General features: G+C 45.3%; 1 protein-coding gene across 1 annotated transcript; it reads right to left on the bottom strand.

Annotated features, from left to right (window-relative positions):
- Positions 1–31,476: 31,476 nt before the first annotated feature.
- Positions 31,477–119,619, bottom strand: VASH2 (vasohibin 2). Its single transcript, XM_040430414.1, has 8 exons — positions 119,498–119,619; positions 101,944–102,418; positions 90,821–90,909; positions 85,822–85,878; positions 80,772–80,846; positions 52,317–52,698; positions 42,508–42,620; positions 31,477–31,927 (listed from the first exon to the last, which is right to left on the bottom strand). The coding sequence occupies exons 2-8, from the start codon at positions 102,280–102,282 to the stop codon at positions 31,855–31,857; spliced, it is 1,128 nt and encodes a 375-aa protein (XP_040286348.1). The 5' UTR covers positions 102,283–102,418; positions 119,498–119,619; the 3' UTR covers positions 31,477–31,854.
- Between the last annotated feature and the right edge of the window lie 11,506 nt (positions 119,620–131,125).

Below are 131,125 nucleotides of genomic sequence, written 5' to 3'. Positions count from 1 at the left end.
GTTTGTTTTTAATTGGGGTAGGTAGCCCCCAAAATATTGGGACAAATAAAAAATAAAAAAAGAATCATTGCACTTGACTTGAGTACAAGAATGTATGTTTGATGGTGGTATAAATGTCTATTCTGCACAAGGTACGGACAAGTCCTGAGGGATCCATGCCTGATTCATTTTAATGAACGTGAGATTGTCCACATTGGCTGTGGACAGGCGGCTGCGCTTGTCTGTGATGACGCCCCCTGCCGTGCTAAACACACGTTCAGATAATACACTGGCTGCAGGGCAGGCCAGCACCTCCAAGGCGTAAAGGGAAAGCTCAGGCCATGTGCCCAATTTGGAGACCCAGAAGTTAAAGGGGGCAGACCTGTCATTCAGTACGTGTAGGCGGGTGCACACATACTGCTCCACCATGTTGGTGAAATGCTGCCCCCTGCTAAGACGTTCCATATCAGCTGGTGGTGCTGGTTGTTGTGGCGTGCTGACAAAGCTTTTCCACATTTCAGCCATGCTAACCCTGCCTTCTGAGGTTCTGGCGGTGCCCCAGCTGTGTTGGCGACCCCTTCCTCGTCCTCTGCCTTCACCTTGGGCTTCCACTTTGCCCCTGCTGTCAGGTGGCAATGCCACCAGCAGCGCGTCCACCAGCGTGCGCTTGTACTCGCGCATCTTACGATCACGCTCCAGTGACGGAATTAAGGACGGTACGTTGTCCTTATAATGGGGATCTACCAGCGTGGCCACCCAGTAATCAGCACAAGTTAGAATGTGGGCAACTCAGCGGTCGTTGCGGAGACACTGCAGCATGTAATCACTCATGTGTGGCAGGCTGCCCAGAGGCAACGAAAAGCTGTCCTCTGTGGGAGGTGTATCGTGTGTGTCCTCTGTATCCCTCCCATCCACGCACCAGTGATGGCCATGAGCTGGTCTGGGTGCCACCCTGCTGTGAACATGGTTCCTCCTGCATCTCATCCTCCAGAACTGTGCCCTGGCTGGACAATTGTGTACCTTGGGTTTGTGGGTGCAGGAACCCACCCTCGGAGCCACTTGGGAATGACTGGCCGGAAACCCTAGGAAATGATCCCTCTTCCTCCTCCTGTGCCACATCCTCTTCCATCATCGCCAGCAGCGTTTTTTCAGAGAGGCATAGAAGTGGGATAGTAACGCTGAGAACGGCGTTATCGGCACTGGCCATGTTGGTGGAGTACTCGAAACAGCGCAACAAGGAACACAGGTCTCGCATGGAGGCCCAGTCATTGGTGGTGAAGTGGTGCTGTTCTGCAGAGTGACTCACCCCTGCGTGCTGCAGCTGAAACTCCACTATAGCCTGCTGCTGCTCGCACAGTCTGGACAGCATGTGCAAGGTGGAGTTCCACCTTGCGGGCACATCGCATATGAGGCGGTGAGCAGGAAGGAAGTTACACTGCAGCGCTGACAGGCGGGCAGCAGCAGGGTGAGAACACCGAAAGCGCGCACAGACGGCCCGCACTTTATGCAGCAGCTCTGACATGTCGGGGTAATTTTTAAGGAATCTCTGCACCACCAAATTCAGCACATGCGCCAGGCAAGGGATGTGCGTCAAACTGGCTAGTCCCAAAGCTGCTACGAGATTTCACCCATTATCGCACAGCACCAGGCCAGGCTTGAGGCTGACTGACACAAACCACTCATCGGTCTGTTGTTCAAGGCCCGTCCACAGCTCCTGCGCGGTGTGGGGTTTGTCCCCCAAACAGATACGTTTTAAAACTGCCTGCTGTCGTTTACCCCTGGCTGTGCTGAAGTTGGTGGTGAAGGTGTTACGCTGACCGGATGAGGAAGCGGAGTAGGAGGACGAAGCAACAGGAGGCAAACTAAAGCGCCCTGCAATCCTCGGTGGTGGAAGGACATGCGCCAAACTGCTATCCGCCTCTGGCCTAGCCGCCACTGCATTTACCCAGTGTGCTGTTATGGAGATATAACGTCCCTGACCGTGCTTACTGGTCCACGTATCCGTAGTCAGGTGCACCTTGCCACAGATGGTGTTGCGCAGTGCACATCTGATTTTGTCCCCTACTTGGTTGTGCAGGGAAGGGATGGCTCGCCTTGAAAAGTAGTGGCGGCTGGGCACGACATACTGTTGGACAGCCACCGCCATAAGGCCTTTAAAACTATCCGTCTCCACCAGACGGAATGACAGCATTTCAAAGGCAAGTAATTTAGAAATGCTGGCATTCAGGGCTAGGGATCGCGGGTGGGTAGGGGGGGTACTTCCTCTTCCTCTCCAGCGTTTGGGATATGGAGAGCTGAACGCTTCCGTGTGACATTGTGGAGATGCTTGGTGACCCAGGTGTTGCTGGCAGATCCTCTGTTTGTGGGGTGCCAGTTGACACTGTCACTCCAGAGGTGGATGAAGAGGCCACGACTGCAGCAGAAGAGGAAGCAGGAGGAGCCAGAGACCTTTCTTGGTTTTTGAGGTGTCTACTCCACTGCAGCTCGTGCTTTGCACTTAAATGCCTGGTCATGCAGGTTGTGCTCAGGTTAAGAACGTTTATGCCTCGCTTCAGGCTCTGATTGCACAGCGTGCAAACCACTCGTGTCTTGTCGTCAGCACATTGTCTGAAGAACTGCCACGCCAGGGAACTCCTTTGAGCTGGCTTTGGTGTGCTCGGTCCCTTGCTGCGGTGGGCAGTAGGAGGCGTACTGTCTAGAGGATGGCTGCTCCGCTTTTGCACCCTGCTCCCTCTTCTGCTGTGCTGGTGGCTCTGTGCGACCACCGCCTCTTCCTCCGAACTACATAGGTCACTCGCATGACCTTGATTCCATGTGGGGTCGAGGACCTCATCGTCCTCCACATCATCTTCCACCCAGTCTTCACCCCTGACTTCCTTGTCGGTCTGCCCACTTTCGAAAGCCCCAGCAGTTGGCACCTGTGTTTCGTCATCATCCGAGACGTGCTGCGATGGTCCTCCCATGTACTCATCTTGAAAAATAAGTGGTTGGGCATCGGTGCACTCAATCTCTTCCACTTCTGGGGCAGGGCTAGGTGGATGCCCCTGGGAAACCCTGCTAACAGAGTCATCAAAAAGCAGAAGAGACTGCTGCATAACTTGGGGCTCAGACTGCTTAGCTGATTTGCAAGGGAGTGAGGTGAAAGACTGATGGACATCGGCTGCAGGAGCCAACTGTGGTCTTTCAGCAGGAGACTGGGTGGGAGACAATGTGAAGGAACTGGATCCACTGTCAGCCACCCAATCTACTATCGCCTGTACTAGTTAGAGCCTCCCCATTCGTAGAGCAGCATTAGGCCCGACCAAATACCGCTGTAGGTTTTGTCGCCTACTCTCACCTGAGGAAGGGGTTTCACTTGTGTGTGTAGCTGGCACAGATCGACAACGTCCTCTCCCTGCAACAGGAGCTCCAACAGCAGCACCACGACTGGGGCCACGTCCCTTATTTGACGCTCTCCTCATATTTTTTTAATTTAGGATCTTGCCCTAAATGGGTGTTTAATTAATAGTAGAATAGAACGACAGTATGTAAAGGGTGTATCTCACACGGCCTGAACCAGACTAGGTCTCAATAAAATATTTCTTTGCCCAAAATGGCTGTATTTCAAATGCCAAATTCAAACCCCTGTATGTAGGGAGGTATCTCAGAGGGCATGAACCTCTGTAGGCCTGCAGTAAATATATCTTTGCACAAAATGGCTGTATTTCAAATGGCTGAATCAAACCCCTGTATGTATAGGGGGATCACACACGCCCTGAATCAGTGTAGGCCTGAAGTAAATATATCTTTGCACAAAATGGCTGTATTTCAAATGCCTAATTCAAACCCCTGTATGTAGAGGGTGTATCTCACAGGGCCTGAACCTCTGTAGGCCTGAATTCAATATTGGTGCTCCAAATGGCGGTATTTAAAATCTCTGAATGTAACCCAAATGTATTAAGGGTGTATCTCACAATGACATCTGCATCAAAGGCTGCTAAATTTTTTGTGCCCAAACGACTGTTTGTTTAACAACTGAATTTGACAGCAGTATATAAGCCTGTAATTTCACACGTGCTGATGCTGCAAGGCCTGAAAATAGTGTTTTTTGTCAAAAAAGTGTGTTTTTCAAACCCCAGAAAATGATGGGTGTATTTCTTAAATTGCACACTGACTAATACAGATGTTGTAGATTGCCCAAAAAGTCTTTTTTTGCTAACAGAATATGAATGCTGCATATATTAACCACCTCCGGACCGCCTAACGCAGGATCGCGTTCCGGAGGTGGCAGCCCTGCGCAGAGTCACGCATATATGCGTCATCTCGCGATGGCCGAGATTTCCTGTGAACGCGCGCACACAGGCGCGCGCGCTTACAGGAACGGAAGGTAAGAGAGTTGATCTCCAGCCTGCCAGCGGCGATCGTTCGCTGGCAGGCTGGAGATGTGTTTTTTTTAACCCCTAACAGGTATATTAGACGCTGTTTTGATAACAGCGTCTAATATACCTGCTACCTGGTCCTCTGGTGGTCCCCTTTGTTTGGATCGACCACCAGAGGACACAGGTAGCTCAGTAAAGTAGCACCACTACACTACACTACACCCCCCCCCCGTCACTTATTAACCCCTTATTAGCCCCTGATCACCCCATATAGACTCCCTGATCACCCCCCTGTCATTGATTACCCCCCTGTCATTGATCAACCCCCTGTAAAGCTCCATTCAGACGTCCGCATGATTTTTATGGATCCACTGATAGATGGATCGGATCCGCAAAACGCATCCGGACGTCTGAATGAAGCCTTACAGGGGCGTGATCAATGACTGTGGTGATCACCCCATATAGACTCCCTGATCACCCCCCTGTCATTGATTACCCCCCTGTCATTGATTACCCCCCTGTAAAGCTTCATTCAGATGTCCGCATGATTTTTACGGATGCACTGATAGATGGATCGGATCCGCAAAACACATCCGGACGTCTGAATGAAGCCTTACAGGGGCATGATCAATGACTGTGGTGATCACCCCATATAGACTCCCTGATCACCCCCCTGTAAAGCTCCATTCAGATGTCCGCATGATTTTTACGGATGCACTGATAGATGGATCCGATCCGCAAAACGCATCCGGACGTCTGAATGAAGCCTTACAGGGGCGTGATCAATGACTGTGGTGATCACCCCATATAGACTCCCTGATCACCCCCCTGTAAAGCTCCATTCAGATGTCCGCATGATTTTTACGGATGCACTGATAGATGGATCCGATCCGCAAAACGCATCCGGACGTCTGAATGAAGCCTTACAGGGGCATGATCAATGACTGTGGTGATCACCCCATATAGACTCCCTGATCACCCCCCCTGTCATTGATCACCCCCCCCTGTCATTGATCACCCCCCTGTCATTGATCACCCCTCTGTAAGGCTCCATTCAGACATTTTTTTGGCCCAAGTTAGCGGAATTTTTTTTTTTTTTTCTTACAAAGTCTCATATTCCACTAACTTGTGTCAAAAAATAAAATCTCACATGAACTCACCATACCCCTCACGGAATCCAAATGCGTAAAATTTTTTAGACATTTATATTCCAGACTTCTTCTCACGCTTTAGGGCCCCTAGAATGCCAGGGCAGTATAAATACCCCACATGTGACCCCATTTCGGAAAGAAGACACCCCCAGGTATTCCGTGAGGGGCATATTGAGTCCATGAAAGATTGAAATTTTTGTCCCAAGTTAGCGGAAAGGGAGACTTTGTGAGAAAAAAATTAAAAATATCAATTTCCGCTAACTTGTGCCAAAAAAAAAAAATTTCTATGAACTCGCCATGCCCCTCATTGAATACCTTGGGGTGTCTTATTTCCAAAATGGGGTCACATGTGGGGTATTTATACTGCCCTGGCATTCTAGGGGCCCCAAAGCGTGAGAAGAAGTCTGGTATCCAAATGTCTAAAAATGCCCTCCTAAAAGGAATTTGGGCACCTTTGCGCATCTAGGCTGCAAAAAAGTGTCACACATCTGGTATCGCCGTACTCAGGAGAAGTTGGGGAATGTGTTTTGGGGTGTCATTTTACATATACCCATGCTGGGTGAGAGAAATATCTTGGTCAAATGCCAACTTTGTATAAAAAAATGGGAAAAGTTGTCTTTTGCCAAGATATTTCTCTCACCCAGCAAGGGTATATGTAAAATGACACCCCAAAACACATTCCCCAACTTCTCCTGAATACGGCGATACCACATGTGTGACACTTTTTTGCAGCCTAGGTGGGCAAAGGGGCCCATATTCCAAAGAGCAACTTTAGGATTTCACAGGTCATTTACCTACTTACCACACATTTGGGCCCCTGGAAAATGCCAGGGCAGTATAACTACCCCACAAGTGACCCCATTTTGGAAAGAAGAGACCCCAAGGTATTTCGTGATGGGCATAGTGAGTTCATAGAAGTTTTTATTTTTTGTCACAAGTTAGTGGAATATGAGACTTTGTAAGAAAAAAAAAATCAAAAGAAAAAAAACATAATTTTCCGCTAACTTGTGACAAAAAATAAAAAGTTCTATGAACTCACTATGCCCATCAGCGAATACCTTAGGGTGTGTACTTTCCGAAATGGGGTCATTTGTGGGGTGTTTGTACTGTCTGGCCATTGTAGAACCTCAGGAAACATGACAGGTGCTCAGAAAGTCAGAGCTGCTTCAAAAAGCGGAAATTCACATTTTTGTACCATAGTTTGTAAACGCTATAACTTTTACCCAAACCATTTTTTTTTTACCCAAACATTTTTTTTTTATCAAAGACATGTAGAACTATAAATTTTGAGCAAAATTTCTATATGGATCTCGTTTTTTTTTGCAAAATTTTACAACTGAAAGTGAAAAATGTCTTTTTTTTGCAAAAAAATCGTTAAATTTCGATTAATAACAAAAAAAATAAAAATGTCAGCAGCAATGAAATACCACCAAATGAAAGCTCTATTAGTGAGAAGAAAAGGAGGTAAAATTCATTTGGGTGGTAAGTTGCATGACCGAGCAATAAATGGTGAAAGTAGTGTAGGTCAGAAGTGTAAAAAGTGGCCTGGTCATTAAGGTTGTTTAAGCACTGGGGGCTGAAGTGGTTAAACTTGAATTTAACACTTGCAGATCTGGAAAATACTGTTTTTTTGAGGGGGAAAAGGTGTGTTTTTCAAACCCCAGAAAATGATGGGTGTATTTCTAGCTTAAATTGCACACTGACTAATACAGATGTTGTAGATTGCCCCAAAAAAATGGTGATTTGCAATCTCCCAAAAGCTCAGATGCAGTGCTGGTGCACTGAGCATGCATAAAATGGCCCCCGCCGCCGCCGCCACCCACCTAACTAACAGAATTATAAAAGTTATTAGTTTTTTGGTCAATGGCCTCAGGGCAGGGTAAAACGATTGTGTCCTGCACCCACACAACTATTTCTAGGTAGATTGCTGAGTTAGATTCTCTCCTATTCTCTCCCTGAAATCACAAGTCCAGCAGCATCCTCTCCCTACACTTGTAACAGCAGAGTGACGGGCGGCGCTACGTGACTCAAGCTTATATAGAGCCTGGGTCACATGCTGCTCTGGCCAATCACAGCCATGCCATTAGTAGGCATGGCTGTAATAGCCTCTTGGGGCAAGTAGTAAGACGCTTGTTGATTGGCTGCTGTGCAGCCTTTCAAAAAGCGCCAAGAAAGCACCGAACCCGAACTTTTACGGAAAGGTTCGGGTCCGGGGTCCAAAAATCCTAAAGTTCGGTACGAACCCGAACTTTACAGTTCGGGTTCGCTCAACCCTAGTTATCACCACTTAAAGTGACACTGGTCAGATTTGCAAAAAAGACGGTGAAATAAGGCTGTGTCCTTAAGGAGTTAATAACTATTTCCCCCCTTAGGGGCTAGAACCTGGGATTTTCTTCATCCCTTGTTCTATTCACCCTGATAGAGGCTGTAGCGCTGTCCAATCGCAGCGCAGGGAGAAGGAACGCCCACTAGAGAAGCTGATGTCTCCTCCCCATTGCTCCGATAGTAATTAGCATATGGAGCAGGAGAGGAGACAGTAATGGGGCACTGCGGGCGAACGGAGCGGCGCCCAGGAATAATAGTAAGTGCTGGGACATCGCTGGGCGCCGCTCTGTGTAGGAAAAGTCGTATCATTGGTGGCGCAGTGCGCCCGCCCCTCCTCCGCCCCTCTCTCCTCATTGTTGGCAGCAGCAGCACAGGGGGGGAGGGAGAGACTGCTTCCTTCTCCCCTGTGCTGCTGAGGGAACACGAGCGCTCATGTTCAGAGATACTAGACTGCGCAGCCCAGTATCGAAAAAATGGAAATCCCGGTATCGTATCGATACCGGGACAAAAGTATCGATTGGGTATCGAAATTTTGATACCCGCAACAACCCTACTCCTATGTACAAGAATATAACTACTATAATAGTGCCCTCAATTAATAAGAATATAGTAATAATATATATAATAAATAATAATAGTGTCACATCTTGATTTGCCATGAATAGATTTCAGTGTTTTCTGTCTGTTTCAGAAATACATTAAGTATCAGGGATCATCAAGCTTAAAGATTATATAAATCTGAGTGTGAATATACTGTACACTTCTCAACATTGAAATTGCAACACCAAGAAGGACAAGCTGTAAGGTTCTGTAAATCGAGAAAGCGGGTGTCGCCAAGATCTGGAGATGATCAAATTTTCAAGCACCTAGCTCCAATCTGACACGTGGGAGGGGCATAAAACCAGATTAAAAGCAAAGTTGTTGTTTTTTTAACTACAAGAAACCTAAAAAATCTGATAAAGTCGTGTGCGATGATTTAGCGATACCTCCTGTTCATCAACATGTCACCTATCTCCATCTCTCCCCAACTGAGAGGCCTTGGTTTATCACTCTGGCAGTTCGCTATTCCCAAAGGCCGTGATGTCAGCACTGTTCAACGTTGCAGGTTCTTGTGGTTGGGAGAACGATGATGAACTGGAATGATAACAAAAGGGTTCATAGAGTTGAACCTCTGCACGGATGGATCATCTGATTAGAAGACTGGTGTGTGTTGATTCTGTACTGCAAGTGAAATTGGATGTCACATCCCAAGCCTAGGGCGGCAAACAGTGTCTACATAGACGCTCAGAAGGCGTCTGCATGACATTGGGCTACAAGCCAGACATCCAGCTGCAGACTGACCTCACGTCAGTGCTCTCAAAGGCAATGCAGATTCACTGAAGGTCTGTCCTCTTCATTGATGATTCTCGCTTTTGTCTCGAGTGCAATGATAGCCCGAGATTAGTCCGGAGACCATGTGGGCAATGCATTGAAGAGGTCTTGGCAAAGGAACGTCACACCAGTCCTACTCCCAGGATTATTGTGTGGAGTTGGCATAAGGTGTGGTAGTCAGACCCCCTATAGTCCTCATTTTAAGTACACTAACAGCTCGGCGTTACATTAATTTGGTCGTACAACCAGTGCTATGGCTCTCTATTCAAAGTGTCCCTGGAGCAGTTTTTCAGCATGACAACGCCAGGCGTGTTACTGTTGGCAGCCGGCGTGGCCTAACTGTGCTTCTGTAGCCTGCAGCATCTCCAGGCGATGGGATGTCATTGGTAGGCTATTGCAAATGGAGCTGCCAGTAGCGGATCTTGATGATTTGCGTGACCAAGTGCATTAATCGTGGGACAGAACATTCCTCAGACAACCATTAATAACCAAGCATACCAAGATGTGTATGAGGTTGTTTTCTGCGTGTGGCGCTCATACTCCATACTGAATAAATTGAAAATGGGGCGACGCTTAGTGTATAATAATTGACAGTCATCCGAATGTAAATGGTCTTGTGTAGATCAGAGCTTCCTGGATTATTACGGGCTGGTTTAATCCAGCTATTTACGCTCGAGGTATCCGTCCAGCTGCTCCTACAGATAACGGTGATCCAGTGCAGCATGCTAATCCTATGCTGATGGCGGTAATCTTATTATACAGACTCTTCTCTGGAGCTGTCACGTAGAGCAAGAAACGAAGCCTGGAAAATCAGTAGGAATCTGTGGTGGGTAATAAGCATCAATATGGAGCCTCACCGCCCTGCAGTTCATAGGCACCCTGTGTGCTGCCCTATAGGATCTGTGCCCATGAGTGGACTAAATATCCTATTTCTAGGTCAAAAGGTGAAGCCAGAAGTCTGTCCGCTTTGTCTCTTTGCCCTACTCCAAGGGGCCGCAAAAAAAAAATGTTGATCAGCGCTCGTTTGTATCAACCTAGGCCGATGCAAAATGAATGGAGAGGAACGATCCCTACCACGGTCATTCCTCCCTCATTCCAGTTCTATTCGATTTATTGGTAGCACGGATTACACAGGGAGATGTGCTGATGATTATCGTACATCTTTCATCCTAATAAAATATGCAAATCAGCCGACAAACGAGTGATTGCTCATTTATCGGCTGATCAGTGGTCCGATTATCAGGAATGAGCGATCCAGTGCCTCCATCTTCTGGTGTCCTTGCTGTTTACATACAGTCATGGCCGTATATGTTGGCACCCCTGAAATTTTTCAAGAAAATTGAAGTATTTCTCACAGAAAAGTATTGCAGTAACACCTGTTTTGCTATAAACATAAACATGTTTATTCCCTTTGTGTGTTTTGGAACAAAACCAAAAAAGGGAGGGGAAAAATCAAATTGGACATAATGTCACACCAAACTCCAAAAATGGGCTGGACAAAATTATTGGCACCCTTTCAAAATTGTGGATAAATAAGATTGTTTCACGCATGTGATGTTCCTTTATACTCACCTGGGGCAAGTAACAGGTGTGGGCAATATAAAAATCACACAAAAAAGGAGAGAAGTTCACTTATTGCATTGTGTGTCTGTGTGCGCCACACTAAGCACGGACAACAGAAAGAGGAGAAGAGAACTGTCTGAGGACCTCAGAACCAAAATTGTGGAAGAATATCAACAATCTCAAGGTTACAAGTCCATCTCCAGAGATCTAGATTTGCCTTTGTCCACAGTGCACAACATTATCAAGAAGCTTGCAACCCATGGCACTGTAGCTAATCTCCCTGGACAGAAGAGAAAAATTGATGTAAGGTGTCAACGCAGGATAGTCCTGATGGTGGATAAGAAGCCCAAAAAAAGTTCCAAAGATATTCAAGCTGTCCTGCAGGCTCAGGGAGCATCAGTGTCAGCGCGAACTATCCGCCGACATTTAAATGAAATGAAACGCTATGGCAGGAGACCCAGGAGGACCCCACCGCTGACACAGAGACATAAAAAAGCAAGACTATATTTTGCAAAAATAAACTTGAGTAAGCCAAAATCCTTCTGGGAAAACGTCTTGTGGACAGATGAGGCCAAGATAGAGCTTTTTAGTAAATCACATCATTCTACTATTTACCGAAAACGGAATGAGGCCTACAAAGAAAAGAACACAGTACCTCCAGTGAAATATGGTGGAGGTTCTTTGATGTTTTGGGGTTGTTTTGCTGCCTCTGGCACTGGGTGTCTTGAATGTGTGCAAGGCATCATGAAATTGAGGATTACCAACAGATTTTGGGTCGCACTGTAGAGCCCAGTGTCAGAAAGCTGGGTTTGGGTCCGAGATCTTGGGTCTTCCAGCAGGACATCGACCCCAAACATACGTCAAAAAGCACCCAGAAATGGATGGCAACAAAGCGCTGGAGAGTTCTGAAGCGGCCAGCAATGAGTCCAGATCTAAATCCCGTTGAACACCTGTGGAGAGATCCTAAAATTGCTGTTGGGAAAAGGCGCCCTCCCAATAAGAGAGACCTGGAGCAGTTTGCCAAGGAAGAGTGCTCCAAAATTCCGGGTGAGAGGTGTCAGAAGTAGAGTTCAGCGAACACCTGGATGTTCGGGTTCGACGAGTTCGGCCGAACTTTCGAAAAATGTTCGGGTTCGGGATCCGAACTCGACCCGAACTTCATCCCGAACCCGAACCCCATAGAAGTCAATGGGGACCCGAACTTTTGGGCACTAAAAAGGCTGTAAAACACACCCGGAAAGGGCTAGAGGGCTGCAAAAGGCAGCAAAATGTAGTTAAATCCCCTGCAAACAAATGTAGATAGGGAAATGATGAGTTAACATAAAATAAATAAAAATTAAACAATATTAATTGGAGTGAGGTCCCATAGCACAGAATCAGGCTTCAAGTCACCCACCAATGGAGAAGGTCACTTACTATTATTTTGACCACAGCACCCAGACAAAGGAGAGAGGTCCCACAGCAGAGAACCAGGCATCATATCACCCACCACAGGAGTAGGCCACCATTTAGTTACTTTGACCCCTACACCCAGACGGAGGAGAGAGGTTACACAGCAGAGAATCAGGCATTTAGATCACCCACCACAGGAGTAGGCCACCATTGAATCAGACCCCGGCAACCATGTCAGATGGCACAAGCATAAGCTTTATATCAATCAGCACAGGAGAAGGCGACTTTGACAGACTTTGACCCCTACACCCGGACGGAGGAGAGAGGTTTCAAAGCAGAGAATCAGGCATTTAGATCACCCACCACAGGAGTAGGCCCCAATTTAATGGGACCCCGGCAACCATGTCAGATGGCACAACCATCAGCTTCATATCAATCAGCACAGGAGAAGGCGACTTTGAAAGACTTTGACCCCTACACCCAGACGGAGGAGAGAGGTTTCACAGCAGAGAATCAGGCATTTAGATCACCCACCACAGGAGTAGGCCCCCATTGAATCAGACCCTGGCAACCATGTCAGATGGCACAACCATCAGCTTTATATCAATCAGCACAGGAGAAGGCGACTTTGAAAGACTTTGACCCCTACACCCAGATGGAGGAGAGAGGTTTCACAGCAGAGAATCAGGCATCATATCAACCACCACAGGAGAAGCCACCATTTAGTTACTTTGACCCCTGCACCCAGGAAGAGGAGAGAGGCACCACAGCACATATTCTGGCATCATATCAGCCACCACAGGAGAAGCCACCATTGAGTTACTTTGACCCCCGCACCCAGGAAGAGGAGAGAGGCACCACAGCACATATTCTGGCATCATATCAGCCACCACAGGAGAAGCCACCATTGAGTTACTTTGACCCCCGCACCCAGGAAGAGGAGACAGGCACCACAGCACATATTCTGGCATCATATCAGCCACCACAGGAGAAGCCACCATTGAGTTACTTTGACCCCTGCACCCAGGAAGAGGAGAGAGGCCCCACAGCACATATTCTGGCATCATATCAGCCACCACAGGAGAAGCCACCATTTAGTTACTTTGACCCCTTCACCCAAACAGAGGAGAGAGGTTCCACATCAGAGAATCAGGCATCATATCAACCACCACAGGAGTAGGCCACAATTTAATGGGACCCCGGCAACCATGTCAGATGGCACAACCATCAGCTTCATATCAATCAGCACAGGAGAAGGCGACTTTGAAAGACTTTGACCCCTACACCCAGATGGAGGAGAGAGGTTTCACAGCAGAGAATCAGGCATCATATCAACCACCACAGGAGAAGCCACCATTTAGTTACTTTGACCCCTGCACCCAGGAAGAGGAGAGAGGCACCACAGCACATATTCTGGCATCATATCAGCCACCACAGGAGAAGCCACCATTGAGTTACTTTGACCCCCGCACCCAGGAAGAGGAGAGAGGCACCACAGCACATATTCTGGCATCATATCAGCCACCACAGGAGAAGCCACCATTGAGTTACTTTGACCCCTGCACCCAGGAAGAGGAGAGAGGCCCCACAGCACATATTCTGGCATCATATCAGCCACCACAGGAGAAGCCACCATTTAGTTACTTTGACCCCTTCACCCAAACAGAGGAGAGAGGTTCCACATCAGAGAATCAGGCATCATATCAACCACCACAGGAGTAGGCCACAATTTAATGGGACCCCGGCAACCATGTCAGATGGCACAACCATCAGCTTCATATCAATCAGCACAGGAGAAGGCGACTTTGAAAGACTTTGACCCCTACACCCAGACGGAGGAGAGAGGTTTCACAGCAGAGAATCAGGCATTTAGATCACCCACCACAGGAGTAGGCCCCCATTGAATCAGACCCTGGCAACCATGTCAGATGGCACAACCATCAGCTTTATATCAATCAGCACAGGAGAAGGCGACTTTGAAAGACTTTGACCCCTACACCCAGATGGAGGAGAGAGGTTTCACAGCAGAGAATCAGGCATCATATCAACCACCACAGGAGAAGCCACCATTTAGTTACTTTGACCCCTGCACCCAGGAAGAGGAGTGAGGCACCACAGCACATATTCTGGCATCATATCAGCCACCACAGGAGAAGCCACCATTGAGTTACTTTGACCCCCGCACCCAGGAAGAGGAGAGAGGCACCACAGCACATATTCAGGCATCATATCACACACCACAGGAGAAGGCCTCTTTCAGTGATTTAGGCCTTTGGACCCAGACAGAGGAGAGAGGCACCACAGCACATATTCTGGCATCATATCAGCCACCACAGGAGAAGCCACCATTTAGTTACTTTGACCCCTGCACCCAGGAAGAGGAGAGAGGCACCACAGCACATATTCTGGCATCATATCAGCCACCACAGGAGTAGGCCACAATTTAGTTTATTTGACCCCTGCACCCAGGAAGAGGAGAGAGGCCCCACAGCACATATTCTGGCATCATATCACACACCACAGGAGAAGGCCTCTTTCAGTGATTTAGGCCTTTGGACCCAGACAGAGGAGAGAGGTCAGAGATTAGCTTCATATCCCCCAGCACAGCAGAAGACCGCTTTATTTGACTTCGGCCTCAGCACCCAGACAGAAGACAGAGGTAGCATGGCAGAGGTTATGGCTTCATGTCACCCGTTAGTTTAACCGGCCACTTTCATCTGGTTAGGCCCCGGCGCCCAGACAGAGAAGAGTTTCATTCAACTGTGGGTTTCATAAAATTTGTATCAAATAAAGAAGTGGCCCGTAGCACAACAAGACATGTTTTAGGCAGTTAATAAGGACTACTCTGCACAAGGGAGGGACAGGTCCTGTGGGATCCATGCCTGGTTCATCTTTATGAAGGTCAGCTTGTCCACGTTGGCTGTGGACAGGCGGCTGCGCTTGTCAGTAATGACGCCCCCTGCCGTGCTGAATACGCGTTCAGATAAAACGCTGGCCGCCGGGCAGGAAAGCACCTCCAAGGCATAACATGCTAACTCTGGCCACGTGGACAATTTCGAAACCCAGTAGTTGAATGGGGCCGAACCATCCGTCAGGATGTGGAGGGGTGTGCAGACATACTGTTCAACCATGTTAGTGAAATGCTGCCTCCTGCTAACACGTTCCGTATCAGGTGTCGGTGCAGATAGCTGTGGCGTGGAGACAAAACTTTTCCACATTTCTGCCATGCTAACCCTGCCCTCAGATGAGCTGGCCGTGACACAGCTGCGTTGGCGACCTCTTGCCACTCCTCTGCCTTCACCTTCCACCTGTTCCCCTGTGACATGTGGGAATGCTCTCAAGAGCGCCTCTATCAGCGTGCGCTTGTACTCGCGCATCTTACGGTCGCGCTCCAGTTCAGGAATTAAAGTGGGCACATTGTCTTTATACCGGGGATCCAGCAGGGTGGCCACCCAGTAGTCTGCACACGTTAAAACGTTGGCAACTCTGCTGTCGTTGCGCAGGCATTGGAGCATATATTCGCTCATGTGGGCCAGGCTACCCATGGGTAAGGACAAGCTGTCCTCTGTGGGAGGCGTATCGTCATCGTCCACCGTATCCCCCCAGCCACGCACCAGTGATGGGCCTGGGCTGCCACCCCGCTGTGAACTTGCGTCATCCTCGTCCCCCTCCACCTCCTCCTCCTCATCCTCCTCGTCCTCCAGTACAGTGCCTTGGCTGGCGACTTGTGAACCTGTCCTCTGCTGCTTAAACAAACCTCCCTCTGAGCCACTTCGAACAGACTGGCCCGAAAGTGTTAGAAACGAGCCCTCATCCTCCTCCTCCTCCTCCACCTGGGCCACCTCCTCTAACATCATTGCCCTAAGTGTTTTCTCAAGGAGACATAGAAGTGGTATTGTAACGCTGATAACAGTGTCATCGCCACTGGCCATGTTGGTGGAGTACTCGAAACAGCGCAGCAGGGCACACAGGTCTCGCATGGAGGCCCAATCATTGGTGGTGAAGTGGTGCTGTTCGGCAGTACGACTGACGCGAGCGTGCTGCAGCTGAAACTCCACTATGGCCTGCTGCTGCTCGCACAGTCTCTCCAGCATGTGCAAGGTGGAGTTCCACCGGGTGGGCACGTCGCATATGAGGCGGTGAGCGGGAAGGCCGAAGTTCCGCTGTAGCGCAGACAGGCGAGCAGCGGCAGGATGTGAACGGCGGAAGCGCGCACAGACGGCCCGCACTTTATGCAGCAGCTCTGACATGTTGGGGTAGTGGTGAATGAACCTCTGCACCACCAAGTTCAGCACATGCGCCAGGCAAGGGATGTGCGTCAAACCGGCTAGTCCCAGAGCTGCCACGAGATTTCGCCCATTATCGCATACCACCAGGCCTGGCTTGAGGCCCACCGGCAGAAACCACTCGTCGGTCTGTTGTTCAATACCCCGCCACAACTCCTGTGCGGTGTGGGGCCTGTCCCCCAAACATATGAGTTTCAGAATGGCATGCTGACGTTTACCCCGGGCTGTGCTGAAGTTGGTGGTGAAGGTGTGTGGCTGACCGGATGAGCTGGTGGAAGCAGTGGAGGAGGAAGCCGAGTAGGAGGAGGAGGCTACAGGAGGCAGAGAATGATGCCCTGCGATCCTAGGGGGCGGAAGGACGTGCGCCAAGGAACTGTCCGCCGGGGGCCCAGCCGCCACTACATTCATCCAGTGTGCAGTTAGTGAGATATAGCGTCCCTGGCCGTGCTTACTGGTCCACGTATCTGTGGTTAGGTGGACCTTGCCACAAATGGCGTTGCGCAGTGCACACTTGATTTTATCGGACACTTGCATGTGCAGGGAAGGCACGGCTGTCTTGGAGAAGTAGTGGCGGCTGGGAACCACATACTGCGGGACAGCCATGGCCATCAGCTTTTTGAAGCTGTCTGTGTCCACCAGCCGGAATGACAGCATTTCAAAGGCCAGCAGTTTAGAAATGCTGGCGTTCAGGCCAAGGGCTCGAGGGTGACTCGGGGGGAATTTGCGCTTCCTCTCTAAGGTTTGAGATATTGAGAGCTGAACGCTGCTGTGTGATATAGTGGAGACGCTAGTTGACGGTGGCGGTGGTGTCGGTGGCACATCCTCTGTTTGCTGCTCGGCAGGTGGCAACATTCCTCTCGAGGCGGAAGCCGAGGCAGCAGCGGTAGAGGGAGCAGGGGGAGCCTCAGCGAGTGCCTGGTTTTTAAGGTGTGTACCCCACTGCAGTTCATGCTTTGCATGTAGATGCCTGGTCATGCAGGTTGTGCTGAGGTTCAGAACGTTAATGCCTCGCCTCAGGCTCTGATGGCAGAGCGTGCAAGTCACTCGGGTCTTGTCGGTAGGACATTGTTTAAAGAAGTGCCATGCCAGGGAACTCTTTGAAGCTGCCTTTGTGGGGCTGGGTCCCTGTTGGCGATGTCCAGTAGCAGGCGAACTCTGGGGGCGGCGGCTCGTCTGCTTTGGCCCCCTGCTCCCTCTTTGGCTTCGCTGTTGTCTCGGTCTCACCACTACCTCTTCCTCTGAACTGTGAAAGTCATCGCCACGACCTTCAGTCCATGTGGGGTCTAAGACCTCATCGTCCTCTGCATCGTCTTCCACCCAGTCTCCCTCCCTGACCTCCTCCTGTTCAGTCTGCACACTGCAAAAAGACGCGGCAGTGGGCACCTGTGTTTCGTCATCATCAGAGAGTCGGTGACTCTGCTGTGGTGGTATTCCCATGTCCTCTTCATCTGGAGACATAAGTGGTTGTGCGTCAGTGCATGGTATGTCTTCCTCCACTGGGGAAGGGCTAGGTGGACGCCCCTGGGAAACCCTGGAAGCAGAGTCTTCAAACAGAAGAAGAGACTGCTGCATAACTTGTGGCTCAGACCGTTTCCCTGATATGCTTGGGGGTGATGTGACAGACTGATGGGCTTGGTTTTCAGGTGCCACCTGTGCGCTTTCCGCAGAAGACTGGGTGGAAGACCATGTGGTGAATGTGCTGGAAGCACTGTCGGCCACCCAATCGATTAATGCCTGTACCTGCTCAGGCCTTACCATCCTAAGAGCGGCATTGTGCCCCACGAGATATTGCGGTACATTCTGCCGGCTAGTTGAGGGAGTTCGTTCCCTACTGTGTGCGCCTGGGGCCGAACGGCCACGTCCTCTACCAGCAACAGAGGCTCCACGGACACCACCACGACCGCGTCCTCGTCCCTTAATAGTATTTTTCTTCATTGTTGCGATTCAACTCGCACCACAATGAAATATATTATTTTTTATAAGCAAAATCCCCTCACTGGAATACTTTCAGTCTTTTGACTGTATGGATTACAGATGGAATGACTGTTATATGTGAGTACCGCTTTCTTTGACAGATTCTAGTATGGGTACATATATGTTTTCCCAACCCCAGCACATTAGTTTGCTAATTCCAGATGTATGAAACGCAGGCCTAACTGTATCTAGTATATTGAACGCCAGATAAACTAACTTGGCCTTTTTTAAATAAAAAAAATCCCCTCACTGGAATACTTTCAGTCTTTTGACTGTATGGATTACAGATGGAATGACTGTTATATGTGAGTACCGCTTTCTTTGACAGATTCTAGTATGGGTACATATATGTTTTCCCAACCCCAGCAAATTAGTTTGCTAATTCCAGATGTATGAAACGCAGGCCTAACTGTATCTAGTATATTGAACGCCAGATAAACTAACTTGGCCTTTTTTAAATAAAAAAAATTCCCTCACTGGAATACTTTCAGTCTTTTGACTGTATGGATTACAGATGGAATGACTGTTATATGTGAGTACCGCTTTCTTTGACAGATTCTAGTATGGGTACATATATGTTTTCCCAACCCCAGCACATTAGTTTGCTAATTCCAGATGTATGAAACGCAGGCCTAACTGTATCTAGTATATTGAACGCCAGATAAACTAACTTGGCCTTTTTTAAATAAAAAAAATTCCCTCACTGGAATACTTTCAGTCTTTTGACTGTATGGATTACAGATGGAATGACTGTTATATGTGAGTACCGCTTTCTTTGACAGATTCTAGTATGGGTACATATATGTTTTCCCAACCCCAGCAAATTAGTTTGCTAATTCCAGATGTATGAAACGCAGGCCTAACTGTATCTAGTATATTCAAAGCCAGATAAACTAACTTGGCCTTTTTTAAATAAAAAAAATTCCCTCACTGGAATACTTTCAGTCTTTTGACTGTATGGATTACAGATGGAATGACTGTTATATGTGAGTACCGCTTTCTTTGACAGATTCTAGTATGGGTACATATATGTTTTCCCAACCCCAGCACATTAGTTTGCTAATTCCAGATGTATGAAACGCAGGCCTAACTGTATCTAGTATATTGAACGCCAGATAAACTAACTTGGCCTTTTTTAAATAAAAAAAAAATCCCCTCACTGGAATACTTTCAGTCTTTTGACTGTATGGATTACAGATGGAATGACTGTTATATGTGAGTACCGCTTTCTTTGACAGATTCTAGTATGGGTACATATATGTTTTCCCAACCCCAGCACATTAGTTTGCTAATTCCAGATGTATGAAACGCAGGCCTAACTGTATCTAGTATATTGAACGCCAGATAAACTAACTTGGCCTTTTTTAAATAAAAAAAATCCCCTCACTGGAATACTTTCAGTCTTTTGACTGTATGGATTACAGATGGAATGACTGTTATATGTGAGTACCGCTTTCTTTGACAGATTCTAGTATGGGTACATATATGTTTTCCCAACCCCAGCAAATTAGTTTGCTAATTCCAGATGTATGAAACGCAGGCCTAACTGTATCTAGTATATTGAACGCCAGATAAACTAACTTGGCCTTTTTTAAATAAAAAAAATTCCCTCACTGGAATACTTTCAGTCTTTTGACTGTATGGATTACAGATGGAATGACTGTTATATGTGAGTACCGCTTTCTTTGACAGATTCTAGTATGGGTACATATATGTTTTCCCAACCCCAGCACATTAGTTTGCTAATTCCAGATGTATGAAACGCAGGCCTAACTGTATCTAGTATATTGAACGCCAGATAAACTAACTTGGCCTTTTTTAAATAAAAAAAATTCCCTCACTGGAATACTTTCAGTCTTTTGACTGTATGGATTACAGATGGAATGACTGTTATATGTGAGTACCGCTTTCTTTGACAGATTCTAGTATGGGTACATATATGTTTTCCCAACCCCAGCAAATTAGTTTGCTAATTCCAGATGTATGAAACGCAGGCCTAACTGTATCTAGTATATTGAAAGCCAGATAAACTAACTTGGCCTTTTTTAAATAAAAAAAATTCCCTCACTGGAATACTTTCAGTCTTTTGACTGTATGGATTACAGATGGAATGACTGTTATATGTGAGTACCGCTTTCTTTGACAGATTCTAGTATGGGTACATATATGTTTTCCCAACCCCAGCACATTAGTTTGCTAATTCCAGATGTATGAAACGCAGGCCTAACTGTATCTAGTATATTGAACGCCAGATAAACTAACTTGGCCTTTTTTAAATAAAAAAAAAATCCCCTCACTGGAATACTTTCAGTCTTTTGACTGTATGGATTACAGATGGAATGACTGTTATATGTGAGTACCGCTTTCTTTGACAGATTCTAGTATGGGTACATATATGTTTTCCCAACCCCAGCAAATTAGTTTGCTAATTCCAGATGTATGAAACGCAGGCCTAACTGTATCTAGTATATTGAACGCCAGATAAACTAACTTGGCCTTTTTTAAATAAAAAAAATTCCCTCACTGGAATACTTTATGGCTTTTCACTGTATGGATTACAGGTGGACTGGTATTAGTAGGGGTGACACAAGCACACCCAAGTCCCTGATGTAGGATTTCTATGGCACAGACCACTATTACAAGTGATTAATGGACGTTGGGAGAGATTGTGCTGCAGCACTAGTCCCAAGATGGCCGCCGCCTATCAGCCCAGTAACATGTGCCACAAAATGGTCTGCACAACCTTTAAAAAAAAATAGCCTTGGACTGTGCTGCTAAATCGCTATTGGTCTGAATCCCAGGTGTAGATGTCTGACTTGTTTGGAGCTTTGGAATGCACACTGTGGCAGCTTCTGCTGCAGCACTACAAGTCGCAAAATGGCGGCCGGCGGTCAGCCCAGGTACATGTGGATGGAAAAATCACTCTGGCCACTCTAAAAATAGCCAATCCCTATCAAAAAAGCAGCTCAGCTGCAGTTATTCAGATGAATCACAGGTGGAGGAGAGAAATTTGCTTCCAGTTATTCAATTATCCCTGCCTATTCTCGCCCTAGCATCAGCTGCGTCTATCCCTGTTCTATTCACATCGGGAGTGAGCACGTCCCGACGTGCGCACAAGCTTATAAAGAGGCTGAGTCACATGCTGCACTTGGCCAATCACAGCCTTGCCAATAGTAGGCATGGCTGCGATGGCATCTTAGGGCAAGTAGTATGATGCATGTTGATTGGCTGCTTTGCAGCCTTTCAAAATGTGCCAAAATACATGCCGAACGACGAACCCGAACCCGAACTTTTACGAAAAAGTTCGGGTTCGGGTCCGTGTCACGAACACCCCAAAATTCGGTACGGACCCGAACTATGCTCGAACTGTTCGCTCAACACTAGTCAGAAGCTTGTTGATGGTTATAGGAAGCGACTGATTTCAGTTATTTTTTCCAAAGGGTGTGCAACCAAATATTAAGTTAAGGGTGCCAATAATTTTGTACAGACCATTTTTGGAGTTTGGTGTGACATTATGTCCAATTAGCTTTTTTTCCAATACACACAAAGGGAATAAACGTGTATAGCATGTGTTACTGCAATACTTTTCTGTGAGAAATACTTCATTTTCAGGGGTCTCAACATTCACGGCCATGACTGTAGTCATATGCACTGCTACAGCCAATGGCTTGCTTCAGCAGCATGTCATGTGACCATGTCCACAGCCAGCCGGACATAATCCAGCATTGGAAAATGGAGACGGGGGCAGCATGGAGCAGGTCAGTAAGAATCTTCTGTTCCAGTGGTCAGTGGCCATGCTGTAGAAACTTGTTAAAAACTCCTTTTAGCCAGAAAACCCCTTTAAGTAGCGACATTTCCTTCCATTCTGCCTCATGAGCTTCCGCAGAGGGCGGCGCTCACTGGTTATTACCGCCTCCTGCCCTGCAGTAACCAGTAAGCCTTTTCGCTTAGGCCTGTTTCACACTTGCGCGCCATGTAATACATCCGGATGCATCCATTTCGGCCGGATCTGGTTGTATTAAATCTAAACTGAGCAAACTGGATCTGGTATGAAAATCATTGTAAATCAATGGGCACCGGGTCTGTTTTTTTTCGCAAAAAACAAAAACAAAAAACGGATTCAGCACCATTGACTTGCATTGATTTTCACGCCGGATACAGCTTGTTCCATTTGGCAGACCGGACACAAAAAACCTCAGCTTGCATAATTTTTTATTTTTTTTTGTCCGGTCAAAAAATGCAGCGAAACGGAACAGAACGCATCCTGATAAGTTTTGTCCCCACCGACAATGAACAAGGACAAAACTGATCCATTTTGGCCCAGTTTTGAGATACTCTGCTGGATCTCTAAACCGGAAAGCCACAACGCAAGTGTGAAACAGGCCTTACTTGCAGGGAAATCGGTTACTGGTTAACCCTTTAATGACCAGGCCTGAAAAGGCCTTAATGACGAGACTTTTTTTTGTGATTTAGCACACATGCAAGGTTCAGATGGTTGTCATTTTTTATTTTATTTTTTTCATGACACATAGGGCTATTAAATATAATTTTTAGTTTTATTTGGGGGAAACTGTGCAAAACATTTTTAAAAACCTTATTTTTTTCCTTATTCCTTAAATATGCAAATTGACCCCAAAATAAATTATGAAAATTACTTCCCTACTTTGTGGTGGTCGTTTTGTTATATAATATTTCATGTGAATGGGCTGAGAATAGGTCATCAATATTAAAATCCCGGAAAAAACCTTTAAGGGTCCATTCACACGTCCGCAATTGTGGTCCGCATCCGTTCCGCAATTTTGCGGAACGGGTGCGGACCCATTCATTCTCTATGGGGACGGAATGGATGCGGACAGCACACAGTGTGCTGTCCGCATCCGCATTTCCGGAGCGCGCCGCCGATGTTCCGGTCCGCGGCTCAGGAATAAAATAGAACATGTCGTATTCTTGTCCGCAATTGCGGACAAGAATAGGCATTTCTATGGGGGTGCCGGCCGGATGTATTGCACTACGGACGTGTGAATGGAGCCTAAAGGGCATCTGTCAGCAGATTTGTACCTATGACACTGGCTGACCTGTTACATGTGCACTTGGCAGCTGAAGGCATCTGTGTTGGTCCCATGTTCATATGTTCCCGCATTGCACATTTAATGTAGAGAAGCAAAGCTGCAGTGAAAAGCAAGGAATGAGATAGCAGGTGGATATCGGGCTGCCTGAGACTCCCTTTAGACAAGCTGCAATCACTGATCATGACTCTAGACAGAGAATCAGCTTTTCCAGCAGTCAGACTGGGAAGGGGGGGTATAGTACATTATACCAGACATTAGTTTGGGGTACATATAGGGGTTGTCTCCAGTGGCCACATGGAAAAGGAAACAAGCATTCAAGATGGCAGACTTAGTGGTTGGGGAGGAACTCTTATATGGTGCAGAAGTTTTAGACAGAAAGGACCGGTAGTATAATTTGATGTGACCCACCACATACTAGGCGCCCATGTCCTCCTTACTCCACCTCACGTATGCAGGTATTTTGTGCCAGAATCTGGATCTACAATAATTTTGGTCCTTTTTTTTGCCACTCAACCTTTCTGCAACTGACATGCTATAAAGGTGTACACATGGAAAATCCTTTTAAATTAAAAGGTGGATTTTTACCCAAATCATAAAATCAGCTGTTTCACAGTACTTCAGAAGTTAAAGCGATAGTCAAAGTTTGATAAAGATGTTTTATTTACTTCCAGAGATAGCAGCATTTTTCTCTTTTCTTCTGGCGGACATTTTTTATAGTGTCAACAGGAAGTGCAGCAATAATGGGTGTCCATAACGGGTGTTTAGTTATCCTTCCAGGAATTGCTGGTAAACACATGATTAAACATGCTGACAAAATTAGTTTTTACTAAAGAGCTATTTCAAAGGTGACAACCAATATGGCTGCACTTCCTGTTGTCATGTTATAAAAAATGGCCACCACAACGGAATAGAAAGATGGCGGTATCTCTATATGTAAGCAAAACATGATTACCAAACTTTTTCTTACTGTTCTGACTTTTGATTTACCGACATATGGGCAATTTTATGTTTTAGATGGAGATCCCCTTTAAATAGGATTTTCTGCTGAGAAAAAACAAAGACCACAATTAAAAGCATTCATTTTTTATTGAAAACATACATGCCAGGGTAAAAACACACAAATGACAAATACACAGACAGACATATAAAAAAAAAAAACATGGTTCCTTATTGCTGATGTGATTAAAAGAAAGATAAATGTGCCTAGGACCGTGCCGGAACATGAACATTACAAATGTACCACACAGCACTGCTCATACCAAAAAAAGATTGTGGATAAAAACCAACCCCCGTAGGGCCGGGATGGCCAACCTGTGGCTCTCCAGCTGTTGCAAAACTACAACTCCCAGCATGCCCAGACTACCTACAGATATCAGCCTACAGCAGGGCGTGGTGGGAATTGTAGTTTTACATCTGGAGAGCCGCAGGTTGGCCATCCCTGCCGTAGGGGAAAATATTTGCAATTAAAGGGGTTGTACAGGATTAGAAGAAAATGTCTGCTATCTTCCAGAAACAGCGCCACCCCATGTCTATGGGTTGTGTCTGGTATTGCAGCTCAGCTCCACTAAAGTAAATGAGACTGAGCTGCAATACCACACACACCCTGTGGACTGGTGTGGCGCTGTTTTTCTATTCTTGTGCAATTCTTTTAACAGTCAAGCCTCGTTCAAACGACTGTAATGTGGACGCATTTTGGTGTCTGCAAGCCCCAAACACCACGAGGTTCAATTCCAGATGGTCTTGTGGCTGGAATACAAATGCTAAAATTGGTACAGAAAGCTTTAAATTACATGTATTAATTAGCTTTTATTACATAAATTAAAAATCTTGTTTAAAGGGGCTGAATCACCCCAAAACACTGGTGGCCTATTGTTACGATATGCTACCAACATCCGACCATTGAGAGAGGGGGGGGGTCTGACCACCATGATCCCCAAGCAGCCCTGTTGCTATCGCCATCTTATATCACCAGCAAATTGCGGGCAGGCACTGCGGCCACTGATTATTATATATAAAATTTGATTTATTTTTTATTCATAAATTTTTTCCTTTTGTCCACATGACAGCCCGCAATCCAGACAACACATTACAACTACCACTGCACACAACTTGTCGGGTTTATAGCGATTCATAATCAAAATACATTTATATATCGAAGGTGTAAATCGTGGCCGGAGACTGAATCACATAAATAAGGCATAATATAATCATACACATGACGTGACAAATTCAGTGGAAGTCTCTGGTCAAAAATATAATAAAAATAAATTTCTGTGAAAAAAAAAATATTTAAAAAAGGACAATAAAATGTGAAGAAACCGCCAATGTTATCATTCAAATCGTTAAGACTTATCAAAAATGCAAAGAGGACGACATTTGCCTTATGATCAAGTAGTAAAAAACAAACAAAAAAATAAATAAATACAGGGCACATGGGTAGGGTATGCAGCCATAAGGCCTCTTTCACACAGGCGTTGCGGAAAAAGGTGCGGGTGCGTTGCGGGAACACCCGCGATTTTTCCGCGCGAGTGCAAAACATTGTAATGCGTTTTGCACTCGCGTGACAAAAATCGCGCGTGTTTGGTACCCAAACCCGAACTTCTTCACAGAAGTTCGGGCTTGGGATCGGTGTTCTGTAAATAGTATTATTTTCCCTTATAACATGGTTATAAGGGAAAATAATAGCATTCTGAATACAGAATGCATAGTAAAACAGCGCTGGAGGGGTTAAAAAAAATAAAAAATCATTTAACTCGCCTTAATCCACTTGCTCGCGATGCCCGGCATCTTCGTCTGTCTCTTTTACTGTATAGGACCTGTGGTGAGCATTAACTATAGTTTAAGGACCTGGGATGACGTCACTCTGGTCATCACATGGTACGTCACATGATCTTTTACCATGGTGAATCACCATGGTAAAAAATCATGTGATGACCGGAGTGACATCATCCCAGGTCCTTGAACTATAGTTAATGCTCACCACAGGTCCAATACAGTAAAAGAGACAGACTGAGATGCCGGGCATCGCGAGCAAGTGGATTAAGGTGAGTTAAATGATTTTTTATTTTTTTTAACCCCTCCAGCGCTGTTTTACTATGCATTCTGTATTCAGAATGCTATTATTTTCCCTTATAACCATGTTATAAGGGAAAATAATAAGGTTCAGGTCTCCATCCCGATCGTCTCCTAGCAACCGTGCGTGAAAATCGCACCGCATCCGCACTTGCTTGCGGATGCTTGCGATTTTCACGCAACCCCATTCATTTCTATGGGGCCTGCGTTATGTGAAAAACGCACAAAGAGGAGCATGCTGCGATTTTCACGCAACGCAAAAGTGATGCTTGAAAATCACCGCTCGTGTGCACAGCCCCATAGAAATGAATGGGTCGGTATTCAGTGCGGGTGCAATGCGTTCACCTCCCGCATCGCATCCGCGCAGAATACTCGCTCGTGTGAAAGGGGCCTAACTGTGGATGTTGTAAAAATAAAAATAAATGGGGCGAGTTTGTCAATATTTGACCAAAAGTGCTGCTTCTTTTGACACCTGAATTTGGCGGGAAAAGTGGGTGGGATTTAAGAGTTACGCCAAGTCACATGGTCCAGTCTGGATTATTTTTTTACAGCAGCCTCATCAGCAAGGCCCCTGTTGTAATGGGGCGGGGGCTTGTTGCCCCCTTAAGCAACAAGAGCAGGCAAAGCTGCTACCTCGAACCCCGCATATCTAACCCCCCCAGGGGTCTAATGCCCCTAGACTGATTGCACATGAGCATTTACAGAAGCCAAATACGACACTGGTCAACAAGTCTGAAAGGCGCCCGACGGACCCCGCTGACTTATCATGGGGTTTCCTCTCTGGAAATGTCTTCCAGGCAATTTAATAGAACGCCTATCTCTAGATGCGTTCGGACTTGTGTAAACCCGCCAACTATTCATGAATATACAGATGATATAAAAGTCATTATAATGAAGTATCAAGGGTCTTGCGCTAAATGATGGGAACAGTCTTGAGCAGGAATGTCCACTCTCTAACCAACAGAAGATTATAACTCCCATCAGATGCCAACCACAGCGGATGGGAGTTGCTGTGGTTACAGATGGAAACCCTTTGTCCTGCATATCTACCGTCAGAATTCAGAGGTAATAATTTATATTTTATGGGATGTACAGACGTTTCGCATCCAATCTCATTTATATACAAGTACAAGCCCCAAAAATCTTTTTCACAAGTGCAGCTATAATGGGAATATGAGCATTGCACGCGCGTGACAAGTAGTATTTGCATAGATTTTTCTGCTTTTCTATCTGCTATACTCTTCTGCAACCTGTTTTACTGCTCTAGTGCAATAAAAATGAAGCAACTTTGCAAATCTCGATCAAGAATGTACTACCGTATTGTGTATACAGCTTCTGTGCAGACCTATGTGTCTCCACGGTGACAGACTACAAACAAACCCTTGTGTAGTCTGATCCTGCAGTCGTCTTACTCCACTGCCTCCTCATTTGGCTATTCCGCAGGCGACACATGATACTGGGTTTGTTTGTCATCGGTAACCATGGAGACACATAGATCTGCACAGGAGCAGTCTATATATAAAAATAAAAAAACTTGCAAAGTTGGTTCATAATTTTATTTTTGGTGCACTGGAGAAATAGAAAATGGTTGCAAAAGTGGACATATCCTTTCAGGATACGTGTGGGTGGCGGTACGGTAAAAAGCCACTCCACTACCACATCAGAAAATATGCACAAAAGCGACAGCAAAGATTCGTTCAGCTTTTTCTTAAAGAGACAGTTCTAAATATTGTACTTCTTGAACTGTTACTGGGTAAAACTGCAGTTGTGGTTTTTACACGTGATTTTTGTCTGTAGTTTTTGCCCAGTGAGGTTTTATTTTTTATTTTTTTATTTTTTGTTCTCTTGGTATAATAATCATATTTTTTAACACAAGTTTCACAGTTTAAGGGCTCATGCACGTGGCCGTTGCCCGGCCATGTGGACCCGCAAACAGCGGGTCCACAATATGCGGGCACCACCCGTGTGCTCACCGCATCCTGTGTCTGCAATCCGGAAGGTCTGGTGCGCAACGGAGGCATGGAACCCCACGGAAGCACTACGGAGTGCTTCCATGGGGCTTCTTCCTGTCCTCCACACCGCAAAAAAATGCGGTGCAGACGGATCTCGGACCCATTAAAGTTGAATGGGTCTGCACCCTGCACCCACCTGTGGCAGCCGCATGGATGATGCCCATGCATTGGGGACTGCAATTTACACGGTCGTGTGCATGAGCCTTAAATGGGGTTTTCCAGGAGTAAGGCTGGGTTCAGACCTGAGCGTCTTTGATATGCGCGTTTAACGCGCGTTTTTGACGAGCGTTTTTGCCGAGCGTTTTTTGCAATAGTAAACGCGCGTTTGACGCGCGTTTGTGTGATTGACTGCAATGTCCTATGGCCACAAACGCGCGTCAAAACGCCCCAAAGAAGCTCAAGTACTTGTTTGAGCGTAGGGCGTTTTACAGCGCGTTTTTCAGCGCTGTAAAACGCTCAAGTGAGAACCAGGGCCATAGGGAAGCATTGGTTTTCATGTGTTGAGCGTTTTACAGCGCGTTTGAACGCGCTGTAAAACGCTCAAGTGTGAACCCAGCCTGAAAAACTGATCAATATATGAAAGGTGGGGAACCCAGCACTTCCACCATTCAGCTGTCTGAAGAGGCCGTGGCACTCTAGTGTGGCTGGTGACTTCACGTTCATCGGTCACATGGCCTATGTGCAGCTCAGTCCAATTTAAGTGAATGGACATGGGTTGTAGTACCAAGCACAGCCACTCTAAAATGGACAGCGCTGTGCTTGTGAGGAGGATGCAGTGCTCACTGATGCACCTCAACCTCTTCAAGCAGCTTATTGGTTGGCATTCCTGGGTGTCTGAACCTCACCTGTCAGATACTGATGATCTATCCTAAAGAATAGGTCCTCAATATTGTCCTCCTATAAAACCCCTTTAAAGAGGTTTTCTGGTACTCAGATACTGACCGCCTATCATCAAAATAGGTCATCAGTATCAGATTGGTGGGAGTCCAACACGTTGCACCTCCACCAATCAGCTGTTTCAGGTAGCCACCAGAGCGGGACACTATACAGTGGACGGACCCAAAAGGTGAACGTTCCGGCCACTGTTGTAGTAGCCACGCCGCGTTCTGCAGGCCAGCTCCCGTTCAAGTAGACGGGAACGAAGCTGCAGTACACCAGCGCCAGAAAATACACAGTGGACTGAGCCTTCCGTCCACTGTATAGTTTCTGGCGGCTGCCCAAAACAGTTAGTCGGACATGTTGGACCCCCACCTAGCTGATATGGATGACCTATGCTGAGGATAGCACATCCATATCTAAGTACCAGAAATCCACTTTAAATAGGATGTCCCATTACAAACAGTTATCCCCTATCCATAGGGGACTGGTGGAGGTCTGACCGTTGGGGCTCCCACCGACCAGAAGACCAGGGACCATGTTCCTCCCCTCTTTGAATGGAGCATCGTTCACGCTTGCGTGCTTCTGCTCCATTGAACTCTATGGGATTGCGGACAATAGCTGAGCGCCTGTACTCCCCTATCTCCAGCACTTTCATAGAGTTGGTAAACTGGTACAATCATTCCAAGTAAACTGAGGCCTAATAGGAAACCCCATTATGGGGAGTAACAAAAATAGGCCTCACAAGGATGGAATTTTTTTTCCTAGCAAAACACAGCAAAATTCCATATAAAATCCATAATTTCTGATAGTCAATCACAAAAATGCAAAAAAAATAATAATAAAAACATATAAAATGAGTCCTATAAGCTGTCTCTGTTATGTGCTTTGGCGTGTTGGCTAGACACAATGACCACCCGAAGGACTGTTTGACTGTGAGGTGGCAGATTACAAGTGGACGTATGAGTAAAATCGCTATCATTGCTGTGTTATAATATCATACTTGTATATAAGAACCCCTCTAATCAACTGTTCTTAAAGGCTGTGAACACCTTCGAGGGCAATTTTGTTTTTATGATTGCATTTTACTAATGTTGGGCTAAAAGTAATTTTTTCAATTGGTCTTTATTTAAAATGTTAGCAGTTTTTGTCATACATGGTTAACTCTTTGCCTAGGTGTGAGCATCTTACTATACAAGTACTGTATATCCGTCATCTTTGAATATTACAAATACTTATTTAACCATATCCTTCATATCAGTAACATAAGAACTGAGCTATAATGAGTGTTTATGGGGGTAGGAGATCAGAGATAAGGAGCCGTCAGCTGAGCTGCCTAACAGGAAACAGTATAAACACAGAGCCTACTGCTCGAGAATCTCAAGGCTGTACAGAGAAAGGGGCTGAACATTTATAAAAATTAGAGTAGAATGCAATAATACAAAAAAAATGCCCCCAAAGGTGTCCATAGTCTTTAATAAGATCCCCTACAGGCCAAATGTGTCACAAACATTACCTCAGGAGTTCTAATTTTCCCTCATGGCAACCAGAGGTCAGCTTCCATTTTGTAACCTGCACTGGGAGAAATGAAACCTTGATTGGTTGCTATGGGTAACGCCCATTTTCTCCTCTGAATTCATAGCCAGACCTATGTATATTTAACAACATTCCGGTTGGTAAATTCAGGTCATGTAAGCTCCACCCCCTGGAACGCCCCCAAACTGCCTACTTATAGGCAGGCTTCCACAACCCAAATTTGCCGGAACTGTCTCTTAAAATTAGGGACAGTCCCTGAAAATCCGGGAATGTTGGCAACTATGGCCTACATTCCTTTACAGCCCAGTTTGGTGACAGTACTGCCATGGTAGAGTAGTTAGTTGCACCATGTGCTGCAGGTTGCTAGGAAACGGGGAAAAAAATAAAATAAAACCCACAGGCCGGATAAATGGCAGCCATTTTGTATCACACAGGAAAAGCATTGGCAGAAAATGCTCAAAATGACCTCCATGGATAGTAGAAATTGTGTCAAATATTGGTCCAAGTTATAACTTTTTTTTTTATATTTCACAAAGATGTTCCCCTGGCATGGGTACTGCCATGCCAACACTTTACTTGGCAGCGCCAATTCTGATGGTTAACAAAATGAAGGAAACATAGGTCCACAATGAGAGACGTTGGCTGTAAACTTGCAAATCGTGTCAGATAAAAACCGCACATCGCCTCCGAGAAGTCCAAGTGTTGGGTCATTTTGCAAAAAGCTGGCAAACTCGATATAAAAAAAAATAAAAATAAAGTGTAAAAATGCAATATTTCTGGATTAAAAGCTTAAACCAAAAACCTGGTAATAAATAGTCACAAATCCATAGAAAAAGAAGAAGTGAAGGGGTAAAGTGCAAACGGAAGCACCAGGGAGTTGTGGGGTCTTGTTAAATCCTAATCTGGTAGCCAACATCATTGAGGGTGCTGAGGTCCGCTGGCGTCCTGTCCATTGTGGCCGGCCTAGGAAGAAGATAACAGGAAGAGGTTACCGGGTGGAGCCGACAACATGAACTGTACACAGCTCCTAGCCAAAAATACCTATGGAGCTACTTTTGCCCACACTAAAGCCTGTATTACACCAACAGATTATCTGACCAATATCTGTCCAATCAGACCAATAGTTGGTGTGTATAACAAAAGATCTGTGTGTAATAGGTCATCTGACCAATGATTGGTTAGAAAATCTGTCACATAATCTGTCGGTGTAATACAGACCTTAGCCTTAACTAACAACTGGAAGAAAATATGATTCCAGGATCAGACTACACAGTGTTTGTTTGTGGTCTGTTACCATGGAAACACATGGGCCTGAATAAAGATTGTAGAAACAAAAATCAACTGAAATTTTTTGATTAAAGAAATTTTCTCATCTGAGACACTAGTGGCTTATAGCTAGGATATACCACCAATGTCAGACAGGTGATACCCACACCTGTCTCCAGAATAGGACCCCCTTAGTGAGCGGAGAGCAGCCATGCACGTGTGGTCGCCCTCCATTCATTTGTAGGAGACTGGTAGCTCAGCTATCTCCTGCAGTCCCATAGAAGTGAATGGAGCAGTGGACGCACTTGCGCAGTGCGCTCTCTAATCATTTCTATGGGACTTCCCAAAAGAGCTTGGCTATTTTCCGAATTCCCATAGAAGTGAATAGAGAGCATGCCATGAATGTGCGGTACCGCCCTTCTTCACTCTTGGGGGCCCGTTCTGGGCATAGGTGGGACCCGCACCTAGAGATATGCCACCAATGTCTCAGATGAGACAACCCCTTTCACAACATTTATCAACCTATCCAAAGGATAGATGATAAATGTATGATCGATGGCGGTCCGACCACTGGGACTCTCACCAATCAAGAGAACGCAGCAGTGGTGCACATGCGCTCTATTGCTCCCTTCACACAGAGGACTCTGTTCTCGTGATCGGTGGGGGTGCCAGGGGTCGGTTCCCCCGCAATCCTACATTATCACCTATCCTCTTCTGTCAATGAATATATTATATTTTTATTATACATATTATATTGTCAATAAATATATATATTTTTTTATTATATATATTATGTTGTCAATAAATATATTTATATCTGTTTGTTGGAAAGCTGGGTGATATCAGCATGTCATCTTTACCTTGGAAAAGCTGGGTCACAACTGGTATCATCTATAGATCATAATAGAAATCACAGCAATGCGAAGATTCCTTAAATTGCGTTTTATTTGGTGATCGTGAAATGCGGCAACAACGTGTAACACGTTTTCGGCTACATTAGCCTTCATCAGACACTGTGCCGCGTGGTAATGAAATCTTAAGTAGAGAGACACACGCTTAGGCCTCTTTCAGACGGGCGTTGCGGGTACGTTGCGGGAACATGCAAGATTTTTCCGCGCGAGTGCAAAACATTGTAATGCATTTTGCACTCGCGTGAGAAAAATCGCGAATGTTTGGTACCCAAACCCGAACTTCTTCACAGAAGTTCGGGCTTGGGATCGGTGTTCTGTAGATTGTATTATTTTCCCTTATAACATGGTTATAAGGGAAAATAATAGCATTCTGAATACAGAATGCATAGTAAAATAGCGCTGGAGGGGTTAAAAAAAAAATAAAAAAAATATTTAACTCACCTTAATCCACTTGCTCGTGCAGCCCGGCTTTTGTTCTGTCTCCTTCTTTGCTGATTGCAGGAAAAGGACCTGTGGTGATGTCACTCCGTTCATTACATGGTCCATCACATGATCGTTCACCATGGTAAAAGACCGACCATGTGATGACCGGAGTGACATCACCACAGGTCCTTTTCCTGCAATCAGCAAAGAAGGAGACAGAACAAAAGCCGGGCTGCACGAGCAAGTGGATTAAGGTGAGTTAAATTATTATTATTATTATTATTATTTTTAACCCCTCCAGCGCTGTTTTACTATGCATTCTGTATTCAGAATGCTATTATTTTCCCTTATAACCATGTTATAAGGGAAAATAATAATGATCGGGTCGTCTACCGCATCCGCACTTGCTTGCGGATGCTTGTGATTTTTACGCAACCCTATTCATTACTGCGTTACATGAAAAACACACAAAGAGGAGCATGCTGCGATTTTCACGCAACGCACAAGTGATGCGTGAAAATCACCGCTTGTGTGCACAGCCCCATAGAAATGAATGGGTCCGAAATTCAGTGCGGGTGCAATGCGTTCAACTCCCGCATCGCATCCGTGCGGAATACTCGCCCGTGTGAAAGGGTCCTTAGAGTAAGGTGCTGTCAGGTGACACACAGAACCACTGGTGCTGACAGCACCTTACTCTAAGGCCCCTTCACACGGGCGAGTATTCAGCGCGGATGCGATGCGCGAGTTTAATGCATTGCACCCGCACTGAATACCGACCCATTCATTTCTATGGGGCTGTTCACATGAGCGGTGATTTTCACGCGTCACTTGTGCATTGCGTGAAAATCGCAGCATGCTCTATATTCTGCGTTTTTCACGCAACGCAGGCCCCATAGAAGTGAATGGGGTTGCGTGAAAATCGCAAGCATTCGCAAGCAAGTGCGGATGCGGTGCGATTTTCACGCATGGTTGCTAGGTGACATGGTTATAAAGGATACCCGGTATGAACAACATGGTTATAACATGGTTATAAGGGAAAATAATAGCATTCTGAATACAGAATGCTTAGTAGGTGATCAATTGAGGGTTAAAAAAAAAATAAAAAAAATTAACTCACCTTCTCCTCTTGTTCGCGTAGTTCCCGGTCTCTTCTTTACTTCTTTAATGATGAACTACCGGCTAGGACCTGTGGGGACGTCAGATCACATGCTCCAATCACATAGTCCATCACCACGGTGATGTACCATGTGATTGGAGCATGTGATCTGACGTCACCAAAGGTCCTTTAGCCCACAGCTCATCATTAAAGAAGTAAAGAAGAGACCGGGAACTACGCAAACAAGAGGAGAAGGTGAGTTAATTTTTTTATTTTTTTTTAACCCTCAATTGATCACCTACTAAGCATTCTGTATTCAGAATGCTATTATTTTCCCTTATAACCATGTTATAAGGGAAAATAATAAAATCTACACAACACCGAACCCAAGCCCGAACTTCTGTGAAGAAGTTCGGGTTTGGGTACAAACATGCGTGATTGTTCTCACGCGAGTACAAAACGCATTACAATGTTTTGCACTCACGCGGAAAAATCGCGGGTGTTCCCGCAACGCACCCGCACATTTTCCCGCAACGCCCGTGTGAAAGAGGCCTAAGAGTGTGTCTCTCTACTTAAGATTTCATTACCACGCGGCACAGTGTCTGATGAAGGCTAATGTAGCCGAAAACGCGTTAACACGTTGTTGCCGCATTTCACTGTATCACCAAATAAAACGCAATTTAAGGAATCTTCGCATTGCTGTGATTTCTATTATAATACGACTGGGGTGGGAACCCTATACACAGCAGATACCCAGTATGAACAAATTTGTTACATAAATCATCTATAGATCATAATGTTTTAACCACCTCAGCCCCCATGGCTTAAACACCCTAAAAGACCAGGCCACTTTTTACACTTCTGACCTACACTACTTTCACCATTTATTGCTCGGTCATGCAACTTACCACCCAAATGAATTTTACCTCCTTTTCTTCTCACTAATAGAGCTTTCATTTGGTGGTATTTCATTGCTGCAGACATTTTTACTTTTTTTGTTATTAATCTAAATTTAACGATTCTTTTGCAAAAAAATGACATTTTTCACTTTCAGTTGTAAAATTTTGCAAAAAAAACGAGATCCATATATAAATTTTGCTCTAAATGTATTGTTCTACATGTCTTTGATAAAAAAAAAATGTTTGGGTAAAAGTTATAGCGTTTACAAACTATGGTACAAAAATGTGAATTTCCGCTTTTTGAAGCATCTCTGACTTTCTGAGCACCTGTCATGTTTCCTGAGGTTCTACAATGGCCAGACAGTACAAACCCCCCACAAATGACCCCATTTCGGAAAGTAGACACCCTAAGGTATTCGCTGATGGGCATAGTGAGTTCATAGAACTTTTTATTTTTTGTCACAAGTTAGCGGAAAATGATGATTTTTTTTTTTTTTTTTTTCTTACAGAGTCTCATATTCCACTAACTTGTGACAAAAAATAAAAACTTCCATGAACTCACTATGCCCATCAGCGAATAGCTTGGGATGTCTTCTTTCCAAAATGGGGTCACTTGTGGGGTAGTTATACTGCCCTGGCATTCTAGGGGCCCAAATGTGTGGTAAGGAGTTTGAAATCAAATTCTGTAAAAAATGGCCAGTGAAATCCGAAAGGTGCTCTTTGGAATATGGGCCCCTTTGCCCACCTAGGCTGCAAAAAAGTGTCACACATGTGGTATCTCCGTATTCAGGAGAAGTTGGGGAATGTGTTTTGGGGTGTCATTTTACATATACCCATGCTGGGTGAGAGAAATATCTTGTCAAAAGACAACTTTGTATAAAAAAATGGTAAAAGTTGTCTTTTGCCAAGATATTTCTCTCACCCAGCATGGGTATATGTAAAATGACACCCCAAAACACATTCCCCAACTTCTCCTGAATACGGAGATACCACATGTGTGACACTTTTTTGCAGCCTAGGTGGGCAAAGGGGCCCATATTCCAAAGAGCACCTTTCGGATTTCACTGGTCATTTTTTACAGAATTTGATTTCAAACTCCTTACCACACATTTGGGCCCCTAGAATGCCAGGGCAGTATAACTACCCCACAAGTGACCCCATTTTGGAAAGAAGACACCCCAAGGTATTCGCTGATGGGCATAGTGAGTTCATGGAAGTTTTTATTTTTTGTCACAAGTTAGTGGAATATGAGACTTTGTAAGAAAAAAAAAAAAATCATCATTTTCCACTAACTTGTGACAAAAAATAAAAAATTCTAGGAACTCGCCATGCCCCTCACGGAATACCTTGGGGTGTCTCCTTTCCAAAATGGGGTCACTTGTGGGGTAGTTATACTGCCCTGGCATTTTCCAGGGGCCCTAATGTGTGGTAAGTAGGTAAATGACCTGTGAAATCCTAAAGGTGCTCTTTGTAATATGGGCCCCTTTGCCCACCTAGGCTGCAAAAAAGTGTCACACATGTGGTATCGCCGTATTCAGGAGAAGTTGGGGAATGTGTTTTGGGGTGTCATTTTACATATACCCATGCTGGGTGAGAGAAATATCTTGGCAAAAGACAACTTTTCCCATTTTTTTATACAAAGTTGGCATTTGACCAAGATATTTCTCTCACCCAGCATGGGTATATGTAAAATGACACCCCAAAACACATTCCCCAACTTCTCCTGAGTACGGCGATACCACGTGTGACACTTTTTTGCAGCCTAGATGCGCAAAGGTGCCCAAATTCCTTTTAGGAGGGCATTTTTAGACATTTGGATACCAGACTTCTTCTCACGCTTTGGGGCCCCTAGAATGCCAGGGCAGTATAAATACCCCACATGTGACCCCATTTTGGAAAGAAGACACCCCAAGGTATTCAATGAGGGGCATGGCGAGTTCATAGAAATTTTTTTTTTTTGGCACAAGTTAGCGGAAATTGATATTTTTTATTTTTTTCTCACAAAGTCTCCCTTTCCGCTAACTTGGGACAAAAATTTCAATCTTTCATGGACTCAATATGCCCCTCACGGAATACCTGGGGGTGTCTTCTTTCCGAAATGGGGTCACATGTGGGGTATTTATACTGCCCTGGCATTCTAGGGGCCCTAAAGCGTGAGAAGAAGTCTGGAATATAAATGTCTAAAAAATTTTACGCATTTGGATTCCGTGAGGGGTATGGTGAGTTCATGTGAGATTTTATTTTTTGACACAAGTTAGTGGAATATGAGACTTTGTAAGAAAAAAAAAAAATAATTCCGCTAACTTGGGCCAAAAAAATGTCTGAATGGAGCCTTACAGGGGGGTGATCAATGACAGGGGGGCGATCAGGGAGTCTATATGGGGTGATCACCCCCCCTGTAAGGCTCCATTCAGACGTCCGTATGCGTTTTGCGGATCCGATCCATCTATCAGTGGATCCGTAAAAATCATGCGGACTTCTGAATGGAGCTTTACAGGGGGGGTGATCAATGACAGGGGGGTGATCAATGACAGGGGGGTGATCAGAGAGTCTATATGGGGTGATCACCCCCCTGTCATTGATCACCCCCCTATAAGGCTCCATTCAGATGTCCGTATGTGTTTTGCGGATCCGATCCATGTATCCGTGGATCCGTAAAAATCATACGGACATCTGAATGCAGCCTGACAGGGGGGGTGATCAATGACAGGGGGGTGATCAGGGAGTCTATATGGGGTGATCACCCCCCCTGGAAGGCTCCATTCAGACGTCCGTATGCGTTTTGCGGATCCGATCCATCTATCAGTGGATCCGTAAAAATCATGCGGACATCTGAATGGAGCTTTACAGGGGGTTGATCAATGACAGGGGGGTAATCAATGACAGGGGGGTGATCAGGGAGTCTATATGGGGTGATCACCACAGTCATTGATCACGCCCCTGTAAGGCTCCATTCAGACGTCCGTATGCGTTTTGCGGATCCGATCCATCTATCAGTGGATCCGTAAAAATCATGCGGACATCTGAATGGAGCTTTACAGGGGGTTGATCAATGACAGGGGTGTAATCAATGACAGGGGGGTGATCAGGGAGTCTATATGGGGTGATCACCACAGTCATTGATCACGCCCCTGTAAGGCTCCATTCAGACGTCCGTATGCGTTTTGCGGATCCGATCCATCTATCAGTGGATCCGTAAAAATCATGCGGACATCTGAATGGAGCTTTACAGGGGGTTGATCAATGACAGGGGTGTAATCAATGACAGGGGGGTGATCAGGGAGTCTATATGGGGTGATCACCACAGTCATTGATCACGCCCCTGTAAGGCTCCATTCAGACGTCCGTATGCGTTTTGCGGATCCGATCCATCTATCAGTGGATCCGTAAAAATCATGCGGACATCTGAATGGAGCTTTACAGGGGGTTGATCAATGACAGGGGTGTAATCAATGACAGGGGGGTGATCAGGGAGTCTATATGGGGTGATCACCACAGTCATTGATCACGCCCCTGTAAGGCTCCATTCAGACGTCCGTATGCGTTTTGCGGATCCGATCCATCTATCAGTGGATCCGTAAAAATCATGCGGACATCTGAATGGAGCTTTACAGGGGGTTGATCAATGACAGGGGTGTAATCAATGACAGGGGGGTGATCAGGGAGTCTATATGGGGTGATCACCACAGTCATTGATCACGCCCCTGTAAGGCTCCATTCAGACGTCCGGATGCGTTTTGCGGATCCGATCCATCTATCAGTGGATCCGTAAAAATCATGCGGACATCTGAATGGAGCTTTACAGGGGGTTGATCAATGACAGGGGTGTAATCAATGACAGGGGGGTGATCAGGGAGTCTATATGGGGTGATCACCACAGTCATTGATCACGCCCCTGTAAGGCTCCATTCAGACGTCCGTATGCGTTTTGCGGATCCGATCCATCTATCAGTGGATCCGTAAAAATCATGCGGACATCTGAATGGAGCTTTACAGGGGGTTGATCAATGACAGGGGTGTAATCAATGACAGGGGGGTGATCAGGGAGTCTATATGGGGTGATCACCACAGTCATTGATCACGCCCCTGTAAGGCTCCATTCAGACGTCCGTATGCGTTTTGCGGATCCGATCCATCTATCAGTGGATCCGTAAAAATCATGCGGACATCTGAATGGAGCTTTACAGGGGGTTGATCAATGACAGGGGGGTAATCAATGACAGGGGGGTGATCAGGGAGTCTATATGGGGTGATCAAGGGTGAATAAGGGGTTAATAAGTGACAGGGGGGGGGGGGTGTAGTGTAGTGGTGCTTGGTGCAACATATTACTGAGCTACCTGTGTTCTCTGGTGGTCGATCCAAACAAAGGGGACCACCAGAGGACTAGGTAGCAGGTATATTAGACGCTGTTATCAAAACAGCGTCTAATATACCTGTTAGGGGTTAAAAAAAACACATCTCCAGCCTGCCAGCGAACGATCGCCGCTGGCAGGCTGGAGATCAACTCTCTTACCTTCCGTTCCTGTGAGCGCGCGCGCCTGTGTGCGCGCGTTCACAGGAAATCTCTCGTCTCGCGAGATGACGCGTATATGCGTGACTCTGCGCAGGGCTGCCGCCTCCGGAACGCGAATCTGCGTTAGGCGGTCCGGAGGTGGTTAAGAAATATAATAAAATATTTCAAAATTTTTTATTTCTTAAATCATGCGAGTGATAACAATTTTCGGACTGGCGCTCAGGTTGCCTGTGATCTTTCCTTCCTGACATCATGGGAAGAATCCTGACCTTCTAGTACTGTCAGATCAATAGCAGGATGCCAGGCTCACTTCAGTTCATTCAAGGGTATTCTGTCATCCTGGAATCTGGTGACGCAGCCGGCAGCTGGCAGCAGGGCGGCATCTTCCCCTCCTGATACCAGGATGATAATGCAGCGATTCCACAAATAGACTCCTGTGTTATTACTAAATCCCACTCTCGAAATACTTCTAGGCCAGGGGTGAATGGGGGAAGACTGACGCTGTGACACAAGCGCTATAATTGTCAGGGGGGCAGCAGCATCACACGTGCCAGGGCCGTTAATTCATGGGTAAATATAGGACTCTGTGTCAGCAGCCTTTACTGTAGGGTATGTTTGGATACATGCTGCTTATTTCTGTCTTTGGCTTTTGTGTAATCCTTGACAACAGTAGTATTTACCGGGGGAAAGAATTAGGCACAGCTCAATGGAGAGGGTTGGCATGCCTTGGCGCATCACAGAGAGCGGAGTACAGTGACATGAGGCAGCAGAATCCTTAATTATAAGGTTACGTTTAACTTAACACCCGCCAACGTCACTCACCAACCCGGCAGCTGGGTGTCACCGCCAGCAACACAACACGCTGCGCAGGACTATTAACTCCTTCACGGCTGAGGAAAATGATCATCACTCCATATTCATTGCTTTGTTGCATATTATTTTTTATTTTTTTTAATGAATAACACTTCATTGTGTAGGATAGTTGTTTTTTTATGTACCTATACCATATATATATATATATATATATATATATATATATATATATAGCTAAAAAAAACTAGTTATTTTACATTTATTACAAAAAGAAATTATATCATACAACATATTAAACATTAATATTATGTGGTGGTTATAATCATCGCTTACCATTATTAGTGAGTGCCATTATTATTATTAGTGATTTTTATTATTCAATTGTATTTTATTTTTATATTATTATAAGTGGCTGATTTAATTATTCTCATCATTATTATATGTGTTTATTATCATCAATATTATTATTAGTGGTGAATTTTATCATCATCACTAGTGGCTATTATCCTATTATGATAATTATTAATGATGGTTATGATTATTCATGGATATTATTATTGTTAGAGGTTATTTTTTATAATTAGTGATATTATTAGTGGTGAATTTTATTATTATTATTATCATCATCATCCTCATAATTATTATTATTATTAGTGGTTATTATTGTTACAATTTTTTTTATTATTATTATTATAATCATAATTATCAGAGGTTATTATCCTTACTATTTTTATCCTTATTACTAATGGTGGTTAGTATTATTATTTGTAGTAATTATAATTATTATTAGTAGTTATTATTAGTGATTGTTATTATTATTAGTGGTGAATTTTACTTATATTATTATTATTATTATTATTATTAGTGGTGGTGGTTGTTAGAATTAGTGGTTATTATACTTATTTTTATTATTATAATAATTAATTAGTGGTGAATATTATTATTATTAGTGATTCTAATTATTTTATAATAACTAATATTTTTGTAGGTTATTATTAGTGATGTCGGTATTATTGCTGCTTTTATTGCATTTTGTATGTACATTACATAAAAAATACTACAAGATAAATATGATTAATTCTGGCAAAATTGTACATTTTGGGAGGCCATTTTATTATTTTACTACATTATTATAAACTTAATTAGGGTCATTTATCAAAGACCAGCGTTTTACGCTTCTTTGACATCCCTGTGCCGGGGCTGAAGGCCGCGCCTCTGTCATGCCCTCACGCCGCCCTGGTCACTCCCTACTGGCAAAGGATGGCATAGAAACTCTGCATGCGCTTAAATTTAGGCACACAGGCGTTCAAAAAGTCGCAAACCACAGACGTGTGACCAATTTTTGGAATAGGGGGTCATAATAAATTAGCCCTAATGTGTCTAAACAAAAGCAAGGGAAAAAGAATAACTTATTTTTATAACTACTTGATACTGTACTATTATCTACTTTATGTACTGTACATAACATAAAAAAGAGGGAGGTAAAACTAGAATAAAATGTTAATGATGGATTCAGAAAAAAAACCCTAAACCTATAGAATGAGGCCTTGTGCATACAGCTACATACATGGGGCGTGTACTGCAGCAGAAGACAGACGGTGAATCTCATACATCATACTTACGATTTATCTCTCCGGAGCGCCCGTCTCTGGGTGCTGATATGGACTCTTGGTGGTGAAACAGATTTTCCTCTTCTTTCTTTTACGGGAGACTGAGCGCTTGAAGACTTCAGGATCTATGAGAATGAATAAAGATATTATTCCGATACAATATAATAATAATATAATATTATAGGACTGAGTCAGCTTCCCCTCATTGTGTAAGCATCCAATACTCAGGTGGTGCTGTACTCATAGATTTTACTACGTTTTAAAGAGGTATTTAAAGGGGTTTTGCCCTCGCTAGGATATGCCCCCATTGTCTGATTGGTGCGTGTCCCACCTCTGGGACACGCACCTACAAGAACGGAGCGGGGAGAGCTGTGGCTGGAGGTTTCCCGGGGTCCGTCCACCACCAAGCGCTGCTCCTATACAAGGGAATGGGAGCGCACCGCGCATGCGCAGCCCCGGCTCCCATTAATTTCTATGGAGCCAGCACTCGGCTATTTTCGGCGACCCCATTGAAATTAATGGAGGGTGGCTGCGCATGCGCAGTGTGCCCTCCATTCATTTCCCCGCTCCGTTCTATCATACAATGGGGGCATATCCTAGCGAGGGCAAAACCCCTTTAAAGGGAACCTGTCACCTAGAAAATGCATATTAAACCGCCAGCAGCACCTTATTGCAGCCTGTAGCATGATTATAAAAGGTGTCTGTGTCTTTTCTGTACAATGCGCCAAAACTCTGAAAAAATACTTTTATTCAAGTGCCCACGCTATGTAAACGATAGTCTTGAAGTCAGGGGGCAGCGGCTTTCTCGCCTGATGTCAAGCGTGCCCCCGCCCCCTTTGCGTTTGATTGATAGGAATTCAAATTCCTTCACCACTGGACGCTCAAACGTAGTCTTGCGCGTGCGCTGTGTCCCTGCAGTGCCTGCGCACTGTTCCACTCCGCTGTGAGGTAGGCTCAATGATTAGGCACTTGCACACGAGAGCCTGCGCATGCGCAAGACTACGCTCAAGCGCCCAGCAGTGAAAGAATTGGACATCCTATCAATCAATCAAATACCAAGAGGCGGGCAAGGGGGCGGGGCACGCTTGACTTCAGGCGAGAAAGCCGCTGCCCTCTTGACTTCAAGACTATCGTTTACATAGCGCACCAAGTTGAATAAAAGTCTTTTTTCAGACTTCTGGCGCATTGTACAGAAAAGACAGACACCTTTTATAGACATGCTACAGGCTGCAATAAGGTACTGCTGGCGGTTTAATATGCATTTTCTAGCTCACAGGTTCCCTTTAAATACTCAGAAAACCTCTTTAAAACGCAGTAAAAACTATTAGTACAGCACCACCTGCAGTTCGTTGCTTTCCTTATTCCTCTGTCCACCTCGCTGAGGTGGTCGCACATGCTGCTGTGACAGTTACAGGGAGAGAGCTGCAGTAGAAAGTACACGCAGCCTGAGCTGTGATAGCAAGAGAGCTGCAGCAGAAAGGAGACGCCTCCTGAACTATGATAGGAATAGTGCTGCAGCAGACAGGACATGCCCCCCCTGAGCTGAGAACGAGAGAGCTGCAGCAAAAAGGACATGCCCTCTGAGCTGCCAGCTTGAAGTAAATCTAGCAGAGCAATTGGAGAAGTGAATGGGGAGATCTCTGGATCCATCTCTGGCTCTAGCTTTGTTAGAAAGAGAGTGTCGTGTACTATTTGATGTCTAATTTATTTATTTTTTACATCAATTATACAGTAGGACAACCCCTTTAAGTCTATTCTGTCATAATTTTAGCAGCGATATGTAAACCTGCACACTAATAAGTGCTTCTAGTCTGTGGTTCTTCAGCTGCTGCAAAACTACAACACCCAGCATGCCCTGACAGATGCCACGCAACAGCTGGAGAGTCACACGTTGGCGATCACAACTGTAATATTTGAGGTTAGTGCCTGATGTAATAATTTGGCAGATTTCCCGGCCTATGACCTCGAGAGACCTACATCTTGTGGTCTGTGGTACAATTTAGAACATATGATTCATAAATCATTTCAGTCTGTTTAGAGGTTTACTTGAAGAAAGAAAGAAATTCTGCCAAGGAAAGCTGCAGCCATCCAGATATTATCCAGTGGCTGCTGGGAAATGTAGTATTACATGGCCGCCATTCTGATAACTGACCAACCATGAATAACCGGAGTCTATCTGTCAGCAGCTCCCCATTGTCAGACAGTGGTCGTCTTAAGGGGTTACTCCTATTTCAGACATTTATGGTATATCTGCCAGATAGGCTACAAAATAAGGGCTCATGCAAACAGCGGGTCCGCAATATGCGGGCACCGGCCGTGTGCACCCCGCATCACGGATGCGGATCCATTCACTTGAATGGGTCCGCAATCCGGACGGTCGGTGCGTAACGGAGGCACGGAACCACTACGGAGCGCTTCTGTGGATTTTCTCTCCGTGCCTCCGCACCGCAAAATAATAGAACATGTTGAATGGGTCTGCATCCGTCTGAGGAAACCGCACGGATGTTTCCCGTGCAATTTGCGGTCCCCAAAGGATGAAACGGCCGAGTCCATGACTCCTAATGCTGACAGATGAGAGATCCACCTCTGGGACCCGCACCTCTCTAAAAAAACGGCTCCCCCTGACCCTGTCCAGCCTTGATGTGGTGGTCAGAGATGGTCGTGAAATGCAGAAACAACGTAGTACTGCCTGTTCGGCTGTTTCCATGGGGCCGGATGGAGTCAGGGGGCTCAGTACTAGAGATGGAACCCGCATCAGACCCCCCCGATCAGACATTTGTGGCTCTTCCTGCAGATAAGATGGGAATAATTCTTTAATGATTTGTACTAAAATGGTTAAAGTCCCTGCAAATTCAGGCTATCCTGGGCTAGAAATTTACAGGGTTATGTAAGTCCCACCCCGTTTGGGGGTGTTCCCAAAAGAGGGGCCTATTTGTCCTGAATTTACCAATTGCAAATTTACACATTTTTTGTTATTTCTGCGAAATTAAAATGCATTAACACCGTATTCAGATAGAATTGTAGCTAGAAGATCCAGGACTCCAATGTGAAGTTTGTACCTACTATGTCATATATAATAGTGGTTTCTTCAGACACAGAAGCCTTTGGCCCTCCTTCAGGGACCAGGACCTGCTGCCATTACTGCCCCTGCAATTCCAATAGTTAAGCTCCTGCCACACAGTGTTAATCCTAAGTACATAGAGGTGAAACTCAAAAAATTCGAATATCGTGTAAAAGTTCATTTATTTCAGTAATGCAAATTAAAAGGAATTGCATTAATGCAGCTTAAAATTAGAATTTTGTGAAAAGGTTCAATATTCTAGGCTCAAAGTGTCACACTCTAGTCAGCTAATTAATCCATACCCCCTGAGCAAAGGGGACCTCAAAATTGTGACTTTGGGGTTTTCATAAGCTGTAAGCCATAATCATCCAAATTATAACAAATAAAGGCTTGAAATATCTCGCTTTGCCTGTAATGAGTCTCATATGTTAGTTTCATCTTTTAAGTTGCATTACTGAAATAAATGAACTTTGCACAATATTCTAATTTTTCGAGTTTCACCTATAGTTGCCAACAGTCACAAATTCGCAGGGACTGTCCCAAAAAATCTGGGCAGTCCTGGGCCGAAAATGGGTGGGAGGTCCCAGAATGTAGCTTACATGCCTCAAATTTACCGGCTACAATGTTGGTAAGTATCCAAATACACTTACATGCATAAGGTTTTATACAGCAGACTTGACACAAGAGGGCAGTATACAGAAAGCTCCCTCCGTTTTGGCGCAGCGGTGTGGAGCATGAAAGATGGACAGGAGACGTCATGGGCTATTACATCAAAATCTTGAGGTTTGTTATGACTGATAATCCAGAGTTTGCTGTTCCGAGCGTGCCAGATTATTGGAATTTTACTGTAATCATTTTAATATTCTAGGCACCTGGATTTAAAATGCAAAATAAGAATTAAAGGGGTTGTCCAGTTTCAAGAGGAAACCGGACAAAACGGGGGACCCGTCTGTCGTAAAGAAGACATCATTACTTACCTGGTAGATCCCGCACCGCCGCTCAAGTTATCTGTTTAATCGGCTGCAGAGGTGATGTCAAATCAACAGCACGTGACTGCTGCAGCCAATTACTGGCTTCAGCAGTGCATCAAAGAGGCCAGCGATTGGCTGCAGTAGTCACATGTTGATGGAACGTCACTGCTGCAGCCGGGTAAATAGATCCAGGCTGGGAGAACAGAAGTGGGATCTGCCAGTTAGGTAATGACTTCTTTATAACATGCGGGTCCCCTGGATTGTCCTAGTTCAGGAGGAGCCCCTTTAATTCTGTAACTATGTGACTCTAGGCCATGCGCAGACCATGCAGCTGCTATGTGGCCTGCCCCGCCCCCTAAATGCTCCTGTCTATCTTTCTAAAGCTAAAGGACCTTTGATGATGTCATAACAGGTCCTGTAAGGGAACTGCACAGTGTTAATAAGGCTACTTTCACACTAGCGTTCGGGTGTCCGCTCGTGAGCTCCGTTTGAAGGGGCTCACGAGCGGCCCCGAACGCATCCGTCTGGCCCCAATGCATTCTCAGTGGAGGCGGATCCACTGAGAATGCATCTGCCTGCCAGCGCTCAGCCTCCGCTCCGCTCAGTGAGCGGACACCTGAACGCTGCTTGCAGCGTTCGGGTGTCCGCCTGGCCGTGCGGAGGCGAGCGGATCCGTCCAGACTTACAATGTAAGTCAATGGGGACGGATCCGCTTGAAGATGACACTATATGGCTCAATCTTCAAGCGGATCCGTTCCCCATTGACTTACAATGTAAAGTCTGAACGGATCCGCTCAGGCTACTTTCATACTTAGAAAATTTTCTAAGTTTTAATGCAGACGGATCCGTTCTGAACGGATGCGAACGTCTGCATTATCGGAGCGGATCCGTCTGATGAAACATCAGACGGATCCGCTCCGAACGCTAGTGTGAAAGTAGCCTTAAGTGTAGTTCCCAGGTTAGAACAGTGCATCTGCCAGGACCTGTGATGACATCATCTTGAACATCACAGGTCCTACAGGATCTAGCAAAGGAACTGCACCAAAAATGGTGTAGTTCCTAGGTTTGAAAGGAACATCTGCCAGGACCTGTGAGGACATCATCACAGGTCCTTCAACCACTAACAGCAAGTATTAGAAGTTCACAATCAGCTCTGCATTGATTTGATCCATACAGACTGGAATGGAGTGGTAAGAGGAGGTACTCCACTTCTCATCATTTACCCCCCCTCCATGCCCTGTTTTCACTTATTGCTCACTCATGTATAATACTTCAGACAGTTACAGTGACCACAACCTCATGTACCTCACACACAGTGACTATAATGTATAACTGACCACATATTTCTGTACACACTGCATCTACAGTATTATACCTTCTATGTCTCAGATCAATACACTGCTCTGTATGTATATATATATATATATATATATTTTACACACACACATACAGCATATATTACACAGCATTATATATACAATATGTACAGATATATAGTATATACAGCAGTATACTGATATGTGAGGTATGAGGTATAATATATGCAGTCTGTATAGATATATAGTATATACAGCAGTGGTCTGTAATGTGAGGTACGAGCTGTAATATATACCTTACATCAATACACTGCTGTATTTACTATATACCTGTACACACTGTATCTATTATACCTCGTACATCACATGTCAGTACACTGCTGTATATACTATATATCTGTACACACTGCATATATTATAACCCGTACCTCACATATCAGTACACTGCTGTATATACTATATACCTGTACACACTGTATCTATTATACCTCGTACATCACATGTCAGTACACTGCTGTATATACTATATATCTGTACACACTGCATATATTATAACCCGTACCTCACATATCAGTACACTGCTGTATATACTATATACCTGTACACACTGCATATCTTATACTCTGTACCTCACATATCAGTATACTACGGTATATACTGTATACCTGTACACACTGCATATATTATACCTCGTACCTCATATATCAGTACACTACTGTATATACTATATACCTGTACACACTGCATATATTATACCTCATACCTCACATAACCGTACACTGCTGTATACACTATACATCTGTACACACTGCATCTATTATACCTCTTTTGTGTGCCAGGCCTGTTTTGTAATCCCAATCCGGCCCTGATGGCATAAATTATAAAATGCAGCAGTAAGCATAGTTATGGAACAAAGGGAGAGGCCTGGAATGGGTAGTGGGAGGGGCTATAAAAGGGGAATGGGGGCCCAATTTAGATTCTTGCTCTGGGGCCCAGTGATTTCTATGTACGCCCCCTGGATACGGGTATTGGCAAGCTGGGGTATATTATAATTCTAGTAATCTAAAAAAATTGAATTCATTCTAATGGAGCTAAAGTACTTAACGGACTTGACTCTAAGAAGCCATGTCACTAAAATAAGAGAAATTCTGTTTCCACGGCAACGGGTAAGAAGTGTTCAGATGTGAACAGAAAGTGGCTGCCCCCCACTATGCAGAACATATTCATGAAACTTAAAAATGAGGTTTAGGTCCGCGCTGAAAGTGCTTTAACTAGAGGTCAGTTCACACACAATCCCTTTTCCAGAGGCCGTTTCCTCAGTCTCTGGCTTCAGCCCCCTCGATCTCTGAACCAACCGGCAGCAGAAAACGTTGTTATCCCTTCAAATAGAAAAAAACATAGTGCAGACCCTCAAGTAAAAGGATTCTCGGTGTTTTATTGTACTTACAAAATCTGTTCTTTTAACATCGCACATAAAAAAGTGGTATTCCTGCCCGACCCGGGTTTCGCTACCTGCTCCGTCTGGGGCGTCACATTTTTTGCTTTCATTAGGGCGGTATTTATTACTCTGTCACACTGGTCACATGTTCACATCTACTTCCCAACCAATTTTCCCATTTTTTTTAAAAAAATGCATCAAAAAAATCCAGCAGGTCTGAAATTTATGGGTGTAGAAGTGGTACATAAAAAAAAAAATGGAGAGGAGGGGATCCACTGAAAAAGATAAATAAAAGGGAAGCGGAATGGATATACAACATGAGTACATTGCAGCCTGCGGGCTTAAATATTGAGTGGGATATTAAATTTGCATGTATGATATAATATAGAGAGAATAATATGTAGGTGGATAAATAATATTTACATGTGTCCCCCAAGGATGACTCTATATGTATCTCTAATATAAAAAAAAAATGTCATAGGGGCTATTAAAGATAACATTGAATCAGGATGACAATTATGTTAATGAGGTAGGGATTGGTAAAATCTAACCCCTGGTATTGCGATTCTGGGCATGTATGCCTTTATGAGTGGCATCTGTTCTCTCCCGAAGTATATTTGAAGGGAGGCAGGATCTATTAGAGGATATACAGCACTCAGTGGAGGGTACTCATAGGTATTTGTCTCTTCCTTTTGTTCAAGCTAGTTTTATGAATGACTGCAAGTACGGAAGGAATGAGATACATACCGTGATGTATTCCTCCTATTCTTCCTATACCGACTTCTAAAGGGAACATCAGACCGACTATTAGATACGGCGCTCCTCCGAGTGAAAGTTTAAACCCAGAGATGATATAAATGCGTGGTAATATGCAGTGGAAAGATTTACATTAGCTTCTGTTGTAAGATGCCTAAACCTTAGTTTGTGAAGGAGACCCTGTATAAGATCCAATAGGACAGACATAGAGTAGACAAACACGCATTTCAACGAATTGTGAAGTTTTTATATATTTTTAGTTCTATATATACACATTGCCGCTATTAATAAAATGTAAGAGATTGTGTTTTTAAAAATCTACAGAAACAGTTAAAATGTCAATAGTGTATTGATAACCAATCCCCGATTACCTGGGGGTTAGGAAGTAGCTGTGAACATGTGACCAATGTGACGGAGTAATAAATACCATCCGAATGAAAGCAAAAAAGGTCAGGCAGGAATACCACTTTTTTATGTGCGAAGTTAAAAGAACAGATTTTGTAAGTACAATAAAACACTGAGAATCCTTTTACTTGAGGGTCTGCACTATGTTTTTTTCTATTTGAAGGGATAACAACGTTTTCTGCTGCCGGTTGGTTCAGAGATCGAGGGGGCTGAAGCCAGAGACTGAGGAAACGGCCTCTGGAAAAGGGATTGTGTGTGAACTGACCTCTACTTAAAGCACCTTCAGCGCGGACCCAAACTTCATTTTTATGTGCTATTATTATAGGGAGAACGGACCTACTCCCTGATTCTGGGACTGCAGCTTTTGATTCATTTTAGGAACCGCACACAAAACGCTCTGTTTAGATATTCATGAAACTGCCTAATGTGCGTCCTATAAGAACTATGACTGCATTCAGTGCTATGCTCAGGATGGGGCTGGCTCCTGACAACCCCCACAATCAGCTGTTGGAAGGGGTGTCAGACAGCCCCTTCCTTGGCCTGTGACATCACATCCATTGTTCACATGGTCTTTGTGCAACTAAGTCCCATTCCGAGTCTCGTGGCTCCTTCAAACTGGTGACTGATGGAAACCCATTTAACTAGGTGTCCACTACTAATGAAAAACTAGTCCTTTAAAAGGGGTTTTCCTGGAATATTATGGTGTTGAAAGGATATGCTCATGTAGTCACTTATCTCATGTACATCTTCCCCATGCTTTTTCTTTTTCAGTTTGGGCTCTCCTGACCCGTTTTCACCATGTAAACTAATCCCCCCGGTTTGTTTCCATCCTGTATGTAGCACTTCCTGTTCCTGTCTCCAACCAATCCCATGATGCACTTCTCCTTCCTCTGCCACAGCTCCAGCCCCGCCCCTAACACCCAGCTAGTTTATAGCTCCTCCCACCCAGCTAGTTACATAGACACTCCCCTATCACCACCCCTAACAGCTCCCATCTAGGTTATAGCTCCTCCCACCCTGCTAGTTACACTAGTTAAAATGTTATCTAATGTCATTTATCATTATACGGTTAAGAAAGGCTGAATGAGCCGAAACGCGTCCTGTTATTGGATTTTTTTTATTATTAAATAAAGAATTCAAAGCTAATTCAAGTACGTCTGCTGGGATTTTCTAATTGGACCCCACCCATCGACAAGACATCACAGGAAATAAGAAAGAGCTGCATGGACACGGTCATGTGACCACAGCCCAGAATGGGAGATAGCAGCAATAAAGGGAAAAGAACTACATAACTGAATTACAACTACCTTCATAAATGATTATTTGAAAGGATGCTGATGCAATCAGTATGTTAATCAAATTTTTATCTATTTCTTTTTAAATTTGTTTCTGTGGGTGTGTCTTCTCTGCTGCAGCTCTCTCCCCCTATTACAGCTCAGGAGGTGTGTCCTTTCTACTGCAGCTCTCTCCCCCTATTACAGCTCAGGAGGTGTGTCCTTTCTACTGCAGCTCTCCCCCTATTACAGCTCAGGAGGTGTGTCCTTTCTACTGCAGCTCTCCCCCTATTACAGCTCAGGAGGTGTGTCCTTTCTACTGCAGCTCTCCCCCTATTACAGCTCAGGAGGTGTGTCCTTTCTGCTGCAGCTCTCTCCCCAACAGATTACAGGTGATCTAGGAATCCCAGCAGCAGAACAGCCTGTGATTAGCTTGTCAGAAAGACTTAAGGAAGAGGACTACATGACCTCCACCCGGAGGTCTCAGGATCGGGCAGATATCATACAGTTATTAACTATCCTGTGGACATGCCTTCCATAGTATGAAAGTGTTCAGGGTGGACAGATTACCATGCACCATAGAGACACATCTTCACCTACCTTCATCCTCATGTCCCGGGCATGTTTCTCCAGTTCCTTCTTGACATCGGCTCGCACCATCTTCCCCATGTTGATGACTAGATACCTCCACTCGATGGGCTGGAACGTGTGGGGATCATGAGGGACATATAAACCGATTTTGACCTTCTTCACCGTGTGAGAATACATTTTGTACGATTCTTCAAAGTCAAAGATGAGCTCGCTCAGAGTCTTAAAGGTCATAGGTTTATCCATAAGGTCCGACCTTCTGCTCATGCCCAGTGTCCCGTAGTGTCCATTATGGTGGATCCCCAGCACTACGTGGTGGAAGTAGTTCCCTGAGAACTGGGTTTTAAAGCTGATGGGGAACCGCTCCACGCTGGTCTGACCGTTTGTGAGATATCTGGAGCACTATGTGAAGGAGGTTCATACCATCAGGAAAAAAGGCTTTGGTATTTGGAATTACCGCACACATATACCAATGAGTAGTACCGCCCATACTGATGTAGCAGAGATGAGATTGTCATTTGGACTGCAGGTAAACCAGGTGCCTTATTTAAACTCAAATTTAATTTTGCTACATCTGTAATAGGACTGCTGTACAGCAGGGATCAGCAACTTCCGACATGTCAGCTGTTGTGAAACTACCACTCCCAGCATGCATCCTTGCTTAGCGGTTCTTAGAACTCCCAATGAAGTGAATGGAGAAGGCTGGGAGTTGTAGTTTCAACAGCTGAATTACCAGAAGTCACTGATTAATGCTGTAGAGTATAGTGGCTCATTATACTGCACAGTACACTGGTATCCTGTCACAATTATTATACTGCACAGTACACTGGTATCCTGTCACACTCATTATACTGCACAGTACACTGGTATCCTGGCACAATTATTATACTGCACAGTACACTGGTATCCTGGCACACTCCTTATACTGCACAGTACACTGGTATCCTGGCACAATTATTATACTGCACAGTACACTGGTATCCTGTCACACTCATTATACTGCACAGTACACTGGTATCCTGGCACAATTATTATACTGCACAGTACACTGGTATCCTGTCACACTCATTATACTGCACAGTACACTGGTATCCTGGCACAATTATTATACTGCACAGTACACTGGTATCCTGGCACAATTATTGTACTGCACAGTACACTGGTATCCTGTCACACTCATTATACTGCACGGTACACTGGTATCCTGTCACAATTATTATACTGCACAGTACACTGGTATCCTGTCACAATTATTATACTGCACAGTACACTGGTATCCTGGCACAATTATTATACTGCACAGTACACTGGTATCCTGGTACAATTATTATACTGCACAGTACACTGGTATCCTGTCACACTCATTATACTGCACAGTACACTGGTATCCTGGCACAATTATTATACTGCACAGTACACTGGTATCCTGTCACAATTATTATACTGCACAGTACACTGGTATCCTGTCACACTCATTATACTGCACAGTACACTGGTATCCTGTCACAATTATTATACTGCACAGTACACTGGTATCCTGGCACACTCATTATACTGCACAGTACACTGGTATCCTGGCACACTCATTATACTGCACAGTACACTGGTATTCTGTCACACATTATACTGCACAGTACACTGGTATTCTGTCACACATTATACTGCACAGTACACTGGTATTCTGGCACAATTATTATAATGCACGGTACACTGGTATCCTGTCACACTCCTTATACTGCACAGTAGGGCTGCACGATATGGGAATTTTGTGCGATTGGGGCCCTAAAAATTGCGATAACGATATGCGATGCGATATTTTAAGGGAATTGTGCTAGAGGTCTATTTGCTTGGATTTTCCCATATGACCCGCTGACGTGGCTGGGTATGACATAGTTGTGGGGGATCTGTGGATGGCGCTGTTATGTGGGGGATCTGTGGATGGCGCTGTTATGTGGGGGATCTGCGGATGGCGCTGTTATGTGGGGGATCTGCGGATGGCGCTGTTATGTGGGGGATCTGCGGATGACGCTGTTATGTGGGGGATCTGCGGAGGACGCTGTTATGGGGGACCTGCGGAGGACGCTGTTATGGGGGACCTGCGGAGGACGCTGTTATGGGGGACCTGCGGAGGACGCTGTTATGGGGGACCTGCGGAGGACGCTGTTATGGGGGACCTGCGGAGGACGCTGTTATGGGGGACCTGCGGAGGACGCTGTTATGGGGGACCTGCGGAGGACGCTGTTATGGGGGACCTGCGGAGGACGCTGTTATGGGGGACCTGCGGAGGACGCTGTTATGGGGGACCTGCGGAGGACGCTGTTATGGGGGACCTGCGGAGGGCTCTGTTATGGGGGACCTGCGGAGGGCGCTGTTATGGGGGACCTGCGGAGGGCGCTGTTATGGGGGACCTGCGGAGGGCGCTGTTATGGGGGACCTGCGGAGGGCGCTGTTATGGGGGACCTGCGGAGGACGCTGTTATGGGGGACCTGCGGAGGACGCTGTTATGGGGGACCTGCGGAGGACGCTGTTATGGGGGACCTGCGGAGGACGCTGTTATGGGGGACCTGCGGAGGACGCTGTTATGGGGGACCTGCGGAGGACGCTGTTATGGGGGACCTGCGGAGGACGCTGTTATGGGGGACCTGCGGAGGACGCTGTTATGGGGGACCTGCGGAGGACGCTGTTATGGGGGACCTGCGGAGGACGCTGTTATGGGGGACCTGCGGAGGGCGCTGTTATGGGGGACCTGCGGAGGGCGCTGTTATGGGGGACCTGCGGAGGGCGCTGTTATGGGGGACCTGCGGAGGGCGCTGTTATGGGGGACCTGCGGAGGGCGCTGTTATGGGGGACCTGCGGAGGGCGCTGTTATGGGGGACCTGCGGAGGGCGCTGTTATGGGGGACCTGCGGAGGGCACTGTTATGGGGGATGTGTGCTATGACACATGGGGCCACGAGGGGGGCCAGCATAAGACACACATATAGCATCTTATGCTGGTCCCCCTCATGGCCCCATGTGTCCCTTCATGTGTCCTAAACTGCGCACATAACTCTCCTATTCATAAAATGGCCAGCCTCTGTACTTTCACTATGAATGCACTCACACTGCAGAGAGCGGCAGAGAGCGAGCCGGCCGGCGCGTGACTGACGTCACTGTCACGCTCCTCCCACTTAATTCAGGAAGCAGGAGCGTGACTAAGTGACGTCATTCACGCGCCGGCCGGCTGCCTCGCTCGCTCCCGCTCGTCGCTGCAGTGCATTCATTGTGAAAGTAAGTACAGAGGTTGGACCTGTTATCAATAGGACAGAGGACTTTTTTATCAATAGGGGCCCCTTCATATATAATAATCGCGGCATTTTCGGCTCGGCCGAATCGCCAAACCGCATTTGCCGATTATCGCGATTCGATTATTTTTGCGATATATCGTGCAGCCCTACTGCACAGTACACTGGTATCCTGTCACACTCATTATACTGCACAGTACACTGGTATCCTGCCACATTATACTGCACAGTTCAGTGGTATCCTGGCACACTCATTATACTGCACAGTTCAGTGGTATCCTGGCACACTCATTGTACTGCACGGTACATTCATTATACCGCTCAGTACATTAGTATCCTGGCACACTCACTATACTACATGGTACAGAGGTATCCTGGCACATATTATACTGCACGATATTGTGGTACACTGGCAGATTCTACAGTATATACTGCATGGTACAGAGGCATCCTGGCACCCCCTTTACATTAAAGAGGTGGTCCCACGAAAAATATTCTACAGTTTTCAAACCAGCACCTGGATCTGAAGACTTTTATAATTGCATGTAATTAAAAATGTATCTGTATAGCGCCACCTGCTGTTTGTCTTTTTCTTATTTCTTTGTCCTGCTCACTGAGAAGGTCGAACATGCTCAGTTCCATCCTTCTGCCTGCTGTATAGCGCAGTTGTGATAGGTAGAGCATGGACACGCCCCCCTGAGCTGTAGCAGAAAGGACACTCCCCTTTAGCTGCCAGCTTGATATATATCTAGCAGAGCAATCAGTGTGGACATCTCTGGATCCATGTGAGGTACAGGACTGCTTCTAGCTTTGTTAGAAAGAGATTTTCATGTACTATATGATGTCTGATATTCATGGGAGAACCCCTTTAAATGATGCATTGATATTGCAGTACACTACACAGCACAGTGATCTCCCGGCACACGCCGGGTACTGCTGACCCCTGCTGCGCCCTCAGCCTCCGAATCCTTTCAGCCACAACAAAAGGAATTATCATCAATTCACCAAGCATGAACAAAAGGATAGATCCTAAAAGTCCTGCATGTCCGCAGGCCGGATGTGACCTTTCAGCAGAGCTCAGGTGCCGCTCTTGCGTGACCTTTACCGCGTATTACCTTATCCAGTCATTACACTGCCGCACGGCAGGATGCATGTCAAGGAGAAAACTGCCACACAAAGTGCAAAACCCCAAAAATCCACAAAACAAATCCAGCGGCTATCCTCATTAACTCTCCATACTCCTGCAAGTTTTACTTTGGCGATCCAGCGTAGTGTATTAATACAGGGATAAGCGGTATCAAGGCACAACTGGTGACGCTTATTTCTCTGGATCGCCAACAAATATTTCATACGCATGGCAAGCTTCCCCGGCCGGGCCTTTATCGTGGCCCGCAAACAGCTGGTCCTCAATGTATGGGCCCCAGCCGTTTGTGCACTGCATCACAGATGAAGACCCATTCACTTGAATGGGTCCTCAATCCGGAAGGTACAGAAGGAAGGCACGGAGCGGGGTTTCACTCGGAGCCTCCGCACTGCAAAAAAAATAGAACTTGTTCTATTTTTTTTTGAGGTGTGGACGGATCACGGACCCATTCAAGTTGAACGGGTCTGCACCCGTCTGCGGAAACCACACGGATGTTGCCTGTGCATTGGGGACTGCAAAATGCATGGAACGGGCGTCTGCATGGGGCCTTACAATGATTTTCTTGTGCCAAGCCGAGGTCCTGGGCAGTCAGTCATGATAAGCTATGACCCAAAGCATTTGCCTTTGTTTGGATCCTGTAAAGAATTTCGGAGACTTTGGCCAGTTCCAAGAAAACGTATACATGTTGATTACTATAAAGCTATACATCTTGGTACAGAATAGAAATACCCTACCCCATTATATAACCCATATCCACAACCTTATTGGTTCTCTATTATGTCAGCTAAGGAATAGAAATCTGTTGTCACAAATCACAGGGGGCAGAGTCTTGTGCTATCACTTTGCATAGTTTTACAATAAGGTGTAATACTTGCTTCTGCAACTAGAGGGCAGTAAGACAAAAGAAACCAAATCAATGCATCTTAAAGGGAAAGTGTCTTTTTTGGATTGTTGACGATAGGTCTTTCAAGTTTTTTTTTCCCCATCTTCTTTTGAATGCTTTTCTAAAAGTTAACCCAGTCTGTGGAATGGACATTGCTGTCCCACTTGAAGCCGACAACACGGAGTTGAACGTACTACACGTCTAATTTAAACGAGTTCAGTCTACCCCTTCCGACCTTATAGTTTAAAGGGGTCATTCAATTACAGCAATTTATCCCCTATCCACAGGATAAGAGATAAGGGTCTGATCCTACCACTGGGGCCCCCTGCCAATCACAAGTACAGGGGCCATGTTCCCCAAGTGACACTTCCTTGCTGAAGCCAGTCATTGGCTGCAGCGGCTCGTGTGGACATGTCCATGCCCTGGTAGAGAACAAGCTGAGGACTGGAAGATGGAGGAAAAGAAGCCAGTGCACAGGACTGTAGTGGTGGGGAGCAGTTAAAGGGGTTATCCAGTTTCACAAACAGCCCCCCCATGTGCCGGGCCCCTCACAGGTAATATACTTACCCCGCTCCACGCGCCGCTCCTGGTCCCCGCACCGCCGCTGCTGCTTCTCCCTGTACATGGATGAAAACATCCGGTGTCAGGGGGGAGCAGCCAATGGCAGACGGGGACGAGCTTCCTTAGTGTCACCCACGATGATTCTAACCATAATCAGAAAATCTGTCATTTTAAAATGACAAGATATAAATTAGGCTACATGCACACGACCGTATGTGCTTTGCGGTCCGCAAATTGCGGATCCGCAAAAGAAAATTAAAAATCCGTATGCCATCCGTTTTTTTTGTGGATCAATTGTAACAATGCCTAAAACTGACAAAAAAATAAAAAAATGGAACGGACACGGAAACAAAATGTGTTGGTGTGCATGAGGCCTTATTGAAATATTTCCGCCTGAGGACAAATCTTCCTGCCTGGGTACAAAGCAGGGATGCCCAACCTGCGGCGCCCCCCCCCCCCCCCCCCCCCCACTGTTGCAAAACTACAACTCCCAACATGCCCTGAAAGCTGTAGGTTGCCCAGGCACGGCTGGGAGGGCCGCAGGTTGGGCATCCCTGGTATAAAGGGTTCATGCACGTTAGCAACCATTTTAATTGTCCCAATGCAAAACAATGAACTAATCTGCAAATCGCTTTGTTTAAAAGGTCTCCTGCGGTTTTGTGGATACAGCACCCGTTTCCGTGGATACAGACTACAAACAACCCTTTGTGTAGTCTGATCATGCTCCATTCTGTCAACTATAGTACTGAGGAAAATCACATGACAGCAATCCCCCCACGGGGGAAAACGTAACATGATAATCGCATGACTACTGAGGCGGTCACATTTTTTGTGATTGTGGTTATACAGGCACAGCAAGTGTCCCTAGCCAAAATAGAAAACTATCTCAAAAATTATTTTTTTCAAATGTATTAACTGGGTATTTCAGCCAGTATTGTCTCTCCATCCAAATCCCGGTAACATGACTGATCACTAAAAATGTAGAACCCTGTGCCTCCATATCAGGACAGGCAGCGTGGGTAGGAGGTCTATGCCACGGTTGTCAGCCATATCCAATGGGTAGGCATCTATTTTTAAAGACTATTGGAGTCATTTATCAAACCGGTATAAAGTAGAACTGGCTTAGTTGCCCATAGCAACAAATCAGATTCCTCCTTTCATTTTTGACAGCTCCTTTGGTAAATGAAAGGTGGACTCTGATTGGTTAGTTCCAACTTCACAACCAAATTTATTTTACTTTCCCAATACATCTAAAATAAAGAATGAAGCAACTCTTATGTCTCCATGGTAACAGACGATTAAACCCTGTGTAGTCTCATCCCCCAGTCATACTCCCTTCTCTCTGTCCCCCGTCTTATTCTAACATACTTTTGATAGATTAGCAATAAGGCAGATGGAAGAGAGTCAGTCTTCCGGATCAGACTACGCAGGGTTTGTTTGCAGTCTGTAGGCCCCAGTTTATATGTGCCCGCGTTGCTGAGAAAAATTATGTTTTAAAATACACAAATGAGCCTCTAGGAGCAACAGGGGCGTTACCATTGCACCTAGAGGCTCTGCTCTCTCTGCAACTGCCACGCCCTTTCCACTTTGGTTTACAGGGCCAGGCAGGTGTGATCACGTTTTCACTGCCTGGTCCTGTCAATCTAAGTGGAGAGGGTGTGGCAGTTGTAGAGAGAGCAGAGCCTCTAGGTGCAATGGTAACGCCCCCGTTGCTCCTAAAGGCTCAATTGCATATATTAAAACATCATTTTTCTCAACATTGAGGGCACAAGTGAACTTGGGACCAACACAGATGCCTTCAGCTGCCAAGTGCACATGCTGACAGATGCCCTTTAAAGGTTGGGGTACCCCTTCAGTTCTATAATCAGTCGGAGCCTGTAAATGACATACCTTCTCCTCTCCTGTGCAGCACACGGGGTAAAGTATTATTTAAAAACCTATAACTTTAGTGAAAATGTTTTATTAGATGAACTGAAACAGCAGCAAATATGAGGCAAAAATAGCTAAAAAAAACTCCAGCTGGGAAATTCTACCCTGTCTGAAACGTGTCCGGGAGGCAAAGTCCGCAGCGCAAACAGCGACACCCTCAATGTGACAGAGGCGCCCAGCCTCCATTGTCCGGCTTCACTGACTCGTTGCAGTTTTCTGCATGACACCAGTTCAATAAGGATACGAGATCTCTACCGTGACAATGGAAACACACACAAGAGCCGTTTACCTACGCGGACAGCAATATACAGTTGAAACCAGACGTTTAAATACACTATATACTGTAAAAAGACACACATGCATGTTCTTCTCGATATCCGACATGAAATCAGAATAAACTTTTCCTGTTTTTGGTCAATTAGGATTACCAGAATTAATATTATTATTTGCCAAATGCCAGAATAATGAGAGAGAATGTTTTAACCTGTCCCGGACACATGACATACCGGTACGGCATGATGTTCCGGTACTTAAGTACACATGACGTACTGGTACGTCATGTGTAGTTCCGATCACCGCCACCCGGTGATCGGAACAAGGTGCCTACTCAAATCATTGAGCAGGCACCCGGGGACAATGCGGGGGGGGGTCCACTGTCATGAAGTACAATATGTGACGAAAAAACAATCTCCGAATGGCCTGGATAAGTCAAAGCGTTTCAAAGTTATTCATGCGCAGACCGGTATAAATGTGAAAAAAATATATAACGGATCCGTTTCTCCGGATGACATCCGGAGAGACAGATCCGTTCTTGCAATTCATTTGTAAGACTGATCCGGATCAGTCTACAAATGATGTCCGTTTGCATGCAGAATGCCGGATCCAGCAGGCAGTTCCGGCCGGATCACTCTGTGTGTGAAAGTAGCCGAAGAAGTTTAGAAGCAGAACTTTTTAAGGACCAGTTCAGGTCTGAAGTCACTTTGTGAGGCTTACATAATTGAAAACACCCAAAAATGACCCAATTTTATAAACTACACACCTCAAGGGATTTTACAAAAACTTTGTTAACCCTTTAAGTGTTCCACAAGAATTCATGGAAAATGGAGATGACATTTCAGAATTTCACTTTTTTGGCAGATTTTCCATTTTAATCCATTTTTCACCGATGCCAGAGCATACAGCAGGGGTCTGGCTATCATTAACAGCCGGACCCCTGCCTTTGATCGGGCGGGCGCAGCTCCTGCACCCGCCCGATCAGCGCGCCGTACCTGTACTGCGCTGGGTTTTCTGTCCCGCATTTCTGCTCCGTACATGTACGTCGCTGGTATCCTAAGGGTTAAACAATTCTGGACTGCCCATATGATGAGGCCATGGGTTTGGAAGCTTCTGTTAGGTTTGTTGGCAACTTCTGAGTTAATTAGAGACACACCTGTGGATGTATTTAAATGCACACCTGAAACACACTGCTTCTTTGTGTAGCATCATGGGAAAGTCTAAAGAAATCAGCCAAGATATCAGGAAGAGAATGGTGGACTTGCACAAGTCTGGCTCTACCTTGGGTGCAATTTCAAGATACCTGAAGGCGCCTCGTTCATCTGTACAAACAATTATACGCAAGTACAAACAAGATGGGAATGTCCAGCCATCATACCGCTCAGGAAGGAGACGGGTTCTGTGTCCCAGAGATGAACGTTCTTTGGTCCGACATGCGCATATCAACCCAAGAACAAAAGCAAAAGACCTTGTGAAGATGATGGTGGAAGCTGGTAAGATTGTGTCAATATCCACAGTGAAACGAGTACTGGCTCTGCCAGGAGGAAGCCATTACTCCAAAAGAAATGTTTATTAATGTTTGCAAATGCAAAGACCTACTTTTTTGGAGACCTGTCCTGTCGTCTGACGAAACTAAAATTTAACTTTTTGGCCATAATGACCATCGTTACGTTTGGAGGAAAAAGGGAGAAGCTTAAGAAGCCTAAGAACACCATCCCAACTGTGAAACACGGGGATGGCAGCATCATGTTGTGGGGTTGTTCTGCTGCAGGAGGGACTGGTGCACTTCACAAAATAGATGGCATCATGAGGAAAGAAGATTATGTGGAAATACTGAAGCAACATCTCAAGACATCAGCCAGGAAGTTAAAGCTTGGGCGGCAATGGGTCTTCCAAATGGACAATGATCCGAAGCATACTGCCAAACTGGTTACAAAGTGGCTTACGGATAACAAAGTCAATGTTTTGGAGCGGCCATCACAAAGCCCTGATCTCAATCCTATTGAAAATTTATGGGAAAAGCTGAAAAGGCAGGTGCGAGCAAGGCGACCAACAAACATGGCTCAGTTACACCAGTTTTGTCAGGAGGAATGGGCCTAAATTCCGAACAACTATTGTGAGAAGCTTGTGGAAGGATATCCAAAATGTTTGACCCAAGTCATACAGTTTAAGGGCAATGGTACCAAATATTGATAAAATGTATGTAAACTTTTGACTTTACAGAAAGTAATAAAAATGCCTTAAAACATTATCTCTCTCATTATTTTGGCATTTGGGAAATAATAATAATGATGGTAATCCTAACTGACCAAAAACAGGAAAGGTTTATTCTGATTTCATGTCAGATATTGAGAAAAACATGCATGCGTGTCTTTTTATATAGTGTATGTAAACGTCTGGTTCCAACTGTAGCGCCGACACCTATATCGGCAGGGGCATAAACAAGTATTTCCAGATCTGTCACCCACACATCAAAGAGGGAGCAGCTGAGGACCAAACAGCCTACAATAGGTCGACATACACCAGGTACAACTGTATATTCGCTGGGTCTGAAACGCTTGTGAGGTGCTGGTCTTCAAAACATACATTATGATGACTGCTATCTGGAATGAAACATATGGCTGCCCCTACTGGCAGAGCAATGCGGATTGCTCCTAGTGAACGCCTAGACTACCTTGCCAAAAAAATAATAATAATCACATACAAAAATAGCAAACTGCCTCGGGTAGTCTAGAAGTAGGTTAAGAAGGTCTTGTGCTTAAGAAATCTTTTAAGCATAAATGTAACTGCAAGCATGACTGGGAAGCACTTCATGTAAATGCTAAATTGTCTGCAGAGGAGTGAACTGGTCACTGCCCCCCACAGCCTCAACATAATCCTCTTCTGCTGCTGTCACCATTCCAAGACCTGATTTGTTACAGTGTTTTGTTTCTGCCCATTTTCTGACATTTACCAGTTTACATGCAACATTGTCCTCATTCACCTAATCATTACACAACATCAACAAATCACTGCACCTCACAAAACCAAAATAATCCTCTTCTGCTGCTGTCCTAATTCCCAAGACCTGATTGGTCACATACTGTTCTACTTATGTGCACTTCATGACACTGTTCATCACACAAATAAACAGGTCACCGCCTCCCACACCATTAAAATAACCCTCTGCTGCTGCTGTCACAATTCCCAAATCCTGATTGGTTACAGGGTGATATATTTCTGCCCATTTTCTGACACTGTCCATGTTACATGCAACCTTGTTCTCATTCACCTAATCATCACACAAGTGAACAGGTCACTGCCTCCCACAAAATCAACACACTCCTCTACTGAAATATGCAGTGCTGCTAATGTATCCCGTTTTCCTGGCCACTACAGGGGAAGCGTACAGCTATAGCTTTCCTTGGTAAGAACAACTGGTGGCTGATGACAGCCATCATCTCTGACCCTCCAATACACATGCACACAGCTCAAGCATGCATGTCCCCTGAACTGGGAGAAGGGAAAACGCATGTATCGACAAGAACTTGAACAGTTGAAATCCTATTGCACAATCCGCATCTCCCCATAAGAGGAGCGACGAGCGCCCCCCTTCCCCCGCAAAATCAGCAGGTTCAACTGATATTTACCTCATGTATATGTGCAGGTTAAACTTGGACAGATCTAGGATTGGACATGTTTAAAGGGGTTCTCCAGGAATAAAGACTTTCTGTACTGCCTCCATAAATAGAAGATTAATACTTACCTGCTCCCTGCCGCTCCAATCCTCTGCGCTGGCTCCCGCGTGTCCATGTTCCGGTCTCCCGACTGTGGGGCGACCAGTGGTGCATAGCTCTGCTGCAGCCAATTACCACCTTCAGCAGTGATGTGCCACTTGTAACCGCATCCCTGCTGAAGCCTGTTATCTGCTGCAGCGGCGCATGTGACGCAGACAGCGCAGAAAAAGTCTTTATTCCAAGATCCCCTTTAAAAGGGTTTTCCCACAAAAATATTCTATAGTTTTTGAACCAGCACCTAGATCTGAATAATTTTGTAATTGCAACTAATTAAAAATGTAAATTAGTTAAATTATCGAGTTATTCAATAAAATGCATCTGTATAGCGCCACCTGCTGTTTGTTTTTCTTATTTCTTTGTCCTGCTCACTGAGAAGGCCGCACATGCTCAGTTTCATCCTTCAACTGCCTCCTGAACTGTGATAGGGAAAGCTGAGACACGCCCCCTTAGCTGCAGCAGAAGACACGCCCCTTGAGCTGTTGCAGAAAAGACACTCCCCCTGAGCCGCAACAGAATGGACACGCCCCCTGAGCTGCATCAGAATGGACATGTCCCCTCAGCTCCAGCAGAAAAGACACTCCCCTTAAGCAGTCAGCTTGATATGAATCTAGCAGAGAGCACGGACACGCCCCCTGAGCTGCAGCAGAATGGACACGCCCCCGAGCTGCAGCAGAATGGACACGCCCCCCCTGAGCTGCAGCAGAATAGACACGCCCCCCCTGAGCTGCAGCAGAATGGACACGCCCCCCTGAGCTGCAGCAGAATGGACACGCCCCCCTGAGCTGCAGCAGAATGGACACGCCCCCCTGAGCTGCAGCAGAATGGACACGCCCCCCTGAGCTGCAGCAGAATGGACACGCCCCCCTGAGCTGCAGCAGAATGGACACGCCCCCCTGAGCTGCAGCAGAATGGACACGCCCCCCTGAGCTGCAGCAGAATGGACACGCCCCCCCTGAGCTGCAGCAGAATGGACACGCCCCCCTGAGCTGCAGCAGAATGGACACGCCCCCCTGAGCTGCAGCAGAATGGACACGCCCCCCTGAGCTGCAGCAGAATGGACACGCCCCCCTGAGCTGCAGCAGAATGGACACGCCCCCCTGAGCTGCAGCAGAATGGACACGCCCCCCTGAGCTGCAGCAGAATGGACACGCCCCCCTGAGCTGCAGCAGAATGGACACGCCCCCCTGAGCTGCAGCAGAATGGACACGCCCCCTGAGCTGTCAGCTTGATATAAATCTAGCAGAGCAATGAATGGGGAGATCTCTGGATCCATGTGAGGTACAGGGCTGGTTCTAGCTTTATTAGAAAGAGGTTGTCATGTATTATGAGAGGTCTGAAACAGCACCAGGTCAATAGAAGGATGCTATAAGAAAGAACTATAGCAGAACACGTGTACATACATGATGACGAGCGCTGGCAGCATGTTAGGGGCTTATGTCGGTGCTGTGCATGGTTTACATAACACGCCTGTTCTTGGCAATACCATATCATTTTCACTCGAGCTGAATCCCCATCTGTTCGTCTACACAAAGACTTCACAGTCCCCTCCTCCCACGTCTTCACAGCCTACTCCAGCACCCGAGCCCACTTAAGGGAACAGCAAGCAGCGAGGCAGATGGTGGAAGCGACAAGTGAAACAACCCAACACGCGTAGGACGGAATATTTACTGGAAGGCCGACACCACTTCTTGTATTTCATATGTTTCATATTTGACCAAACTGCCTTAAAGGGGTCCTCTCACTTCAGCCAATGGGATTTATCCTATAAAGCAGGGGTGCAACACCTGCCCCCAGAGCCATGGTTTGCGGCCCCCGTCCTGCTGGGTAGAAACACAGCTGATTGTGCGATCAGCTGCGTTTCTGCCCGGAGCACCGCACAATTGCAGGGTTACAGCTCCTGCACTGTAGCAGGAGGGGTCCCCGGCTGTCAGAGACATCACGAGACCAGAGGAGAAGGCAGAAGCAGTGTATCAGCACTTCTGCCTTCTCCTCACACAGGTGAGCAGCGCGCTGTGAGGTTTAGACTCGGCGATCAAGTGATCGCCGGGTGTCAGGGGCAGAGGACTGCAGAGCCTCACCAGCTCTGCCTTGTACAAAGCCCCGCCAGGAGGCTGGTTTTCCCTGTAACTGGGTCTCCTTTGGATGCTCCAGTTACAGTGGAAATACTGCAAAAAAAAAAAAGTCTGTGTCCTCAAAGGTCTTTTATGGACCTTTGGGGGGACTAATTAAGTGGCAAATATATATATATTAAAAGTAATAAAAAAAAATTTTAAGTACAAAATAAAAAAGTATTTTAACCCCTTAAGGACCATGACGTACATGTACTTCATGGTGATCGGGCGGGTGCAGGAGCTGTGCCCGCCCGATCAGCGGCAGGGGTCAGGCAATCACTGATAGCCGGACCCCTGCTGCATGCGCCGGCATTTGTGAAATCACCAATGCCGGCGCATCAACCCTTGATGTGCCGCGGTCAGCGCTGACCGCGGCATGTGCGATGTCGGGCGGGGATTGGAGCTGCCATCGGGTCTGCGTGCTGCTGTGATGGGGACCCGATAGCAGGGAAGGCGGCGCGATGCCTTCCTGCCTTCCGGGGGAGAGCCTGTGAGATCCAGACCCCTGGATCTTACAGGCAGGAAGCTGTATGTGTAATACACACTGTAATACACTTACAGCCAATGCATTCCAATACAGAAGTATTGGAATGCATTGTAAAGGGGATCAGACCCCCAAAAGTTGAAGTCCCAAAGTGGGACAAAAAATAAAGTGAAATAAAAGTTGAAAAAATAAAAGTCCCCCCCCCCCCCCCAAAAAAAAATAAAAAAATTGTTTCAAGTAAAAAATCGCCGCGTCCATATCGACCGGCTCTATAAACATCACATCACCTAACCCCTCAGATGAACACAGTCAAAAAAAAGAAAAACTGTGCTAAATAAACCATTTTCTTGTCACCTTACATCACTAAAAGTGCAACACCAAGAGATCAAAAAGGCATATGTCCCCCAAAATATTGCCAATCAAACCGTCACCTCATCCCAAAAAATTAGCCCCTACATAAGACAGTCGCCCAAAAAATAAAAAATAAAATATGGCTTTCAGATTGTGGAGTTACTAAAAAATCTTTTTTTTCAAAAATGCTTTGTGTAAAACTGAAACAAAAAACAAAAGTAGTAGTCATATTTGGTATTGTCGCGTCCGTAACAACCTGCTCTATAAAAATAGCACATAATCTAACCTGTCAGATGAACATTGTAAATAACAAAAAATAAAAACGGTGCCAAAACTTTTTTGGGCAAATTTTCCATTTTAATCCATTTTTTCTGCTAACAAAGCAACGGTTAACACTTAACAGCCAAACAAAACTCAATATTTATTGCCCTGATTCTGTAGTTTACAGAAACACCCCATATGTGGTCGTAAATCGCTGTACGGGCACACGGCAGGGCGCAGAATGAAAGGAACGTCATATGGTTTTTGGAAGGCAGATTTTGTTGGATTGTTTTTTTGACACCATGTCCCATTTGAAGCCCCCCTGATGCACCCCTAGAGTAGAAAATCCAAAATAGTGAACCCATTTAAGAAACTACACCCCTCAAGGTATTCAAGACTAATTTTACAAACTTTGTTAACCCTTTAGGTGTTCCACAAACTAAAAAAATATATTAAAAACCCCTGTGTTATGTAATAAAAAGTTGCAAAAGTTATTTTGGTCGTCCAACAAATAAAAAATTTACAAGTGTTTGAACCACCTGCGCTAAATCACCCAAAAAATGACTGGTTAACCAATAAGTGCTTTCCCGGCTAGTAAGGCCTGATACACACGACCGTACCTCTTCTTTTGGTCCACAGGACACCAGCCATGTGTGTTCTGCATTTTGCGGAACGGAGTAAACTGATGTGGACAGCACATGGAGTGCTGTCCGCATCCTTTGCGGCCCTGTTGAAGTGAATGGGTCCACATCCGAGCCACATAAAAAAAAAATGCAGTTCAGATGCGGACTAAAACAATGGCCGCATGCGTGAGCCTATCTGGGGGTGCAGGAGGCGGTAAGAACCAGTGAGCGCCGTCCTCTGCAGTGAAGGAAAGCGCACATTTGTGAATAGGAGGCAGGAAGGAAATGTCGACACTTACAGGGGTTTCCCAGTAAAAATGATGACCTCGCCGTCTCCATTTTCCGGTCCCGGAAGAACCTCTCCAGCAAATGACTGACTTCTGCGGAGAAACGCTGCTTGTGGCCACATCACCCTGGAGGCCAGTCATTGGCTGGAGAGGTACAAGTGACTATGCCCATAGCCAGCCGGATGTAAACAGCGCCGGTACCGGAAAATGAAGGCATCGGGAGCGGTGGGGAGCAGGAAAGTGTGAATCTTCTGTGTCAGGGCCATGCTGCAGGAACGTGTTAAAAATCTTTTTTTTTTACCGGAAAATTTGTAAGTTCCTAATACACTGCGCGATATTCGTTCAATTACTGGGAACAAGTGTTCATAGGAGCGCTCATTCCTGATATCTGGCGGTATAATCGTACTGCCGATCAGCTGATAAACAAGGAATCACTAGTTTGTCGGCTGATTTGCATATTTTATCAGGATGAAAGATGTACGATAATCGTCAGCACATCTCACCGTGTAATCAGGAATGTGCTGCCGATAATCGATAGAAGTGAATGAGGGAGGAATGACTGTGGTAGCGATCATTCCTCCCCAGTCACTTTGCATTAGCCTGTGTAATAGGCTGATGCAAACGAGCGCTGATTAACTTTTTTTTATTTTTTGCGGCCCCTTGAAATACTGCGATGTGACAATGCGGCCTCCAGACCAAAAAAGGTTGTGCACCCCTGCTGTAGAGAAAGTTAATACAAGGCACTTACTAATGTATTGTGATTGTCCATATTGCCTCCTTTGCTGAAAGGATTTATTTTTCCATCACATTATACACGGCTCGTATCAAGGGGTTACGGCCATAGCTGCAGCGCAGATACGTGGTGGTCGGGACGGGAGCTGCTGCGCATGCATGCCTATGTGAGCTCCCACGGTCCTGGCCACCAGAGAGGTGGGGATAACTATCAGATCGGCGGGGGTCCCAGCGGTATGAGCCCCACCCCATAACCCCTGCAGGCCCCTTGCTGCTCCCCTAAAATGACCGTAGAAGCCGGTCGCACATGTGCGTGGCCGCTCCATTTTTTTGTATGGAAGTTCCGGAGACAGCCGAGAAGAGTGCTCAACTATCTCTGGAACTCCCTTACAAATGAATGCAGCGGCCGTGCAAATGTGCTGCGGTCCCTGGTAATTTAAGAGGGGCCTTCAGGGGGTGAGGGGCCCCCATTCTTGTGATTGTGGGGGTCCCAGCGGTAGGACCACCACCGATCTGATAGCTATATGTGTATAGGGGATAACTTGTACCCACCGGAATACTCCTTTAAGTAAAAGAATATGTAACAACTGAAGCATTTTCATAACAGAAATTAAATTACAAAAGTAACTTGTTTTTTTATGTGGATTTATACTAAACTAGCATTTAATGGTAACACAATCCCTTTAAGAAGCCAAAGACAGACATACGTTTGTATATGGCAGCATTCAGAATGTATAATGTGTTATCAACCTACAGTGTAATGATATTACACCTGCTTCCTGAGCAGAGAATCTATTCACCCAAATACGGCATATGGAGGGGGGTTGTAGCTGGGAACTACCCCAAAAATTCTTGGATAGGACCCCCTAAACAATGCCAGCTACAGTGGTCCCAAAACAGCCCCTATAACCGAACCACGCCACCCAAGGTCCCTATAACAGTGCCCCCTCTTGACTGTGACATTCCAGTGCCTCCAATAAAAGTAACAACCGTCACATTGGCCCCTCAACCAAGGCAGTCATAGTACCCCCATAACAGTGTGAATCATACGGTATTAGTAACCCCATTTTTGTCTAACTCTGGAGGACACCTCCATTTCATGATGCCTCCTTGACATCAGCACCACAACACGACGGCTACACTGCAATCACCATCAGGGTTATGCCACCAAATGTAATTCACAGATTTCTAGAGCGGGCCAGGCCCGACTGGTCAGACTTGTCCACACTTACACGTCTACTCAGATCACTCCATAATTACAGGTTACATTCATTATACTTAAAGGGAACCCCCCACCACTCCAGGCCGCTGAGTGCAAAGCCAAACTAGGGGGCAACACAACAGTGTCCATTCACTGTCACCCTTGGTGTCAATAAAGGGAGTAAAAAATACCTTGCCATATATACCCCTCTAAATGGGCACTCTTGGCTGTTAAAAAGATTACAGATAGGTCACATGACTGACAACCTTCCTACAGTCCTGAAATTAAAGGGGTTTTCCACGATTACTATGGTGTTTAACAAATATGTTCATGTAGTTACTTACCTCATCTACTACATCTTCCCCATGCTTTTTTTTTTCTTCCAATTTCAACTCTCCTTACCCCATGTAAACCAATCCCCCTGGTTGTTTCCATCCTGTATGTAGAACTTCCTGTTCCTGTATCCAACCAAACCCATGATCCACTTCTCCTTCCTCTGCCACACCTCCAGCCCCGCCCCTAACACTCAGCTTATTGCTCCTCCCACCCAGCTAGTTACATAGACACTCCCCTATCACTGCCCCTAACACCCAGCTAGTTTATAGCTCCTCCCACCAGCTAGTTACATAGACACTCCCCTATCACTGCCTCGCCCATGAACATAACATCACAGGAAATAAGAAAGAGCTGCATGGACATGGTCATGTGACCACAGCCCAGAATGGGAGCTAGCAGCAATAAAGGGAAAAGAACTACATTACAAAATTGCAACGTCCTATCTTTTACAGCGTGCGAAGCCCATGGAAACACACTTAAAGGGGTTATCCAACCCCTATAATGACCCATCCCCCCCCCCCCCCCCCCCCCATTACCCAGGCCTCTTGTATACAATATACTTACCTGCTCCCCGGCACCCACGTCGCTCCGGATCCCTGCATGTCCACTGCTGCATCTGACGACGGGGGGAGCAGCCAATAGCAGGCTGAGATATGGACAAGCCTCCCTAGCATCGCGGGTGATGCTTTACCCCGTCGCGGCCTGCTATTGCCTGTTTTCCCCCCTATCGCCGAATGTTTTGATCCGAGCGACGGGGAGATGCAGTGGGGCCATGTAGGGACGCGGGTGCCGGGGAGCAGGTAAGTATATTGTATACGAGGGTCCCGGGCATTGGGGGGGGGGGGGGGGGTCATTATAGGGGTTGGATAACCCCCTTTAAGCCCTTTTGTGGGCTTTCGGATCCAGGCGTCCACGCCACAAAAGGTAGGACATGTCCTATCTTTCCCCATAACATGCGGATTGCGGACTCATTGCTGTGTTCACCCTTACTAGTAGAAATTTAGAAAAGTAGACACCTCCTTTAAGGGGGGATTCTCCTGAGATCAACTGTGATCTATGGGTGAACTTAGCAATAAGCGTGCCATTCTCCTGCAGCGCCACCACAGGGGATATGAAGTATTACACAGTGAATTCAATGGGCGGTTGGGATCGTGGACAGATATGCCGGGTCCTCCAGTGAGATGCAGGTGGTCTTTGTACCCGCTCTCTGCTCTGAGGATCCTAAACAGGGGACGCCCCATCATCAACTCCAATAGCATATTTGAAAAGGGGGTTTTCTATACCACACCACCCCTTTAAGGCACATTTATTGTCTCTTCTGTATAAAATAGAGCTCAGTAAAATGTCAGCTGCACCGTCCAGTAAGTGCCCTGATTAAGATGACATTTCACTAATCTGTTCATCTCACATTTATGGTGAAGGCTCATTGTCCATCTCCTAAGCTGTGTACACATGACCGTGCCTGACCGGATTCCGGCAGACCATGGAAAGTTCTATAGCACCGGAGAACTGCAAATACCACTGCCTTCTGTGGTCACATACCCTGTCCTGTCCATACGGAGGTCCTGGCCTGTAAAGCTTCTAATGGAGGCGAAGGTGACGTCAGGAACTGTACATCTCCATATGGCTCTGTAGGTTAAGACTTAAAGCGGATCAAGGATTATGGTTGTAGATTCTTGTTAGCGGTCACGTTAGCCACTATACGTATATATCTATGATGTCACCATACTATGGCAGTTATATAGAATGGTGGCATGTTTCACCAGATGGCATATTATCGAGGCATTATACTGTAGAATATAAGATGTCCCATATGGCCGCACGTCTTCACGTGTAATACAGATCCATAGGTCACTACAAGATCTGTGCACACAGCTTTGCCATGTACATGAGTCCTTAAAGGGGTTATCCAATACTATAAACTGCCCCCCCCCCCCCCCCATATGCCAGGCCCCTCACACTGAATATACTTACCTCACTTGCCGCTCCCTGTGCCGCTTCTGGTCCCCGCACCGCCACTGCTGCTGCTTCTCCCCGTGCACGGATGAAAATATCCGGTGTGGGGGGGGAGAGCAGCCAATGGCAGGCGGTGACGGGGACAAGCCTTCCTGGCATCATGGGTGACCCCGTCCCCGCCTGCCATTGGCTGCTCCCCCCCCCCACACCGGATATTTTCATAGCTCTCCATGCGCTGAGTTTATACACAGAAGCCAATCAGAGAAGACAGAGCTGCAGGATGACGGGGAGAGCAGCTGCCTGAACCAATCATAAGACAGGAGGCGTGTCTCCGACTACCTCAGACTCACTGTAGACACTGCGGCTAAGCTGTAGTCACAGATCACAGCTCTGCCCTAATGGGGCTGAACTAAAGAGCAGACAAGGAGCAAACATTTGGCTGCTGAAAACAAACAGCAGGTAAGCATCTCTTGTAGGTACTTACATATCATTTTTGAGCTTTTGAGTGGACAGTCACTTTAAGCATAGTGCTTGGTTACCACATTCACAGCAAAATGCTTATATTGTGTTATGCCTCATGATGGAGCAGGGCAAGACAGGCCCTGCACTTAGCATAATAATACAGTATATCAGTTTCACCAAGAGCATTGCTTAAAAGAGGTTGCTTTGGACCAGGCTCCCAGCACACCTGGACTGGGTTCACTGTTGCTTGCAAGAGTATAGAATTCCATGGTAGCCAATGAGATGGCTGTTCACTCTGGTTTAAAGGGGTTTTCCAAGATTTTTATACTGATGACCTATCCTCTGGATAGGTCATCATAATCTGATCGGTGGGGATTCGACACACGGGGCCCCCACTAATCAGACGTTTGAGAAGGCACGGGTGCTCGCAGTAGCGGCTCTCACAAATTTGCCTAGGCCAGTGACGTCACGTTCATCAGCCACGCGGCTTAAGTGCAGAAAAGTCCCATTCAAGTCAATGGGCCTGAGCTGCAATACCAAGCACAACCACTATACAATGTACGGCGCAGTGCTTGGTGAGCTGAGAGAAGGCTGCAGTGTGATGCCTTCTCAAACAGTTGTCCGGGGCAGGGGTTGGTGGGGTTCCCGGGTGTGGGACTCCCACCAATCAGATACCGGATAGGTCACCAGTATAAAAGACCCCTTTAAAGTGGCGGATCACCCTCTTTGACATCCATGGTCAGGGGCTGTCATGATGAGATTACGCCTTAAAAGGGTTGTTCCATCTCTTGAACCAGCTCTGATCTCAAGAACAGGGCCTCATTGTGAAAGGACTTTTGAAAGTAGCGGTTTTCAGAAGTCCAATGTCAGTGAATGGAGAGGAGGTCACGCATGCGCAGCGACCTGTCTGTTCACTGCAATCAGACTTTCAAAACAGCCAAACATGCTCGCTCAGCCATTTTCAGTCCCGTAGCAGTGAATGGAGAAAGATGCACATGTGGGTTGTGCTATCCTTTCATGGCAGGGTGAGCCTCTCTAGCGGGTGACACTAGGGAGGCTCTTCCCCGTCCCCGTCTGCCATTGGCTGCTCCCCTTCCCCCCGACACCAGATGTTTTCATCCACGCACGGGGAGTAGCAAGAGCGGTGCAGGGAACAGGGGAAGCATATTCAGTGTGGGGGGCCCGGCATATTGGGGGGCTTTTTATACTCTAGGATAACCCCTTTAAAGTGATGGCCTGCAGATCACTAAAGCACTGCTCTCAGTTACTTGTGAGCGCTGGCCACCACAATGTTGACAGAGCGGTGTAGTTGCAGAGTTGAACCTACAAACAACAGCTGATTGGTGGGGGTTCGGGGTGCTGGACACCCCTCTGATCAACTCGTGATGGCCTATCCTGAGGACAGTCGTCGCAAAAAAAAAAAAAAAAGGCTGATCAATCCCTTTAAACATGCCCTAAATTCACCATCGAGCAGAAGCCGCCGTGATGAATTTGGCTCCTGTATAAGTTCATAGTAGACAGGATTAGTAAATCTGTCCAGTATCTTCAGGGATGGTTAATGCTCCTCCACAGAGATCCAGATTATTTCTGCTTCCCCATTACAGAGAGTTTGGAGAGTCTTTTTTCTAGAATAGTCAGAGCATAAGAAAGGTCTAATTTCTTTAAACATGGCAATTAGCGGTTACGGTAATTAAACAGATACTAAAAAAAGGATTTGATGAGCTGCAGAATGGGGAGTATAAAAAGCCATCCAAGTGAAAACCTTCCGCACTGTATTTATTCTACACATTAGGACTGGATAGTTAGGCTACCCTAACCATCTGAAATCATTAAAAATTAGACATTTACTATATTCTATGTGCTAATATCAGGTCACTGGCTCCCACAAGATCAGCACACTCCTCCCCTACTGCTGTAACTATTCATATGATCCGATTGGCTAAAGGGTGTTCAAGTCCTTCTTGACACTATCCATGTCAGATATAGGCCTTCCATCAGTAATCACACATGGAATGGTCACTGCCCCCACAATATCAGCACACTCCTCTCCTCCTACTGTAAACATGTAACAGCAGCAGCTGTGCGCCGCTGTTCCCCTGCTTACCGCCGCCGCGTTCAGCAGTGATCCGCTGCCAGTGCTTCTTATTCACCGCTGCAGTCCTGGGCTCTGTCTGTGTAGGTACTGTTGTTCTGGGATCCGCTCCACAGTTTCTTCTCAGCATGCTTGCTTTTTTTTCCTGCAGCATTTCCCTAAGGGCCAGCGAGCGTCACTTCCTGTGCTTTATGGGCTAGGTCATGTGACCTCGCTGACCAATCCTAGCCCTTCTGCACATATATAAGTGGCTTACCCCCCCCCCGCCCCCCTTCCCAGATGCCTCAGTGTCAAGGTCCTTGTGTCCTGCTAAGGTTCCTTGTGTCTGCTGTAATTGTATTCCTGGATTCTGCTATCCCTGCCTCCTTGCCTTGACTCTCTTGTTGCCGACCCGGACTGCCTGACCTGTACCTGTGCCGCCTGCCCTGACCTATTGCCTGTTTGACTTCGCCTCTGCCTCACCCTTCGGTCCTGCAGTGTTGCTCCTAGTTACGACTCGGCCTGCTGACTATGTCTGAACCTCTGGTGCCTTGCTCAGGTACCTCCTGGTCTGCCTGGACCAGCTGCCTCGTGTGCCTATCCTCCTCAAGAGGTAACGACCTGGTGTTCCCCTCGGAAAAGTCTATCCCCACCATCAGGGGTACTGTGAAGATCGTGGGGTTCACTTAGACAACGCCCTTAGAGGGGGTAGGACATGTGGCACAGTGGGTTCACACCCGCTGGTTCGTGACAAAACATTTATATGATCTGATTGGCTTAAAGGGGTTGTGCAAGAATTGGAGGGGGGGGGGGGGGGGGGGGTTGGCCATGGCACTTGGCCAGACCTGTAAAGGGAAGCTTACTTACCTACATACCTGCCTCCTGGTGCTGGCTCCCTGCGCTTTCTCTTCCAGGCCTGGGCTGCTCTGCTGGGCTCCCTCACTGTGAACATCCGGTTTGACATCGCCCCCTGCCAATCAATGGCCGCGGCGGTGACTGGCTCCCCTTACGTCATGACAAATGGTCACATGACACAAGGGGATCTGGTCTCCACCACGGCCAGTGATGTCGGAGCCAGCACCAGGAAGCAGGCAAGTTTCCCTTTACAGGTCCGGCTAAGTGGGGGAGTTTGCCAAACCCCCCCCCCCCCCCCCCACACTCCCCCATTCTTGCATAACCCCTTTATGTGTGATCAAGTCCTGCCCACTTCATGACACTATCCACGTCACTTATCACACATGAAACGGTCACTGCCCCCACAAAATCAGCACACTCCTCTCCTGCTGCTGTAAACATTCATGTGCTTTGTTACAAGATGTTTTTTTTTTTCCTGTCACTTTCTTTTTGACACAACCGTGTCACTAACTTCCGTTCCACGTGGATATGTCACTTTCCCCTGCAAGATCAGCACACTCCTCTCTTGCTGTTGTAACCATTCAAATGATTTGATTGGCTTAAGAGTGTTCAAGTCCTGCCCACTTCATGACACTATCCATATTGTGCAGGCCTTCCATCATGAATAACACATGGATTGGTCACTTCTCCTCACAAGATCAGCACACCTCTCTCCTGCTGCTGTAAACCTGCATGTAATTGGCTACAAGGTGTTTTATTTCCATCACCTTCTTCCTAACACAGTCCTGTCACTACCTTTAATTCCACATGGACAGGTCACTCCCCCCCCACAAGATCAACACACTCTTCTCCTTCTGTTAATACCCTCCTCTAATACAAAATCTTGCCATCTACACAAACCATCTGATTGTGTACAGATCGTCCTGTCTCCACCCATATCAAAACCCATGGGTGAACAGGACAGCGGATATTTCTGTGACCCTGCTCTCAGGCTGCTCGCGTACAGCACGTTGCACTCCCACAATGCAAGCTATTATGTGCGGACTCAGCAGATGAGCCCCCGCTGCTGGGTTCAGCCTAGGCCACACCATGGCCGTCCTTGTGAATAGGACACATTCTCTCGTCATCGAGTAATCATATTCTAAATACTCAGCAAGATTGTCTCAAGAATGTAACTGGAGGTGAGCAAGACCGCACACATCAACCCCAGCTGAGAATAGAAAAGGGATCGACACCCTACAAATTAGCCGTAATAGCCTGTATAAGCCATCGTCCACAAGTATATAACGACAGGATATCTCGGATTAGCAGAAATCACTGACATTTCCTGCGGTGACTATGTGTGACAAGAATACCGTCATATACATTCATCCTGATCGCTCCTAATAAATATATAACCTGATGTGTGACATCTGGAGACAATCAGCAAGCAGGTTGCTAACACTTTTTCATAGTACTAGTAAAGGTATTAAATCAAAATGACATCTTATCATACACAGAATAGGTAATACATTTCTGATCGGTGCTGGCCTGTGGGCTGGGACCCCCACAGATTATAGGAATAGGGGGTCCCAGCGGTCCTATAGAGTCCAAATACACACGCAGAGCACATCTTCAGCTGTCACACCATTCAAAGGGGTGTTGTGATCAGTGAAGGTCCGAGCTGTCAGACCCCTGTCAATCAGACCCTTATCACCATTCCTGTGGTTAGTGACAAGTGGTGGTCCTGGGACAACCCAGGAATCCATGTTCATTCTTGCTGCAGTTTCCCCATGGACACCGCGATGAGCAGTGGATTGCGGATCATTGCATGAGGCCAAGTCTGCAGGTGTGGGAGCGCTTCCATTATGGAAGTGCTCATTAGTACAGGACAGGAGGCCCAGGGAGCGGAACGTATGGCACCGCTAGTGCTGCATTTGCTTTGCTCACCGCTCCCTGATCCTATTCACCCGGCGCTACCCCTAAGTCCTGAAAGCGTACAGCATAGGAGTACACCATGACCTGACGCTGAGAAGCACTGGCGCCAGGACACAGTGCTCCACTGACGACTGGTGGCGGTGCCCGGAAGAAGAGAAAAAGATAGGAGAGGCGAGTATTTTTTTGTGTCTGCTCTGAGGTCTACATTTAGAGGACAGAGGGGTTGGGTAGAGTTTTAGGGTCATCAGTGGTCTGATTTTGGGTCTGTATAAATTTAGGGGCTGATTTGGAGTTTGAATAAATTTGGAGATCTGTATGAATTTGGGGGCAGATCTGGGGTTTGTATGAAATTCAGGAGCTGATCTGTGGTCTGTAAGAATTTGGGGGTCTGTATTAATTTTAGGGTCTGGTGTCTGTATTAAGAAGGGGTTGCCCAGCCATGTGAAATTCATTTTGGAAAACTAATTAGAATACCACAAAAAAGTAATGACACCTCTATCTTTCCACTGTTCTCACCACTAGGGGAGCTCTTGGCGTCATTCCCGGCCATAGCCAACTGCTGTGAAGCATGGGATGGGGAGCGTGACACAAGTATATCCTATCTCAAATGCATGCTGGATTTTTTTTTTTCTATGTGCAGCCCATATATCCACCCAAGTTTGAGACCCCTGGCTTACAGACAGGTATTCTTATCTCAACTAGTGACGAGCGAACTTGTTTCAAGTTCGGCGTGCAAGATTCGGGTTATCTAAGAATTCCATCATGGATTCCGCTAGCACGGACCTTACATGGCTGTATTAGCAGTTACTTGCATCCCCCTTGTAGTAACAATTCTGTAATATCTATTCTTATAGCTCTATTTTGTGCCATCCCTCTATTATTCCTTCTAGAAATTATGAATGAATTGCTAGCAGTTTGCAATGAAGGTCCACAAGGGTGTTATCAGATGAGGAGGTGTCCCTGCACAGTATGACACTGGCAGCACGGATTGGATAATGTGCCAGGGACACCCCCTCCAACTGGTAACACCCAGCTGGACCTACATTACAAACTGCCAACGATTCATTCATAATTTCTAGCAGGATAAATAAAGGATTGGCACAACACAGAGTCATAAGAATAGATGCACCGTCATTTTTATTACATGGGGGATGCAAGTAGTTGCTAAAACAGACATGTCACGAGAGGGGACGTGTCCCTTTAAGCCAGGTTCACACACTAGTCGGGTGAGTATAATATTTCAAAAAATCACAATGCACCAGATATTTTTCTCATGTTGGAATAAAACTAAACAGCATCATCTTTCAGAATGTTCCTTGTGACCAAGTAAGGAATAGGAGAGATCCCTCTGCAGATCTCTGCTCCATCCCAGCCCTGGCTCCTGCTTATGACCTTAAATGACTGTCGCAGGAGGCTGCTCCTTGTTTGATGCACCGTAGACCTGCAGCGCCGCTACCAGAGGCCTCATTACTGAGGGACATCACATCTCAATGCTGGTAAATTATACTTCAAGACAGGGCTGAGCATACAGAGCAAGTGAGCAGGAGACTGCTATACCTCGCTGCAATTTCTTTAGAAAAAGTGAATTAAATTTATAGGAAACGTACCCAAAAACACATTATAAGCATTCAGGATAGATTGATAGCATGCGTCATATCTCATAGTGGGGGTCCAACCACCTGGACCCCCATAAATGTCTACAATGAATGGACTGTGGCCCCTTCAGCTGTTTCCCCAAAACGTCATTAATGACCCCTTTATTCTAGGTGGGGGTCACAGCCAGGACCGTATTCAAAAAAGGTCTCATGCACACAAACGTATTTTCTTTCCGTGTCCTTTCCGTTGTTTTTGCAGACTATATGCGGAACCATTCTTTTTAATGGGTCTGCAAAAAAAACGGAAGTTACTCCGTGTGCATTCCATTTCCGTACGTCCGTATTTCCATTCTGCAAAAAAATAGAACATGTCCTATTATTGTCCGCATTAAGGAAAAGGATAGGACTGTTCTATTAGGGGCCAGCTGTTCCGTTCCGCAAAATACAAAATGCACACGGGCGTCATCTGTATTTTTTGAGGATCCGTGTTTTGCGGAATGCAAAATACATACGGTCGTGTTTGTACATGAGGCCTAAAGGAGTAGTAACGTTAAGTAAGCGATGACACAAAATCCTGCAGCCAATCAGGTCATATGATGTACGGAATTTAAGACTATCATACTTTAGGAATGAAGACAGCAGCAGGAGCTGAATGTGTTTACCTTGTGGTAGGCAGTGACCTCTCCAATCACGTGGCTATGGGAGGACGGGGCTTCATGTGACCAGGGCAGTAACATTACAGACCAGGAGATAAAAGCATAGTGATATAGTTTGTAAGGCTGAAAAAAAAAGACATATGTCCATCCAGTTCAGGCTGTTATTCTGAAAAACTGATCCTATAGCTAATCAGATTATAAGAATGACGACAGCAGAAGAAGATTATGATGATCTTGTGGGAGACAGTGACCTCTCCAGCCATGTGATAATGTGGGGACAGGGCTTCAGGTGACCATGGCAAGATCATAAAGTGGCAGGAGATAAAAGATCCTAAATCTAATGGGATTATAAGAATAATGACAGCAGAAGAAGAGTAAGCTTATCTTGTTGGAGGTAGTGACCCCTCCAGCCATGTGATTCTGTGAGGATTGTGCTCATTGTGACAAGGGCAATATCATGAATTAGCGGGAGAGAAAAGACTCTATGAATAATGACAGCAGACGAGGAAGAGTGTGCTGAGTTTGTGGGAGGCAGTGACCTGTCTACTTAGTACAGGGATAATGCTACAGAAGGAAGGTGCCAGAGAGCACACAGATCCTCGGAAAGGGCAGATTGGTCTGTTGCTCAGGAGACCGTAAGGCCAGACTTACCTTTTGCACTTAACTACTGCAGACTATTTCCAATCATGCCGTCAGACTCTATACTACTATGAAAGGATACATTCCCAGGATCACAGCTTCTAGACACTTAATGGGTAAGGATTCTCTGGTCATCTCCCGGGCAGTCTCCATTAACCTAGAAGAGAGAGTCATACATATATACAATGTTCCTGGCATAGATATCTAGACAGATTGTCTCCACACATGTCCTAGGAGACGACCAACAACCATCTACACTCGGGGATTCCCATTATAAACAAGCCTTTGTAAGACGGAGGAACTGGCTGCAAGCAAGTCACAAGGATCATCTGCTAATGAAAACCATCCTCATAGCCTGGGAGGAACTAATCCGTAACGAATCAAGACCTTAGTCTTAATTAACCACTTCGCATCCGGGCCATTTGCCCCCTTCCTGACCAGGCCTAATTTTGCAAAACTGACATATCTCACTTTATGTGGTAATAACTTTGGAACGCCTTTATTTATCCAAGTCATTCAGAGATTGTTTTCTCGTGACACATTGTACTTCATGATAGTCATAAATTTGAGTCAATATATTTCACCTTTATTTATGAAAAAAATCCCAAATTTTCTAAATTTCAATTTCTATGCTTTTAAAACAGAAAGTGATACCTCATAAAATATTTATTACTTAACATTCCCCGTATGTCTACTTTATGTTGGCATCATTTTGGAAATGTCATTTTATTTTTTTAGGACGTTAGAAGGCTTAGAAGTTTAGAAGCAATTCTTCAAATTTTTAAGAACCAGTTCAGGTCTGAAGTCACTTTGTGGGGCTTACATAGTGAGAACCCCCATAAATGACCCCATTGTAGAAACTACACCCCTCAAGTTACTTAAAACCGATTTTACAAACTTTGTTAACCCTTTAGGCGTTCCACAAGAATTAAAGGAAAATGGAGATCAAATTTTTTAATTTCACTTTTTGGGCAGATTTTCCATTTTAATCCAATTTTTTCTTTAACACATCGATGGTTAACAGCCAAACAAAACTCAATATTTATTACCCAGATTCTGCGGTTTACAGAAACACCCCACATGTGGTCATAAACTGCTGTATGGGCACACGGCAGGGCGCAGAAGAAAAGGAACTCCACATGGTTTTTAGATGCGATGTCCCATTTGAAGCCCCCCTGATGCACCCTTACAGTAGAAACTCTCAAGAAGTGACCCCATTTTGGAAACTAGGGGATAAGGTGCCAGTTTTATTGGTACTATTTTTGGGTACATATGATTTTTTGATCATTCATTATAACACTTTATGGGGCAAGGTGACCAAAAAATTGGTTGTTTTAGCACAGTTTTTATTTATTTATTTTTACAGAGTTCACCTGAGGGGTTCAGTCAAGTGAAATTTTTATAGAGCAGATTGTTACGGACGTGGCGATACCTAATATGTATACTTTTTCTTATTTTATTAAAGTTTTACACAATAATAGCATTTTTGAAACAAAAAAATTATGTTTTAATGTGTCTATGTTCTGAGAGCTATAGTTTTTTTATTTTTTGAGAGATTTTCTTATGTAGGTCCTCATTTGTTGCGGGATGAGGTGACTGTTTTATTGGTACCATTTTGTGGGATATACGCGTTTTCGATCACTTGGTGTTGCACTTTTTGTGATGTAAGGTGACAAAAATGGCTTTTTGTGACAGTTATTTATTTTTATTTTTTATGGTGTTTATTGGACTGGGTCGATTATATGATATATTTATAGAGCAGACCGTCACGGACGCGGCAATACCAAATATGTCTATTTTATTTCATTTTATCTATTTATTTTTTATTCCTTACTTGGGGATTTATTTATTTTTACATGTGAAACCTTTTTTTTTTTTTTTTTTTTTTTTTTACACTTTTCGTCCCCCATAAGGCCATACAAGACCTCTGGGGGGACATTTACTTTTTTTTTTTCACTGTTGATTTCTATGTCAGCCCCAGTTACAGGAGAAATACACCCCCCAGAGAGGCTGTGAAGCGCAATACTGTGCTGTACAGCCTCAGTGCAGGGCTGATCGAGGTCTGTGAAAGAGCTCGCACAGCTGCTGCACTCTCCGGTCCCGGAGGTCACATGACCGCCGGGCTGGAACAGGAAGCGCATAGCGCATCCTGCTCTGCATACACAGCGCTCGGTGAGCGCTGTGTATGCAGCGATCCAGAAGGCAGTGACACCTGGGCACTGTCCCTGCCTTCTCTCTGGGTTGCCCTGCTGTCACTGACAGCGGGCAACCCGATCAGCAGCTGCACAATTAGCGTGCAGCTGCAGTTTCTGAACGGACGTTCTGGAACATCCATTCAGAAATAGAGAACCACCTCCCGGACGTTTATAGTCTATGGGCGGACGGGAGGTGGCTAACAAAAATAACATACCAAGAAGGAATTGTTGGAATGAAATGGAACTTTCTAGGTGTGAATATAATGATGAAATATGGAAGTGATTACAATACATTTGAGCTAAAGGAGAAGTTTATTGGGGAAAACTGTGCAATTAAAAGAAGGCTCTAGGTAGCTTGCTGGGCCACCTCTAGCCTGGACACAAGATGAGATACGGCCCCTAGCCTGGACACAAGATAAGATACGGCCCCTAGCCTGGACACAAGATGAGATACGGCCCCTAGCCTGGACACAAGATGAGATACGGCCCCTAGCCTGGACACAAGATGAGATACGGCCCCTAGCCTGGACACAAGATGAGATACGGCCCCTAGCCTGGACACAAGATGAGATACGGCCCCTAGCCTGGACACAAGATGAGATACGGCCCCTAGCCTAGACACAAGATGAGATACGGCCCCTAGCCTAGACACAAGATGAGATACGGCCCCTAGCCTAGACACAAGATGAGATACGGCCCCTAGCCTGGATACAAGATGAGATACGGCCCCTAGCCTGGATACAAGATGAGATACGGCCCCTAGCCTGGATACAAGATGAGATACGGCCTCTAGCATGGACCCAAGATAAGATACGGCCCCAAGCCTGGATACAGGATGAGATACGGCTGGTCATGGAGGCATACAGGTTCCTGGTGTCCTGCGGCACATTTGCCCACTGATATTACAGCTGGGCCTGTAGATCCTGCACACTCGTAGGTTGCCAAGCCCCAGCTGGTCCCATAAATGCTTGATTGGCAATAGATCTGGTGACTGGGCAGCAGTGTTCCCTCTAAGCTGTGCGTTCTAGAAAGGAGAGGGTTAAGACAACATACATACTAAGGAGGATTAATATGCTAAATAACATGGACCGATGATCTGGCAGATTATTAGGGATGAGCGTTATCAACAACCACCCGATGAACGAGCAAACGTTTGTAAATGGTCTGGACAGAGAGAGGGTGTGTAATGAAGGTGCCTGGATGGTGGACAACGAAAGAGTGGGAGCTGCTTGTGCTTGTTGGCGGATCAAACAATCTTCTACTGCCGGGCCGTCTGGAGCCTGTTCACCATGTGTGTGCCCACATGAAACCACTGCTCCCAAAACATCCTAACAGCTAGGTCAAAATGGCCTAGACAGCGGGCAATTCATTGAAACAACCATCCTGCTTCTCTCAGGCCAATAATGTGCCCCCTCTCAAAGTCTGCTGTAGAGCCATGTCTAGTAGTCAATCTCTCACCAAGAGGAGCACTAACCAAAAGTAGCCTCTGAGAGCCTTTTTATAGGGCAGCAGACGAAGTACTTTTACGCCCTCATGTGGCAAGACCCAGTGTCTAATCAGACCACACCCGTAATCATTTCCATATCTACAACGGCATGCTGAGTTCTGCAACCATCTAACATTTCTATTTGGATGCATTTTTTATTTTTTTGGGCAATGAGTGTATATACTGTATATACTTCTAAACATAAATAACTAAACAGTAAAAAAGTTGAGGAAGGGCACAATGTACTAAAAATCCTCTGTTCCCAAGTCTGGGAGTTCAAAGCCAAGCTCCATATTTCAGTGGAACTTGGTCTCATGCTGTATACCGTACCAGCTGAGGTGTTACATGCAGTATACGGCTACATCACCGCTGCAGATGAGGACCAAAACCGCAGAGCTGGAATGGTGAGTATCAGATCTTTTATTATTTTATCACATTTAGGGGCACAAAATAAGTTAGAAAGCCCCTTTAAAGGGATTGTCCAGGTTTGGACATAGCTTCACACACCTGTCCATGTGTTGTCCCTGTGTTATGGAAGAGGATGTGGATCCACTTTGTCATTTGAACAGATTTGGCTTAGAGCTACTTCACGGGCATTATCTAAGTAGCCCCAGGTCTTCGCCCTTTAACCCCTGTACAGGGATCTGGACTTCACTGCAGGGGAACCACTAGGCCACTACCTCCTGCAGTAGTCTCTGTTTAAGTGTCAAGAGAGGCCAAAGCAGAGCACTGAAGGATCAGGCAAAACCGTAGTCAGAGACAGGCCGAGGTCAGGACAGGCAGAGGTCATTCAGTCTAATAAATAGGCCAAATGTCAGGGCGGGCAGCTCAGGTTAAACTGGGAATCAGGCCAAGGTCAGGGCAGGCAGAATTCGTTCAATTCGATAAACAGACCAAATGTCAGGGAGGGCAGCTCAAGTTCAACACGGGAGTCAGGCAGAGGTCAGGTAGCAAAGGATCAAATTCTGTAAACAAGCAGAGGTTGGGCATGAGAGATCAGAAAGCTTACATGAACTTGCAAGCTAGAACACACTATTGCTCAGGGCCCTTTTCACAGGGGAAGGTGCATAAAATAGACCAGGACAGCTGGGGAGGATTCGGATGTGCACTGGTCCATTAAGTTCCAGAGGAAGCGCACGCATGCCCTACGGACAGAGTGGGAGTTGCGGGCAGGAAGCAGGCCACCGCCTATGTGGAGTCAAAAGAGCAGCACTACTCCAGCGGTTGGACCCTTTGAGCAGTAGGAGAGCCTCGTCTGGACAACCACAAACCTGGAGCAGGAGAATGGGTGTTCTGGCGGCTATGTCTGCAGGGCTGAATTGGGCTAAGCTGCAATACCTTCAACAACCCAAAGACAGGTGTGTGGCGCTGTTTTTTGGAAGAAGGCAGAAATGTTAAACAGCACTGTCTACAACAAATGCAGATCATGAAAATAATAAAACATTTCATACCCACTGAGCGGACGGGTCTTTCTGATTTCAAAGAACTGTGTTCCGGTGTGGTTGTATCTGAATTTCTGGCATTAAGGAGAAATAACTAAAAATTCATGCAAAAAAAGTGAGATCCACTATAGAAAATGACATGATCAGTACAGAGGATTCACATATCAAAACTTAAAGGGCATCTGTCAGCAGTTTTGTACCTTTGACACTGGCTGACCTGTTACATGTGCGCTTGGCAGCTGAAGGCATCTGTGTAGGTCCCATGTTCATATGTGCCCGCATTGCTGAGAAAAAAATGTGGTTTTAATATATGCAAGTGAGTCTCTAGGAGCAACGGAGGCGTGGCCGTTACACCTACAGGCTCTGCTCTCTCTGCAACTGCCGCACCCTCTGCACTTTGACAGGACCAGGCAGTGTATACGTCATAATGCCAGGCCCTATCAATCAGAGGGCAGAGAAAACGGAGCCTCTAGGAAAAAACGCGGGAGTTGCCGTTCCACCTGCCGCTCTCTCTCCTCTTCAATTGACAGGGTCAAGTGTGATAACGTTTTCACTGTGCAGAGGGCGTGGCAAATGCAGAGAGACCTGAGCCTCTAAATGTAATGGTAACGCCCCCATTGCTCCTAGAGACTCATTTGCATCTATTAAGACATAATTTTTCTCAGCAATGCAGGCACATATGAACATGAGACCAACACAGATGTCTTCAGCTGCCATTGAACTCAGATGCATTGAACTAGCAGCTTGTGTCTATGAGAGCTCCCGTACTGACCTCCCTAACACTGATAGGATCGCATAGCTTTACATTGAGTTATGATGCTATGTAAGCCTCACAGTTCTGGAATGTATTGTATAACACTGACATAATACTGTCAGTGTTATTCAATACATTCCAGAACTCTAAGGCTACATGCACACGACAGTGAAAAAAAGTCTGTTAAAAAACTGATAAATTGACCATTAAAAACGGACCCATGCAATTGTATGGGGGCTGTTGGTCAGTGAAAAACGGACAAAATAGAACATGTTCTATTTTTTTATGTCCGTTTTTCACGGACAGTCAAAAAAAACTGCCGTCTGAATCACCCCATAGACTACCATTGGTCTTAAAATGTGTGACGGCCCTTAAAAAAAAAATGTACATCACATGTCCGTTTTTCACTAGCCTAAGGCCTCATGCACACGGCTGTTGTGCAGCCGTTCCGTGCATTAGGGACCGCAATCTGCGGTCCCCAATTCAGGGGTAACGTCTATGCGGCGGCCAGGAGGAATCGAGACCCTTTCAACTTGAATGGATCCGTGATCCGCCCGCACCGCAAAAAAATAGAACTTGTTCTAATCTTTTGAGGTGCTGAGGCACGGACAGAAACACCACGGAAGCACTCCGAAGTGCTTCTGTGGGGTATCCGTGCCTCCGTTCCGCAACGCAGCTCCGGATTGTGGACCCATTCAAGTGAATGGGTCCACATCCGTGATGCGGGGAGCACACGGCAGGTGCTCGCATATTGCGGGCCGGGCAACGGCCGTGTGCATGAGGCCTAAGGGTTACATAGCATCATAAATCAATACTATGCTATGTGATTCTATCAGTGCTAGGGAGGTCAGGGCGGGTGCTCTCACAGACACACGCTGAGAGTTCAACGCATTGAACTGGCTCGCGTGAAACCAGTCTAAGTCAGGGGAGACTCCACCATATGGAAAGACAGAATATGCAATCTGCTCCAGTCAAACAAACATGGAGCTCACGGGCCATCTGCCCACGGACATGCAAACAGCTTTTCCTTAAAGCTTTTCCTGTACAACAATGACAGTGCCATAAAAAAAAGCTGTAAAAACAATAAATTGTGCCAATATAGACGGAGACAACATTTTACAACACTCCTGGTCTTAGTAATGAGCAGCAAGAGCATTTTCCAGTAATATAAAATACTCTTTAGAGGAGATTTATCAAAGCTAGTGTAAAGTAGAACTGGCTTAGTTGCCCATAGCAACCAATCAGATTCCACCTTTCATTTTCCAAAGGAGCTCTGAAAAATGAAAGGTGGAATCTGATTGGTTGCTACAGGTAACTAAGCCAGTTTTCCCTCACACCAATTTTGATAAATCTCCCCGAATGTTGTGTTCTGTCTCTGACAACCAATATGGCCACCATTACACCTCTCATGGAATGATCACTCAATTACTTGAAGTCCTGACTAGAAGATTGTGTCACGATACTTCAAGCACTCCGATATCACAGAGAAAGTAGAAAAAAGTGTCATTCAGGAGTCAGGGAAATCACACACAAACTTCAGGGTGTCACGGCGGCCATATTGGCGTAGCACACCACCAGAGATCTTTCAAGGCTAGACGTACTCCCTTTTTCCCAAGGCACTAATTTATGACACACTCCTTTATTCAGGTTGGTCCCTTCACTCTGTATTTGACTGCGGAGGATGTGTCTGATGAAGGAGCCCGGACACCACACACATCCAAGGGCCAATCTCCAGGAGATGCTGAGAGGCTTCTCCGACACCTGGGAGATTTGCAAACTCTTCCAGAAGTCCAGGAAAAATCAGTTTTCCCCCGGCAACAGCTTCCTCTCAGGTCGTGCCATGAATTGCAGCTCCATCACATTCAAGCCACGCTGCAATACCAGATGCAGCCCATGGACAAGAGGGCGCTGTTACTGGGGGGGGTTGGGGAGGAACGGACCCTTTATTCAATATGATATAATTTCCCTCTGTTTACTCCGGATACTTTTTGAATGGATTTTGTGATAAGGAAGCAGCTGGTTTCCAGCAAGACGGAAGGAGGGGGGCGTGAAACAGCTGCAAGCTGGCATGCCCGCACTATCCGTGCCAGACCCAGTGACAGGCCAAATCATGATGGAAGGCATCCGGAGCGGCTTCTGGCTCAAGAGCAAAACTATACCAGTGACAAACGAGGTCGAGAAAGCAGCAAGACGAGAGAGGGACCGGTGAGGCTTCAGAAGGTTAATGGAGCCCGAAACTTAAAGGAGCGGCTTATAAAAGGGCAGAACTATGTAACGAGATATGGGGCAGAGGTGTACATAGCTTTTAAAACTATGACACAGACAGGGGTGCACCACCAATGAGGCCAGGTAGGGGCAAGAGGGGGGCACCGCAAGGGCCATGGGCAAAGGGGTTAGGTTAAGAGATTGGCATTTGTGGGAGGGGGGGGGGGGGGCGTTTCAGTATTCGCCTCAGGCAGCAGAAAGGCTCGGTGCACCCCTGGACACAGATCCTTACCTGACCTCTAATAATACAGGTGAAACTCGAAAAATTTGAATATTGTGCAAAAGTTGCAACTTAAAAAGGTGAAACTAAACATATAAGATAGACTCATTACATGCAAAGCGAGATATTTCAAGCCTTTATTTGTTATAATTTGGATGATTATGGCTTACAGCTTATGAAAACACCAAAGTCACAATCTCAGAAAATTAGAACATTGTGAAAAGGATCAATATTCTAGGCTCAAAGTCTCACACTCTAGTCAGCTAATTAGTCCATACCCCCTGAGCAAAGGGTTCCTGAGCCTTTACATTGTCTGTCAGTCTGGTTCAGTAGGAATCACGATCATGGGAAAGACTGCTGACCCGACAGTTGTGCAGAAAACCATCATTGACACCCTCCATAAGGAGCAAAAGCCTCAAAAAAGGTAATTGCTAAAAAAGTTGGATGTTCCCAAAAGTGCTGCATCAAAGCACATTAATAGAAAGTTATGTGGAAGGGACAAGTGTGGAAGACAAAGGTGCACAAGCAGCAGGGATGACCGCGGGCCTGGAGAAGATTGTCAGGAAAAGGCCATTCAAAAGTGTTGGGACTTTCACAAGGAGTGGACTGAGGCTGGAGTTAGGGCATCAAGAGCCACCACACACAGACGGATGCTGGACATGGGCTTCAAATGTCGCATTCCTCTCGTCAAGCCTCTCCTGAACAACAAACGTCAGAAGCGTCTTACCTGGGCTGAAGAAAAAAGAACTGGTCTGTTGCTCAGTGGTCCAAAGTCTATTTTATGATGAGAGTAACTTTTGCATCTCAATTGAAAACCAAGGACCCAGAGTCTGGAGGAAGAATGGAGAGGCACACAATGCAAGATGCTTCAAGTCCAGTGTGAAGTTTCCACAGTGCTGATTTGGGGAGCCATGTCATCTGCTTGTGTTGGCCCACTGTGCTTCATTAAGTCCAGAGTCAACGCAGCCGTCTACCAGGAGATTTTGGGGCACTTCATGCTTCCTTCCGCAGGCAAGCTTTATGGAGATGGTGACTTCATTTCCAGCAGGACTTGGCACCTGCCCACACTGCCAAAAAGTACCAAACCTGGTTCAACGACCATGGGATTACTGTGCTTGATTGGCCAGCAAACTCGCCTGACCTGAACCCCATAGAGAATCGATGAGAAAGATGAGAGACATGAGAACGAACAATGAAGCGTCCTGGTCTTCCATAAGACCTCAGCAGTGCCATAGGCTGATAGTATCCATTCCACGCAGCATTGAGGGGCCCAAACCAAGTACTGAGTACACAGGCATGATTTTACTTTTCAGAGGTCCTACATTTTTCTATTTAACATCCTTTTTTTTATTGAATTCATGTAATTATTCAAATTCTGAGATTGTGACTTTGAGGTTTCATAAGCTGTAAGCCATAATCATCCGAATGATAACAAATAAAGGCTGGAAATATCTCGCTTTGTATGTAATGAGTCTATCTCCTATATTAGTTTCACCTTTTAAGTTGCATTACTGAAATAAATGAACTTTTGAACGATATTCAAATTTTTTCGAGTTTCACCTGTACACTGAATTCTGCTTCCTCAAATTGCAGAAGCACTTCATCATGTGACACCATGCACACTGAGAGCTAGGAAAATTTGGACTGCAGCTTTGGATGTGAATAGAGAATAAAAGAGAATAGGCATGCTTACTCAGAAATGTATGTAGAGGTGACCTAGCCCTCGGTTCCATGGTGAGTGAATACAGACAGTCTGAGAGAAAGGATACTGCAATGTCTTCATGTATCTCTGCACGGCCTGCAGCCACTCGGGGATGGACATGGACGTCTTGTAGGTCGGTACAGTCGGCACAGAAGGCTGAAAGGAAGACAACAAGGAAATAAAAAAGGACTGTGAGGAACGACAGCGCGCAGCTCCAGGAATAACACATATGTGTAACGCGGCTGGCACAACGCGAATGCTTTCCATATGGAACAGAATATGTTTCTTACACGATTGTTATCCTCATAGTTGCAGGATTTCATGGCCCATGAATAATGATAATGTATGGCTCCACCAGTATGGGAGCTGCTCAATGAAGTGGATCTCCATTCTAGTTTACGGTGGAAGGTCACCAGTTGGGGACCTTCTACTTTATTGCCCATATTCCCTAGAGAGAAAATGCATAGGGATTGTCCTATGAGAGACGACCCCTTTTAGTTTGGGGCTGCCAACACGATCAACTGATTGGCAAAGGTCCATTTCCAGGTGCCATCAAACACCTGATTTTGCTGGAAAAAAAGGTCTCTGCCTAGAAGCAGCATTTCCCCTGCAAAATCAGATGTTTGACGGTGCTAGGAGTGGTGGCTGCAGAGAAAAAGGTAGTATTACACAGCAGCTATTCATATGAATTGTAATACATGGCTTCCAGAAAGGGACTCGCTCTTGAAGGGAATGTGTCATCAGAACACCTATTGCTTAAAGCACATTTTTTTCAGAATTTTTGCTGATCTTAGTTTTAATTTTCCTCCTCACTATCTATATTTTGATAAAGTTAGCTAAAAATCATGCAGTTTTTGTACCGGCCACTAGGTCTAGTAATGTTAAGACTTCCTGTTCAGTGCAGGTAACTTTTTAGTAGTCATCTCATTATCATCACAGGCAGAATTACAATGAAAAGATGATTAGGTTTTTATTTTGTGATTGTAAATTTTTTTTAATCCTATTTTCTGTACATCATTACGAGGGCTGCCATCTCCCTGAGCTGCTGTTAAGGCCTTCAGAGATATACTTTACAGCAGCCACATAGACCACAGGAACCTCTAGTCCAGAGATAACTCATTGGCCTCTACAGAACAGTGTTGTGGGCATGCTCTATGATCTCTGCAGAGGTTATTGTGCAGGGAGGGGGAGGAGGTAAGCTGTGACAGCACCTATTGTGAATAGTGGGTCCTGTTTTATCTATCGTGTGGTTCAGAGGTCAGTATGAAAATAGCAAAACTTCAGTATTTTGTCTTAAAACAGATATAAAATAAAAAAATGTACCAAAAATACACATTAAGTCTACGTTCACACGACAGTTAAAAACGTCCATATCATGGATGCTTTCAGAACCACGGCCAATGGAACTATTCACACGGCTGTTCGGCCAATGAATAGCAGCTGTAAAAAAAAACAGAACGTTTCACGGTGTGGTAATGTGAACAGTGCTGGAAGGTGTGTTGTCCCACTTCAGGTACCTCAGATGGATGAGACAGATAAAATCCAGAGAGTGGCAGTAGTCTCAGCAAAGCATAGTTTGCTGAGACATTTTTGTATACATTTTCTGGGCTGGATTTTACTTGGACTGGTGGCTAGGCTTGGTAGAGGGAGTTGCCAGTCCACACCCTTTCAGTACGGGTTTTCCTTTCTACCTGAGGTGATCGCAGGTGAGGCCTGCTGTAATCAGGCTGGCATAAAGCACCTCAGAGTGGGTCAGTCTGAGGAGGGAGAGCGAGACTGTTTTGTGAAGCAGAGGCTCTGTGTGTGGTCTCAGTCAGGAGGACTGAGGGGCCACAAGGCTTTGAATAGCCTGAGGTTTGGAGGACCTAACGACACCTAGAGAACGAGGGTTGCACGCCCAGCATCTGGAGGACTACTGGGCCACACTCCCCCAAAAGGTACTGGAGTTGCCACAGCCTGGAGGCTGCAGTATTGATGTTGGCTGAGGAAAGCCGCATATGTTGTCCATGTGTGAACTGAGCTCTATGAGTGAGGTAGGGACGTATTTTGTTTAGGTAGCGCCTAGACGGGCAGGAGTTTATTTGTGTTTTAAGTGTTGGCGGTGCGGGAACCTCACCCCACCCAGTGATGTATAACTGGACTATCCTTTATAAGAAGACTGTCAAAATAAATGCACAGTTTGGACATGAAAATCCGTTGTCTGGTCAGATATCTGTGAGTGTGACCCCCTGAAAAGAGACAATCCCTTACAACGGGTAGATGAAATCAACGGGACCATCTTGATGGCCGTTAGACAGAAGTGCACCCGTCTAACGACCGTTAACAATGGGTACACTATTGCAATATGGCCTTTTAGGGGTTAAAACATTTTTTACTCACCTCATCCATTTGCACGAGCAGAGGCATTCGTTCCTCTCTTGATTCTGAAGGACGTGACTCAAGCGTGATGATGTCACCACGCAATCATGCTGGGAGCGCGTGGTGACGTCATCACGCTGGAGCGCAGGTCCTTTAAAATTAAGAGAGGATGTTTTTTTGTTTTTTTATTTCAGCTAAACAAAACCAAACATTATTATAGCTAAGGACCTCTATGGGGGAAATTATTACTGCTGGAGGCGACTATGAAGGAGATTATTACTGCTGGAGGCCACTATGAAGGAGATTATTACTGCTGGAGGCCACTATGAAGGAGATTATTACTGCTGGAGGCCACTATGGGGGACATTATTACTGCTGGAGGCCACTATGAAGGAGATTATTACTGCTGGAGGCCACTATGGGGGACATTATTACTGCTGGGGGCCACTATGGGGGACATTATTACTGCTGGGGGCCACGGCGTTTTATGAAATTCTGCAATCACATCACTGATTCCCATACTGGTAGATGTATTCCGGCAGCTCGTCTGGTACCGTCTCGGCCTCAGGAAACGGACACCTATGAGAGTAGTAGTGACGGGAGCCGCAGGCTGCAGTCACAATGAATGTTTTGGGAAAAGGGATTTGCAGTCACTGATTTCTCAGGAAAAAATGTAACAACATTTTTTACGTTTTTTTCCAATCCCTAACACAGAACGACGCGGCGGTGTGATCCGCACTTCACAGGGGTGGAGGAATCCATTATCACCTGAACACTGGATTCTGCTCACGTTATTCAGTGTGGTAACAACTACTCCCACACTATTCATCATCCCCCATGAATGCACCCATACACTGCCAACCAGGGCTGACTTCTACCTGTACACTAACCCCTCGTACGGCCTGGGATACATGGCGACTAAACTGGCGAGATTATGGAAGTAATGTAACAACGTCTGCACAGCAATGTGTGTGCACAGATAGATAGAAACAGACAGAGATTAAATAGATCTATCATCTATCTATCCATCTCATATCTATCTATCCTCATATCTATCCTCATATCTATCTATCCTCATATCTATCTATCCTCATATCTATCTATCCTCATATCTATCCATCTCATATCTATCCATCTATCCTCATATCTATCTATCCTCATATCTATCCATCTCATTATCTATCATCTATCTATCCATCTCATATCTATCTATCTCATATCTATCTATCCTCATATCTATCTATCCTCATATCTATCCATCTCATATCTATCTATCCTCATATCTATCTATCCTCATATCTATCCATCTCATATCTATCTATCCTCATATCTATCTATCCTCATATCTATCCATCTCATATCTATCTATCTCATATCTATCTATCCTCATATCTATCTATCTCATATCTATCTATCCTCATATCTATCTATCCTCATATCTATCTATCTCATATCTATCTATCTAGAACAAGAAAATCAGCAGCACTCTGATAAAATGAAAAAATAGAAAAAAATGTTTATTCACCCATGTGGACGCAACGTTTCGGCTCAAACACTAGGGTCTTTCTCAAGCTTGAGGAAGGCTCTAGTGTTTGAGCCGAAACGTCGTGTCCAAATGGGTGAATAAACATTTTTTTTTTCAGATTTTCTTGTTCTATATATTTTGGACCATAGTCCGGGTCCATTAGGCTTGCGCCTCTATTATTTTTATCCATTTTTATTCAGTGCTGCCATTTTTCTACTATATCTATCTATTACATAGAGATAGATAGATATGAGATAGATAGATAGATAGATAGATAGATAGATAGATAGATAGATAGATAGATAGATGCTGGTCTCCTGGCCCCCGTACATCAGGCAGTCAGCAGTATCCCGCACATGGAGACCCTCCGGATACGTGACGTGTTACTCCGTGGTCAGGATATGAAGTCACCCCCCCCCCCATACCCAGACAATGCTCTGCCTCCCTCTCCTCTTCCTGCGCTCATGGAGGTCGCTTCTCCCCTCCCCCGACATGTGTCTACGTGTCAATAGAAAAAAAAAGTTGTTTCATCGTTGTCGTCCAACCTTTCCAAAACCAGATAAAATGAACAAAGAGCAGATTTGTTATGTGGAGGGTAAATCCTCTGCACTCTGCAACCCCTGGCGAGGACGGCTCCGCACCGCACAATATTCTCGCCGCGTCCTCGCTCCCCGCTCTTGTGTGTAATGTCATTTTCTGCTCCTTCTGGAATTTAGCTGATCCCAGCAACTGCTGCCACAATCCTGCTGTAACCGCCAACATCACGGCCTGGTTACTAAATGCAGCTCAGAGATGACTGATATATTCTGTATGTATAGTGAGGATTCTGACGTTAAAATTCGCGCCCGTCCCCCTCTTTATACAGACGGCTGGGCATGAGACTAAAGAGGAACCCCCCCAGCTCTTCTGACATGCCCTTTTAAAAAGGTATGTGCATTCCCCCATGTAATAAAGATTCTGGAACATCTTTTCTCTTAGCTCTGCATTGGGCTGGTCCTTTGTTATTCCTCCTGGAATAAACTGACAACTGAGTTTTACACCGCACCCCCCCCCTTATTAATGGAGTCTCTCACAACACATACTAATCACACTATGTATGGACACGCCCTATTGACAAGGGGTTAATTTATTCCCATATTTCCAGGAGGAATAACAGAGTAACGGCAGAATGCAGAGTTCTAAGGATAGATGATACTCTGAAATGTTATGGGAAATGCAAGTAATGTATCTGCTAGACAGACAGAGGGCAGGTCCTCCCTCTACCTATACTGCCCCCCTGTAGAAATTTAGCATTTAAAGAGGTATTACGGTTTCAGGAAATAAATAAATTTTCTATTGTACAATGAAAAGGTATACAATTTTCTTTTTGTTTTACAAGATCTCTGCTTGCTGTCATTCAATACAAACCTTCATTGTTTACTTCTAGAAAGTAAAACTTAGTCCTGGTCACGTGATGGGCGCACAGCGCATCACATGACCAGGGCAGTTTTTATTCCACTGGCAGTAGACAATGAAAGCTCCTATTGTATGACAGCAAGTAGAGATCTTGACCTTAGAGGGACTGATAAAGAAAGTATATTGGAAAATCGTATAAATTTCAGTAACATTATAGGGGAAGTCCAAAATTAGAAGAATATGGCAGCTTTCTTCCAAAACCAGCGCCACCCCTGTCCTGAGGTTGTGTGCGGTATTGCAGCTGAACCCCATTTACTTTGGTCAAGCTGAGCGACAATACCAGATATAAGCTGCGAACAGGTGTGAAGCGGTTTAAAGGGTTTGTCCACTTTCTGCTTACCGTTATGAAATGCCATATACTGACATGTAATGGCCTATAAAAATGCTTGAATGGCCCATTGGCACCCTATGGGTGCCATATGTAAAAGGACCACCACATCCACTGTGCCCAAGATGGCCATGGTCATGACATTTACCAATGTGATTGCCTCCCTGGCGGCATCCTCTAGTGCGCAGGCGCTGAAAGTCTCCAGCACAGGTGCAGATCGAGGCAGCAGAGTCTCCTGTACCTGCGCATGCGCTGGACACTTTCAGCATCTGACCAGACATCCTGGACGCTATGGTCTGTTTACACCTGGAGCTTCGGGCGGAGGAGTGTCTATGCTGCCGTTTTAGCATTTACATACACATGCAAGTATCAGATATTTCAGCAGAAGGTGGACTACTCCTTTAATCTGTGGAACCCATAATACCCCTTTAATGGTTTTCCAGCATGTACATATTGATGGCCTATATCAATATCGGTGGGGTTGCGACACCGAGCACCCGCACCGCTCAGCTGTTTTTGGAAGCCGCCAGTTCTGGAAGCTGACAGTGGACAGAGCTGGAACAAGAAGGTGGAAAAACGCCTTCAGAGCTCATGCACATGACCATATGTATTTTGCGCTCCGCAAAAACGGATCCGCAAATTGCATATGTACCAGACCAAAACAGTAAAACCACTGAGCGTGTGCATACTTCTCCTTATCGTCGGAGGCTCAGTCTTGCCCATCTAGTTTCCAGCAGCACCACAGACCTGTCATCTGGAAGACATATCTATAAGTGATGGCGTCCGAAATGACCCATACGACGATGCGATTACTCCTTTTGGCGTTATGCACAATCAAGTCCAATCTTCAGTGAGCAGACGACGCTCTGCTGCTGGAATACACCCAGCATCTCTCAGCAGACAGGAAGACACGGCGGTATTACTCACTGCTTTCACAGGCGGCACACTCCAGTATGAAAACAATCCGCGCAGCGCCTATTGTCAGTGATTTCACAGACGTGCGGTGTCCATACCATGTATGCTCTCACTGTCCCTTGCGGTGTCATATTTTGGCTAGGAGAGGCTCAGGAACCCAAACAGAAGAAGGAGTCAATCAAAGAGAGCAGACAGACAGATGGCGGCATTATATACATATATATATATAGCCACAGAAGACTGTGTGTGTTCAGTTATAATGTGTCAACAAAACTGGATGTAATACTGGAGAATGGTGTCCCGGTTTTCACTGTTTAGTTCCATAAAGGTCGCGTTTTGAAGGTCTTATAAACCCAAAAACTGACCCCACTTCCATAGAATCAAGACACTCCTTTGTACGAGAACTACTCTTCCTTGTAGTCAAGTTTTCCTTTTTACTTTATATTGTGTGGTTTCTGCAATGATCAAGCATTGACAGGAGCTGCTCTCCTCCCTCTCCCTTAGCAGGAAGTGCCAGCAAAAGGTCAATCAGTTCCATGTAACCAAACCCCTCCTCTTCTCACTGCTGGTTATTAGCGCCCTCCGTTTTAGCAGTATGGCAGACACCTCTACAACTAAAATGGACGCGTCTTCTCTTTGGACTGCTGTTTTTGCACTTTTTATTTGGAATTTTAGTTTCATATCTATGTCTATTGTGGTTTACTAATCTCACCGAATTATTCTTACCCAACACCATAGCAGAAACGACCAATCACATTCCTCCGCCCTGATGTCTACCGTTCTCCTGAATGATGCTCTCTTCATGCTTCACAGCTCGGAAGACAAATTTACCTGGTCAGTAAAAGTGGCGCAACCTCGCTTTTCTGAAACCCACATTTTTAACCCTTTCTTGGAATTCTGTCGATTCTTGTCATGCACATCCAAATTGAACATTGAACATCTAGTCTACCATCTTTATATTATATGTTTATTATCAGTTTTCACTGTCCAATGTAGAAGATATAATATACTGCCTGGAGACCATCAGCAAGCTGCTGTTGATGGATCTCTTATCCTAATACTAATGGTTTCCCACCTTGATGAGGGTAACACACTTTAATAAACAATTTTTGGATGTTTACATATTAATGAGCATGAGGCATTCAGGTCATCAGCAGCTAACCTGCTTCCTGACAGTTTCCAGCTAGAAACAGACTTTTTTTTAATGAGTAGAGTTTACATTTGCTGACTATATAGTCAAGATGTTAGTCAGAGACTGTAACAAGGTAATGCAAATGGAATTCCGAGTTTTCTCACATTTGTACTGTTGATTTTACAGCAATGCTCCAAATTTTACACCCGGAAAGTAACATTTAAAGTGCTGCAGCTCTGCTACCAAGATCCCAGCAACCAGAAATTATACTACAAGGATAGAACAAGTCTTGGTGCTTATTTAGTTACCTCCGGGGTATCCCTTTAAACAAGAACTTGTACATTCTTATATTCATGAATTGAAGTTACCGCAGCTCTACGGCTCAGGGGGACATGTCAAGCACTGCCCCACACGGTCCATATTGTCTATAAGGCCTCGTCCACATTTCTGTGTCAGTGTATCATCCGTGAAAGACCCATGATGGGTCCGTGTGTCCGTTTTTTACCCTCTGTGTGGCATCCGTAATCCAAGAATGTTACTCAGCTGAAAATTAATTTCAAGAGCATTTCCTATCTGTCTTCTGTGAAAAACGGACGCACCACGGATGCCACCCATCTTGTGTCCGTGATTTTCACGGACCCATAGACTTCAATGGGTGTGTTTGGTCCGCATTACGGATCAAAGTAGTGCACGTCTCAGTGATTTTTATTTTTTTTACTGACCCACGGTCAGTAAAAAAAATACTGATGTGTGAACAGACACATTTAAAGCATTGGGTACGTGTGCTGTCCGTGGAAAATGCAGACAGCGCACGTCAGTGAAAAACGGAAGAGGTAACTGACCCCGGGATACACATGCAGATTCCCGCTAATTGCCAGGCTGCACCTGAAACAATAGCAAGTAGAAGTACTGTTTGGCAATTAGCGCTAATCCGCCACTGGATCCCGCAGTCTGGCAGCACCGCGGAGGGCGAAAGAGAATGGTAAACTCCTATCAGGTGCAGGAGGAAAGTCATCCCAGATAAAACTCGGCTTATATGGTTTGCCTGGGTATTCCCATTTAAGGGCTCATGCAGTTTATTTTCTCTCTGTGTCAGTTCCATTTTTTTTGCGGACCGTATGCGGAACCATTCATTTCAATAGGTCCGCAAAAAAAAAAAAAAAGGAAGTTACTCCATGTGCATTCCCATGTGCAAAATTTATTAGGGATCAGATGTTCCGTTCCGCAAAATACGGAATGCACAAGGACCTCATCCGTACTTTCTGCGGATCCGTAGTGTGCATGAGCCCTAAGAATGTTATGGAATGTCGCTAGGAAAATTATGACTGGTGGGGGTCTACACTCTATCCCATAAATCTCTGCACAACGGGTGATCCATCACATCACAGTGCTGGGGAGATCAGTGACGGAGCTACAGGATGTAAAAAGCGTTGCGACCCCTTTATTCTGAGGATAGGGTGGGGGATCCAGCAGTCAGACCTCACCGATGAGGAAATGATGGCAAAATCGGAGCTACAAGCCATGACAAGAGAAAAAACCCTTGCCAACTGTCCCGAATTCACCAGGACTGATTTTCAGAGACAGTTCCGGGCAAATTCAGGCTGTATTGGGCTGAAAATAGAAGGGGTTGACATAATCCCCACCCATAAGTGGGCATTTCCAGGGCATTCCTGGGGGTGGGGCTTAGATGCCCCAATTTTACCAATAAAAAATTGGTTACTATGTCTTTAACAAATCATAATAAAAAGTGACATTCAGTAAATCTATGTGAAGTGTGCACGTGATGGGTTCAATGGAGCTGTAAAAAGCTAAGTCAGGGCCCCTTCAGTGACTGCTGAGGTCATGATTGTATCTTTAAGAAAAAGTTTACTGTCCTCTCATAAAACAACCAGATGTACGCTTTTTCTCCCTTTTTTTGATCATGGCATGATCTGAACTTGGCCTAATAAACATCAATAGGCCAAATTACTAAAGTAGTCGTGCCGAGATCCTGTCGTAAGACATGCTAAAAGTTGTCGCATTTCTGGTGCCTAATGAGACATCAAGCTTTAGACCTATTTATGAAGCCAACATGGGATTTATGAAACTGCCTGAAAGAAACACTGGCTTACTTACCCGTAGCGACCAATCACAGCGCAACTTATAACTCATATCCTGTTCCTGGAAAGTGATGGTTGGAATGCTGCGCTGTGATTGGTCGCTATGGGTAATAAAGCCAGTTTATCCTTAAAGGGGTTGTGTCACTTCAGCAAATGGCATTTATCATATAGAGAAAGTTAATACAAGGCACTTACTAATGTATTGTCATTACCCATATTGCTGGCTGGATTTATTTTTCCCATCATATTATACACTGCTCGTTTCTATGGTTACGACCACCCTGCAATCCAGCAGCGGTGGTCAAGCTTGCACACTCCAGGAAAAAAGTGTTGGCCTCTCTGGTGGCTGAGACTGCGGGAGCACAAATAGGATGGTGCTTTTTTCTATAATGTTCAAGCACGACCACTGCTGCTGGATTGCTGGGTGGTCGTAACCATGGTAACGAGCAGTGTATAATGTGATGGGAGGCAATATGGACAATCACAATACACTAGTAAGTGGTGTGTTATTAACTTTCTCTACATGATAAATGTCATTTGCTGAAGTGACACAACCCCTTTAAGATTTTCAGAGACAGTCTCAGCAAATTCGAATTGTCCCGTGCTGGAAATGGGCGTAACCCCACCCATAAGTGGGCGTTTCCGGGTGGAGTCTGGGCATTCCCAGAGGCAGGGTGTTGGATGCCCCGTTTTACTAACCTAAACATTGGTAAGTATGCGATACACAAGGTTACCGGCCACTTACATGTGGCAAATGTTGTACTATAGGGGGGACAAACAATCGTTCATGTGATCATTCAATCCTCATAGTTTGCATTGACACAAGGCGATACACTGCTGACATACGATGATTTTCACGCCCACAGAAAATTGCCTAGTTGCCAAAAGTCCCGAATTTGCAGAGCCGGTCCCTAATTTTCAGAGACAGTCCCTGCAAATTCGGGCTACCCCCAAGCTGAAAATGGGTGGGGCTTATGTAAGGTCCACCCATAAAGTGGTGGTCTTGTTCAGTTTGGGGGCGTTCCCCTGGGCGAGGTCTATTTTGTTCCAAATTTACCACCTGCACGAGAAAGAGGCGATCACGAGAAATGAACATTTGCTCATTGGTCGGGTGATTGCAGGGCACGTTTAATGCGGCAATGACTGCGAATGAACGTTCAGCCTGTGTAAAAGGGTCTTAAAGGGGTAGTCCTTGTGGCACAGCGATAGGATACGCCATAAATGTCTCATACGTGCTGGTTCTTAGCTCCGGGACCAGCTCCTACCTCAGCAGATATATAGCCAGATTTGGGATAAGTGTGTTTCTTGCAGAAAGAAACGTCGGCCATATTAGCGTATCTGACACATCTACTCATGACAGTCACACATCGCGCCTCACCTTGGGAAGCAGAGTTGCGTTTTGTATTCTGTCCACCATATCCTTCCCCTCCGGATGGACTTTGGCTACGTGCGCCCACATTCTTTCCCAGGTCTGACTGTCAATGGGGAATCCGCTCTTATTGACGTAGAAGAGCGCCCCCACCTCTTTGTCCTCTTCTTCCGAGTAGCCACCCGAGCTATTCCCGGAGGCGCTGGCCGGAGCTGGCGTAAGAGACGAAGCCAAGGGGCGGTCGTGCAGGCTTCGAGAACGGGAGGGCTTGCTAGTCTTTGTCCCAACGTTCTGGCGGTGGCAATGCTTACTGTGAGCGCGGTGGAAGGTGGAACTAGAGCCCGTCATGGTGAGAGAAAGTCACAGACACCTAGGGTCGGAAGGATTAAAATGTCCCGGGGGGCGCAATGTTCATTTCTAAGTTCTGTAATTCATCCACAACACATGAAGAAGGCACGAAAGACAACGGGCACATCCAGGAGGCCTGCAAGACAGCAAAAACACAATAAAAAGCTAAACCAAAAATGGTACATGGTAACAGTGCAGATTCAATTATATAAAAATATCAAATATATAATATAAATGAAAAAAAAATTGTCCATTTTTTTTTATCCCCCACTGTCTGATGAAAAGCTTGCTAACATAATTTTTCTGGTTATCATTGTCTTTTCTTTTTTTTTCTTTTTTTTAACTCACTTTATTGAACAATGGAATTAAAACAAGTTAGGGCACTTTCACACTAGCTTTTTTCTTTTCCGGCACCAAGTTTTGTCAAAAGGGCTCAATGCCGGAAAAGAACTGATCAGTTTTATCCTAATGCATTCTGAATGGAGAGCAATCCGTTCAGGATGCATCAGGATGTCTTCAGTTCAGTCTTTTTGACTGATCAGGACGGAGATAATACCACAGCATGCTACGGTTTTATCTCCGGCCAAATAAACTGAAGACTTGCCGGAATGCCGGATCTGGCATTTTTTTCTATAGGAATGTATTAGTGCCGGATCCGACATTCAAAATACGCAGACCGGAAAGACGGATCCGGCATTTCAATGCATTTTTCTGACTGATCAGCCTTAGGGCTCTTTCACACCTGCGTTCTTTTCTTCCGGCATAGAGTTCCGTCGTCGGGGCTCTATGCCGGAAGAATCCTGATCAGGATTATCCCCATGCATTCTGAATGGAGAGAAATCCGTTCAGGATGCATCAGGATGTCTTCAGTTCCGGACCGGAACGTTTTTTGGCCGGAGAAAATACTGCAGCATGCTGCGCTTTTTGCTCCGGCCAAAAATCCTGAACACTTGCCGCAAGGCCGGATCCGGAATTAATGCCCATTGAAAGGCATTAATCCGGATCCGGCCTTAAGCTAAACGTCGTTTCGGCGCATTACCGGATCCGACGTTTAGCTTTTTCTGAATGGTTACCATGGCTGCCAAGACGCTAAAGTCCTAGCAGCCATGGTAAAGTGTAGCGGGGAGCAGGGGAGCAGCATACTTACCGTCCGTGCGGCTCCCCGGGCGCTTCAGAGTGACGTCAGGGCGCCCCACGCGCATGGATGACGTGATCGCATGGACACGTCATCCATGCGCATGGGGCGCTCTGACGTCATTCTGGAGCGCCCCGGGAGCCGCACGGACTGTAAGTATACTGCTCCCCCGCTCCCCACTACTACTATGGCAACCAGGACTTTAATAGCGTCCTGGCTGCCATAGTAACACTGAACGCATTTTGAAGACGGATCCGTCTTCAAATACTTTCAGTTCACTTGCGTTTTTCCGGATCCGGAGTGTAATTCCGGCAAATGGAGTACATGCCGGATCCGGACAACGCAAGTGTGAAAGAGGCCTTAGGCTAGGTTCACACGAGCGGATGCCGTGCGTGACATCCGCTCCGTAAAAGAGTGCCAAGACCCGATGCAGACTGCAGAGGGACCGGGGAGCCGCACGGACGGTAAGTATACTGCTCCCCCGCTCCCCACTACACTTTACCATGGCAAACAGGACTTTAGCGTCTTGGCAGCCATGGTAACCATTCAGAAAAAGCTAAACGTCGGATCCGGTAATGCGCCGAAACGACGTTTAGCTTAAGGCCGGATCCGGATTAATGCCATTCAATGGGCATTAATTCCGGATCCGGCCTTGCGGCAAGTGTTCAGGGTTTTTGGCCGGAGCAAAAAGCGCAGCATGCTGCGGTATTTTCTCCGGCCAAAAAAACGTTCCGTTCCGGAACTGAAGACATCCTGATGCATCCTGAACGGATTTCTCTCCATTCAGAATGCATTAGGATAAAACTAATCAGGATTCTTCCGGCATAGAGCCCCGACGACGGAAATCTATGCCGGAAGAAAAGAACGCAGGTGTGAAAGAGCCCTAAGCCCTTTTGACGGAACTCAGTGCCGGAAAAGAAAAAACGCTAGTGTGAAAGTACCCTTACAAATGCCATCAGTTGGCATACGTTTTGCCGGATCACTCTGCCGCATGTGTGGAAGTAGCGTTACAAAATGGTGTAAATTGTTGTACATGGATTACTTTACTTGAAGTGTTTATGCTATATTCGCACATTCCTTGACATAGTATTTATTGTACATGATCAAATTTTACAGAACTATAGACACATAAGACATGGATTGAAGGGCACATACACAAGGGAGGTGATGACGAAGTTACAGAGGTGGTTTTTATGGATACGTCTTATTTAAGCTGAAGATAATGCATTATTCATGTATCGTGCTGAATATTGTCGTGTAAGCGGAGATGAACACCACCGTCCCCATACCTTGTCGAACTTAGACTCACATCGCCTATGCTTGTATACGATGTATTCATATGAAATTATGACATTTACCAAGGTTTTAAGTGACGGACTTCTCTCTCCAATCCATCTCAAGGCAATGGCTTTCCTTGCCAAGAATAGCGATTCTCGGAGGAATATTCTGATCTGATGGGAGTATACTGTATCATTGTCTTTTTAACGTCCGATTGCAGAAAATAAAGCAAACCACGAAGAAAAGAATTTCAAGGCAATAACTGTAACCAAACCAGACAGAAGACTACAGATTTCCAAAAATAAGACCATTGTTACTGAACTAGAAAGACTGCTATAATTTTCAAGTTCTAACGTACCATCAGTTACTTGCTGCACAGAAGTGAATTCCAAAACTAATACCGCCATCTATACTGTGCACAAATAAAACCACTATATACAGTGTCCACAAATAATATCTATCTATACTGTGCATAAATAATACCACCATTTATACTGTGCACAAATACCACCAACATCTACAGTTAGGTCCATATATATTTGGAAACTGACACAAATTTTGTGTTTATTACCTGTTTACTAAAACATATTCAGGTTATAGTTATATAATGGACATAAAGTCCAGACTTTTAGCTTTCATTTGAGGGTATATCCACATTAAAACTGGATGAAGGGTTTAGGAATTTCAGCTCCTTTACTTGTGGCACCCTGTTTTTAAAGGGGCCAAAAGTAATTGGCCAATTTACTCAAAAGGCTGTCTCATGGGCAGGTGTGGGCAATTCCTTCAGTATTTCATTCTCAATTAAGCACATAAAAGGCCTGGAGTTGATTTGAGGTGCGGTGCTTGCATTGTGAAGATTTTGCTGAGAAGTAAACATGCGGTCAATGAGCTCTCCATGCAGGTGAAACAAGCCATCCTTCATCTGCGAAAACAGAAAAAACCCATCCGAGAAATTGCGACACTATTAGGAGTTTGGTACATCCTGAGAGAGAAAGAAAGAAAGCACTGGTGACCTCAACAATGCAAAAAGACCTGGACGCCCACGGAAGACATCAGTGGTGGATGATGGCAGAATAATTACCATGGTGAAGGGAAACCCCTTCACAACAGCCAACTAAGTGAACAACGCTCTCCAGGATATAGGCCTATCAATATCCAAATCTACCATAAAGAGAAGACGGCATGAAAGTAAATACAGAGGGTTCACTGCGCGGTGCGAGCCACTCATCAGCCTCAAGAATAAGAAGGCTAGATTGGACTTTGCTAAAAAAATCACACTTCTGGAAGAACATTCTTTGGACAGATGAAACCAAGAACAACCTCTACCAGAATGATGGAAAGAAAAAAGTATGGCGAAGGCATAGTACAGCTCATGATCCAAAGCATACCACATCATCTGTAAAACACGGCGGAGGCAGTGTGATGGCTTGGGCATGCCTGGCTGCCGGTGGCACGGGGCCCCTAGTGTTTATTGATGATGTGACACAGGACAGAAGCAGACGGATGAATTCTGGGGTTTTCCAAGACATACGGTGCTGTGCGCTCAAATCCAGCCAAACCGATTGGTCGGCGTTTCATAATACAGATGGACAATGACCCAAAACAAAGACAAAGCAACCCAGGAGTTTATTAAAGCAAAGAAGTGGAATATTCTTGAATGGCCGAGTCGGTCGCCGGATCTGAACCCAATAGAGCATTTCACTTGTTAAAGACTAAACTTCAGACAGAAAGGCCACAAACAAACAGCAACTGAAAACCGCGGCAGTAAAGGCCTGGCACAGCATTAACCCCTTAGTGACCAGACTGTTTTGGGCCTTACTGACCAAGCGTTTTTTTTCCTTTTTTCATCGTCGTGTTCTAAGAGCGATAACTTTTTTATTTTTCTGTCTATATAGCTTTATGAGGGCTTGTTTTTTGCGGGACAAGTTGTAGTTTTTAATGGCGCCATTTTGGGGTACACAACTTTCCATTTTTTCGATGGCAACTAAGAATAAATTAGCAATTCTGTCTTTTTTATTTCTTTTTTTTTTACGGCGTAAACCGTAGGGGATAATTTATGTGACATTTATGTAGTCCCGGTCATTACAGACGCGGCAACACCAAACATATGGTTTTTTTTTGCAATTTTTCTCATTGAAAAGAATATTTTCAATAGAAAAAAAAAGCGTAATTATTTTTATGGAACTGTAACAGACAGTATTTTGATTGCTTTTAAAATGCAATGCACTATCCCTATAATGCATTGCATTTTAATAGAAATGCTATTCTAACATTGACCAGCAGGCTGGAAATTACTAAAGGCTGGTCTGGGGCCTTCATCAGACCCATGCCAGCCTTCACACACATCGGCACCCCCGCGATCGCATTTGCGGGGTGCCGATGGGAGACAGAGGGAGTCCGCCGCTCTCTGTCAGCACTTTACATGCGACGGGCGCCATTGCCCTCAGCATGTAAAGTGTTAAACAGCCCGGATCGGCACTCCTGCTGGTCCGGGCTGTTAGAGCAGGGCCGCGGCTCTCAAGTGAGAGTCGGGGACCCGTGCAGCGCTTAGATTGGGCCGCCGTAAAAAAGCGGCGGCCCAGCCTAAGGCCCCTTAGTGACCGCTGTTAAAAGGCGTATGGGTTGTCACTAAGGGATTAAAAAAGGGGAAACACAGCGTCTGGTGATGTCCATGATGAGTTTAAGACTTCAGACAGTCATTGGCAACAAAGGGTTTTCAACTAAGTATTAGAGATTAGCATTTATTTACAATTACTTAATTTGTCCGATTACTTTTGAGCCCCTGAAATGAAGGAATTGAGTTTAAAAAAAAATGCTTTAGTTCCTCACATTTTTAGGCAATAATTTTGTTCAACCCACGGAATTAAAGCTGAAAGTCTAAACTTCACCTTCACCTGTATCTGAATTGTTGTGTTCAAAATCCATTGTGGTAATGTACAGAACCAAAATGAGAAAAATGTTGTCTCTGTCCAAATATATATATATGGACCTAACTGTATCCTGTGCACAAATACCCCCACCGTCTATAGTGTGCACAAATACCACCTCCATCTATTCTGCGCACAGACGACATCTACCATAGGAAAATCACATAGAATAATATCCTTATAATTAGACCAATCAGTCCAGGATTTCCAGCAGGAGGCCTTATGATTTCCACGCTCTTGTCGCGCCCCATTTCTGTTTTAACCTTAGAAGATGGCTGCTGAACACTATCACACAGCAGCAATGCGTTTCAGGCTTCTTGCCCTCGTGAAAGTCGGTCTTAATTTGCTTCAATAAATCCAGCCTTCGTGCACAGACTGTGGTGACTGCCACCCAGAACGAGACACGCGGCTGACGGAAGACCACCGCCGTAGTATATCACTCGTGTCCTCGTGGTTGTAGATATGGAGGCTCGGTTCACATCATGCTGGGGAGGTCATCATTGGGAAGCTGCAAGAACCGGTCACTCGGCCAGTATCAGAGCCAAATGGCAGCTAGTTGAGGACAAGTCAGGAGAATGGAGGTCCCCTTTAAACAGCATTTCCCTAATGTAACATTGTTATTGGAATGGCTTTTTATTGCTATGGCGGTGAGGCCATCATACCGCTCCCCAAGGCTCACCCCTAAAGATGCAGACTACACCATGTTATGGAGGGAAGCCGCAGGGAATCTGAATTCCTCACACAGCAGTGTCTATAATTATAGGAAGCTCCCGCAGCGAAGGCAAACAATTCCCATAATGACAAGACATTAGGCAATTCATTAAGTTACCACGTGCGCCTTCCAGTTCAGACGACAACCACGGGAGGTATATGGCAGTATACAGAATATGCAGATAGATAGGGACCCCCTGTGAAGCGGACACCAGCGACTTCACAATTAACTGCATCAAAGAAGAAGAGGACCACTTTAAAGGGGCTGTCGGATTTACACAAGCCTAATGCATATCTTAGGGCACAGGAATGTAATATAAGGGGAGTCGTCCGCTTAGGTGCCCCCTACTCAATTTATTGGAGGGAACAGCGGAGGGGGTCGAACATACTCCTCCTCAAGACTACCGTGTGTTCCAGGGGGTGGAGATATGGCCACTGGGGAGGGATCCCAGTGGTCGGACTCCCACCATTATACTCTTACTGGAATACTCCAGGGACTGGGAATAGAGATATTTTCATGCTATAAGCTCAATTAGACCGGTCCCAAAAGAGTCAATAGTGGGAAATACCCCAGGACACCCACCCAAACAAAGAATAGGCCATCTAGCTGAATAGTGAGCGCAGCTCTGGAGTATGATACAGGGTGTTACTCAGGATCAGTAATGTATGTACACAGTAACTCTTCCAGCAGAATAGTGAGTGCAGCTCTGGAGTATAATACATGATGTAACTCAGGATCAGTACAGGATAAGTAATGTAATGTATGTACACAGTGACTGCACCAGCAGAATAGTGAGTGCAGCTCTGGAGTATAATACATGATGTAACTCAGGATCAGTACAGGATAAGTAATGTAATGTATGTACACAGTGACTGCACCAGCAGAATAGTGAGTGCAGCTCTGGAGTATAATACATGATGTAACTCAGGATCAGTACAGGATAAGTAATGTAATGTATGTACACAGTGACTGCACCAGCAGAATAGTGAGTGCAGCTCTGGAGTATAATACATGATGTAACTCAGGATCAGTACAGGATAAGTAATGAATGTACACAGTGACTCCAGCAGAATAGTGAGGGCAGCTCTGCAGTATAATACAGGATGTAACTCAGGATCAGTAATGTAATGTATTTACACAGTGACTCCAGCAGAATAGTGAGTGCAGCTCTGGAGTATAATACAGGATGTAACTCAGCATCAGTACAGGATAAGTAATGTATGTACACAGTGACTGCACCAGCAGAATAGTGAGTGCAGCTCTGGAGTATAATACATGATGTAACTCAGGATCAGTACAGGATAAGTAATGTATGTACACAGTGACTCCACCAGCAGAATAACAGGTAAGTAAAAGGCGACGGCAGAATCTCCGGTATCTTCTTTATTGATGGTACTTCAATGAATGTGTACAAACAGCCAAATGCAACGTTTCGGCTACACTGTAGTCTTTATCAAGCAGAATAACAAATGCATGTGCCCAACCTAATATAGTGCAAATATTCCACGGATTTATATCGAAAACCGACGGATAAGAATAATGTACTGAGGTTATGACAGTAACCACCCTCCATGTATGTTGGACTCGCTGCCATGGAGCAGACTGCTACGAGCGAGGAGAATAGTATCAGATGATGAAAACCTTCATGACCGAGTGGAGGAGAGGTGTAATAAATTTTCCGAGAGGGGATACCCACGTAAATTGTTACAAAAGACGAGTAATAGGATCTTGGTGGCTGGAAGGGAGACCACGCTGCACAGTTCTCCAGTTAACGGGGGGCACAGAGAATCCCTTTTGTGTCCACGTTTGGCAGTCACAGTGGTGACATTGCCAACATCCTAAGGAAAGAATGGGGGTCTTCCTAATATAAGGGAGTTTAATAATCCTCCACTGATGGCATATAAAAAAAATACCAATCTACGTGATAGACTTGTCAAAACGGACATAGGGAGCACACGGGGCGACAGACTTATCTGCCACCGAGAAAGATGGGCAATTTTCCCAGTTTGAGATGTTGCAATTGTGGTAACCTAATAAAAGGAGATTGGATGGGTGAATTGAGAAGAGGGGGTGATGAAGAACAAATCCTTAAGAAGAAGGAACCCAAATGGATTTTTACCTTGAAGTCACTGCAACCACATGGACTCAATACTGAGTTCAATATAAGTGGCATAGATTAAGGCTACTTTCACACTTGCGGCAGAGTGATCCGGCAAGCAGTTCCGTCACCGGAACCGCCTGCCGGATCCGGCAAAACGTATGCCAACTGATGGCATTTGTAAGGGCTTGTTCACACGACCGTATGGTTTTGCGGTCCGTTTTTCACGGATCCGTTCTGTTTTTTTGGTCCGTTGAGTTTCCGTTCCGTTTTTCCGCAAAAACAGGAACTTGTAATCATTGCAAACACCAAACACATGTGCAAAATGGGCTGGGCATAGCATTTCTACAGCATGGATCCACAAAAAACGGATGACATACGGACATGTGTTCCGTATGCATTCCGTTTTTTTATACGGACCCATTGACTTGAATAGAGCCACTGAATGTGATTTGCGGACAATAATAGGACCTGACTCAAAATGTTGCGGAACGGAAATACGGAAACGGAATGCATACGGACTCTACGGAGTACATTCCGTTTTTTTTGCGGACCTATTGAAATTAATAGTTCCGTATACAGAATGGAAAAAAAAAACACGTTCGTTTGCAAGAGGCCTAAGACTGATCAGGATCCTGATCAGTCAGAAAAATTCATTGAAATGCCGGATCCGTCTTTCCGGTGTCATCCGGAAAAACGGATCTCGCATTTATTTATTTTTTACCTTTTTTTTTCGCAGCCCGGAAGGACTGATCCGAAATTCCGGTATTTTGAATGCCGGATCCGGCACTAATACATTCCTATGGAAAAAAAATTCAGGCAAGTCTTCAGTTTTTTGGGCCGGAAATAAAACCGTAGCGTGCTGCGGTATTATCTCCGTCCTGAACAGTCAAAAAGACTGAACTGAAGACGTCCTGAAGGGATTACTCTCCATTCAGAATGCATGGGGATAAAACTGATCAGTTCTTTTCCGGTATAGAGCCCCTAGGACGGAACTCAGTGCCGGAAAAGAATAACGCTGGTGTGAAAGTGCCCTAATCTAGGTGAGCTGGTGGCTATAGAATATAAATGAATATGATCGGATTCAGTTTTACAGCAATCATGATTTTAACCATGTTTTAAATTGTCACTTTTTCTCTCCCTGCTTTTTAATAGATTGTGGGTATAATGCGACAGTGCGGATCGAGATACCCGGACTCCATTGTTGACTGACCATGTGGTAGGAGTGTACGGTCAATCCACCATGAAGGGGGGGGGGGGGGGAAGAGATGTCATTTATATGTAATAATATGGGGTCCAGTAGTTGAGGGTCACTTCACTCCAGCCTTTCCATATTTTTGATGACGTTATGCCCGCATTTACGGTAATCTATGGTAGGATATTGTGGGGCGGTGCGGTTGTGGGGCGGTGCGGGATGCCTCTGTTTGCATTGATTAATTCCCAGCACGCTATATAGGATTTGGGGGAAATGCATATCTAATTCATGATATGGAGATTTTTCTCCTGTGAAAGCGTTGGTATCTATGACAACAGGATGTTTTCCTGTTGCATAGGTCAGCTTGACAAGGCGGAGTTGAATTATCATGTGATCGCCATGTGACCTCGGATGTTTTGCGTCATCCGTGCTTTAACCAATCATTGAGAATATGGGCATGCGCAGTGAATGTCAGGAGACGCGATTATGGCGTCCAGGTTGTCGATGTGTGACGCACCATCGCAATTATTAACCCTCTCTTCACGACAACACAGCTATTGTCAATGATATATAATAGTATGGAAATTGTATATTGCTAAAAGTTTAAACGAGTGGGTGTTGTGTAATGAGTTGGTAACCTCATAAGTGAGGGAGGGAATATATTAGGTTGGGCGCATGCATTTGTTATTCTGCTTGATAAAGACTACAGTGTAGCCGAAACGTTGCATTTGGCTGTTTGTACACAATCACTGAAGTACCATCAATAAAGAAGATACCGGAGATGCTGCCGTCGCCTTTTACTTACCCGTTCATCTGTTGACTGCGGAGGATCTGCGGTTGTGGCGTGGCAGCATTCTGGTGTGGTCGCTGAGACCTCTGTGTGCTGCTCCTACACACTTTTTTGACGTCCACTAGCAGAATAGTGAGTGCAGCTCTGGAGTAGGGTTGTTGCGGGTATCGAAATTTCGATACCCAAGCGATACTTTTGTCCCGGTATCGATACAATACCGGGATTTCCATTTTTTCGATACTGGGCTGTGCTGCTGTGCAGTGTAGTATCACAGAACATGAGCGCGCTGCTGTAGGCGCGCTCATGTTCCCTCAGCAGCACAGGGGAAGAAGGAAGCAGTCTCTCCCTCCCCCTGTGCCGCGCTGCCAATAAAGAGAGAGGGGCGGGAGCACTGCGCCACCAATGATAGGAGGACCTTTCATGGGTCCGGACTTTGTGAAGTTAGAAGGCTACATAAAGCGGCGCCCAGGGATCTCCCTGCACTTACTATTATATCTAGGCGCCGTTCCGTTCGCCCGCTGTGCCCCCGTTACCGTCTCCTGCTCTGTCTGCTAATTACTACTATCGGAGCAATGGGCAGGAGACATCAGCTTATGTCCTGGGCGTTCCTTCCCCCTGGCTGTGACGTCCTGCGCTGCGACTGGACAGCGCTACAGCCAGGGAGAAGGAACGCCCAGGAGAGAAGCTGATGTCTCCTGCCCATTGCTCCAATAGTAGTAATTAGCAGACGGAGCATAGGAGACAGTAACTGGGGCACAGCGGGCGAACGGAGCGGCGCCTAGATATAATAGTAAGTGCAGGGAGATCCCGGGGCGCCGCTTTATGTAGCCTGCTAACTTCACAAAGTCCGGACCCATGAAAGGTCCTCTTTAACCTTTAATACAGGAGGCAGGTGCCGGCAGCAGAATTGCATAGCCGACACCCTGCCTCTGACAGGGAGCTGAGATCAGCGGCAGTTAACCCCTCAGGTGCGGCACCTGAGGGGTTAACTGCCGCTGATCTGCTGCCGACACCCGCCTCCTGTATTAAAGGTTAATTATCATTGGTGGCGCAGTGCGCCCCCCTCAACATTAAAATCATTGGTGGCAGTGGCCACAGGGTCCCCTCCCCTTCTCATTGGTGGCAGTGGCAGCTTCTAATCGGAGCCCCAGCAGTGTAATCCTGGGGCTCCGATCGGTTACCATGGCAGCCAGGAAACTACTGAAGCCCTCTATGGTAATCTCCCTGCTGCTGTGTGTACTATGCACTGGGCAGCAGGGAGAGTGTGAAGTCCTATTCACCCTAATAGAGATCTATCAGGGTGAATAGGACAAGGGATGAAAATAGTTATTAAATAAAAAGTATAAAATAAAAAAACACCAAAATATAAAGTATAAATCACCCCCTTTCCCAATTTTACATATAAAATATATAAACAATAAATAAATAAACATAAATAAATAAACATATCGCCACGCCCGAAAAGTCCAAACTATTAAAATATAAAAAAAATCTATGGGGTGAACGCCGGAACAGCAAACAAAAAATTGCGCGATTCACCATTTTTTTAAATGCAGAATGCACATGGCGTTTTTGGTGTTTTATTTTTTTCACATGGTATCGAATATCGCAATACTTTTTTATGGTATCAAAGTCGAATCAAATTTTGATATCACAACAACCCTAAGGCCTCCTGCAAACGGCCGTTTTTTTTTTCCTGTTTACTGGCCGTTTTTTGCTTCCGTATACGGAACCATTCATTTCAATGGTTCCGCAAAAAAAACGGAATGTACTCCGTATGCATTCCATTTCCATATTTCCGTTTTTCCGTTCTAACATAGAACATGTCCTATTATTGCCCGCAAATCACGTTCCGTGGCTCCATTCAAGTCAATGGGTCAGCAAAAAAAACGGAACACATACGGAAATGCATCCGTATGTCTTCCGTTTCAGTTCCGTTTTTTGCTGAACCATCTATTGAAAATGTTATGGCCAGCCCAATTTTATCTATGTAATTACTGTATACTGTATATGCCATACGGAAAAACAGAACGGAAAAACGGAAACACAACAGAAACAAAAAAAAACGGAACAACGGATTTATGAAAAACGGACCGCAAAACACTGAAAAAGCCATACGGTCAGGTGCAATAGGCCTAACTCTAGAGTATAATACAGGATGTAATTTAGGATCAGTACAAGATAATTAATGTGATGTATGTACACAGTGACTGCAGAGCTGCACTCACTATTCTGCTGGTGGAGTATAATACAGGATGTAACTCAGGATCAGTAATGTAATGTATGTACACAGTGACTCCACCAGCAGAATAGTGAGTGCAGCTCTGGGGTATAATACAGGATGTAGCTCAGGATCAGTACAGGATAAGTAATGTAATGTATGTACACAGTGACTGCACCAGCAGAATGGTGAGTGCTGCTCTGGAGTATAATGCAGGATGTAACTCAGGATCAGTACAGGATAAGTAATGTAATGTATGTACACAGTGACTCCACCAGCAGAATAGTGAGTGCAGCTCTGGGGTATAATACAGGATGTAGCTCAGGATCAGTACAGGATAAGTAATGTAATGTATGTACACAGTGACTGCACCAGCAGAATAGTGAGTGCAGCTCTGGAGTATAATACAGGATGTAACTCAGGATCAGTACAGGATAAGTAATGTAATGTATGTACAAATGCTCGCAGTTTAGGTAAAAAAATCAATGAACTTGGGTCAATAATGGCATCTGAGAATGTAGATTTAATGGCTGTTACGGAGACATGGTTTAATGAAAGAAATGACTGGGACATAACCATACCAGGGTACTCTTTATACAGAAGAGACAGAGAAGGCAAGAAAGGAGGAGGAGTGGCCCTGTATGTGAAAGATAGCATTAAATCTAACCTAATACAAGTTGGTGAGGCCAACATAGAGTCAGTTTGGGTTACGTTGCAGTTTGCTAACCATGCAGTAACTCGTGTAGGTGTGATATATCGACCACCTGGTCAAGTTAAAGAACTAGATGATCTACTAGTTGAAGAAATAGCTAAAATGACAATGAAAGGAGAAGTTATCATTATGGGAGATTTCAATCTTCCAGATATAAACTGGAAAACCAAAATAGCAAGTTCTACCAGGAGTACAGATATTCTAAATTCCCTACTGGGGTTATCTCTACAACAAGTGGTTGAGGAGCCAACCCGGAGGGAGGCCATTTTGGATTTGGTATATGATGTCATTGTAGGCGAAACCTTGGGATCTAGTGATCACCAGTCACTGTGGTTTAATATAAGAACTGTGAAAGAGTCCCACCACACAAAAACAAAAGTTTTAGATTTTAGAAAAACAGACTTTTCAAAAATGAAATTAGTCATAAATGAGTCCTTATCAGACTGGAACGGATTACATGGAGTCCAGGAGAAATGGGACTACTTAAAAGGTGCATTATTGAAGGCAACAGAAAATTGCATTAGACTTGTCAGTAAAAACAAAAAAAGGAGGAGACCACTGTGGTACTCAGCAGAAGTGGCCCAAATCATTAAAAATAAAAAGCTAGCATTTTGTAATTATAAAAAAACCCAGAGCAATGAAGATAAGGAAATCTACAAGATTAGGCAGAGAGAGGCCAAGCAAGTTATAAGAACTTCTAAAGCGCAGGCAGAAGAAAAACTAGCTCAGTCTATGAAAAAAGGGGATAAGACATTCTTCAGAGATATAATTGAAAAAAGGAAATTAAAACAAGGAATAACTAAATTAAAAATAAAGGACGGAAGGTATGTAGAAGAGAATAAAGGGCTAGCCGACTGCCTTAATGAATACTTCTGTTCAGTTTTTACAAAAGAAAAAGGAGAAGGACCTCCACTAGAAAGAATGACTATTAAATCGTTTGATGCATGTATCTTTACAGAGGAAGATGTTCTAAGTTTGCTGTCTAAGGTGAAGACAGATAAGTCACAGGGGCCTGATGAGATACACCCAAAATTATTAAAAGAGCTTAGTGGTGAGCTGGCAAAACCGTTAACAGATTTATTTAACTACTCATTAGTAACAGGAGTCGTCCCGGAAGATTGGAAATTGGCAAATGTCGTGCCCATTCACAAGAAAGGTAGTAGGGAGGAATCGAGCAACTATAGACCAGTGAGTCTGACATCAATAGTAGGCAAATTAATGGAAACCCTATTAAAGGATAGGATTGTGGAACATCTAAAATCCCATGGATTGCAAGATGAAAAACAACATGGGTTTACTTCAGGGAGATCATGTCAAACAAATCTTATAGATTTTTTTGACTGGGTGACTAAAATAATAGACGGTGGAGGTGCAGTAGACATCGCATATCTAGATTTTAGTAAGGCTTTTGACACTGTCCCACATAGAAGACTTATCAATAAACTGCAGTCATTGAGCATGGACTCCCATATTGTTGAGTGGATTAGGCAGTGGCTGAGTGACAGACAACAGAGGGTTGTAGTCAATGGAGAACATTCAAAACAAGGTAATGTTACCAGTGGGGTTCCACAGGGATCTGTACTGGGACCAATTTTGTTTAATATCTTCATAAGTGATATTGCAAAAGGCCTCGCTGGTAAGGTTTGTCTTTTTGCTGATGACACAAAGATATGTAACAGGGTTGATGTTCCTGGAGGGAAACGCCAAATGGAAAAGGATTTAGGAAAACTAGAAGAATGGTCAGAACTCTGGAAACTGAAATTTAATGTGGATAAGTGCAAGATAATGCACCTGGGGCGTAAAAACCCAAGGGCAGAATATAGAATATTTGACACAGTCCTGACCTCAGTATCTGAGGAAAGGGATTTAGGAGTAATTATTTCAGAAGACTTAAAGGTGGGAAGACAATGTAATAGAGCAGCACGAAATGCCAGCAGAATGCTTGGATGTATAGGGAGAGGTATAAGCAGTAGAAAGAGTGAAGTGCTTATGCCGCTGTACAGAACACTGGTGAGACCTCACTTGGAGTATTGTGCGCAGTACTGGAGGCCATATCTCCAGAAGGATATAGATACTCTAGAGAGAGTTCAGAGAAGAGCTACTAAACTAGTACATGGATTGCAGGATAAAACTTACCAGGAAAGGTTAAAGGACCTTAACATGTATAGCTTGGAAGAAAGAAGAGACAGAGGGGATATGATAGAAACTTTTAAATACATAAAGGGAATCAACTCGGTAAAGGAGGAGAGCATATTTAAAAGAAGAAAAACTACCACAAGAGGACACAGTTTTAAATTAGAGGGGCAAAGGTTTAAAAGTAATATAAGGAAGTATTACTTTACTGAGAGAGTAGTGGATGCATGGAATAGCCTTCCTGCAGAAGTGGTAGCTGCAAATACAGTGGAGGAGTTTAAGCATGCATGGGATAGGCATAAGGCCATCCTTCATATAAGATAGGGCCAGGGACTATTCATAGTATTCAGTATATTGGGCAGACTAGATGGGCCAAATGGTTCTTATCTGCCGACATATTCTATGTTTCTATGTTTCTATGTATGTACACAGTGACTCCACCAGCAGAATAGTGAGTGCAGCTCTGGAGAATAATACAGGATGTAACTCGGAACCCCTAATTGTTATATCCATTAACAGAAACAGTAAACATTTCAGGAAGAAAAATAGGTTTATTACGTCAGGCTGGACAAACAGCCCGGGGACCTACGGCTGCGTACATGATCTTCTCCTGAATTCTCACTGGCAGTAAATGAAGCTGCTCCTAATGGCTTTAGTCTATAGATCTATAGGCACAGCCATATACATTACTATCAGCATGGGGTCTATGTGTAGTGATGGTCACTGGCTGATGGGCTCCACATGTCACAGCCATACAACGCGTTTCAGCCTGAGAAACCTGACCCCCTTACCCGCTGTAACCCAACTCTGCTACTATTCAGGGATTTCATTATGGCCGGATACAGCATCACAGCTGCAATGGATTAACCCTCGCTGCCAGCTGAAACTACCGCTATACTGCAATCCTTCATGGCTGAACACATAGGGCGGCATCTAATAACGGAGATACACGCCGACTGCTCCATGTACATGGATACGGTCATATTAAAGGGGACCCAGAATCGTCAATTATCCCACTATAAAGAAAATATAACAAGATATATACATAGGTGCGAGTCAAAAGTCAGAAACCAGCCAAATCTCTGAAAGGCTGCCCACCCACTGGCGGGAACCACTACCACTACCATCATCTGCTTGGCAATACCATAGTCTCACATAAAGATGCCAGGGGGCGTCCAAAGCAAGACGACCACTGCGCCCACGTACAAGTGAAGGGACCACATAGCAAAGACTAAACCGGGGTGCACCTTTAAGCACTGGTTAATACCGCCATACCCCCTACCCACCTGAAACAGGTACATTTGGTGCCCCCTCTATTTTGCAGGATACTTGGGTCCATTCCGTTATATTGTAAGACTTGAGGAGCCCTAAAAAGGTTCTTCCCTCCCTGGAAGCCGCCAACCTGGGCCCCCTTTCTCCGGGGGGCCCCATAGCAATTCGCAACGTTCTGCCCATCATTCACAGTACAAAGATGCCCAGCACGGTAGTACCAGTATGGTACAGCGGGCATACCGGCCTCATACTAGACTGCGGTCAGTGACTTGTAGTGTATGCTGCAAACCGATGAAGGCGCGCGAAGCCCCCAGGAGACATGCCGGATGCTACACCCACTCTTAGCAGTGAATGATTACCTAGCAGGCTGCCAAGCCCCAGCACATGGCACCGAGACCTGTCAGAAAATAACCCTGGCACTGACAGTCAGGGCAGCGTTGCTTGGCAATGCACTGGGCAATACCTTTGGCACTGCCCGGAGATTTCTTTAACTTGCAGCATTGATTTCGGTCTCTGTGCCACCCTATTGTGCATGCAGCACACAGAGCCACCGACATGAATGGGGATTAGGCAGCAGGGATGGGCTGCATTCAAGCTATGGAAATATGGAAAATTCCTTTAAGGGCCATCTCCATGGTACAGCAGCAGGGCAGGAGAACGGGACTGCGGCATCCCTGGCTCCAATCCCCGTCCTCGCAGTGTATCCCCCCCAGGGAGTGCGGTTCTGCTGCGGTTTGGTTACCTGTAGTCACTGCCTGTGGCTCCGGTTCCCCGGGGAGCAGCAGCGGCCGCCGAGCCCCATCCTCCTGCAGCCTCCACTACAGCTCGTTACATTGTATCACTGTCACCCAGCAGCGGAGACCTTCTACTGCTCAGCGATTGGCCAGTGCAACAAAGAGGGGCGGGGCCAGAACAGACATGATGAGCGGAGTGTAGACTGAGGCGGGGCGGGGCTCTGTGGACGTGTCACGTGATTACGGGGATCTCCTACTTTAGAGATGTACAGCATATCCGCAGGAGATCCCCAAACGGCCACTTAAAGGGCATCTGTCAGCAGTTTTGTCCCTATGACACTGGCTGACCTGTTACATGTGCGTTGGCAGCTGAAGATATTTGTGTTGCTCCCATGTTCATATGTGTCCGCATTGCTGAGAAAAATGATGCAAATGAGCCTCTAGGAGCAACGGGGGCGTTACCATTACACTTAGAGGCTCTGCTCTCTCTGCAACTGCCACGCCCTCTCCACTTTGATTGACAGGGACAGGCTCTCTAAATGTGATCAAACCTGGACCTGTCAATCAAAGTAGAGAGGGCCCAACAGTTGCAGAGAGAGCAGAGTCTCTAGGTGTAATGGTTACGCCCCCATTGCTCCTAGAGGCTAATTTGCATATATTGAAACATCATTTTTCTCAGCAATGAGGACACGTATGAACATGGGACCAACACAGACGCCTTCAGCTGCCAAGCGCACATGTAACAGGTCGGCCAGTGTCATAGATACAGCTACATGGTTATTTACGGTGTGATGTGCCCAAGTATCGCAGTGTAGCCGGGCTGCCGTAGGAATAATTGCGGTCAAAGCGCGACTCACAGGTTCGCTGCAGCAGGAAACGTGCGAGTTGCTCCGCAACCCCATTCATTCCTATTGCAGCCCTGCTACACTGCGATACTTGGTTGCGCGACACATCTCATGCCCCAAATCGCTGTGTAGCGATAATATTTAAAGGGGTTTTCCACGTGTTGTCATGTGACAGAGCCAAGTGACCGCATCCTCACCTATAGCTCCATCCGCCGGTACATCCGTGTGACTGTGTCACGGGGCCCCCGACTTGTTACATGTAGCTATAGGTTCAGAGCGGAGGACAGCGACGGTCAGGACGCCCCCCCAAACCCTCTGAATGAAGGAGCTGCTGCCGCGCCAGAGGCCATTTATAAGATGGGAATATTGCTTTACGTTAAAAAGTACATTTATAAATGACCGGAAATTAGTAACATTCGCAGAAAATATTACAGTACAGCATGACTGCCCCCTGTAGGTAGAAAGCAGCCAATACAAGCAGCAATACTGCAGGAAAAACAGGGCTTCTCAAGACGCCGATGGTGAGGCGCCCCCTGAAGAGTGCAATCTATACTTCTTCATTCATTTCTTATGGTAGGAATGTGGGTCCTCTGATGTTACTACTGGAAATGGGGCAGAGTCTCATAGGATTTCTAGTCTTTACCCTTTACCTTCCGCCCATGCACAATACCAATCCGTGGCCGTCAGGGTGACAACGTCACACAGCTCCTTGAAGGGAATGTCCATTTTCAAACACCCTATAATAGGAGGGGTATTATCAGGGCAAGGGCCCCAGATGCCGACACCACTGGGATATAGCATCAGCAGTACTCCATATATCCCGATGACTGGGACAATAAAGGGACCCCCTGCACAATGGTCCCAGCCGCAGGATACACAGGGACCTGCAGCACAGAGGAGCCCTAGTAATCATGGCGGTCCTGGCAGCTGGCCCCCACTAAATTCTCATGCACACGACCATATGTATTTTGCGGTCTGCAGATTGCAGATCCGCAAAATATGTATAACGTCCCTGTTGCATCTGCATTTTTTGCAGACCCACTGACTTCAATTGGTCCTTGGTACAAGTATTTTTGGGTAGAACGGACGTTCGGATGCGGATAGCGCTCGGCTCCTCCGTGTGCTTTTCGTATCTGTATGTCCATTCTGCAAAAAAGGTCGACTATGTCCACAAAATGCGGACCATGGACCCAATGAAGTCAGTGGGTCTGCAAAAAAAATTAGGAAGGGAAATGGACCGCATCCGTATTTTGCTGATTCACGGTTTGCAGTCCAAAAGAAAGGACACGGTCGTGTGCATGAGGCCTTACTACGATAGGAAAAGCCTGTTCTCCAGACCACAAAAAAGCTACAAACAGCAGGACGTCCATTCATTCCTCATTCGGCCCACTGACTATAATGAGAACTTTGCAATACATTATTTCCCCTATGGTGGCGCTGCACAGGAATTAAAGGGTGTTTTCCAGGAGAATCATATTGATGACCTGTCCTCAGGATAGGTGATTAATATCTGATTGGTGGGGGTCCGACTCCTGCCACCCCCACAGTCAGCTGTTTGAAGAGGCCACTGTGCTCTGCTGAGCGCCATAACCTCTTCCTAGGCCAGTGACGTCATCTTCCTATGACACATGACTTAGGCCTCTTGCACGCAAACGTATTGGTTCCGTTCCGTGCAATGCACGGGCAGTGTCCGTACGGCGGCCGGGACGGATCCAGACCCATTGTTCCGTGATCCGTCTGTTCTGCAAAAAGAACAAGTTCTGTTCCGTGCTTCCATTCCGCACCGGACCGCATCTCAAGTGAATGGGTCCGCATGATGCAGAATGCACACGGCCGGGGCCCGTGTTTTGCAGAACCGCCGTATGGGGCCACGGGAGCTCTGCGGCCGCGTGCAAGAGGCCTTAGGAGCAGCTCCGTCTCATCCTAGTGAATGGTCCTGGGCTGCAATACCAAGCACAGCCACTAAACAATGGGCGGCAGTATGCAAGAAGAATTTCCACCTACAAAGTCACAATCGGGATCGCTCTGCATCTGTTTTACTGACAGTTTCCTTCGTTTTTACTCCTGTTTACTGTTTTCATCTTCTTTATGCAATCTTGTTACATTGGAAGGAAGAAGATCAGACCTGGTCTGTGTGTGACTGGGCCACTAATCAATATACAGAGGAGTGCAGGGAATACACCCACTGTCCTCCCAGCTTCTCCTGACCCCCCGTGATGTGACACAACAATGTAGTGACATTACCATAGCAACCACTCAAATGGGGAAGCGGCCACTTCCACATCTGGGAACACTGAACTAATCACACCGTCGAGTCCCATTATTCTGACCAGCAGCTAATATCCAGAGTGACCGCCGTGTGCAGCACGGACAGCAGCTAGACGGGGTGGGGGTGACTCCGTAAGGTCCTGGTTGTCACAGGTATCTGCAGCCATGCTGACTGCATCCCACAGCTACTGGAGGGGGCGTGGGGGGGATCCATAGAGAGAACACGACCATCAAGGTGGTCCCACAGATGCTCAGTTGGGTTCAAGTCTGGGGAATGTGAAAATAGAAGCCTTTTCTGCCAATGCAAAGCACGGATGCCGCCCACGTGCCCTCCGCAATTTGCGGAACAGAACAGACGGCCCATTATAGAAATGCCCACAAAACGGACAAAAATAGAACATGATTTAAAATTTTTGCGGGGCCACGGAAATGAGCAACGGATGCGGACAGTGCCATTGAAGGGAATGGGTCCACACCCAAGCCGCAAAAAATGCTGCTCGGATGTGGAACCAAACCACAGTCGTGTGAATGAGCCCTTATACACACGTCTGGTGCCTCCTGGTTTGTTTTGGCGGTGAGCTGCTTCACTGCACCGCGTCGGTCCGCCCTTGTGCACCTTTGTAGCCGATGTTCACCTCTCACATTAGTGGCACGTGATCTCCGCTGTTTCCACGTGTCTTATTCACAATACAGCCGTTTGTCCACTCACCATACACTTTCACCACAGCAGCAGAGAACAGTTCACAAACTGCGCAGTTTCAGAAATACCGCCACCTGGGGCCCGAAAACCAATAATCATCCTTTTTACCCATGACAGCAACGAGGGATATTTGTGCAGACCCTATCACACACCTTATATACCCACCGAGCCAGCTCACCACCCGGGACCTCCTTCATGAGCTGCAGACATTGGAAGTAGGGAGAGGTCAGAAAAATGGGACTTGACTGTGTATAATAGTGTTACTGAGACCCTCCATGAGGCCGGTAAGAGGACTGAAACGTCACTATATGGGTGAATATAGGACAACACATTTTTTCACCACCTGGATATGCTTCCTTTTCAATATATATATATTTATATATATATACAGTACAGGCCAAAAGTTTGGACACACCTTCTCATTCAAAGAGTTTTCTTTATCTTCATGACTATGAAGGCATCAAAACTATGACTTAACACATGTGGAATTATATACATAACAAACAAGTGTGAAACAACTGAAAATATGTCATATTCTAGGTTCTTCAAAGTAGCCACCTTTTGCTTTGATTACTGCTTTGCACGCTCTTGGCATTCTCTTGATGAGCTTCAAGAGGTAGTCCCCTGAAATGGTCTTCCAACAGTCTTGAAGGAGTTCCCAGAGATGCTTAGCACTTGTTGGCCCTTTTGCCTTCACTCTGCAGTCCAGCTCACCCCAAACCATCTTGATTGGGTTCAGGTCCGGTGACTGTGGAGGCCAGGTCATCTGGCGCAGCACCCCATCACTCTCCTTCATGGTCAAATAGCCCTTACTTTCAAAGTTTTCCCAATTTTTCGGCTGACTGACTGACCTTCATTTCTTAAAGTAATGATGGCCACTCGTTTTTCTTTACTTAGCTGCTTTTTTCTTGCCATAATACAAATTCTAACAGTCTATTCAGTAGGACTATCAGCTGTGTATCCACCTGACTTCTCCTCAACGCAACTGATGGTCCCAACCCCATTCATAAGGCAAGAAATCCCACTTATTAAACCTGACAGGGCACACCTGTAAAGTGAAAACCATTTCAGGGGACTACCTCTTGAAGCTCATCAAGAGAATGCCAAGAGTGTGCAAAGCAGTAATCAAAGCAAAAGGTGGCTACTTTGAAGAACCTAGAATATGACATATTTTCAGTTGTTTCACACTTGTTTGTTATGTATATAATTCCACATGTGTTAATTCATAGTTTTGATGCCTTCAGTGTGAATCTACAATTTTCATAGTCATGAAAATAAAGAAAACTCTTTGAATGAGAAGGTGTGTCCAAACTTTTGGTCTGTACTGTATATATATATATACTGCTCAACACTGAAGTTGCAACACCAAGGACAAACTGTAAGGTTATGCAAATTGAGAAAGTAGCAGGTATCTCTAAAATCTCCAGATTATCAAATTTTCAGGCACCTAGCTCCAATCTGTGGCAGGTGGGAGGGGCATAAAAGCCAGACTGAAGTTTTTTATCCACATGAAACCTCAAAAATTGTATAAGTCGTGTGGAATGCCTCCTGTTTGCCAATGTGCCAGTTATCACCACTTGCCCCAAACTGAGTACAGAATCCTTAAACTGAGAGTCCTTGGTTTATCACTCCAGCAGATCATTATTACACTTCTAAACCAAGATGTCAGCACTGTTCAGCGTTGTGTGCCCCGGTGCTTGGGAGAACAATGACGAACTGGAAGGACAACAAAAGCTGCAGAGAGGAGAACTTCTGCACGGACGGATCGTCTGACTAGAAGAATGGCGCGTAGTGATCCATTCCGTACTGCAAGTGAAACTGAACGTCACATCCCAAGCCTAGGGCGGCAAACAGTGTCTACACAAACCATCAGAAGGCGTCTACATGACATTGGGCTACAAGCCAGACGTCCAGGTACAACTGATTCATTGACCTCACTCCACCGCTCTCAAACACTATCGTGGTGCACAGCAAGACGGCCCTCTTTCTGCTGGTATATGAGACGTGAATACATCATGCAAAGGGATTAACAAGGTTCAAATAAGAGAATAATTTAGGAGGTTATATTTTAAAAAGGTTGCCTCATAAAAGACCACCACTGTCCATATACCATATTAGGATATATAGGATATATGGACATCATGGTGGGGGGTCCCCCACTCTGAACCCCCTTCTGTGCCACAGTGGACCATTGCTCTCTACAGTGGTTACTATTCCTGAGCACCAGAGCTTCTCATGGTAATGCTGCCCCTGAGGGCAGATTTGGCATTTCTGGGGCCCCTCGTTGCACTGCCAAGCCCCCCTCTTAGTTTAGCAGGGCAGCTTGGGCACTTCAGCAACTGTTCTACAACTGGGAAGGGCCACCCTTGGCCTCTGTGCCGTTGAACCCGCAGTATGTTAACCCCGTTTTTTTTTTTTTTTCTTTTGAAACCTACCACTTGTGGCCAGGAGAGGGCCCCTCTGATCTATGGGGCCCCATGCATTTGTTTGGATTGTGTGGTGGTAAAGTTCACCACTGGCTGCCCCAACACTGGACTTTAAAGCCCTTCAAACCAGTTCTGATTTTCTATCTGTAATTACGCACATTGTGCACTAGGGGGCACACGATCCTCACTTTTCTGTAGAATAGGATTTACAGGATATTTGGTATAAAAGGTTAAAATATGGGGATTATTTCAGTATTTACATAAAGTGAACCAGTTACTTGGTTACTATCTACATTTCAGATTGGTGGTATTGTAAAAGCTTTTTAAGGAGTTCCGTCCTAGGGGCTCTATACCGGAAAAGAACTGATCAGTTTTATCCTAATGTATTCTGAATGGAGAGAAATCCGTTCAGGATGCATCAGGATGTCTTCAGTTCAGTCACTGTGCGGTTTTTGGACGGAGAAAATACCGCAGCATGCTGCGGTATTTTCTCCGTCCAAAATTCCGTAACACTTGCCGGAATGCCGCATTCGGCATTATTTTACATTGAAATGCATTAATGCCGGATCCGGCCCCAAGTGTTCCGGAAAAACCTTTAAAAATGCAGACCTTTAAAAATGTGAAAAAGATAAATACTGGATCCGTTTTTCCGGATGACAGCCGGAGAAACTGATCCGGTATTGCAATGCATTTGTGAGATGGATCCGCATCCGGATCCATCTACAAATGCTGCCCGTTTCCATACAGATTGCCGGAATCCAGCAACGCAAGTGTGAAAGTGCCCTAAGTAATGAAATTCCTTAAAATGCACTCACTAACCAGATGATGTGCAGGATCTATCAGAACAGAGAGACGGATATGGCTGTGGTGAAGTATGGGGTAAATGGGGAATTGTCCCAAAGCGTCCGCCATGCAGGTACTTCCACCCTCTTGTTTCCAATACATTTAAGTAATCTCCTGTAATCAACAGCACCAATTATTACATGTCATATATAAAACCGGTCAACAGATGGCGCTGTAGGTTAAGACTAGATGACCACTTAAAGGCACAGTGGGGAAGATTTATCAAACTGGTGTAAAGTAGAACTGGCTTATAGCAGCCAATCAGATTCCACCTTTCATTTTTCACTGCTCCTTAGGAAAATGAAAGGAGGAATCGAATTGGTTGCTACGCGCAACTAAGCCAGTTCTACTTTACACCAGATGGATAAATCTCCCCCAATAATTCCATTTCTTAAAGTTCAAGACCACATACTGTGACTGAATTCATTATTATCTACCCATAGGAATCATGGGAATCTACCCAAAGTCATGTTCTTCTATTCCCAGATTCCACCTTTTTGATGTTCTCACCGTTTATCTTATGTTATTACTGTAACTACTCATTTTTGTCCCCAAAAGTGATTTATTAGGCTTTTCTACATTTTACTGAATAGAAACAATGCAAAATGACAAATAAACAATAAGACTAAAGAAATGTGGATTTAGAGCATTAAAGGTGCGGTCCATAGGTCACCAAGTCCCACCTCATTCACCCATCTTGACATTATCCCTTTAACTGTGCTACATCACACGTTTTACACGGGAAGGATTGGGGGTCAGTGATTGTATTCCTGGTAATATCTCCAGTAGCCTCTGTCGATACAGTGAGCTCCCCCTAGTGGCAGCTACAGTCTGAAGGAATTTTATCATTTAAAGGGGTTTTCTGGGACCCAAAGTGATGATGGCTATCCTTATGAAAGGTCATAAATATTAAATCATTAAATTAAAGGGGTCCCCTGTCGAAACACAGATAACCTATTTGAAGCACTGTGGCCTCTTCATTGTTTATATAGGGCCATCTACCTACACAAGATCTGCTTAGTGGTGATGACTGTACTATGACAGCACTGTGTTTATTATCTCTGTACTGTGACATCACTGTGTTTATTATCTCTGTACTGTGACATCACTGTGTTTATTATCTCTGTACTGTGACATCACTGTGTTTATTTTCCCTGTACTGTGACATCACTGTGTTTATTATCCTTGTACTGTGACATCACTGTGTGTATTATCCCTGTACTGTGACATCACTGTGTTTATTATGCCTGTAATGTGACATCACTGTGTTTATTATCCCTGTACTGTGACATCACTGTGTTTATTATCTCTGTACTGTGACATCACTGTGTTTATTATCCTTGTAATGTGACATCACTGTGTTTATTATCCCTGTACTGTGACATCACTGTTTATTATCCCTGTACTGTGACATCACTGTGTTTATTATCTCTGTACTGTGACATCACTGTGTTTATTATCCTTGTAATGTGACATCACTGTGTTTATTATCCCTGTACTGTGGCATCACTGTTTATTATCCCTGTACTGTGACATCACTGTGTTTATTTTCCCTGTACTGTGACATCACTGTGTTTATTATCCCTGTACTGTGACATCACTGTGTTTATTATTCCTGTACTGTGACATCACTGTGTTTATTATCCCTGTACTGTGACATCACTGTGTGTATTATTCCTGTACTGTGACATCACTGTGTGTATTATCCCTGTACTGTGACATCACTGTGTTTATTATGCCTGTAATGTGACATCACTGTGTTTATTATCCCTGTACTGTGACATCACTGTGTTTATTATCCTTGTACTGTGACATCACTGTGTTTATTATCTCTGTACTGTGACATCACTGTTTATTATCCCTGTACTGTGACATCACTGTGTTTATTATATCTGTACTGTGACATCACTGTGTTTATTATATCTGTACTGTGACATCACTGTTTATTATCCCTGTACTGTGACATCACTGTGTTTATTATCCTTGTACTGTGACATCACTGTGTTTATTATCTCTGTACTGTGACATCACTGTTTATTATCTCTGTACTGTGACATCACTGTGTTTATTATATCTGTACTGTGACATCACTGTTTATTATCCCTGTACTGTGACATCACTGTGTTTATTATCTCTGTACTGTGACATCACAGTGTGTATTAACCCTGTACTGTGACATCACTGTGTTTATTATCCCTGTACTGTGACATCACTGTGTTTATTATCTCTGTACTGTGACATCACTGTGTTTATTATCCTTGTACTGTGACATCACTGTGTTTATTATCCCTGTACTGTGACATCACTGTGTTTATTATCCCTGTACTGTGACATTACTGTTTATTATCCCTGTACTGTGACATCACTGTGTACATTATCCCTGTACTGTGACATCACTGTGTTTATTATCTCTGTACTATGACATCACTGTGTTTATTATCTCTGTACTGTGACATCACTGTGTTTATTATCCCTGTACTGTGACATCACTGTGTTTATTATCTCTGTACTGTGACATCAGTTTATTATCCCTGTATTGTGACATCACTGTGTTTATCTCTGTACTGTGACATCACTGTTTATTATCCCTGTACTGTGACATCACTGTGTTTATTATCCCTGTACTGTGACATCACTGTTTATTATCTCTGTACTGTGACATCACTGTGTTTATTATCCCTGTACTGTGACATCACTGTGTTTATTATCTCTGTACTGTGACATCACTGTGTTATTATCCCTGTACTGTGACATCAGTGTGTTTATTATCCCTGTACTGTGATATCACTGTGTTTATTATCCCTGTACTGTGACATCACTGTGTTTATTATCCTTGTACTGTGACATCACTGTGTTTATTATCCCTGTACTGTGACATCACTGTGTTTATTATCCCTGTACTGTGACATTACTGTTTATTATCCCTGTACTGTGACATCACTGTGTACATTATCCCTGTACTGTGACATCACTGTGTTTATTATCTCTGTACTATGACATCACTGTGTTTATTATCTCTGTACTGTGACATCACTGTGTTTATTATCCCTGTACTGTGACATCACTGTGTTTATTATCTCTGTACTGTGACATCAGTTTATTATCCCTGTATTGTGACATCACTGTGTTTATCTCTGTACTGTGACATCACTGTTTATTATCCCTGTACTGTGACATCACTGTGTTTATTATCCCTGTACTGTGACATCACTGTGTTTATTATCCCTGTACTGTGACATCACTGTGTTTATTATCTCTGTACTGTGACATCACTGTGTTTATTATCCCTGTACTGTGACATCAGTGTGTTTATTATCCCTGTACTGTGATATCACTGTGTTTATTATCCCTGTACTGTGACATCACTGTGTTTATTATCTCTGTACTGTGACATCACTGTGTTTATTATCTCTGTACTGTGACATCAGTGTTTATTATCTCTGTACTGTGACATCACTGTGTTTATTATCTCTGTACTGTGACATCAGTTTATTATCCCTGTATTGTGACATCACTGTGTTTATCTCTGTACTGTGACATCACTGTTTATTATCCCTGTACTGTGACATCACTGTGTTTATTATCCCTGTACTGTGACATCACTGTTTATTATCTCTGTACTGTGACATCACTGTGTTTATTACCTCTGTACTGTGACATCACTGTGTTTATTATCTCTGTACTGTGACATCACTGTGTTTATTATCCCTGTACTGTGACATCACTGTTTATTATCCCTGTACTGTGACATCACTGTGTTTATTATCTCTGTACTGTGACATCACTGTGTTTATTATCCCTGTACTGTGACATCATTGTGTTTATTATCCCTGTACTGTGACATCACTGTTTATTATCCCTGTACTGTGACATCACTGTGTTTATTATCTCTGTACTGTGACATCACTGTGCTTATTATTCCTGTAATGTGACATCACTGTATTTATTATCTCTGTACTGTGACATCACTATGTCTATTATCCCTGTACTGTGACATCACTGTGTTTATTGAACACACGATTTATGTACTGTATATGCTTATTTAAGGATTTATATATTTTGATGATGTATGAACCATGCCTAAATGAGCATGGACCTTAGTACATTGAGGGATCCTGCATTATCAATGTTGGCATATACAGTATGTTGTTACCCATCATTGTAATCCTGTCTGTGATGATATGGAGATGACTGCGATCTCTACAGAACAGTGTCAGCATGTTATGAGGCTCAGAGGCACAAATGACATGATTTCAGTTTTTTTTTAAGAGCATCTGTCAGCAGGGTGAATCCTATTAAACCGAGCAAACTGACTGGTAGGGTTGACCCTGCTGGTTCAAACAATACCTTATTTCTTCTTCTACGTTGTGCCGTTCAGGAGTCTTCTTTTTCTTCAGTTTCTTATAATATGCCAAGTAGGCTCTTGGAGCACCGAGGGGTTGGGTCAAGCACTCAGAGCACCAGTTCATCAACACTCCATTGCTGAAGACACCCCTCCCTTCCCTTTGATTGACAGGGCAAGACATCTCCTGCGCTGTTGATCCAAGTACTGGT

The sequence above is a fragment of the Bufo bufo genome, chromosome 4 (genome assembly GCF_905171765.1).
Source record: "Bufo bufo chromosome 4, aBufBuf1.1, whole genome shotgun sequence".
Taxonomy (NCBI): Eukaryota; Metazoa; Chordata; class Amphibia; order Anura; family Bufonidae; genus Bufo; species Bufo bufo.
This window is presented reverse-complemented; position numbering and strand designations above follow the sequence as displayed.

What these genes read in the sequence shown, in the direction of transcription:
- VASH2 (XM_040430414.1), bottom strand. Translation starts at nt 102,282, where the DNA reads ATGACGGGCTCTAGTTCCACCTTCCACCGCGCTCACAGTAAGCATTGC. An exon ending in ACGCAACTCTGCTTCCCAAG is followed by an intron (nt 90,910 to 101,943) that starts GTGAGGCGCGAT and finishes TCTTCCTTTCAG; the next exon opens with CCTTCTGTGCCGACTGTACC. An exon ending in GAAGCTGTGATCCTGGGAAT is followed by an intron (nt 52,699 to 80,771) that starts GTATCCTTTCAT and finishes ATAGTGCTCCAG; the next exon opens with ATATCTCACAAACGGTCAGA.